Source organism: Macaca mulatta, chromosome 11 (genome assembly GCF_049350105.2).
Source record: "Macaca mulatta isolate MMU2019108-1 chromosome 11, T2T-MMU8v2.0, whole genome shotgun sequence".
Classification (NCBI taxonomy): domain Eukaryota; kingdom Metazoa; phylum Chordata; class Mammalia; order Primates; family Cercopithecidae; genus Macaca; species Macaca mulatta.
Window position 1 is genome coordinate 66,069,614 of NC_133416.1, and position 144,179 is coordinate 66,213,792.

At 38.5% G+C, this 144,179-nt stretch overlaps 1 protein-coding gene across 1 annotated transcript; it reads right to left on the minus strand.

The window, feature by feature from the left end:
* Positions 1 to 28,795: 28,795 nt before the first annotated feature.
* Positions 28,796 to 75,117, minus strand: LRIG3 (leucine rich repeats and immunoglobulin like domains 3). The gene is made up of 19 exons (XM_001116602.5): positions 74,608 to 75,117; positions 68,852 to 68,923; positions 68,573 to 68,647; positions 47,178 to 47,309; positions 46,306 to 46,449; positions 45,154 to 45,297; positions 44,649 to 44,792; positions 44,116 to 44,259; positions 43,131 to 43,211; positions 42,156 to 42,227; positions 39,875 to 39,946; positions 39,225 to 39,388; positions 36,942 to 37,262; positions 35,202 to 35,483; positions 33,463 to 33,915; positions 32,505 to 32,663; positions 31,059 to 31,202; positions 30,686 to 30,961; positions 28,796 to 29,458 (listed from the first exon to the last, which is right to left on the minus strand). The coding sequence occupies exons 1-19, from the start codon at positions 74,841 to 74,843 to the stop codon at positions 29,214 to 29,216; spliced, it is 3,360 nt and encodes a 1,119-aa protein (XP_001116602.2). The 5' UTR covers positions 74,844 to 75,117; the 3' UTR covers positions 28,796 to 29,213.
* Between the last annotated feature and the right edge of the window lie 69,062 nt (positions 75,118 to 144,179).

Genomic DNA, 144,179 nt, shown 5'->3' on the forward strand with positions numbered 1-144,179 from the left:
CCTGCTTTGACTCACCTTCCTTGGGCAGCACCCACCATCCAACCAGTCCGAATTAGATGCTCCAGGCACCTCAGTTAGAAATGCAGAAATCACCCGCTTTCTGCATGGATCTCACTGGGAGCTGCAGACTGGAGATGTTCCTATTCAGCCATCTTGCCAGCAACCCCCATTAATGGTTTTTTTGTTTTTGTTTTTGTTTTTTTGTTTTTTGTTTTTTTTGAGACGGAGTCTTGCTCTGTAGCCCAGGCTGGAGTGCAGTGGCAAGATCTCAGCTCACTGCAAGCTCCCCCTCCTGGGTTCACACCATTCTCCTGCCTCAGCCTCCTGAGTAGCTGAGACTACAGGCGCCCGCCACAGCGCCCGGCTAACCCGTTAATGTTTTTTAAAATGATGGTTAAATACCTGTCACATACAATAGCAGCTGAAAATATCTAAAATATGAAGATGTATAGTGCTCTTTGGTTAAACACTTTTTCATAAAAAGCCTACATAAGCTTAGCTATTGTTTGGACAAATACTATGCTCCCTCCTTTTTTACAAAGGAAAGAGGATCAAAGAAATTGCTTGGCCAGGATGACATATCTAGTAAGTCTAAACCCATGTTCTTTCCAAAACACAACACTAAAAACCTCATAAAATGGCACTTTGAAATATGCATTGTCAAAATTATGGAAGGTTAAAAATCTAGAAATGAATCCGAGTAGACATAAAAAATTTAGTATATGATAAAGGAGGCATTTCATACCAGTGGAAAGGGGATGGATGATTTCATAAGTGATCTTGAACACTGTTAAATCATCTGAAAAAACAAGTCTCTTTCTCACATCAAAATAAATTCTAGATGGCCCAATAATTTAAATGTAAAAGGAGAAATCCTGAAAGAACTACAGCAAAATATAGGCAGTTATTTCTATACCTCTGATATGAAAATGATTTACTAAATATTACAACAAAATAGAAATCATAAGAGCAGCAAGTGATATATTTGATTACATGAAATACAAAAATTTCTTTAAGACAAATTTTTATATACAGAATTAATACAAATACACATGAGAAACATATGTATGCTATGCCACAAAGCATTATTAATATATAAATATTTCTTACATATCAATAAAAGGTGAAGACTCTAAAAGAATAATGAAAATGTCTTAAATAGCGAATTCACAAAAATAAGAAAAAGAACCAATAAACATATGAAGAAATGCAATCTTACTGTCACAGGGATTAACTAAGCTACAAGTTAGTATATGCCCAAATCCAGGATTAACTACAAGTTAAAAGATTTAAACAAGGGTAAATTACTTAGTTTAACATTTTGAACTATGAAAAAGTCTCTGTTCCTCATTTTCCTTGCCTTTGATATAATAGTATGAAAAGGAATTATGTCAGAGTATTTCACAGTGTTATTGTGAGGATTAAATTATGTAATTCATTTTAAATGCTCTAAAATGTGTTTTTTCTGGCATAAAGTGCTGAAGAATTTTTAGGTAAACAATGAGAATTCATCTTTCACTTCTCATATTGTAAAAAACTTGTACACATCATACTTCTAATAAGCCTTGAAGAATTAGATCCTGATAATCACAGCTAAATGAGTGCACATTGATAGAGTCTTTCAAAAGCACAAAATATATCAAGCCTTAAATATATATATGTGTATATATACATATATATATTTCAAAATATATTAAGTTCTGAGCAAATAGCTAATATTTATCAAATGTGTTATTTTCATTAGAGAAAAGTTAAATAATCAACAATCTGAAGATGGTTAAACAAATTATGATATATTCTTTAAAAGCATGTGTATTGCATATATGTGTGATATATATGTATATACAGTATATTTAGTGCTATCTACATATTTGTACATATAATGTTTTATGTGGAAAATAAGGTATGAAAGTATGATCAGATTTCAAGCAGTTAATATGTATAATGTACACACAGGTTATTACTGAATACAGCCATGACAGATGATTTGAAATTTCTTTTCTTTCTTAACTATAGTCTCCAAAGTTTTATAGTGATTATTTTCATAAGAACAACAATAAGAAAAGTGTGGGATTATTGTTATTGTTGCTTTCCTTAAAAGGACAAAGAGGGAGTGGGAACTAGAGAAATATTGCAATAAGCATTTAGGAGAAGTTGGTTTTAGATATCCATATGGTTCATATTCTAACATGACAAATGGTGACATTATCTCTAGGACTGCAACTCATTTAAGTAATGAGTGTCAACCCAAATCTTGCTAATATATTTATAACAAAATAGATTGAGTGTTTCTTAAAACCATGGCAGAGGCTGTTAATGTACTAGGCTAAGTCAAAAGCTAACTTGTTGACTTTCCCATTGACATCATATAAACCTTAGCAAATCAATCATCTAAATTCATATAAATAAGTAATTCACATGGATAATAGGAACATTGCATTTGGTTTTCTAAAATGTATTTATTGGGCATTTAATTTCATGCCAGTCCTATACTATACCCTGGGGAACCTGACCCTGCTCTAGCAAACTGTTCACTCAGGTTGGGGAGAGAGACATTTAACAAACACTCACTGTCAGATGGGAGGGGAAGTGCGGCATGCTGCTACTCGACAGATATTTACTAACTGCCTACTATGTGTGAGGTTCTGCTGCACACACTGAGGATACTGCCATGAACTCTGCTATTGAATATCCCTTCCCTTACAGAGCTTACATGCTAGTGAAGGAAGAGAGAAAATCAAACAAATAAAATACAAGGTAGGTGAAATGGTGGTAAGTTATAAGGAAAAAAAAGCAGTTGGAAGGTGGGTGGTGAATCATGAGCAACTGGAATTAGATAAAGAATCATGGAAGCCTGCCAGAAAAGGTAACATTTGACGAAGACCTACTGGAGTGAAGAGGGTGAGTCATATGGTATTTAGAGGAGGATTATTCTGGAAGAGGGAAAGGAAGGGAAAGAAGGAGAGATAAACAGAAGAGAGGGCCCAGCATGACAAGTCTAACACTTTCTAGGAACAGTAAGTAGTCCACATGGTTGGAGACAGTGAGGAAGGAGACAATATAGCAGCAGGTGATGTTGTCAAAGAGGTTAATAGTAATTCAGATCCTATGCGATCTGGCAGACCAATGTAATGGTCTTTGTGTTTTACTCTGAATTCATGGCAATGTTCTGAGGATAGGAATCACAGGATCTCTACGTTATAATAGGATCACTCTGGTAGTTCTATTGAGAATAGATTGAAGGAATGAAAATAAAGAATTAAGGATGCCAACTATAAGTATATTGTACTTGTGCAGGTGATGATGCTGGTAGCTTGGAATAAGGGTCAGTGGCAAGGGATGAGGTGAGAGATTGCTGGGTTCTGGATATAATTTGAAAGTAGAGTCAACGTAATTTGCTGATGAATTGAAAATAGGGTATTACAGGAAGAGAGAAGCTAAAAATGACTTTTAAAAATATATATGAGCAAGGGAAGAATGAAATGACCATTAAAAAAAATTTTAAAAAACTATAGGAGAAGCAGCTTTTGAGAAGGAAAGATAAGTTCAGAATGTGAAGTTCAGGATGCCAAATAGACATCTAATGGGAGATGTCACAGAGGCAGAGGTATAGAAGGAATTTGGGGAAGGAATTAGGGCTGGGATATAGACATGAGCATCATCAGTATTTAGATGTTATTTAAAGCCATTGGACAAGACAATGACTATCTTAAAGAGGGGCTATCAATAGAGATGAGACGAGGTTCAAGACTGAGCTCCAAGACTCCAGTGTTAAGAGACTGGGAATATAAGAAGGAATCACCAAAGGAGAATGAGAAGGAGAATTTCTTATAAGAGAAAGAAAACCAGTAAAATATCCTTGAAGACAAGAGAATAAAATGCTCTAAGGGGGCACAATGGATCAAGTGTCAAATGCTGTTGATAGGTCAAGTAGAGGAAAGATTGAAAAATGACCATTAGATTCAGAAACATGGAAATTATAAGTGACCAGGACAAAAACAGTTTTAGAGAAGAGGTGGGGGTACGTTCATGAAAGGAAAGGAAGCCAAGAGTTAGATACAACTCTTCCAACAGTTTTGCAGTTTGAAAAATAGTAAAAGGAGAAAAATTGAGCAGATGAAGAAAGAAATAAAATCCAGGTGTTGTCCAGATTTTTATTTTTAATGTGAGATAAGTAACAATTGTCTGTATCTTTACAGGAAAAATTCAGAACACAGAAAAAGATAGATGATGCAAGAAAGGGAAGATTATTGGAGCAGTGTCCTTGAATAAGCAATGGAGGACCCAGTGCACAGGGAGAGGGTGTCTTAGTGTGTGTTCTTATGAAAACAAAGGCTTATGTGTTAATATTTTATCAGGAGGGTGAAATCCCACCCAAGGAAGCAGAAGTGAGCATAAAGGGAATGTTGTCTGAAAGAAAAAAGAATCAAATATAAGATAGTATGTTGGATCTGACCATAGCTTTGTGACAAACGAATTGCTTAATCTTGCAAGCCATCTTCAGAGATACTATATCGGAGAAGTTAGTAAACTCCCAAAGAATCCATCCAAGGGGGAGAAAGGGAGAAGAATTTGTTCAACTGCTCATGCCTCCCATCTGTCAAAGTTGCCTCAGTGAGAGAAGATGAGGGGTGGGAGGCAAGAGGTGTGCGTCTCTAGCAAGGGTTAAGGAAGCTGCCATTGAGTTAAGCTTACGAATAACTGGAGACTTGAAGCAGCTCCCAGAGTATGCTTCTTGTCTGGTGGCAGCAGCAGTATGAACCTAGTTTTTAATGGTGTAAACTGTCATTGCTGCTCCAGGCAGAGAAAAAGGAAAGTACACTGATCTGTGGTGATACATAAACTGTAAACAGTACAATAGGTTTAAGCCTTGGTTGGAGAATTGATAGTTCATCCAAGAGATGAACTAAGAGAGATGGCAAGTTATTTGGGCATAGATGGAGGTAGATGGGTAATAGTGGAACTTGTAAAAATGTACTTCTGTTTGCCTCTATTTATCAATAAAATTACCTGAGAATGAGAAGAGGGGACGAGGAGGTTTTAGAGGCTTGTGAAGAGGGGAAGTTAAAATAGTCATAGAGGAGTATGGGGGTACTTGTTTAGAGACTGTGCCACTGCTTCCTGGGGAAGGGAATCTTGAAACTGAGACCTTAAGAATAAGCTGTAGTTACTCTAATGAACAGAGGATTTATCTTCTGGAAAAAGGAATATAGTATGTGCTAAGACCTGAAGGCTGGGAAAAGCATAGCACATTTGAATCTGAATATTGTTGAGTTCAGTGCATGATAAGAAGAGTAGGTTGGGATTGTAGAAATAGATGGCTAGAAGATTTGTTTTTCAGGTCTTATTTTTCTAGGAATTCTATAGATAATATCTATGCCAGGAAACAAAAATTAAAAATATACTAAATCAACCCAAATATATTAAATTTTGAAATAGCTTATTATTATTAATTACTTTTGATTAAGCAGGAGTTTGGTCTTGTCTGATGACATGGATAATAAAAATATCTGGTGAATTAGAGTTACTGAAGCACAAGTCAAGAGAAGAAATGTATGTCTACTTGGAAATTTCAGATACTCTGGAAATTACTGATTTCCCTAATGAAAGTCACAATTAGCTTCATGAACAGAAAAGTAAGCGTAAGTGCAATTCACAAATATGAGAAGTATTCATCACTTCACAGATAATAGACTATATTATCCTCAGCTTTTCTATAATATAGCTTTATAGCTATTAGAGAGGAATTTAATGATGTACTTATAATATTTAGTATCTTTAGTAGAAGCATACTAAGAACATACTCAGAACTGTACAAACACACACCTATGCACAAACATACACATTCATAATTTTGCAAAGAAGCTAGATAAAATGTGAAATGGAAGACCATAAAAATAAAACCAATTACTATCTTGGCAATGAGTTCTTTCTCTCTACTTAGGTATCTCTCTGAAAATAAGAGTATGCATTAGCATCAATTCGGATAGTAATATCTTTCAATACTTACATCTGTAGGAGGTTTCTATTCTTCTCGTAAATACTCAAAATATACTTGGACATAATGGCATCTAAAACTATAGAGAACTAAGGGAAAATTTGGTAGAGCAATAATTCTCTATTAAAAAAGGTAACATGGGGTATATTGGGTATATTCAAATTTTAGGACTTCATATAAACTTGTTAATATTTCTGTATTTACCTCACGTTGTCCTAAAATAAATCTCTGAGGACAACCCTTTGATTTTATTCATTCTTCAATGTGGTATTAGTGCATCTACCATGTTTTTAGAGTTATGTTAAAAGCTGTGGGGAATACACAACACATCTCCTTGGGGAGATGCCCAGAAAATGCTTGTGAGAACTTCAGCTTTCCCTTTATCCCCCATTCAAATAAGGTAATCGGCTAGACTTCTTGAACTGGAAGGGCTGTCTGGTAGAGTACTTCTATCATTAGCCATTAAAATACAATGGAAAATTTAAGTCCCCACATGTGTGACATGCTGTGCTCCAGGAAGGGGGCTGAAGTGGCAGTGGCGTGCTCCATTAATTACTCCCATGGAACTGAGCACATGTCTAGCCAGGGTCTTTTACTATTTCCCAAATAATGAGTACTCTAATGACTTCAGCTGGAACAGCCCGTGCTCATTCTAATACTTGGCAGCCAGTGTTCTTTCCCTTCTTCCTTCTCTCTATTCTCCACACACACATTCTCCCCACTTCCTCCCTCCCCTTTTTTTTTTGGTCTAAATTTGATGAAGGTCTGGTTTTTACTTCCTGACAGTTCAAGTGGTTGAATTAAATCCCAACTTACTTTGCTCAATCATCTAGGGAGCTCTTTAGGAATTGGGGAAACATTTTATTTATGACTCGGCTTTCCACCTGTGCTGACATGGCATGGAATTTACAGCTATTATTGAAAGCGTTATAACCAGCACCTCAGAAATTCCACATTCTCTTGAGCTGCATTATTATGGAACATTTGTCAGGCAGCCAATTGCTGTGTCAGCCTCTAATTGATTTATATTAGCATCTGTAGCAATGAAGTAGGGTGAAGGAGGGGGTGAACCTGGGCCCACTTTAGACTACCAAATTGCCCAGTTACCTGTGGACATGAGAGATTTGCAAAAGAATTGAACATATATACCATATTTTTCTTTTAATTTTTACGCAATGTGTTTAACATTATACATGTTAATAAAGCCAGTATAAACTTTTATGACTCTGTGCAAAGTCCAGTGAGCTTAACTTCTCCTTGCCATTATCACTTAACTATAAAGAGCACCTGGCTCTAAAAGGTGGGCTTCATTTTTCCCTTGAGGGGGCATTAAAAAAAAAAAAAAAAACTTCAAAATTTTTTCTTCTCACAACTACTTTTTTTTTGCAAAAGAAAAAAAAAAAGTAGTTAGCTTTAACAGCTCTTTTTTACATTTAGGCCTTACTCCTCCTGTATTAGAAACATACATTACTTATTTAGAAACACCTGGTCTGAGGTTAAATCCAAGCTAAGAGAGCCTGAAGAAATTGGCACAAAGGGGGTCATGGTGAAAATGCACAAGAGACACATTCACTATAATTTTGGTTCTTGGTGCAAATGGTTATATGCAAGAGCTCCCAAATAGTAGTGAAACTCCCAGAATGTCTTGGCAAATATGATTTTACCTGTTGGCATCCTTGGTGAACACCATGATGCCTGCTACTTCCTAATGTATTATATCTGGCAGTGCCAGATGGTTGCCAGTCAGAACCACTCACTTCTTCTGGCTTCTGGACACTGTCTGTGCTACTCTTTGGGACCACATTGAGGTAGTGGTAGAGATGAACAGGAATCTATCTCTTCATCTTATTCATCTTTGCCTCTTTAAAAGCCTCCCTTTCCTTCCCCAACAGAATATGATAGTACGTTTCTATGCATAAATACCCAATGAACCTTTGTTGAATTATCTGTAGCCAACTCCACTCTGTAGCAATTCCATAAACTCCTAGAAAACAAAGTCTCTAGAGATCATTTTTTCTTTTTCTTGGTCTCTATGTTGAAATGCAGCTACAGTGTTCTAGAGAGCAGGTTACATTATCTATTCTGAAGAGCCTCTGGAAGCTACAGAGAGAAGCTTTATTCGACTGTAAGAGACCACATCTTTGGTCCCTTACAGTCGAATAAAGCTTCTCTCTGTAGCCAACTTTGGGTGCTCTTTCTTCAGTAGAGGCTCATTGCTGATCCCAAGAACAGTTAAGGGACTTGCCCTAGGATCATTCAAAAAATACCAGCTCAACCACAAGAACATGGGAATCCAGCTTCCCCTGTGGGATCCTGGGTGCTTACACCTGTTCTTTATAGAGCACTGTACAGTTTTCTGAGTGCTTTGGTATGTCATTTCACTTGATCTGCACAACTTTCCCATGGCAAAGACTATACTTATTTCAATAACCACATTTCATAAGTGAGGAAATAAAAAATAATTTCCAGAAGCACTCAAAGTGTAGTTTCAAGTTAGACCCAACTCTTTGATCTCTAATGTATGATCATAAGTATAGCTTTTCCTTTAAATCTATAACATCAGAGTGAGATAAGTGAGGGAAGTGTAGGAGCAGGTCTTATTGTTCCATAACAAATATAGAATTTGCCCTAGATTTTTACTGGCAGAAATAAAACCAGGTTTCCTATTTGCCCATATTACTCAATAATAAGAGTAAAAAAAAAAAAAAAAAAAAAAGTAGCTATCTTTATTTAATCTGGGTGCTGGGAATCATGCACTCTTGCATTACATATAACAGTCACAGTAACCCTGAAAAGTAAGTGTTATTTCCAATTTACACATAAAATTGAGGCTTAGAGATATTAATAATTCACATATTAAGTATGGGGTTAGAGTAGAGATTGGAGTCTAGATATGTCTGACTCCTAAATCTTGGATCTTGTTAATGAACTACTGTGCCACATTAAGTTACAAACATTTGTTTTGTTTGTATAACATTCTCAGTGCTTGTTTCACAGTAATTAAAAAGCATTGAGGTCTGATATAATGCATTTATATCAGAAAGTTTCTCCTGTATTCTCATCCTCTTGACATATTTCTCTCTTCATTCAATAGTAAATACCCAGACATTTCTAAAGATATGGCCTCCCTGAAAATAAACTCAATTGTAAATATTAAAACATAAAATAGATTTAGTTCATATATTTCTTTCCAAGTATCCCCTTAGAAAGTCATTGAGCCTTTTTGATTGTGAAAAGGTAGATACATAATTTGATTGCCTTTACTAGTAGATATCTAACTGGTCACAAAGTAGTAACTTAATCATACATCATTAGACTTAGCTTATCCTCTCATACATTAATCTTTACAATGTGGTCAATAGGAGTCCAGAGTTTATGAGCCATCTCATTGTATTCTTAGAAAGCATTGCATTGGTGGGCAGGCATGGTTAGTTACATCTGGCCACAGGGCGAAGACCCAATGTCTAAAAAAATGATATTACAGTTCACAAGCTCAAACACAATTACACGATTGAGGATTAGGAACTACAGCTTCCAGTTCCACACAAAATACCTATCATGACCTAACCTCTTAAATAGGCTTTCATTTCACCTACTTGTAAAATATCCGAGATGCTGTGGTTGGTTCTCAATTTGCCAAGATGACTACATATTTTAAGGATGATTTTCACTGACTCCATCTTCCAAGTCTATAAACTGAGTCGTATTTTTCCACACCCTAAGAGTAACTTTTTTTAATCCTGCCCATCCTTCAAGGTACAAACTCATCTTTCAAACTCCCTTCATTGACACACTCTTGGTAACAGTTTACACTTGTCTTCACCTCAAGACCACTCTTCAACTTACCTAGGTTCTACCACCACTGCACTTCTGATATTGATTTGGCAGAGTCATAAGAATGCTCAAAAATAAAGACCATTCTTGGCATGCTTTCTATTGGAGCTTTCCACAGAATTGACATAGAAAGAACATGTAGGTACATTCCTAGGCTCAGGCCCTGAAATTCTCTGTTTCTCTGTCTCCTTCTCTCTGCTTCATCATAACTTTTAATTGTCTACCAGATATCTCTAATTGACATATAAATATGCTGGGCTTTTACTTATCATCTTACAAAACAAAACCAAACAAACCTCTTTTTATCTAGTTTTTTTTTTTTTTTTTTTTTTGCAGTGACTGTTCTATTTCTTGTTCCTCTGACAGTATTGTTTATACTTTGAAAGGATTGTTCAAAGTATTGTTTATACTTTTTGTATCTAACTTTTTCCCTTCCTACTCTCTCTTGAACCCATTTTAATCAAGACTTGCACCCATGAATCCATTGAAACAGTGACTATTATTGTCACAAATGATCTCCACATTATTAAGTTTACTGATAAATTATCACTCCTCATCATTCTTGTTAGCTGACTTGATATGGTTAGTATATTAGTCTGTTCTCATGCTGCTATAAGGACATATCCAAGACTGGATAATTAGTAAAGGAAATTGGTTTAATTGACTCACAGTTCTGTAGGGCTGAGGAGGCCTCAGGAAGCTTACAATGTAAGGAGGAAGTGCCAAGCAAAGGTGGAAAAGCCCCTTATAAAAGCATCAGATCTCATAAGAATTCACTCACTATCACGAGAACAGCATGGGGATAACTGCCCGAATGATTCAATCACCTCCTATTATAGGTAATTGAATCATGTGTATGATTCAATTCCGTGTGTCTCTCCCACAACACATGGGGTTTATGGGAACCAAAATTCAAGATGAGATTTGAGTGGGGACACAGCCAAACCTGGACTCTCCCAAATCTCATGCCCTCACATTTCAAAACCAATCATGCCTTTCCAATAGTCCTCCAAAGTCTTAGCTCATTTCAGCATTAACCCAAAAGTCCAAGTCCAAAGTCTCATCTGAGACAAGGCAAGTCCCATCTACATAGGAGCCTGTAAAATGGAAAGTTAGTTAGTTACTTCCTAGATATAATGTAAGTACAGGCTTTGGGTAAATACACTCTTTCCAAATGGGATAAACTGGCCAAAACCAAGGGGCTACAGGCCCCAATCAAGTCCAAAATCCAATATGGCAGTCATTAAATCTTAAAGCTCCAAATGATCTGTTTTGACTCCATGTCTCACATTCAGGTCATATTGATGCAAGAGGTAGGCTCCCATGGCCTTGGGCAGCTCTGGCCCTGTGACTTTGCAAGGTACAGCCTCTCTCCTGACTGCTTTCACAGGTTGGCATTAAGTGACTTTTCCAGGCATAGAGTGCAAGCTGTCAGTGGATCTACCATTCTGGGGATTGGAGGGCAGGGGCCCTCTTCTTGCAGCTCCACTAGGTGGTGTCCCAGTGGGAACTCTGTGTGGGGACTCCGACCCTACCCCTACGTTTCTCTCTGCACTGCCCTAGCAGAGATTCTCCATCAGGGTTGAACCCCTGTGGCAAAACTTCTAAACAGGTATTTACATACATCCTCTGAAATCTAGGTGGGAGTTCCCAAACCTCAATTCTTGACTTCTGTGTACCTGCAGGCCTAACACTATGAGTAAGTTGTCAAGTTGTCAAGGCTGGGGGCTTGCACCCTCTGAAGCAACAGCCTGAGCTGTAAGTTGGCCCATTTTAGCCACAGTTGGAGCAGCTGGGATGCAGAGCATCAAATTCTGATGCCACACGCAGCAGGGGGGTCTTGGGACCCCTAGGGGTCCCTCCTAGGCCTCCAGGGCCTGTGGTGGGAGGGGCTGCCATAAAGGTCTCTGACATGCCCTGGAGACATTTTCCCCATTGTCTCGGCAATTAGCCTTTGGCTCCTCATTTCTTATGCAAATTTCTGCAGCTAGCTTTAATTTCTCCCCAGAAAATGGGATTTTCTTTTCTACTGCATTGTCAGTCTGCAAATTTTCCAAACTTTTATGCTCTACTTCCTCTTGAACGCTTTGCTGCTTAGAAATTTCGTCTGCCAGAAATCCCAAATTCTCTCTCTCAAGTTCAAAGTTCCAGAGATCACTAGGGCACGGACAAAATTTTGCCAGTCTCCTTTGTAAAGAATAGCAAGAATCACCTTTAATTCAGTTCCCAGCAAGTTCCTCATCTCCATCTGAGACAACCTCAGCATGGTCTTTATTGTCCGTATCACTGTCAGCATTTTGGTCAAAGCCCTTCAACAAGTCTCCAGGAAGTTCCAAGCTTTCCTACATTTTCCTATCGTTTTCTGAGCCCTGCAGACTGTTCCAATGTCTGCCTGTGACCCAGTAAGTTCCAAAGTCACTTCCACATTTTCAGGTATGCTTACAGCAGCACCTTCACTCCCAGTACCAATTTACTGTATTAGTCCATTCTCATGCTGCTATAAAGACATGTTCAAGACTGGGTAATTTATAAAGGAAAGAGGTTTTACTGACTCATAGTTCCACAGGGCTGGGAGGCCTCAGGAAACTTACAATTATGGCAGAAGGAGAAGAAAACATATTTTTCTTTACATGGCAAAAGGAAGAAGTGCCAAGCAAAGGGGAAAAAGCCCCTTATAAAACCATGAGATCTCATGAGAACTCACTACCATGAGAACAGCATAGGGGTAACTGCACCCATGATAAAATTACCTCCCACTGGATCCCTCCCATGATATGTGGAGATTATAGGAAATACAATTCAAGATGAGATTTGGATGGGGACACAGCCAAACCATGCCCGTCAGTCATTCCCGTCTCCTTGACACACTTTTTTCACTTGACTTTCACTGCCTTTGCTTCTTTTCCTCCTATGTCACTAGTGGCTCCTTCTCAATCAGCTTAGATGAATACTCCTCATCTTCCAGATCTCTTACTGTTGGAGAGGCCCAGAGCTCAGTCTTGGACCTTGCCTGTTTTCTGTCTATGACCACTCCCAAGGTGAACTAATTTGGTTCAAAGACTTTAAATACCATCTCTATGCTAATGACTCTTCCTAAGTTTATACATTCTGTCAGGCCTCTGAGCCAAAGCTAAGCCATCATATCCCCTGTGACCTGCACATACACATCCAGATGGCCAGTTCCTGCCTTAACTGATAACATTCCATCACAAAAGAAGTAAAAATGGCCTGCTCCTGCCTTAACTGATGACATTACCTTGTGAAATTCTTTTCCTGGCTCATCCTGGCTCAAAAGCTCCCCCACTGAGCACCTTGTGACCCTCACCCCTGCCTGCCAGAGAACCCCCTTTGACTGTAATTTTCCTTTACCTACCCAAATCCTATAAAACGGCCCCACCCCTATCTCTCTTCGCTGACTCTTTTCGGACTCAGCCCGCCTGCACCCAGGTGATTAAAAAGCTTTATTGCTCACACAAAGCCTGTTTGGTGATCTCTTCACATGGACACGCATGACATTTTGGTGCTGTGACACGGATCAGGGGACCTCCCTTGGGAGATCAATCCCTTGTCCTCCTGCTCTTTGCTCCATGAGAAAGATCCACCTACGACCTCTGGTCCTCAGACTGACCAGCCCAAGGAACATCTCCACCAATTTTAAATCTGATAAGTGGCCTCTTTTCACTCTCTTCTCCAACCTCTCTCAGTATCTCTCAACGTCTTTCTCCTTTCAATGTTGGCGCCACACTTCAATCTCTCCCTTCTCTTAATTTCAATTCCTTTCATTTTCTGGTAGAGACAAAAGAGACACGTTTTATCCGTGGACCCAAAACTCCGGCGCCGGTCACGGACTCGGGAAGACAGTCTTCCCTTGGTGTTTAATCACGCAGGCACGCCTGCCTGATTATTCACCCATGTTTCAGAGGTGTCTGATCACCGCGGGGACACCTGCCTTGATCTTTCACCCTTAGCGGCAAGTACTGCTTTTCCGGGTGGGGGCGGGGGGAAGAACCCCCGACCCCCTGTCTGTCTCTACCCCTTCTCTGCTTTTCTGCGGGGCAAGATCCCCCCCAGACCCCTTCTCCGCTTTTCTGGGGGGCAAGAAACCCCCCAACCCCTTCTCTCCCTGTCTCTACTCTCTCTTTTCTCTGGGCTTGCCTCTTTCACTATGGGCAAACTTCCACCCTCCATTCCTCCTCCTTCTCCCTTAGCCTGTGTTCTCAGAACTTAAAACTCTTCAACTCACACCTGACCTAAAACCTAAATGCCTTATTTTCTTTTCTTTTTTTTTTTTTTTGAGACGGAGTCTCGCTGTGTCGCCCAGGCTGGAGTGCAGTGGCCCGATCTCAGCTCACCGCAAGCTCCGCCTCCCGGGTTTACGCCATTCTCCTGCCTCAGCCTCCCGAGTAGCTGGGACTACAGGCGCCCGCGACCTCGCCTGGCTAGTTTTTTTGTATTTTTTAGTAGAGACGGGGTTTCACCATGTTAGCCAGGATGGCCTCGATCTCCTGACCTCGTGATCCACCCGTCTCGGCCTCCCAAAGTGCTGGGATTACAGGCTTGAGCCACCGCGCCCGGCCGTTATTTTCTTCTACAATGCTGCTTAACCCTAATACAAACTCGACAGTAGTTCCAAATAGCCAGAAAATGGCACTTTCGATTTTTCCATCCGACAAGATCTAAATAATTCTTGTCATAAAATGGGTAAACAATCTGAGGTGCCTGACGTCCAGGCATTCTTTTACACATTGTTTCCTCCTTTTTCTCTGTTCCCAATGCGACTCATCCCAAGTCCTCCTTCTTTCCTTCCCGCTTGTCCTCTCAGTCCCAACCCCAAGCGTCCCTGAGTCTTTCTAATCTTCCTTTTCTACAGACCCATCTGACCTCTCCCCTCCTCCCCAGGCTGCTCCTCCCAGGCCGAGCTAGGTCCCAATTCTTCCTCAGCCTCTGCTCCCCCACCCTGTAATCCTTTTATCACTTCTCCTTCTCACACCCTGTCCTGTTTACAGTTTCATTCGGCGACTAGCCCTCCCCCACCCGCCCAGCAATTTCCTCTTAAAAAGGTGCCTACAGTGAAAGGCATAGTCAAGGTTAATGCTTTTTCTTTATCCAACCTCTCCCAAATCAGTTAGCGTTTAGGCTCTTTTTCATCAAATATGAAAAACCCAGCCCAGTTCATGGCTCGTTTGGCAGCAACCCTGAGACGCTTTATGGCCCTAGACCCTAAAAGGTCAAAAGGCCGTCTTATTCTCAGTATACATTTTATTACCCAATCCTCTCCCGACATTAAATAAAACCCCCCAAATTAAATTCCAGCCCTCAAACCCCACAACAGGACTTAATTAACCTCGCCTTCAAGGTATACAATAATAAAGTAGAGGCAGCCAAGTAGCAATGTATTTTTGAGTTGTAATTTCTTGCCTCCACTGTGAGAGAAACCCCAGCAATATCTCCAGCGCACAAGAACTTCCAAATGCCTGAACCGCAGCAGCCAGGCATTCCTCTAGGACCACCTCCCCCAGGAGCTTGCTACAAGTGCCGGAAATCTGGCCACTAGGCCAAGGAATGTCCGCAGCCCAGGATTCCTCCTAAGCCGTGTCCCTCTGTGCGGGACCCCACTGAAAATCAGACTGTTCAACTCACCTGGCAGCCACTTCCAGAGCCCCTGGAACTCTGGCCCAAGGCTCTCTGACTGACTCCTTCCCAGATCTTCTCGGCTTAGCAGCTGAAGACTGACACTGCCTGATTGCCTTGGAAGCCTAGAGGACCATCACAGATGCTCTAGGTAACTCTCACAGTGGAAGTTAAGTCCGTCCCCTTCTTAATCAATTCGGAGGCTACCCACTCCACATTACCTTCTTTTCAAAGGCCTGTTTCCCTTGCCTTCATAACTGTTGTGGGTGTTGATGGCCAGGTTTCTAAACCTCTTAAAACTCCCCAACTCTGGTGCCAAGTTGGACAACATTCTTTAATGCACTCCTTTTTAGTTATCCCCACCTGCCCAGTTCCCTTAGTAGGCCAAGACATTTTAACTAAATTAGCTGCTTCCCTGACTATTCCTAGGCTACAGTCACACCTCATTGCTGCCTTTTCCCCCAGTTCAAAGCCTCCTTCGCATCCTCCCCTTGTATCTCCCCACCTTAACCCACAAGTATAGGATACCTCTACTCCCTCCTTGGCAACTGATCATGCACCCCTTACCAACCCATTAAAACCTAATCACCCTTACCCCGCTCAACGCCAATATCCCATCCCACAGCACGCTTTAAAAGGATTAAAGCCTGTTACCACTCACCTGTTAGAGCATGGCATTTTAAAGCCTGTAAACTCCCCTTACAATTCCCCCATTTTACCTGTCCTAAAACCAGACAAGCCTTACAGGTTAGTTCAGGATCTGCGCCTTATCAACCAAATTGTCCTGCCTATCCACCCCGTGGTGCCAAACCCATATACTCTCCTATCTTCAATACCTCCCTCCACAACCCAGTATTCTGTTCTGGATCTCAAACATACTTTCTTTACTATTCCTTTGCACCCCTTGTCCCAGCCTCTCTTTGCTTTCACGTGGACTGACCCTGACACCCATCAGGCTCAGCAAATTACCTGGGCTGTACTGCCACAAGGCTTCACGGACAGCCCCCATTACTTCAGTCAAGCCCAAATTTTTTCCTCATCTGTTACCTATCTCGGCATAATTCTCATAACAACACAGGTGCTCTCCCTGCTGATCCTGTCCAGCTAATCTCCCAAACCCCAATCCCTTCTACAAAACAACAACTCCTTTCCCTCCTGGGCATGGTCAGTGAGGTCAGAATTCTTACACAAGAGCCGGGACTGTGTCCTGTAGCCTTTCCGTCCAAACAACTTGACCTTACTGTTTTAGCCTAGCCCACAAATCTGCGTGCAGCGGCTGTCACTGCTTTAATAGTGTTAGAGGCCCTAAAAATCACAAACTATGCTCAACTCACTCTCTACAGTTCTCATAACTTCCAAAATCTATTTGCTTCCCCCCACCATCGCTCAAGACAACGACAACGCTTATGCTGATAAGGTAGCTAAAAAGGCAGCCATCAAAAGGCATCAGATTCCATCACTCAGTATAATGCTTATGCTGATAAATAAGTTAGCTAAAAAAGCAGCTAGCATTCCAACTTCTATCCCTCACGGCAGTTTTCCTCCTTCACACAGGTCACTCCCACCTACTCCCCAGCTGAAACTTCCACCTATCAATCTCTTCCCACACAAGGCAAATGGTTCTTAGACCAAGGTAAATATCTTCTTCCAGCCTCACAGGCCCATTCTAGTCTGTCGTCAATTTCATAACCCCTTGCATGTAGGTTACAAGCCACTAGCCCGTCTCTTAGAACCTCTCATTTCCTTTCCATCGTGGAAATCTATCCTCAAGGAAATCACTTCTCAGTGTTCCATCTGCTATTCTACTACTCCTCAGGAATTTCTCAGGCCCCCTCCCTTCCCTACACATCAAGTTCAAGGTTTTGCCCCCCTCCCCAGGACAGGAAAATTGACTTTACTCACATACCTCAAGTCAGGAAACTAAAATACCTCTTAGTCTAGGTAGACACTTTCACTGGATGGGTAGAAGCCTTTCCCACAGGGTCTGAGAAGGCCACCGCGGTCATTTCTTCCCTTCTATCAGACACAATTCCCTGGTTTGCCCTTCCCACCTCTATACAGTCCAATTGCAGACCAGCCTTTATTAGTCAAATCACCGAAGCAGTTTTTCAAGCTCTTGGTATTCAGTGGAACCTTCATACCCCTTACCATCCTCAATTTTCAGGAAAGGTAGAACGGACTAATGGTCTTTTAAAAACACACCTCACCAAGCTCAGTCACTAACTTAAAAAGGACTGGACAATACTTTTACCACTTGCCCTTCTCAGAATTCAGGCCTGTCCTCAGAATGCTACAGGGTACAGCCTGTTTAAGCTCCTGTATAGATGCCCCTTTTATTAGGCCCCAGTCTCATTCCAGACACCAGACCAACTTGGACTGCACCCCAAAAAACCTGTCATCCCTAGTATCTTCTGTCTAGTCATACTCCTATTCACCATTCTCAACTACTCATAAATGCCCTGCTCTTGTTTACATTCCCAGTTTACACTATTTCTCCAAGCCATCACAGCTGATATCTCCTGGTGCTATCCCAAACCACCACTCTTAACTCCCTCTTAAAGTAAATAAATAATCTTTGCTGGCAGGGCTATGCTGAACCTCCTTGGGCACTCTCTAATTAGATGTCCTGGGTCCTCCCAATTCTTAGTCCTCTAGTACCTGTATTTTCTCCTCCTCTTATTCAGACCTTGTGTCTTCCGTTCAGTTTTTCAATTCATACAGAACTGCATCCAGGCCATTGCCAATCATTCTATATGACAAATGCTCCTTCCAGCAACCCCACAATATCGCCTCGTACCACAAAATCTTCCTTCAGCTTAATCTCTCCCACTCTAGGTTCCCACGCCACCCCTAATCCCGCTTGAAGCAGCCCTGAGAAACATCGCCCGTTCTCTCTCCATACCACCCCCCAAAAATTTTCACTGCCCCAACACTTCAACACTATTTTATTTTTCTTATTAATATAAGAAGACAGGAATGTCAGGCCTCTGAGCCAAAGCTAAGCCATATCCCCTGTGACCTGCACATACACATCCAGATGGCCAGTTCCTGCCTTAACTGATGAGATTCCATCACAAAAGAAGTAGAAATGGCCTGCTCCTGCCTTAACTGATGGCATTACCTTGTGAAATTCCTTTTCCTGGCTCATCCTGGCTCAAAAGCTCCCCCACTGAGCACCTTGTGACCCCCCCCACCCCTGCCCGCCAGAGAACAACCCCCTTTGTAATTTTCCTTTACTTACCCCACCCCTATCTCCCTTCTCTGACTCTTTTTGGACTCAGCCCGCCTGCACCCAGGTGATTAAAAAGGTTTATTGTTCATGCAAAGCCTGTTTGGTGGTCTCTTCACACGGATGCACACGACACATTCATCCTAGATTCATATTCAACTGACAACTTGATAGTTCCATTGAGATGTCCCTCAGAATCCATGCATGTATCCAAAGCTGAGCTTTCTGGTTTTTTTGTTTTATTTTGTTTTGTTTTTGAGGTGGAGTCTTGCTCTGTTGTGCCCAGGCTGGAGTGCAGTAGAACAATCTCAGCTCACTGCAACATCGGCCTCCCGGGTTCAAGAGATTCTCCCTCCTCAGTCTCTCAAGTAGCTGGGATCACAGGTGCCTGCAACCATGCCCAGCTAATTTTTTGTATTTTTAGCAGACACAGGGTTTCACCATATTGACTTGAACTCCCGACCTCAGGTGATCTTCCCGCCTCGGCCTCCCAAAGTGCTGGAATTACAGGTGTGAGCCACCACACTCAACCAGCTGACCTTCTCTATGAACCTGATCCTTCACAAACTCCCTCATCTGAGATTAGAAAACTCTATTTCTCATGTTACTCGAACCAAAAACCTTATGGTCATCTTTGAATCCACTTTTTCTGTCATACCCTCTAGCCAATTTATGGCTATATAAAAAATAACCTCACTACCTTTACAGGTAGAACTCTAGTCCAAGTTACTATCATATCTTGCCTGGATTATGAAATGGTTATAGTCTCCTTGCTTCCAGCCTTGCCCTCTTTAGTTTACTATCAGCATAACTATAAGATGAACCTGTTAACATGCCTTCCCTCTGACCAAAGCCCTTCAACTTCTGGGCCTGTCCCATAGAGAAAAGGCCACAGTCCTCGCATGTAAGGCCGTTTTTAGGACCCCTGGTTCTAAAAACCTACCTCTCCGGCTTTACGTGTGACTCCTTTCTGTCTTGGCCACCCACTTGTAGCTACCTCCTCCTGCCCCAACACCACTTCACTGGCAGTTTGTCCATTCTGTGTGGAGTGCTTTTCCTGCACATAACATGGCTGGGTCCCTCACTTCTTTTAGGACATAACTCAAATGAGTGAATTTCCTCTATCTAAAATTTCAGCCCCCACCCCAGATACTAGTAAACTCATCTCCTTGCTTTTTCTTTCTAGCGCTTATCACTATGTAACATACCACATAGCATTTATTTTGCATAATCATCTATCCTCTATAAGCTCAATTAGGATAGCATCTTTTGTCACTGTATCTTCTGCAGGTAAACACAAAATATAAAAAGTGTTCAATGCATGTTTGTTGAATGAATAGTAGGCAATGAATACATTTTAAAACTCTTCGTTGCTCTTCATTTTTTTTACCTTTCTGAAAACTCTTTTCAGATGTCCTTTTAATTCCACTTCATCTGTTTTTCCCCTATACTTTTGCATCTTATCTACACACTCAACAAACTCCCTTCATCTTGTAACCTCTCAGAACCTAGACTCTTGCGTGCAAGTGATTCTTGCCTCTTCAATCTCAAGCATTTTCACATTATACCCACTTTCTAAGAGCCTATTGGAATTCCATTTTAGTTTTCTAATAAATCCTTCAAATTGTATAAAATAAAATGTATTATGTTCTCTCTCCAAACTTTTGTTCCATATCTTGCTTAGCGGTGTTACAGTCCATCTAATCACAAAAGCTAGAGCCACAGTCTCTTCCTCAGTTAGGAAATCCCTTTATGGCCCAAATGGCATTATGCTTTAATCTTCACCCAGCCAATATAAACATATGTGCATGTGTATGTGTCACATATATGGTACACACACATGGCTACATATGAGACATAGAATTAGAGAACATATCCATGGACCAGACTCAAGCAACAAAAAACAACAGACACACACACAGCAGTGACAGAGACGAAAGTGAGTGCTCTATAAAGCTCTAAGTCAGAAAACTGGCAGAGCCAAAAGCTTAATCAAGAGCCAAAAGTTCCCTTGGTGTTGCAAGGAATGGAGGCAGGCTCAAACTGGACATGGGAGCAGGGCTCTCCACCTATAGAAACAGCAGTGACCACGGTCTAGGACTAAGGTATATGTCAATTTGTGAACTTACAGTGCTTGAAGGAGGTAGTACTCGAGCCAATGCCGGCCAGCTCTATGACTGACTATGGCAAGTACCTACATCATCCCTAGCTTTTAATACAAAGCTGTTTCTGGACCAAGGGTCCCATGGTACCACAAGCATAAAACCACTAAAAAGGGAGAGTCAACCCTAAAAGGAAGAAAAGGAAAAAGATAAACCTGCAAACAAAAATTCCAAATCACATAACCAAAACTAACACTAAGAGGGATGGTAAACAAGACAGAGATTGTGTCAGTTTTGAAAAAATAAAAATACAACAATCTTTGTGATTTTGAAATAATTTTAAGATTATCAGAGACACAAGAAAGTAGCACCCGTATAATGTTGTGAAACACAAGCAGGCAGACACAGTTTAATAAGAAATGGCTAAAAACAGAAACATCTAGCATTCTGACATATGTAAAGATAGTCCTCGACATAAAAAAGGTCTTTTTAGATTGCAGTTAAAAATTAGAGCAATAAGAGAATTAAGCGTAATAATTAAGATAATTATTCACCTAGAAAGAACACGTGAGAGTAAATGAGAAATATAAAAGATTATTTGAGGCTCCAAAATACATCTTAAAGGGATTTGAGAATTTCAGAGTAAATGGAAAGGCAGGTAAGCAGTTTTCTAAAAGGTCAAGGTTTTTCCAGAATTATAACAAATTTTCAGATTAAATGGGCATCAGGTCAGGTATGTTAAATAAACTTACATTTAGAACCATTACAATGAAACTGAAAAGGATGAAAGATAAAGTGAAGAGACTTAAAAGCTACCAGAGGGAAAGACGGATCAGTAGCAGAGCACTGACAATAGAGTGAGGACAGATTTCAACAAATGATTCTGAAAGACAGTCAAGTAAAACAACCACCAATGTAATACTTTTTATTCACTAAACCATCATTCAAGTTAGGGCAAGATGAGGATATCTTTAGACCCACAAAAACCATGAGAACATATTTTTTAACAGGTTAAAAGGATTCCTAAGGAATACACAGCTGGCCCTTGAACAGATTGAATTTGAACTACATAGGTCCACTTATATGGAGATTAAAAACAACAACAACAAAAAAACCTGGACCAAAAGTACAGTATTCAAGGGATACCAAACCTGCATATAAGGCAAGTTGACTTCAAAAAAGTGGGTTTCACAGGGCCAACCACAGGACTTGAGTATGTGTGGATTATGGTATACACAGGTGCTCCTGGAATGAATCCCCAGAGTACACTGAGGGACAACTGTAGTTTATCAAGAAGAAAAATTAACCAAATGTAATGAAATTAAGGAGATTGAAGGAATGGTAAAGTATGTTGGTCATTCTAATAAATATGTGGAAACAATTTTTAGAAAAATCCATGAAGACAGTGTAGGTGAGCAGGAAAAGTTTGTTAAATCACTATCTTTCCTGGGAAGACAAAGAAGTATAACCCTTCATTAGTTTAAAGAAAAAAAAAAAAAAACCAGGAGAAGGATAGAAAGAGAGAGAGAGAAAACATGTTAAAATTTTAGTGGTAACTTTACAAAGAATAAGAATATAACTAACCTGTAAGTTCCAAACTAGCAAAGGAAAACAAAAAATTCAAGTCAAGAAAAGGAGAAAATGATGAGAAACAGAACAAAATAAAATAGCAGAAATAGCTCTGCAGGGTGTGGTGGTTCACGCCTATAATCTCAACACTTTGAGAGGCTGAGGCACACGGATCACAAGATCAGGAGTTCAAGACTAGCCCGGCCAACATGGTGAAACCCCGTTTCTACTAAAAATACCAAAATTAGCTGGACATGGTGGCGGATGCCTGTAATCCCAGCTACTCTGGAGGCTGAGGCAGGAGAATGGCTTGAACCCAGGAGGCAGAGGTTACAGTGAGCCACTGTACTCCAGCCTGGGTGACAGAGTGAGATTCTGTCTCAAAAACAAACAAACAAAAAAAAAAGGCATTGTTCCAAATGTATTCATAATTCTCAAATTATAATAGCATGAATTCACTGTGATGGTTAATTTTATATGTCACCTTGACTGGGTTAAGGGATACCCAGATAACTGGCAAAACATTATTTCTGTTTTGGAGGGTGGTTCCATTAGAAATTAGCATTTGAATCAGTGGACCGAGTAAAGATGATCCCTCCACACCAATGTGGACAGGCAACATCCAATCCATTGTAGGTCCAGATAGAACAAAAAACGGGAAGAAAAGTGAATTCACTCTGTGGTAGAGCTGGGAAATCCATCTTATCCTTGTGCTTTGACATCAGAGCTCCAGGTTCCCAGGCCTTAGGTCTTGGACTGAAAGTTACATCATCTGGTTCTCAGGTCTTTGGATCAGGCTGCATTACACCACTGGCTTTCCCGGTTCTCCAGCTTGCAGACAGCATATTGTGGGACTTCCTAGCCTCCATAATCACATAAACCAATTCCCATAATAAATCCATATATATATCTCTCTCTCCTACCGGTTCTGTTTTTCTGTAGAACCCTAATACACACGCCTATAAAAAACTAAATATGACCATGTTGGGAAAAGTTTTAAGTATATTTTGATTATAACAGACACAATTTTTTTTATTGTGATTAAAACAACGCAACATAAACTTACCATCTTAAAACTTAAGTGTACAGCTCAGTAATGTTAAGCATACTCACATTGTTCAGGAACAGATTTCCAGAAGTTTTCCATCTTGCAAATCTGAAAATCTATATCCGTTAAGCGACAACTCCCATTTCCCCGTCCCACCAGCCCCTGGTAACTACTATTCTACTTTCTGTTTCTTTGCCTACTTCATATACTTCATGTAAATCATACTTCAGAAATGGCACAGTAAGATTGGAAATGACAAAACTGGGAAAAATATACCAAGCAAATAAAAAATTAACTTCATAAAGAATAGACAGATATCAGACACTCCAAGCAAGTTAAACCTTGAGTAACACTGATTTTTAAGAAGTGGGCCATGAGAGATGCAGTAATGAAGGAGACCAAGGAAAATGACCAGCAAGATAAGTAGGACTAGGAAAATGTAGAGTTTCATTAAGGTGCTACAACAATGTATTAGTCCAGTAAAATAAAAACCGTAAACATATGGTCAAGTGTGGAAGTTAGAAAAACTGGCGATCTTGGCAAAAGCAATTTCAATTGAACATGAACAAATTTTTATCTTCCCAGGCTGAAAAGGAACTAAGATTTTGAGACGTTTGAATGAGAAAAATAAGAGAGGGGATAACATAGAGGCAAGGTTAAGGGAAGATGGATATTGCATTATAGGATTCTCACAATCAAATTTATAGTTGAGGACAAAAGAGGGACGGCAACTTCTCACTCCAGCTACATCACTATAGTTCCCCCATAAACCCCATACTTTTTAACTTGGAGCCACTCAGTGTTCCACAGAAAAGAAAAACATCTCTTGATGCACGTGGCCACCTGTTTACCTTTAGTAAACTGCACAAGTTGACTTCCTGCTAAGTGCCCACACATCATCTAATTCATCATGTGATTACACGGCTAAGTGCTAGACCACATTACCTGGCGATTGTCAAAAACAGATCTTTTCACTTCATTTCTTCCTAGAAAGTATCTGATTAACACAGAGGTTAACTGTTTTAGTATTTTATACAATGACATCACAGCTGGCTTAGTAATAGCTGCTTCTCTGTGATTTTATCAGATGGTTCACAGGGTTCTTTGGGAAAACAGCTATTATGCTTGGGGTAAAAGCAAAAGCTTTGTCTTGGAAGAACTGAATTCTGCCAAGTGAGAAAGAAGAAAAAACATTTCAGGACAAAAGTTTTGTTGTTTATCTAGCACTTTCTTGAGATAATATTTGTCTTAGTAACGTTACAGTATCTATAGCATCTAAGATAGCACCTAGCACAGTAGCCATTCAAATGTTTGCAGAACTCAATATGAAATATGTACAATGATGTTTAGTTTATAAAAGGACACAGTGCATAGGGGTGGATAAGGAGTACTGTATGGTCAAAACATTCGGGGGTGATGAGAAGCATGGCTTGAAGGGTGAGCAGGGATGTGTACGAAAGGTCTTATATGACATAACTAGGATTTAAAATTAGTCATCGAAGGTTTTCAAACAGGGAGGCGACCCATTCAGATTTACTTTAGAAAAAAAGTATTTCTGGTGACAGCAAAGACAATGGATTAGATAAAACAAGGGAGGAGAAGATGAGTTAAAACACTGCTACAAAGGGGATGAACTTCAGCTGTGGCAATGGGATAAGCGGGAAGGTATCATCAGCCTTGAGAAAACTCAGGAGCAAAACCATCAGGCATGGTGATTACAGTGATTAAACAAGAGAGTACCAGAACTGGAACTGCTGTCAATGCAGGTGGAGAAAAGAGATAATTGGCTTAACCTGGGACATGCTGGTGAGGCCCATGTAACACTTCCAGGTAGTAGTTAGAAAGTAAACATTTGGAGACAATCACTGCCAGTTACAGGGGCCTACTGAGCTATAGCATTTAACACATCAATAGTAAGTATTTATTCATGAACCTGTTTCCCGTCCCACTGATAATTAGAATAAGATTTTATTCATTTTTCACATCACCAGAGCATAAGAAATGTTTGAAAACTGAGTGTATTGTTACCAAATTTCAACTCTGAGCTGTAGTTAGATCAAAACACAGCTATAGGAAGTAATCTCAAAATAACCACCAAAACAACTAGAATAACCTCATAAAAGTATTAGGTGTTGTACTGAAGAAAAAAAGAGTTAAGAAAAAAGTTAAGAAGCCAAAGTTCAACATGAAACCCAACAAAGGTATACAAAAAAATTATAGAAGAAAAGCAAGAATTGTACGGTTGTGAATTCCCTTTTTGTATTCTTTAAAATGTATTCTTAAAATGTCTTTAATTAAAACATGTAATTTTAATTAAAAGCTATATGTGAATGTTGGTTTAACTTTTCTGGTATTCACGGGTATCAACCATCACATAGGCAGATATGGAATCCAGATCTGACACTAAAAATAATAGGAATGAAAAATGAACTTGTAATTTTTACAATAGTGAGAATGAACTTGATAAATTATGCACATTTTAATCTACAATATAGACTTTTTTTTTTTTTTTTTTGAGACGGAGTCTGGCTCTGTTGCCCAGGCTGGAGTACAGTGGCCGGATCTCAGCTCACTGCAAGGTCCGCCTCCCAGGTTTACGCCATTCTCCTGCCTCAGCCTCCCGAGTAGCTGGGACTACAGGCGCCCGCCACCACGCCCAGCTAGTTTTTTATATTTTTTAGTAGAGACGGGGTTTCAATGTGTTAGCCAGGATGGTCTCGATCTCCTGACCTCGTGATCCGCCCATCTCCGCCTCCCAAAGTGCTGGGATTATAGGCTTGAGCCACCATGCCCGGCCTACAATATAGACTTTCATGTTTTATCTTAATAATATACCTTGAGTAAAATAGAATTTCTTTGTCAAAAGACATCCCATTCAGTAACAGATTTTTCAACAACAACAAAAAACCAAATGGCCCAAGTTATTGAGATAATTCAGAAAATATGTGGGCAAAACCGCTTCTCTATTAAAATAAAATACCAATGAAAATACTTCTGTGCCATTTTAGCTCACATTTGAGACCAAGCAAGATAATTATTTCAGGACTTTCCTATTACACATTTGTTTAAGAAATGCTCCATGAAAAAGGTTAAGTTCTGGCACCTAGATATTTCTGGAGTATGAAAATTATTCAATTCATGAAGAAACTGTACCTCTCTTTGAAGACTAATTGTTTTCTTGGCAGGGTATTGTGTTATCCAATGTGTTAATAGAATGCTGTCTTAAACGATGAGTTCTAACTTATCCTATTACATAAATCTGATCACTTCAGATTGCAAGAGTGGGAAGGACAGCTCAGGTATTTTGCAAGGACATGTGGTTCCCACTCTCTTGAAGAATACCAGTATAGCACATCTATCATAATATTGGGTATAAATTACTTCCTATCACATTGAATTGAAAGAAATAAAGCCTCCCAAGTTGTGTACAAACACCAAACCACTTTCTTTTCTTCTGTCAATCTTTAAAAAGTAGTATGGCTCTATTGTGACCAATAACTTTTGGTTTCTTTTTGTAGAAAGGCTGTGAAAATAAGTTATATATATTCCAGATACTTAACTTTCATAAAATTTTGCCAGAACTAAGGAATGCTTTTCTTCCCCAATATCCTACAATTAGTGCCAATAGTGGAATTAAGATAAAAACAATACAGAAATTTTGTGAACATCTTTTAAGATATGTTGTACATAAACTCATATCAAAAAGCATAGGATGATTAAACTGGAATTTTTAAGCATTCCTCCAAGCAATGTGACATTTATCTACATTAGGCTTTTTACATTGAGTCTATGTTATTTTAGGCTATCGTACCACCTACTAATTCATTTTAATTTAATATGGAGTCTCAAAATTGTATATATTCTTTTCCTGCAAATTGTGAAAGAGAAATCAAGTTCCTACTCTTTCTCCAGACAGTTAAGATTACATCTAATTCACACATTTCAGCACATACACACAGTAAAAGGGTAAAATCATATTGATGTAGAGTGAATCTGATTTTTGAATTTCAAGCATTAATGATTTAAACCTTTGTGCTGAAGTATGGAAAAATTAAATCCTTTAAAAGAAGTTCATAATAACTGAAAAAGGCCCCATCTGGCAATAATGAAGACAAATTAACAATAAAATTTTGAAAATCTGGCAATATGATCAAGCCAAAGTATACCAAATTACTTCTCTGTACTTAGTCACTGGTGGCCCAAGGAAGGATCAACTTCCTGTCTTGGACTCTGACTCTGGCGTCTACATTAAAGCAGGAAAATCGACTGCAATCTGGGTTCCAGGCTTCTGGCTCACAAGCAACAAAGCTCAAAACTTACTAAAAGCTGGAAGACTTTACCCTCGACATATTCTCTAAGAAGAATCCGCTTTTTGAATAGCTGCTTTCAGTTTAGTTCAAAGACAAGACAATGGCATAAATTCACACCTTGAAGGTTAGCTGATTTTTAAAGCTTATTGTGCTATATTAACTTCTTTTGTGCCAATTTATATTGAGCAAGAGGGTTTTTCTTTAAACTACACATATGCGCTAGAATTTACTAAAGAAGAAAGTTTGATAATCTGAATTAAACTGAATTGCTTTTCCACTGAATTATTTTGAATTGTGTCATCTAGTTTTGAAACTATTGTTATATTCATTTTTCTGTGTATATATGCCTGTCATGTAATTACATTTTTCAATAAATACTGTTTTAAAACAAATGTTTTAAATAGTTTTATGTGCTTAAGTAACAAATTTTATACTTAGTTTTTAACCAAACCTTGATGATCAAAGAAAATATTTCGGTAATTGTTCAAGACTAGGTTAGAAATACCATTTATATACAAACTGCTCTTCCAGCAGAAAATCAATAAAAACAGAAAACAATTCTAGCAGCATCTCATTATAACCTGGAACAGCGCATGAAAGTCCACCTCTGCAATAGCCATTTTAGCTATAGACATGTGCAATAAACCACTCGCTTGTTGTAAGAAAAGGAACGGCAAAAGTGAAACTACTTGATAAGCATAAGGCATTGGACCATGTAAACCATTATTATAATTAAAGAATCATGAATTGAGCAGTGATTGATGGAATGGTAGTTGTACTATATTACACCAGATTATAACAACAAATCTTTTTTTGTTCATAGGTTTAGAAATAAATTAATGTACCTTAAATCTCTGTAGCTCCTTCTCGTTTACAATTGTGCTTGCATATGCACAATCTGATTTCAATCTGTATTACAACAATCCTGGGAGGTAGAAAGAACGGTCATTTTTGTTCGTACTTTAACGGGCTAAATAAAATTCCCATCAGTTTGAGACGTCATAATGTGAACTAATTAAGCCTAAGTTGTGCTGAAAATAATAAAAATTGTTATTGTATAAATGGGGCTTGGCATCAAATTGACACATTTTATTAAATATAATGTGCAAAATATAATGAAGTAATTTCTATTTAAAAAAACGGTACAAGGCAGATATTATTTAAAATGCTTTAGTAACTCATTTTCAATAAAAAGAAATCTGGCATTATAAAAATACATAAAATAATCATGATTTATAGCATTAATTTATGTAAGATACTTTTTTGCATTAAAAAAAGTTATAAAATAGTTTAAAAAGGTATTCTTATATGAGCATCATTCCCAGTATAAAAATTTTCATAACTTTTTGTAATTTTGGTTCATCTGTATAAATAAAGCATTTTTACCCTTTTAAAATTCATAACTCCATTTAAAAAACATAAGATTCTCTCTCTTTTAAATAAAAGTTCACTTGAGGTAGTATGTTAAGCTTTTCCTTTGGTCTCATTCAGTCTATGTGTCCAAGTCATACGACTGAAAATTTGGAGTCCTGTAGTTCTCTAAAGTCTGTTTAAAGGTACAAATGTGATTGTCTTCCTGAAAATCTGTCCTTTCTTTCCCATCTTCCTCTGACCCAGAGTCCAAGTCTGGGGAAGAATGAGCTTTCAAATAAAAGGCTCTTGGCTGACAATCTGATGGCTGTCCAAAGCTTGAATAGGCATCTAGGTGAGGTCTCCTGAGAGCTTTTCCAAATGTACCTGAAAGAAAGAAACACCTTGAGCACAGGGGTCCCTTTGCTAGCATGTGAATCAATAAAACCCATTGCAAATGAAGAAACATCTTACCCCATGAATACGAGTAAGTGTTTTCTACAAGTCCACATTGTGGCACTCATACATGTACATCTGTGTTACAGACAGATCACTTCTAGAATGGAGCAAAAGACATTTGCCCTCCCTCATATTTACATTCACTGAACAAATGCATCTCTTATTTATCATTTCTTGTGACCTGCAGTGATGTTAATGGTCATGCAATAAAGCTCCCCAATATAAGTTTCCCCATATCCTAGCTGAGAGCCCACCAATTTCGGTGAAGGATGCGTTGGACAGTAACATCCAATTAACTGGAGCTAAATATACAAATTTTCTTTCAAAATAAACCTATGTCCTGCCCTTGCTTCATTAACTGTAGCAAAATATTACTCAACTGAATCAAATTCTTGCCTCAGTCATACAAAACATATTAATTTTTTCCAGAAAGGAATATAAATAATTACACTGTGATGAAACATAACATTTCATAGAAGTTGGGTAAAACATTTGAAAATTCTCCCTTTTTTTATTGTCAACATGGCAAGTTGTGGCTGATTTTCCCATCTCTCCGGTCAGTGAAAAGATGACCTCAGCTCTTCCATCCTATTATCCCCATGCATCAGATGAAAAAATTCACAAGCTAATCTCAGTGCCAGCCAGCATCTAACACCACTGACTTGGACCTTAAGGCTGGTTTTCTTTGCCAAAGGTAGTCCAGCTTGTCAGACTAACAGTTGTTGCTAGGTAGGATGCTGTTTTCCACCCTTCGACTGCGGGTTCACTTGGAAGCCACCAGACATACTAAACCACAATCATGCAGAGCACACAACTCCACCCCAAAGGCCGTGGGAGCCCAAAACCACTTTTTCCACATGGCTGACAAGCTGAGCTCCTAAGTCCTCCCCAAACCCTTGTCTTGGAGTAGATGCCACACACAGTGCTACCCAGAAAGCTCCTGAGGCTTAGTTACAGATTAAACACATCATCAAGTAAAATCCCACCTCTGACTTTGCTTTTAGAGGCATTTACATGACCTAGTCGGATGTCATGGCAGCCTCATTCAAGAAACCATTTTTTACCAGTTTGACATTCAAGGCTCTCATTGCTCTCTCACATACAACTTGGAGTACGGATCCTCAGACGAGGTACCTGATAACTTAATAAACTTACCCATGAAAGAATTACTCGAGGCAACTGACGCTGGCTCTGGATTTGTGCTAAAATCTAAAGAGGACTTGTTTGGACACAGATTTTTCATTCCGGGTCCTTCATTTTGAGAGTAACTAGTGTTAAGTAGCTTCCTCACATGTGAGGGCCATGCTATATCACTGAAGCTCCGTTCGCAGGATTCTTCTGAAGGATGAGAACATGGGTAGCACTCCTTTTTCCTTATGTACCTCGGCTCATAGTGGTCCATTAAAGCTGTTCTTGGATCAGGACTGCAACCTTTTTAATTTGGGGGTAATAACAGAAGGAGATTGCGGTTAGCACATCTAGAAGTCTCTAAGAAACAGAACTGTACTCAGGCAAGAAAACTACCTACCTGTATGATACGTTTCAAAAGGATCTGAGCCATACAGATTGCCCTTCAAATACACAGGGCCTGTAGATCCCAAAAAGGGACAAAGGAACGGGTCTGTGGCAGCTTCCACGTCAGCTTCACTGCTGTTGTCAATATGGCAGGTCCCTTTGAAACAAAAGTCTTAGTCACTGATCCAATTATACAAGTGCCATTCAACATTCTCCCCAATTTTGGCATTTTCCATATTTATGGATGAAAGTTTGACTAGAACATCACATAGACCATAAAACTGCAAAAATTTACAGTGGGGTTTAAACATTTTAAACCAGAATACTCACTTCTATGCTCAGATCCTCTAACTCTATGCTATCTGTGACTTGCCAAGCACTTTTAATTTATCTCATCTCTGATGAAACTGTGAAATTGAAAACAAATATACTTCTCTCCCAACTACAATGTCTAGCACAGAGCGTATAATAAATACTTATGGGAAAAGTTGGTCATATATTTTAGAATAACATCGATGGCTTCCACTTGCTGAGCCCTTAATATGTGCCTAGCACCACATAGTTTTCCATTTTCATTTCATTTGCACAAGTACCTCACCAGAAAGTACTCCACATGCCCCACAGTACATGGAGTAAGTAGTAGGAGTCGGTCTTGTACAAAACCTGTGCTCTTGTATTATGCTGTCTCCATTATTATTCTCGAAACCATGCAGCATTGAAAGCAAGGGTCAGAATTAGACTTCTCAAAGAGGCTGGGCGCGGTGGCTCACGCCTGTAATCCCAGTACTTTGGGAGGCTGAGGTGGGCAGATCACCTGAGGTCAGGAGTTCCAGATTAGCCTGGCCAACATGGCAAAACCCCGTCTCTACTAAAAATACAAAACAAAAGAAAGCATCAGCCAGGCATGGTGGCACATGGCTATAGTCCCAGTTACTTGGGAAGCTGAGGCAGAAGGATCTCTTGAACCCAGGAGGTGGAGGCTGCAGTGAGCCAAGACCACGCCACTGCATCCCAACCTGGGTGACAGAGTGAGACTTCGTCTCAAAATAAATAAATAAAAATAAGTAAACAAAAAATAGACTTCTCAAAAGAAAATAATGTAAACCATTTGACTGTTAAGCCCATTCATGTAACCAGTTAATATCATTTAAGGAAGGAGAACGTTCAGGGCCAAAGAACATTTATAACATAAAGAATATACGAACATCCTTTACACATGGAATAATTACATTTTTCTAAACCCACTAGTCTGTTTTTATTGTTAGAAACAAAAATTTATTTTGTTTCCTAGTATTTAAGAGAAGGGTATAGAACTATACAATTTCAACTTTGCTAGTGATCTTGGGCCAGGTCCTAAATGTCAGTGTTATCAATATCTTGTGAAAATGAATATCGTATCTGAGTCTTCCACCATATGACTTCAAAACAATTACAGCCCACGTTCATTTTAAACACTTACCACTACTGTCATGTTGTGGTAAGAAAAATCCAGCACCTGAAGATGTGACAAACTGGTGGTGGCTTCCACTTTCTGAAGACACGTACCCATCCTGCCTGTCAGCTAACGTTCCCTGAGATGACAAATAACTAGGAATATCTGCTGGCAAGTTGGTCTCATCTGTAATAAAACAGCAGCATTTTATTAACCAAGAATGATCGTAATTGTCCCATAGGTATCCCAGGGGAATGGCATAGACTTAATTTTGGCTTCTGTGTACATCAAATTAGGGGGGATCTACTGTGGCAAACCCATCTCGATTGTACAGTATTCTGGAATGGTAAATTAGGACTTTGTTGCTCCGGGAAGTATAAGCTGACTTTCTATTTTATCACCCGTTGGATGCACCTCCCAAATTTCAAAACAACAAATGTTTACAAAGATTTTTTAAAAGGCTGAAGGCTTAAGAATTTTCATGGGACAGTATCTAAGCTTTCAAATTAAGCTTGATTATTGCCATATTCTCTGCTTAATATTATCAATCAATATCTGACTTTGCACATACTAATCAAGTCACAGCCCCTCTTCCACTAATAAAATCCAATCTAAGTATATGCACACACACATACACAACAAGACACACAACTACTGCAGAAAGTAAACCTCATCATTAAAGGGCTGTTCCTGGTTCTCCATCACTATCTTATGAAGGAGTTACAAATACTTTAGTCAGTGACTTGGATTTCATCTCACCGCCACAGGATATTCTGATGTCATTTTAACAAATAGTATTAATCTTTAAACATCAGATTTATTTGGGGCTGGAGTGTTATTTTTAGCGAACCATATTTCTGCAGCTTGAAAAAAATGAGTCACCCTTCTGAGATGAACTCAGACTGCAAGACACACGTTCTAGAAGTATTTGCAGAACCACAAATACACGACTCCCGTGACCTGTGCCAAGCTTCTGTTTACACACCTGTGTTGGTAATGCTGCAATCTTCATTCCTCCGCCTTGTGTGGTATATGATGACCACCCACACGAGCGACGTGCCCACCACACAGCAAACCACTGCTATGATCACGACACCCACAGTGGCCCATCCGTCATCGTCTAACGATGGGGCAGTCATCTGAGGGGAGTCGCAGGTCGGAGTGGGGATCACACTGAGGCGCACGTTTCCTCTCTCAGTGCCCAGGGTATTAGACATCTCACATGTGTATTTCCCAGCATCACTGACATCTGAGTCCACGATAATCAGAAGCTGATTGCCTGCTGCAAAAAAGTGCCTCTCGGTTACCACCAAAGGGCTATCATCTTTGGTCCAGTTCAATCTGGGGGGAGGGCTTCCTCCAGCAATGCACTGTAGGACGGCCGTTTCTCCCTTGGTTACCGTTCGGTCCAACAGAGGCCGCAAAAATGATGGCGTTTCTGAAATAATAAGTTATGCTTTTAATTTCGCAAATAACATTTAGTTTCCATATCATAAAATGTAGCATTTAAACTTATTCAAATTGCAACCTAAAATTTTATTCTCCCACAACTTACTGGATAGGCTTTTTTAAGAGCCTAAACATATACAACATTCAGTATTTCACTATTCTGCTGTCATTAACTCATAACACCAGTTAAGCATAATATCTACTATTTTTAAAATCTCAACTTCCCTCACTTTTGCAAAAGTCGGGAAGCTGGTGGTGGCGGGGAGAGTGGGAAACAAAACCTTTTTTAAAAATAGAACGTATAAAAATAATTTCAAGCACAAGGGTATGCTGATAAATAAAAAAAAGGGTATGTTGATAAATAAAAAAAAATAATGCTTAAGTTTTTTAAGTGCAATTTTTTTGGGCCGGATGCCCAGGCCTATATTAAAACTCTGACAATAATTTACTTTTATTATTTAGTATCTTAATAGGTTACTTTAATTAGCTCTTTCAAAGACACATGAATAATTGTGTTTACATTTTTAGAAAGCATTTGTTTAGGTAAAAGATGAAAAAAAAATTCCAGAGAGGTATGGTAGGCTGAGCGAAGAGAGTAAGGCCTTCCCAATTTGTTCCTACATTTTTTAAATACGTTCTTTATGGTGTTTACCAATATAGGCCGGGCGCGGTGGCTCACGCCTGTAACTCCAGCACTTTGGGAGGCCGAGGTGGGCAGATCACGAGGTCAGGAGATTGAGACCATCCTGACTAACACAGTGAAACCCCGCCTCTACTAAAAATACAAAAACAAAATTAGCCTGGCGAGGTGGCGGGCGCCTGTAGTTCCAGCTACTTGCGAGGCTGAGGCAGGAGAATGGCGTGAACCCAGGAGGCGGAGCTTGCAGCGAGCCGAGATTGCGCCACTGCACTCCAGCCTGGGCAACAGGGCGAGACTCCGTCTCAAAAAAAAAAAGACTACCAATATAGACAGCACAGTGGGGAAATTAGAGGAGGGTGATCTCCCCTAAAAGGGAAAGCATCACAAATTTTGCTTGGCCCCTCTCTTTAGGATGGAGGGGACAGGGATTCACCTCAGTGGCCAGACTTGAGGCTGTCATGCAATCCCTGACTTCAAAGTGTTCAAGAGCCATTTGCATTAATACTTCCTAGGGAAAGGCAACGCCCCCTAGATCTTCATCTCTTATTCTCACAACTTCTGGTAGTTAGAGACCTTGGATGAGCCAGTATCTTCAAGACTGATTTATACTACAGAATCTTAACAAATTCACCCACCTAGGACAGTCAGAGTTGCATTTGCAGAAATACTTCCTGCACTGTTCTGAGCTGTGCAGCTGTATACCCCAATGTCCTCTATCTTCACATCCACGATAAAGAACACGTCATCCTCGGGCATCACATGCATGCGTCTCTCCCGTGCAGCTGGGAAGTCTGTGCCCCCATCCTTCTGCCAGGCTATCTGGGGGGCTGGGTGCCCCACAGCAGCACACTCCAAGCGTGCCATGGCTCCAGCTCGGATGGTGAGGTCCATGGGGGTCTTGGTGAATGAGGGAAGCACTGAAATCAGAGAAACAACATAGGCATTAGCCCAATGGAGTCTTAGAGATTCACTTGCCTTCCTTTTTATTTATTATTTTTGTTTGATACTTACAGATTGTCCCTGACATAGATTGGGCAGGGGTTAATTTCAATTTCAAGTCAAGGAAACTAAAGTTGAGATGGAAAGATTAAAAGCCCGCTCAAGGTTACAGACCCAGAAACAATGAAGTCAGGATAAAACACAGGTCATCTGATTCTCAGAATGAAGGTCTTCCTGCTATTTTCTGCCGCTTTTTAGTTTCCTCAGTAATGAACTGTGAGATCTTGGGCATATCAATTAATCTCTTTGTACCCTGACCATTCACTTCATCTATTTTTTTTTTAAGTCCCTCCTGGTAGCTCTAACATTCTGTGACTTTTGATACATGTTTTATTCTACAATTTAAACTCTAAACTGTTCTATGTGCCAGGTCACAGCCATTATTTGCTGAGTGAATGCATTAATGAATCATATTCAAAATCTTCTACCATGGCAGATACAGACAGTTAAATGATAAAGTGGCAAGCATCCTACTGTAAAACTGTATACCTACCACACAAAGCAAACAAGAATAGACTTCCATTAACAGTGGCTAACAGTGCATTTACTGAGCACTACACCTTGTAGCCATTTTGCTACATCCTTTACACACATTATTTCACTGAATGAGCATAATGCCTCCAGGGGGCAGGTCCTATTATCCCTAATTAAAAGATGTGGAACTGGAGGCAGAGATGTAATCTGCTGAAAATCATGCAGGAGTGGCAGGATTCACACACACATCTCTGAATTAAAGGCACTGTGCGTCCAGCATGACGCTTTGCAGCCTTCCAGATCAGTATACTGCACTGTAAACTCTCAAAGAACAAAACATGGCCAGGCACGGTGGCTCATGCCTGTAATCCCAGCCAGCACTTTGGGAGGCCGAGGTGGGCAGATCACGAGGTCAGGAATTCGAGACCAGCCTGACCAACATAGTGAAACCCCGTCTCTACTAAACATACAAAAAATTAGCCAGGCATGGTGGCGCACACCTATAATCCCAGCTATTCAGGAGGCTGAGGCAGGAGAATTCCTTGAATCTGGGAGGTGGAGGTTGCAGTGAGCTGAGATTGCAACACTGCACTCCAGCCTGGGCGACAGTGCAAGACTCCGACTCAAAAAAAAAAAAGAAAAAGAAAACAAAAGAGCAAAACATGTCTGGTTCATCTCTGTGTTACTCACCACACTGAGTACGGTGTCATCTTCAACATAATTGCAGGTTTAGATACAAATAACCAAGGATCTTAATTTTGTGGAATGAAAGGTAGGGAAAGGAAGAGTCAGGTGGGGAACTGTGAGAAGAAAAGACAGGGTTAAGATTAAGAGAGAAAAATAGGTGCTTTCTATTTCTAAAAGGTATCTTTAAATGCTAAAGGAAAAGTCAGATCACATACTATTTACTGTAAGCTTGGCTTTGACAGAGTAGGATGAACCAAAGTGATTGGAGATGACACACTGATATTTCCCCTCACTGGCAAATTCCACCTCGCGCAGCCGAAGGATGGTGGTATACTCCATCACCTCGCCGCCCTGGGCCCGGAGGTGTGCATAATTTTCCATTTCGGCGTCATGCAGTAGTTCATTGTCTTTTTTCCAAGCAAAAGTCATTGGGGAATCACTGCTGCTGGCAGCTGAGCAGATGAAACTCAAATTGGAACCTTTTATTGCCGACTGTGTTTCTGGCTGCACCGTGATCTGGGGTTTGGGAAAATCATCTGTTCAAAATGGAGAGGAGGAGAAAAAACAATGTTAAGGCTCAAGAGTCCAAATACTACTCAAATCTGAACACCAAGAAATGCAAAAACAGCGGCCTGGGTTTTACCCTTTGTGTATGTTTTCCAGATGGACTAGCAGTCCCCGTGTTGAAATGAGAGTTTATAAAGTAACTCATTCATCTCGAATACAGATGGAGATCTATTTATCAATCAGTATTACCTGAGAAAAGACTGTTATTTTGGGGCTATCAGAAAACCCACAGTTTATTCCTGACCCCTTATGCTTTGTATAAGTACAAGAAGAAAGCAGTTTAAAAACTTCCAGGCTCATGGATCATTTCTGAATGCTACTACTATCACGAAACTGCAATTGTTCCCATGTTCTCCCCAGATAAGGAGCAGCAAAATTAAGAAATCAAACATCAATCATGATTACTCAACAAAGACAGCCATTAACACTCCATTTACCAAAACAGAACCACTATTAAAAAGCAGTACTATAAGTAGATCCAAAAAAAAAAAAAAAAAGCTGATAGCAAAAGAAAAAGCATCTCTAAGACAAACTGTAAGACACTGGCTTCGGCCTGGAGCTTTGAGAGGCCAATCATGCTGCTGTGCTACCCTGTCAAAGCTACATTATAATTAGAGCTAAGCAACTCTTTCATTCCAAACAGTTATTTTTAGTGCTCTGTTACTTTTTGGAAAAGTTACCTTTTTGAACTTCAGTTTCTCAGTGATGATGATGTAAACTCAGAAGGAAACATCTGAGATCTACCAAAGTGTACTATTTGGGTGCTACTACTATTTGAAAAAACTTTTTATGTGTGTTGAGTGGGTTATGGGGGATGCTTTGATAACTCCAATGCTGCTATTTTTCAATGTCTGCATACTGTAATCGAGGTGGTTTCTTTTCTGTATTATTCTGAAATTCTCATCTAATAAATTGATGTTCAGATTCACAAGGAAGTGAAAAAAACTATGGACACTATATATGTGTTTCAAAGTAATAGGGGGATCAGATCTTGGGACGAAAAAAACTATGAAATAAGGACCATGGGAAAGGAGCAGTTCAGGCCCTGACAGATGAATGCCAAAAGCTTATTCAGTTCCAAAAGCTACATCAGAGGTTTTATTTCCAGAAACTACTGGCACTGCTTAATGCTGCAACCTAAAAATATATATCGTGGACAAAGCAGTTTTAAGTAAATTTTTAAATGCCAATGCAAAAGAAGGTTCTTAATATTTTAACACCCATGCTTAAATATAAGCAAATTCTGATTTATTGTTTTATAAAGCATATTTACTTTTACAGAGGTCTCCATGGCAGCTAATAGTAAATAGCAGCATCATGTAATAGATAGAAAATTGCACCAGAGATGAATACTTTTCTTTTAAATCCAGATCTGCTACTAACCAGCTATGTAAAGTTTAGGTAACTAGATTTCCAATGCTGAGATTCTTGGATGCTAAAACAACGGACCTTAAAATTATTTATAATAAATTCACATTTACTATTACTTGTAAATGTTACCTACCAATAATTTTTTAGCACCCCATGAATCATTAATAATTATCTCTCTTTCATGTAAGCCTCCCAACAAGCCTCAGAGTTGGGAAGAGAAGAAAAGAGAGTCCCCATTTCATGGATGCAGAGACTAACATTTAGGGAATTTAAGTTAAGTAGAAGGGCTGGGATTATCCTTCCATTCTCTCAAGATCCAATTTCATTCTTTTTCCACCACACCATCCTGATGCCAAAACAAAGATGAAGCAATTTTAGAAAACTCTCTTTCCCATCTGTGAAATTAAAATAATCAGCAAACTATAGACCCATTTTCCTCTACCTCAGCAGAAATAAAAGCTTTATAAAGAGATCATAAATCTATTCAAAACCATTATTTGGATAAATGGGAGGGGAAAAAAGAAGAATAAATAAAAGGCAAGGGCAATACTTATACTCACCACACACAAAGCCATCTGGGCTAACAGCAAAAATGCTTCTTCCTTTTAGTAGCTGAGGATGGGCACAACTGGCATTTACAAAGCTCTGAAAGTTGTTTTCCGCCACCCACTGTGGGAGCCATTTTAGTTGGCAATCACACAAAAGACTTGATGTATTTAAATGCCTGAGGAGAGTAATTATATTCAATTTGTTCTGTATGAAATGCAGATTTCTACAAGTAAACTAAACCCAAGTAAATATTAACAAAGCAATGAATTTGGAAACTGAATACACACATCCCATGGAATAAGTATTCTACGGTCCATTTTAAAATACAAGAAATGTATCTAGCATGATTTTCTGTTGTTCTTACTGTCCCACAGAGACAGAGGTGTTGATTTATCAAAAGTTCCTTACGACTGAAAAATTACTACTCTATTGAGTGACTGTACTATATTTGGTCCCACAAAGTTGCAAATTGAAAATAGAAAGAAAAACTCATTTCAACAAAAAGAACAAATAAATTCCTTTTTTGTTGTCTGGTATAAAAATTAAATAATGTTAAGAATGTGCCAGGCACTTTTTATAAATACATAATCTAGGGTGACACACCATATGACAGCTTTCCCCTCTATACTTTCAGACTCCTAGAAGGAAAAGAAAAGCTTACAATTGTTGCAGTTTCTTCATTTGTGAAAATGCATTGCCTTGTAAAGACATGATTGCGTTGTCACTCAGGTCTCTGAAAAATCACCAAATCAAATGCATCAGAGCAAACTACCATCATTTCGTGCTTTCGGACAAAGTTTGGGCCCACACTGCCCACCCCATTTGCCAAACAAATACTCCCACTATGTGTTGAAACACATGACTGGGGCAACCCCAGAAGAATCCACTGCAAAGCTTGTGCTGAAGAACCAGGGCATTTTGTATCACAGATAGGTTGTGTTTTAGCGAAAAAGATTCACTTTATGTCATCGCTTACAGATTATTTGACTCATTAGGGCCCAAGCTGTTCTATTATTTTATTCTACTACTCTTTATTCAAATTAGTAACTATTAGAAACTTCTAAATATACAAACAAAATGTCTCATAATTATGCTTTTATAAAACACCATTTGCACAGTATTTTTGAAGACAGGCACTCAGTTCAGTGATTTACATGTGTTACTGCATTTATTCCTATAACAACCCAAAATATGATGGTATTACTATTTAGCTCAGCACAAAAGGGGAAAGTAAGGGTTGAAACAATTATTTTCAATTCCAAAACCTGTGCTTTTAACCATTAACCTAATTCTGTCACTCACAGCTCACTAACATAAACGCAGTAAGACGTTCAGACAAGATACACTCGTTAAAGCAAATACTTCAGGCAGGAAATTCATAAAATGAACATATATTCTGGGTTAATTCTCTTTTTACAGAGACTTATAAGCAGTCTGCACTGAAGTATTCACCAGAATGATTACCACTCTGTTTTTCTTTACAGGGGTCAGAGTATACAAAGGGAATACTGAGCGAGACAAGGGGAAGAGAAAACAAAGAAAGAAGGGACCAGACATGGCTAGACGAAGAGGCTGGGGCAATCAAGGGAGATTTAAGAAAACTGAAGCAGAGATTAATACTCCACTGATCCACTAATTCCACTTTCCCAGAAATGGAATGGGCCAAATGACAAACCCTTTTGGCTAGTTTTCTTTTCAAAATAATCGGTTTCAATAAATACTGTAATGTAGGTCTGCCCTTCCAAAACTCAGCTTTGCAGAATCATTCTACTATAATTTGAACTCCCGCATTCACTGTCAGGATGGCTCACGATCCAAGTCTCCCTCAGAAGAACCGGTGCAGTCAGAAGGTGACAACAAAGTGGTTTATAGATAACAGCTAAATCTTCACTCTCAATACGTAGCACACACGGAAGAACCCAATATGTATTTTAAATTGTAACTTCTTTGGTCCTGGTTAATAGATATTAAAACTTCTGGCTACAAGCATTCCTTAACAGTGATACATTACTTTGTACTTTTACTGTACAAGAGTAAAACATACAACCATGGTTATAAGCAGCTGGTTGGTTCACTTAGTTAAAGCTGCAAAATTTTGATTCCTATCAATGTTAGCTAGCTTTCCTCTCTTAGTGGCTGAAAATTTCTGAGCCCCTAAATGACATTTCAGAAATGTGTACCAGGAGTTACGAGTTACTGGGAGTAGCAGCAGAGATTGTACAGGCAAGAGCTAGTGTGATGCAGGGGCACTGTGAAAGTAGGGGCAGCTCTGGGTTGAGTCCTGCTTCTGACAGTTACTAACTGATGGGTCAAGAAGAAACAAAAGAAAACAAACAAACGAAAAAAGAGAACAATGGTAAGGGGGTTGCATGTTTCATAATTAAACAACAATCAGAGACCAACAATTCTCAAAGTAGCGCTAAAACTCTCCTATGTCACCCTTAAGGATTGTGGAACATTGTTCTTTAAAAGCCAAGTCATCTCTTTAACTGTCCAATGGAATCAATAAACTCTTAGAACCTCTGCTTAACAATAAAGATAATAATAACTATTGAATTGCATTCTGATTAAAAATTAAATGAGACAACATATGTGAATATGTGGTACAATACCTGACATATAGTGAACGAACTACATCTAGTAGGTTTCTTAAAAAAATAAATAATCACTGTTTGAGAAAAACAATTAAAAACCCATTAAGGAGATACAGCTTTTGTCCTTAAATACAAAGGAAAGCATATACCTGTACACTTCTATATAGGTAGGTAGGTAAGTAGGTAGACAGAGAAAGAGATAGAAAGATAGGGAGATGTTTAAATATATTTTATGGAACTGGAAGGATGCCAACAAAATCACATTCCAGTTTGTTTTATCTTTCATGACACATAAGTAAAAACCATCTTAGAGATTCTCTTTAGGGTAACTGAATTCTAGCTACTCACAGATGCTCCAATGCATCCAAACCAGTGAAGGCTTTTTTAGTAATAGATCGGATCCGATTTCCTTGGAGTATCCTGGGGAAAAAAATTACATTGGAACACTTAAATTAAAAAGGCATTTTGGGGGTGGAACTCTCATAAACAGAACTGCTTTTTAAATTATGTGTGAGCAATTCCATTTTCTTCAATTAAACAATATATCCTGTAAAAATGTGCCCACGCCATCTAGTTCACTAATGTAGTTCAACATGGTTTTCAAAGCATTCAACAAAGAGCCCAACAAAAATAGGTATTCAGTAAGTTACTCTGCTGATTAAGTTAAATTGTTTTTCAGAGTCCTTTTAGGAAGAGGCAGAGACTTTATTTCAAGTAAACTGTCTCAGAACACTAACAGAGCAGATAATAGTGAATGTTTTCTCCTTCCCCTCCTTCTCTGTGGATACCCTACATCCACAGGAGTTTAGGACTCTAGGGAAGTGAATTTGAATACTGCTGGCTTAAAACATACAATATGACCACCTGCAAGACCGTTTTATGGCTAATTATAAGATGTTTTCATCCCGTTTTGCTTGTAACCTACCACAGCATTATCAGTCGCTACTAGATTACTTCATTAAAAAAATTCCTGCGAGGACAGTACAAGATTGAGAATTTCAAAATGTGGAAGTGCATGCACTAACTTTTACGCAATGATAATTCCAAAAGTCTAAGCCCTCAACATAGATGAAAATGATTATGAGGATATTAAAGTAAATTACACACACTAAAGTGTTGAATGAAACACTTTCACCTAAGGAAGAAAAAGTTAATAGTATATATCGCGTGCAACAGCAGGCATTTGGGGAGAGGATAAAGGGTAGTAACCAGATTAAGCACCGATTTCATCTCTTCATGATGTCAACTTGTATAGCTGACTTCAGTGAAGACAAAAGTTTTAAATCGAAGAGTGAGCTAAATTATGAAGCAATTCATACTCACAGCCGCCTCAGTTTGTCAAGCCCAGAGAAAGCACCATTCATGTCTTCAATAGTCCAGGAAATTTCATTGTTCTTCAGATCCCTAATTTTTTAAAAGAAGCATTCCCTTTAGAGTGATAAGCTCTGAAAGCCTAATATCACCACCCAGGTGGCTTATCATTTGTAAAAAATTTCTCCTAATTTCCCACATTATCTCCACCTCCTTCAAAACAATAGAAAACTCTTTTTCTCCAACTTACTTCTTACACCCTGCCTGACTCCCTTAACCACATTTTAAGTTTTCCCCTAAAATCAGAAAACGTTGACACTGGCCCTATTAATTCCTCTATCAAAATGACTACATGCTGAAAGATCCGAACAGTCTGAAAAATACATTAAACTTTAAAACCACTGTTCCAACCACACATGCAGAAGTTCGCCAAAGTATACAGCATGTCTTTCAATTATGTAATGCTTCACATCGTGAACAGAGCAAAAGTTTCTGACAGAGCAAAAATCAAAAGCCCATTGCACAACCTTAAATTACCATTTGAGAAATTTTTCAAAGGTCAATTAATTCAACTCCCTTTTCTTTCTCTTAGGACGGAGATCAGGTTGAGGATATAACCGGCATGATAAACAGTATCTTCCTTCACTGCCCTTTGTAGACCTTTGTGCTCTAAGTAATTTTTAATCTGCATTTTATAAAGAAAACTTAGTGGACTTAAAATTGTTTCCCTCTTAAGCAGTTACCAATTTCCTGGAGATCCTGAGAAGGTTAACTGTAATCACCAAAACAAACTGATTACTGTCCTTTTTAATCCCTTTACGAAACACATATGGATGAAATGGATCCATTTTAATCAAACTGATCTGGGAAAGATTAAGACACTACTTCTGAGGCTGTACGCATTTCCTTGACAACAAAAGAAATCTGCTAGGAGAAACGTGGGCACATTTAGGAACCAATTAGGTTCGTGTACTGACAGCAAAATGTGTTAACTTACAAAGTCTTTAAACTGGAAAGCCCCCGGAAGGCACCATCAGCAATGTAGCTGACTCTGTTGTTGCCAATGTGCAGTGTATTTAGTAAGCTGAGGCCAAGGAAGCTTGAATCATCTAACCTTGATAAGTGATTGAAAGTTAGGTCCCTGTAAAGAAAAAAGAGAAAAACAAACAATAGCTTTTTTCAATTCAATGCAATGATTCCTTTTCCAAAAGACAGGTAGCGTATGAGCTACACTAATCCTTATTTTTAAATTCTGCCTTAATAATACCCAAGTAAATATTTCTAATCTCAGGAATTAAAACAGTACATTCTCTTTGCTTGAAAATAACCATCATTGCTTTTGCCAATGTGCCATAGAACTGCAACAGAATTGGCTTCAACTTACCACAACAAAAATAAGACTAGGTTGCATGTGAAAAAAGCTGTCACCTTGGAAACTTTGTTATGAAAATTTCACAGATCAGTGGTAAGAAGCTCATGCCCTGGCATGATCCCTGCTCTCAAACCTGAGGAGAATAAAAGGCAACTCACAGCTCACTGAGCTTCTGGCAGAACTCCCAGGCATCAGGGCTGATCCTGTTGATGGCATTTTGGCTGAGATGAAGCTCCTGCAGCATCAGCAAGCCGTAAAGCCAGCCTTTGGTAATCTCTGTCAGGTTGTTATGGTCCAGGTGCCTACATTTACAATAAGAATCAAAAGCAGGATCAAAACTTCATTATCTAGTCTCTTCAAAGGGGACATATGATTACAACCTATTACATATTCCTACTGTTATTAGATGTTTAAGCTTTTGTTATATGAAGACGTCAGCAAAAAAAAAAAAAAATACATATTCTTATAATTTAGGTGGTTATAAATTTAGGTACTTATAAATTATCGATCACATTACCTGAATCAAAACTGAATACTACATTATAAATAAGATTGTGGATAATGAGATTTTTAACATAGGATTTCACATAAGACCTACTGAATGTACACTGAGCATTCTATGATTATATTACCCGAGCAGGAACTGTGATAACCCACACTTACAAAATTTCCATGTTGCTCAGCCCCCAAAAAGCTCCATCCATAAGTTTTGTTACTCCATTTCTTTGCATTTTCAGAGACTTCAGAGCACCAAGCCCTTGGAATGTCAGTCCATCTACGTTTTTAATCTTGTTTCGGTTCAGTTCGCTGTATTGAGTATTACAAGAGTTAGCTTATATGACAATTAAATTCTGGAGGTAGTAATAAAATGTGTCATTACTACAATATAGTTAAACCAGTCAGTGTTCAATTACATAGAGTGTTTTCAGTTTCTAAACATTTTTATTGCAAAGAATTTCAATTTGTTAAGCAGGGAGTGAATTTCCTACTGAAATGGGTCATGTGTTTTTGGAATAATAAAATACTGAAACTAGACTGCATTTCAATGTCTAAAGTCTTGTCCACTCAGAATAGACACAAACAAATTAAGATTTGTTTTTAAACAATCCAGAATGAGATTATTAAATGTTACACTAAAATATGAGGTCTGTCATATCCTGTACGATCTGTTTACAAGTTGGTTACTATCTTTCACTATTCTTTTTAGGTTTAATGCTTTCTCTTTATGGCAGTAGTTTTCAGCCTTAGTTGCATACTGGACCCAAGCTGGGAGTTTTAAAAATTTCTGAAGCCTGGATCTGACCCCCAGAGGTCTAGGGTGTGGCCTGGGCAGTGAGATTTTTAAAAGCTCCCCAAATGTTTGCAATGTGCAGCCAAAGTTGCACTACTGCAGGAGTCTGTTCACAGATCGCTCTACCATTATTAACGAGACAGATCTTTACAGCCACTTAAGCTATCAGAGACTCCTGGAGTTGCCGGTATTATTCTCATAAACCACAGCTGTTGAGAGACCGCGGATGTTTTCAGTGCCACAATGGCACTTTTGTGCCGGCGTTGGTCAATGATTACACTGTTCACTCTTTCAGTAACAATCTAACGTGTCTTGTCAAGCAGCAGCTGGCACAAGGTGAGGAGGTGACGAGGTGACATTTAAGACTCTTTCCAATTTGGAGATTCTATAGCTCCAATTCTCAAAGGAAAGGCAGCTACATTCTTGTTTCTAAACTCCTTTTTGCCACATTGTGGATTTTAAGGAATAGACACCAAGGGTTTGGGGGAGGTGAGAAACAGTATCTAAGAGAACATTTTACTTACAGGTGTTGTAGTTGGGGCAATTTAAACATCTTGGGTGGGATAGCTGAGATTCGGTTCCTGTTCAGCTTTAACACAAGGAGTGTATTGGCCAAACTGTCAAAATACCCAGGTTCCATTGATGTGACTCGGTTGCTGTTGAGATACCTGTTGAAAGTTTAAAGATGAGCTTCTCCTTCTGATTTATTTGCAAGTTAAAGTGCAGGCCATCTCTGTATTAGAAGGATTCTCCGGGGGGGGGGGGTGGGGCGTAGGGATTGCACTGGGAGTTATACCTGATGTGAATGACGAGTTGACGGGTGCTGACGAGTTGATGGGTGCAGCACACCAACATGGCACAAGTATACATATGTAACAAACCTGCACGTTATGCACATGTACCCTAGAACTTAAAGTATAATTTAAAAAAAAAAAAAAAAAAAAGAAGGAGTCTCCAGAGAACCTAACCATCAACGGAAACTTAAAAAAATTACTTTTTAGGTCCTCAAGGACAGATGCTAAGATTCACACATATTGCTGGGAAAACAGTGATTAAAATATGTGACGGATGCAACTTTTTTTTTTTATAAATATCCACTTTTTAGGACATTCATTTATTAATAATACATAGCAATGGTCTGATTTTGATTTTTTTTTAAAAAATGAGCACTTTTCACACCATCTAGGTTTTCTAATAAAAAAATATGTAATTTTTTTATAACCTGAAAGTATAAGAATAAACTGCAGATTGTGGTCGTTCAAGCTTACAGCAAATTTCAAGTCAATAAATTATACTTTTGATCCATCAGTAGTAAAGTAGACAAAGTTTGTTATATTTTTTCATTATAATATTTTCATTACAGGTGAAAGTTTTTGCTAAAGAAAACTTCACTTACAGATATTTGAGCTGTAGGGGTGGAAACGCAGTTTTGAGCTCTGAAATATTGTTGCTGCTAAGGTCCAAAGTTTCAAGGGACTGAAACTCTTTCAGATGTTCAGGTAGTATTTCAACAATCCTGTTTCCAGCCCTAGAATTAAAAGAAAGCACCGTTAACAAGGTTAATGGTGCAACAATCTGAAAGAAGACAAATATTTTCTATTTCTGACTGGTTCTTCAGAAATATGGAACTGACTAAACAGTACTTTTAAAAGTTAAACAGCAATACCATGGCCATTTTAAGTTACTCATTAAATTATAAATCCTAATATTCGAATATGTGGAAAACATTCCTATATAAATCTGGGGTACTGTTTAGCAGCTATGGCTGTCTAAATGCTATGCACTTAAAGGCAACGGTTGGATGTTTCTTTATTCTATTTTTCTTTTTAAAAAATTTTTTTATTTATTGTTATTTTTTAGAGATAGGGTCTCACTCTGTTACCCAGGCTACAGTGCAGTGGCACACTCATAGCTCACTGCAGCTCAAACTCCTGGGCTCAAGGAACACTCCTACCTCAGCTTCCAAGTAGCTAGGGCTACAGGTAAGTGCCACCTCACCTCGCTAATTTTTTGTACAGTGGGGGTCTCACTATGTTGTCTAGACTGGTTTCAACTACTGGCCTCAAGCAGTCAGTCCTCCAGCCTCAGCCTCCCAAAGTGCTAGGATTACAGGTGTGAGCCACCACATCTGGCTATTTTTCTTAACAGCTCTTCTCCCTTCTCCTTATTAAATGGTATACAAAATGCCTAACACCAACGTGGCATACCAGGCACTGATGAGTTAATTCCCTGTTCCTCCTTCTTGATTCCTAATCTATTTCTAATTCTTCTGTTGAAAAGTGCCCATATTACAGGTGCTAATGAATTTAAAATACTTGTCAGATTGGGGATTTTTTAGAACCATTCTAGAGAGATCCCCTTTTCTTTAAGAAACAGCAAGTTTCAAGGCACTGCCATAGTCTTCAATATCAATGAATATGCTCCAGCCCTTTCAGTAGTACAAAAGTATTACATAAGAGCACTCCAGTTTGAATAATCCCTTGGCATAATTAGATCAAAACATGTTTTATATTAAAAGTCTTAAACATCAGACCATGATGTCCAGTATGGCAGCCACGAGCCACATGAGGCTCTTTAAATTTAAATTAATTCAAATTAAATGCTAAAATTTAGCTCCTTAGTCACAGCAGCCACATTTCAAGTGCTCAATAGCCATACACTCCTGGTAGCTATCAAATGGTACGGCACACATACAGAATGCTTCTACCATTGTGTAAAGTTCTATTGGTGAGTGTTCTACTGAACAAATGGAAAGAAACAAACAGAAAAAAAAGAGGCCATTTCAAAGTTCTTAAAAAGTCATCAATCAATATAGTAACTCCCAAGGGAAAAATGCAGCATTAAATGACAATTTTGTTAAAATAGCAATCAAATGGATGTGCAAGCCATCTTGTCATATTAGATCAGGAAGTTTGGTCTTTTTTAGACCATCTTTTGGCAGGAGAAAATAACATCAAGGTAGAAAGGATATCTACAAATCATAGATATCCTTTCTACTAATGTCAGGTAACTCTTTACAACGCAAGGAACAATGAAACAATCTGAATGCTCTGAACAGAATTCTGTGTCTTATGTAAGTCACACACTGGTGTCTGTACATGGTCTGCAGTTAATCTTCAACTAACAATAAAACTTGCAAAATATATCTTGTGTGTTTTTTGTACCCAAAACTGGATTTCTATAGTGTTCTGAGCTCTTCTGCATTATTGTAACTCATCGGTCTCTCACGATCGCAGTAGGTTCCCAAGCGAGGTGTACCTCTTATATATTTTCACAAAATCTTGTGCTGCAAGCTGATGTTGAACTTACACCACCAGTCTTCTCTGCCATACTGAGATATTCTTAGAAGCAGAATTCTCTCTATGTATCACCCTTAGAATGTGTATAAAATTTAATAATATTGAGGATCGATTAAGTGCCAAGCCCTTTGCTAAACACTTTTCATATATTATACCCTTTAATGATAACATTTCTCTGGTACAGACATAACAAAACATTTTGAAACTAGGGCTTTTCACCTAACAAGTTCAAGCATTCCCAAGTCAGCTCAAAGAATAAGCCCGATTGTTCCTGAAGCAATCCCTTAAGGCTTCTTTCATAGAATACAGAGTATGAAAGATACTCTGGCATTTAATTTCTTATACAGACATGTACCTCCCTTGAAAAGGCCCCTACTTCCCACCTTGCAAAAATGCTGAACTTCTGGTTTTAAACTGATCTGGGAATCTACCCTGGCTCACTGAGCCATCATCATGCCAACACTAAGAATGCCACAGAACAGAGGCCCTCCCAATCTGTGCTTGCCCACTTTGCAGGTGAGAGGGGGCCCCAGGGCTTGCATGTATTTACCATCTACCAGAGTCAGATGGCTGACTTTCTGTCAGGTGCCACCTTCTTCACAAGAGAATAAGGGGAGAAAACGGGCATACATTTTATATTTAAAGAACAAATTCAGAAAGCTTCTCGAAATATTGTTAAAACCCTTCTGCACAGTATCTTTAAGGACTGTGGGTGGATTGTCTTTTTCCAACTTTAAAATCCAAGTCATCAGAAAATCTAATGTCAGGTAACTAGCATAGACAATGTATATCTTAAGAGCTGAACTTTATGATGATAGTAAAGTTTTAAAAAAGAGATGATTCAGCAGTACTACGTACAAGTCACAAATGAATATCAAGCCCTTCAGATTCCCATAAAGTCTCACAGGCTTTTGTTTAGAGTCAAGTCAGCCATGACCTCTGATTTTGACCATTTCCCACATCTGGATTTGCCTGCGTATAAAGTCCTTGATCTAGCTGTGAGGTATAGGGTAATGCAAGTGAGACAATTAGTCAATTCCTAGGTCCCGGAGATGGATTCCATCCAGGAGACAAGCCACAAGGCCTTAGGGTCAGGGTGTGTGGGTTAAATAAAACCACACTGCTCTAGGGGACCAAAGTTTTCTCTTAAATGCACAATCCAAATGTTTGCATTAGCAGGATGTCCTCCTACAAACACTAGAGTCACTCTGAAGTGCCCGAGTGCCCCTCCCTCTATCCCCTCCCCCATCCCTAGCCCTATCTCCCTTCAAACTTTGCATCTGGTTTTGGTCCCCAGGCTGTCTCAGGCACGTATAGCTACATTTGTATTTAACAACAACAAAAACAAAACACTCAGCAATGGATGTGTGCAATAAATAAAGCAAATCAGTTGGTGGTGGGGGCGGGGAGGCCCACAGGTGTCTATCACGTTGGTCAAATAAGGCTAAAAGTTAGATAACAGACCATACAATCTTTGGTTTATATATTCGTTTGTTTATAAGGTAATTATGAACAAGGTATTAAAACTGCCAATTACTTGAGTGACGAATAAAATTTTCCTTGCAGTAAAAGTATGCTCCAGCCAAAGCCAGCAATTTCCTGAACTGCACACCTCCTAAATTGCAGTGTGAAAGTGCTCAGTTACAGATGGCGCGTGCACAGTGCTGTCTTTGTCAGCACTGCTTCCTAGCACAAAAATCCCTTACAACTGCCAGAATAATAGTCCTTGTATCACAAAAATTTAAATCTGTCCTAATGGAACTGAATTAAATCCAAATACCCGTTTCTTATTAGCTCTCAGACTAACTAGCAAGTAACCACCTGATATATACCACACCAGTTTAAAACAAAACGAACAAACAAAAAACTTGCTTTGTATAATGAAGAGGGCTAAGAATGGGAGACAACTACCTTAAAAAACTAGATTTAAAAATCTGTTTTATCATCTAAAATCCTCAAAAAAAAAAACCATTTATGGAGTTGGTCAAAAATATCCAGTTCTAGACCACAAAGATTCAACTCAACCCCAGCTTTCATTTTTCTCCAAATAGGAATAAAGCCCAAACTTGATCAACACATTAAAAAGCACTGTAGTTAATTAATATTTTTGGCAGGAAACGTGCAACGCTTGAACAAAAACAGAACTCCGAATACCTTTTTCCATTACTGAATGTGGAAATACCATCTTTCCATTGTTCAAAAATCACAAAACAAACTGTAAATACTGGAAGGTATTTCAGTCTCGTACAAATCCATCTTAGAGACTAGGAATATTTTGGTCCTCTATGTTTGTTGATAGTACAGGGAGTTCCACGGTTAAATAATTTCTGAAGTGAAGTATAATTAGTCCCTTGTGGACACACAGACCTGGGGACTTGGGTTGGTCAGGAATGCCAGATGGTTCCCTCAGGCTTCTAAGAGGCCACTGGAAAAACAGGAGTCCCAGGTATTTTGGCCTCGGCTTCTTGGGTCCAACGATAATGGTTTCATTTTGTTGCCCATTTCACTTTTCAGCCGACTTTGCCAAATAGCTTTAAAATGCAGAGGCAAACATGGCTTGCCATTTTCATCTGATGATATTTAACTCTGAGAGTGCTGGAGTTCTACATGAGCAAGATGGACATGCCCCTTGACCTCACAGAGCTTAAAGTCTAGTGGGGAGAATAGCAGGCAACAGGGAGCTGTCCACAGTGTGGTAAGTCCAGCAACGGGAAAGGAAGAGTGGGCAGTGGAGGTACTGTGGACAGACTTCTATATAGTGGTAGAGAGAATATTGGAGGTCAGCAAAACTTCCCAAAGGAAGGGAAGAAATGACCACACTGAGATCTGCGGGATGAGTTAGCTCAGCGAGGGACAGTAGAGGCTAGTGCTCCAAGCAGAGGCAAAGATTTGGGCAAGTGAGAGCAGAGCAAGGCTTCCCTTTGAGGAAATGAAGGAACACCTGATGGCTGAGTACAGAGTGCACAGGTGGAGACTGGAGAAACAAGAGGCTCAAGAGTGAGGCCGCTGGGAGATGAGAGTTGTCAAGTTGGGCCCCGGAAACCACATCAGGCATTTGACCTTTATCTCAAGGTCAGCTGTGGGGAGGGGGCCAGAGGATGTCAAATGGTAGGGTGACAAAATCACACGTACATTCTAGAAAGGCTACTCTGATGGCTGTGGGTGGAAAGACTGGGATGAGGAGGGCACGACCAGGTGCAAGGGCACCAATTGGAGGCTCCTAACTCCACGCAGGACAGATGACAGAAGGATGATGGGTGACCTTGATGCCCACTTAGGGGGCGAAGCACCACACTTCCTCTGGTTTCCAGGGCACACACTGTGCTTTCCTCCTTCCCTGACATACAGGATCAGTTCTTCCAGCTCTGCAGCCTCTGGCCACAGGGACCCAGTTCAGCTCTACTGGAGTTCTCATTCACTATCCATTACCATTGCACTTGGTGCTTCTGATATGGGAGGTTTTCTAAGACACAGAGTGCAGACTAGGGTCTCCCTGTGCTCAGGTGTGAGATGCTACTGCCCAGAACAGCTCAATACTGGCATTTTAATGCATCTGTAATCACTAAGAAAATGGATAAGTGTGTTATTCTCACATATAAGAACTGTACTAGTTTGTCTGGATACTCTTAACACCTGCCTTGAACCTAAATCTGGACTAAATTAACAACAGTAAAATATAACTTATGAGGTTAGTGATATGACCACTTAGTGTGATGATTGGTTCTACTTCTTGATTCACTGTAATCTCCAGAAAGCATAACTGTCTCAAAAGAACCTTCATGCCCTCTTAAGTGGATATAAATGGTGTTAATTTAATTCCGGGGTCTGAAAGGAGAACCACAGAATGGAATATTCTCTGTTAGTGAGGAACCAGAATATCAGGTTTTCTCACGCTGGAATTTCTAAACCAACCAAAGTGTAGCTTCCTGTTGAATAAGGGGTATCTGTCAATAACAGGCGGCTTAAGACCTTGTAGCTGTGATGCGTAAGGACATGCAATCTAGGCAATTTAGAGAAGGTATCTGCATGCAGCATTTTCCTTTTAGCGGATGTGTGCACTGAAATTTAATGTGAAGCCATTTTTTATGTTTGCAATACCGTCTTTTCTTAGAATGCATCACTCTAACCACAATCCTAAGTCCAATTCAGTGATTGCAACTAACGAATCGCTGAATTTATGGTCATCCCATACAAACAACCATCAAGCAAGCAGATTAAATGTATTGACTAGTACAGTCAAGCCTGGCCCCAAGGAAATACTAATTTCTATATATAACTTGCAAACAACCAGCTTAGCACCATTTATAAAGGAATTACAAACTGTTAAAGAAAACATTACATTCTACCAACACATTAAAGGTCACTTATATTTCCAACAATAACCCCCACTCCCTTCCGAAAGGCTTCCCTGAAAACTATCTTGGCTGGAATAACTAACACCCCATAATATCAGGCAACTTTTAACAGAAATTTGGCAAGCAAAGAACTCCTCTCATATAGATAAAAAATAAACAGTCTCTGCTCATCTCTTTTCTAAAAAGATAATTAAGAGGTTTCATTAAAAGAACACATGTTTAGACTGGTCCATTGGTACTGTGGCATCAAAGAATAAAGCCAACGGAGGAAACTTGTGTAAGGAGACAGATTCTTGATGAAGAATTAAGGACACTAACCAGCAAACATGTGTTGGTGTAAGAAGCAAAGAGTCAGGCCGGGCATGGTGGCTCACGCCTATAATCCCAGCACTTTGGGAGGCCGAGGCAGGTGGAACACGAGGTCAGGAGTTCGAGACCAGCCTGGCCAACATGGTGAAACCCCGTCTCTACTAAAAATACAAAAAAAATTAGCCGGGCATGGTGACACGCACCTGTAGTCCCAGCTACTTGGGAGGCTGAGGCAGGAGAACTGCTTGAACCCAGGAGGCAGAGAGGTTGCAGTGAGCGGAGATCATGCCACTGCACTCCAGCCTGAGCAACAGTGTGAAACTCTGTCTCAAAAAAAAAAAAAAAAAAAAAAAAGCAAAGAGTCAGTTCTTTCAGCAAAAAGCCAGGTCAACATAAAATATAATTATCCTTTGGATCACAAACATAATAAAGATGGCCACATATTAATATTTTAATATAGAGGTCCTGCAATAATCAGTGTCTTATTCATGCACTAGTCATAACACATGTTAAAAATGAAAAAAGAAATATAAGCCAAGCTCCATGGTGCATGCAAGCAATTCCAGCTATTTGGAAGGCTGAAGTGGGAGGACTACTTAAGGCCAGGAGTTCAAATTCAGCCTGAGCAACATAGCAAGACCCGTCTCTTAACACAACAACAACAAAAGATCAATAAAAGAAAAAGAAGTCAAAAGCCCCATTCATACCACATAGCAAACAGCCCTTCTTTGATCCCCAAGTATAAATTCAGTCTAGTCCTTTATGTAAATGGGAATTTAAAAAGCAAATCCTGGAAGACAACAGGATAAAGAAAACATGGAAAAAATATTTAATCTGAAGTAATTTATGTACAATAAAAATGGACTCTACTCTGATTTAGTAAACTTAAAAAATTTTTCTATTTCTTCTTTGGGGCAGAGGCCTTCCACAGTCATTTTCAGAGTTCGGACCATTGATCTGGTTTGAGTCTCCCCTACTAGGCTTGCGATTTACTTGTGAGTGGAGAGAACCTCTGATTTACCTTTGGTTCCCCAGAACTCAGGATAAAATGAATGAGTTCAAGACCCCAGAGTGAACAAACTAGAGTTCAGACACTCAAGAGCAGCTGTAGACTGCACCATAAGGGTTTACCTTAGCTATTGTTCAAAATGCATATGAACATCAGAAAACAGAATGTCCATTACTGCTGCCAGCCAGAAAGTGTAAACATAAAACTGTGATACTCTACATTAATCAACCTGCTGATAAGATCTGACACAATAACTCAAACTACACCTCCCCAGACAGGAATTCTATTCCCGGTTTTGTGTCTTGATCTACTACGTTTTTGTGAACCTTAGTTTTCTGTCCTGTAAACAGAGGGAGATGAAATGAAATGATATCTTCCAGCTCTACTGAGTTGTGACTCTAGATCTGGATGAGAAACACTGCGAATGACCAGATTTGCTGCTGAGGAGTCATGCAGCTGCATCATGTAAATATTGCAGCCTCTTGTAGAACCTACCCTCCCTCTTGGGGGTTTCTTTCACCTCTCTCCTCCTGGGAGTCCCATTACCTGGATGTCTAGTCTTCCTCTTTCTCAGCTTGCTCCTTCATTTTCCTGGGGTCTATCTTTTGTTAGTTTTGCAAGAAACCATGTGTAAAAGCTGTCACTTCCTGTTTGAAAATATCCTTATAGGATTTGGGTGTGTATAGTTTAGGCTATCAATCCTTTTCTCTTAGGATTATTTTTGAGATGGAGTCTGTCTCTGTTGCCAGGTTGGAATGCAGTGGCACGATCTCGGCTCACTGCAACCTCCGATTCCCTGGTTCAAGCAATTCTCCGGCCTCGGACTCCCGAGTAGCTGGGATTACAGGCACACGCCACCACACCCAGGTAATTTTTGTATTTTTAGTAGAGGTGGAGTTTCACCATGTTGGCCAGGATGGTGTCGATCTCCTGACCTCGTGATCTACCTGCCTCAGCCTCCCAAAGTGCTGGGATTACGGGCGGGAGCCACCGCGCCCGACCTCTCTTAGCATTTTGAAGACACTGCTCATGGATGATGCCAGCTTGGGGAGCCAGAGGCTGTTCTGACTCTCTGCACCAGTGTTTTGCAAACTTTAGCACACGTCAGAATTGGTGGGCAGGGGCTTCTGTTTCACTAGGCGTGGGTGGGGACCAAAGAAGCTGCATTTCTACCAAGTTCCCAGGTGATGGTGATGCGCTAGAAGCACAGTCCTCACAGGACCACCTTTGCCTCGTTTTCATTGAGACGTCACTCAGCAGGTCCTTTCAATCTAGAAATGTATATTCCTCAGTTTCAGGAAATTCAAAATTTTGTATCTTTCATAGTTTCCTCCTTTCTATCTCCACTGACATCTCTTTGTGAAATTCCAATTAGATAGCTGCTAGCCTTTTTAGTTCATCTTCCTGTTTTCTTATTTTTTCTTCCCATGATTTCCATCCCTTTGTTTTTTGGTCCTTTTTTCTGAGATTTTCAACTTTCTTCCAACACTTTTATTACCTTTTTAAAGTGTCTGGTATCGTATTGTTAACTTTTCTGAATATTCCTTTTACTGTTTTTTTTTCACCATGTTTTTCTGATTTTGTGGACATAGTACCTTTTCTTTTCTCTCCAAAGATATTAAATTTGTTTTGATGTTCCTTTCTCCTTCCATTTGTCTCTGATTCTCATTCCTCGTTTGTTTCAGACTCTGGCTTCACTGTTAGAAATATCTTCAAAAGTCTGATGATCACTGGCTACTCATTTATACTTAATAAAAAGCAGCACTAAGAGCCTCCTGAGGGCTGTGTGTGGTATGGGCTTGCTGAATAGTGAGTGCCAGCACAGCTGAAGGAGGGACCTATTTCAGGATGAAATGGCCACATGTCAGTTTCTGTGAATCTTCTCTCAAATTCTCCAGTCTCCAGTCTGGTGCGTACAGCTTGGATGCTACCATCTGGGAAGGCTAACAGGAAATAAACTGAGGGGTGGGGGTGTTGTCTTCAGTATTGAAATTTGACTTAATTTTCCTGATTTTAGAAGATGTGGCCCCCCTCAATCATTACCCCAACACAGCTGGGCCTGTGTCCTGAATCCCAGAGACTTTCTATTTAAGGTCTCCTAAAATTAAATTTCCAAACCTCTGTGTCATGGGAAAGATAGTTACTGGGCTTTGAGTTTTGGAGGAGAAACCTGGAGGTCTGATTACTTCTATCTTGCTATACAAAAGTTTTAACCAATCCTGTTTTCAGTCCTACTCTGCACTCCCATCTTTACAGGTTCTAAATTCCTAAGCCACTTTGAGGTTCTGAAGCATCTTTTTTCTTTTGTTTGTTTTTTTTTTTTGGATCACCTTCACTTTTTCTCACTTTTAAGTCAGTTACAAGTTATCCATTTGCTTGCAAAATTTGTATGGCATCTTTCATTTGAACTATATCCTTTCTTCGTGTTCTCTATTTTCTCTTTGCTCCCATTGGTATGCACTTTTTTATTCCTTTACTTTTATTTTAAAGGGATTTTTAGGAAGGAGCAGAGTGAAATAAATGCACTCAGTCCATCATGCTTAATAGCACGCCTTCAACAGAAATTCAATGAGTAAAACTAGTTTTTCTCTAAACACCAAAATAAAACCATTAAGTTACTGTAGTCTGTTTTACTGAAAAAAAAAATCAACTTAGATTTGTATATATTTTTTAATTAGCCTAAAGAATTTTCACTTCAGATGATAGTACAAACCAGAAAACACTGCATCAGTTACCATATAGACGACTGATTCCATATAAACACATCCAGTTAAACTAATTTCATTTTATTTTCTGATATGGTGCACAGACCAATGGACTAGAATGCAGACACAGAATAGCTTTATTTCACCCGAGTATTTATCTTGTCCTTGTGAATAAGACATAGAAAATGTGGTGACAATTATCATACAGGCAGGTGAGTTCATATCCCTAGTCTTTATTCACAGACTGGCATTAATCTTTAGGGAAGCAGCTAGTGGCAGCTACTGTGGCCCTGTGCTGTCGACATTTGTATGAACATAGAGATGTGAATGGTCAAGTGCAAACACCAAAAAACTAAAAGTGTAATTCATATGTTAGATGACTCGTGATCCAAAACCTCTCAACGTACTAAATAGCAAGATGAGAATTGAGCTGGGATAAGGCAGTGTTTTGGAATTTTAATCAAGTGTTTTTACAAGGCCTATGTGAAAGCAATTCTTGTGAAAAGCGACAACAAGCTTACTGACAACAGCTGACCACAAACTCAGTATGAGCCAATAATACAACATGGTGCTTAAAATGCTAATATAATCTTAAGCTTCATTAATGTTCGGTATTCTGGTCGAAAGATGACCCCACCACATTCTGTATAAGTCAGACCACATCTCAATTATCTTGTTCTGGCCATTGTGCTTATACTGTCATGCCAGACAGGTGTGTGATGGGGCGGACTTTAAGGCTCTAGACTTGCATTTTCCAGTATAACAGCCACTAGTTATGAGTGGCTATTTAAATTTACACTGAAAATTCAATTCCTGGGTCACACTTGCCACATTTTAAGTGTCCGATATTCACATGTCTAATGGCTACCACCAGGTACAACACAGATACAGAATACTTCTATCACTGCAGAAAGTGCCATTGGACAGCACTTGTCTATACCCCATGTCATACAAGAAATGGGAATGAGAATTTGACCCAGGAGAAGGGAATGCTTCAAGAAAATCTTGTATTTTAAGATTTACAAGAATTACGCAGAAAAGAGAAGTTGCTCTCTCCAGCACACAGAACTACGATAATAGGTAGAAGCTGCTGCCGAAGGGTAGACCTCTGCTTAACGTATAAAAAAAACTAGCAATTAGAATTAGTCACTACAGAAAGGCTGCTCACCAAGAATGACCTTCTATTCTTAGAAGTGATTAAGGAGAGGTAGGTCAGACAACCACCCTTCCAGGGATTTCTCTATAGAGGAAAATGTCTCTTCTGATTCCAAGTTACCAGAATTATGCAACAACACACTAAACTATCAGCAAATGGTTATCACCAGTTATATAATATAATATAGCAAGCTGTTCCTAACTCCTTTCACCTTTTCTTTAAAATTTACATGGTAAGTGTACTGAGAAAATTAAGACAGGAAAGGCCAGAGGAGAATAAGAGAAAGAGAGACCTATACAATTAATTGACTACTTCCCTGAGTCTGTAAATATCCATTCATCTTTGAAGAGTACTGTCCTCTATCCTAGGTCGATACTTTGTGTGGGATCACAAAGTGATGTGACTCAATTCAAAAGCATCTTATTCTTAAAAAAAAAAAAAAAAAAAAAAAAAAAAAAGGCTCATTTTGATTCTATTTCATACTTTCTTATTTTAAAAATGGTTAAAATTGCTCATGCACACTAAAACTGACAGTCGAAGAATGTTTACCATGTTTATCCTATGCTGTATGGTACCTGCAGCATGAATATTACCTTAATATTTCATTTTGCCTTCCACCTCACTCTAGAGACTGCTCTATCTGCTCGATAAAGCTACATGAGAGAGAGGGAGACAGCAGGCAGGTGATTTTAAGTATCAGAAAGGAGGTGTTTATATTTATAATTACCTTTTCTTTCATGTTTTAAATTTAGTACTTAAGCAACTTTCAGCCAAAAAGAGAGGAGGTGGTACTGCTAGAGGTCTGTTTCATTGTTTTGGTCTCTCTATCAAATGAGAGCCCGGAACCTCTGCCCTATAGAAGACAACTGAGAAACCAAAATAAGGAAGAGAAGAGGGAAAAGTAACTAGGCCAGGATAGAGACACATGTTGAATCTTGCCATCCCAATCATGAAAAGAAACTAGCTGTAGCTTTATTGTCTTGTCTCTCTTGGTAGAACAAGTCTCCTTTTGGCACAGAGAAGTCTCTTGGTAGAAGTTGTACCTGATACTTTAAAGCACCAACTGAAATGGCTATTAATAGAATGAAGGTGAGAGAGGGCATGAGAGAATGGTGTAGGTTCAGGATAAATATCGGTAATACAAGAGTTTTTGTGGCAAGCGATACTGAGAAGTCAAGTCAAGCAGGTGGGAATGAATTTTACGGGCTTCAACACCACAGAAAGGTTGCCCAAAATGGGTCACTGTCAAATCTAAAATTGTCGTTACCTTGGAAAAACCAAGTCTTATTAAGGAAAACAATGGAGATGCAGGAACAGAAAAGTTACCCATATATACATATATATTAATCTGGACTAAGCCATCCATTCGTTCATCCAACACACATGTACTGAGCATCCATCATGGGCCAGGCACTGTGCTACATGCCAGGGTTGCAATGGGGAAAATAATAGACATGATCTCAGCTGCTATGAAATTTCATTTTGGTGGGGGAAACTTTTTAAAGAATAACAAATAGATGAATAAAAAACACAATTACTTATATGATGATAAAGTAGACATTATAATAATGGAGATATAAAAATGTATAAGGGGAAACCTAAGGGTCTGATTTAAACAGAGTGCAGGCAGGGTGAGTATTCTAGGCAGTGGGAAATGCATATGCAAAAGGACCCAGGGCTGGAACAACCTAGCACATCTGGAGAATGAGGGGTGACTACAGAGACTGCTCAATGGGCCAACAGGAAGCAGATCATGCAGAGCACTGTATATCTTGAGGATTCTTCTCTTCACCTAAGAGCAATGAGAACTGTTGAAGGGTTTAAGGAGCTATGCAACAATCACAAATTTGTGTGTCAAATACGGCCATTCTAAATTGAGAATTCAAAAACCTAGCAACCTTGAATTCTGGGGACCAGATTATATTTAAATGTGAAGATAATGTCACAAATACAGCTCTGTGTATAGCAAACTCTCTTTTATGTGTAACTCATCCATAAACACTTTAAAATCCAATAAAACATTACAACTTATCATATTAAGATGTTTATGTGTTTATTTTGTAAGACTTGAGCTTCATAAGTTTATTTCCATTAAACGTAATATCTGGTCTGTATGTACTGGTGAAGGCTGCAGTCCCCTGCTGTGGTTTTAACATCGCTCCTCTCCAAAATTCATGTTGAAATGTAACGCTCAATGCGGTCGTACTGATAGGGCCTTTAAGAGGTGATTGCGCCATGAGGGCTCTGCCCTGATGAATGGATTAGTCTATCTGTGAATTACTGGGTTAATAGATTAATGAGTTATCATGGGAGTGAGACTGGCAGCTTTATAAGAGGAAGAGAACCTGACCTAGTGTGCTCAGGCCCCCTTGACACAAGATGCCCCACATGGCTTAGGGACTTTGCAGAGTCCCTACCAGCAAAAAGGTTCACCAAATGAGGCCCGTCAACTTTGGACTTCTCAGCCTCCACAACAAGAAATAAATTCATTTTCTGTATAAATTAAAGATGTTATAGGTATTCTGTATAGCTTTCTGCATAGGTTTCAGGTCTTCTGCTATAAGCAACAGAAAACAAACTAGGACAACCTCTAATACAATGATGTTCTTTACATGTGAAGGAAACAGCCCATTCATCTGCATCAGGACAGCACACGTTCTAGATAAATTTGGCAGTAAAGACGGTCAAGTTCCATGGGTGTCTCCACACTAAGACGAGACTATAAGGATGGGATATGGTTTCTGTCCACTTCATAAAAACAAAACTCTCCCATTTCCCCAGAAACTTAAGTTCTAATTGTGGCTAAAGCTGCTCCTCAACTTCCATCATTAATATGACATACGACCACTTTTCAAATACTGAGCTATAAAAGTTCCGTTTTTTAAAAAAAGGTAGCAATCCTTTGAGCTCTACTGCACAACGTTACTAAGAGACACCATCACTTGAAAATACATTGAATGCTTGCCTTCCCTCTTTGCAACTTGACCTCTGAATTCAGAGCACATTAAAATATCAATATTACTTTAAAGTTAGAGGTTAAGTTTGATGAATTTAATAAACTCTATGCCATGTACCCAAGCAACAGTCTCTCGAATAAGAGTTTCCCAAACTTGTTTTTTTAATGGTCTGATTTTTGGAATGTAATGAGAAATGCATGCTTATGAATGAAATTCTCACTTAATACGGTGCTGGGTTCAGTATATAAATAGTGGAATATTGCAGATGTGATTTGTGATCACTCCGGCCAACTCTACCCTATTCATCATTCATAAGCCAACGCTCCTGACTCCCACCTCATGGCCCGTTTCGCTTTGTGAGAAAAAGAGATGTGGTCCTAACACACAGTAGGGCTCAGAACACTGAGCAGCTCCCGGGGTCAGTGGGTAAGAGGCATTTGGCAAGTCATAATTATTTATTATCAAAGCCACATTTGTTTTTATCCACTTGATTTTGAAAATTAAATGACTTTAACGAATGAAAATGAATGACTTTTTCTCTAATGGCTATCAAAGAAAAGGAGAAAAGCAGATTCTGTGATTAAGTGTAGTCATTTTATTCCCGTTTTTTTTTTTTTTTTTTTTAAAGTCTTCAATGAAGACTCTCCAAACATGCAAACCACCTAAGCATGGAAGAAGCTTCCTGAGCTGATCTCTACCAACTCACACAAGTTTCCTTCCTTCTCCTCCTCACTTCCCCCATGCTCCGCACATCCTGAAATCTATGCGGTGGCCCAGGCATCCTCCACTGTCCCGGGCACACCCCACGTGTGCTATGTCTTTACCATCGGTCTTCTCGCTTGTTCAGAGCACCTTGAAAGTGGGGGCCAAATCCTATTTTTCCTTTGTTCCCTAGCACTTAGTACATAGTAGGCATTGTTGCTGGGCATTCTGAAGCACTTGAAATTCACTTTATAGATACGCAAGCCCTCAGGCTACAAATACTGCTGTTATTTATAATTGAGTACCCACCAAAATTATTAGGAACTATTTGAAGAGAGTGGAAGTTTTCCTGAAAATTCACCCCCAATGCAAAGTGGTTTTTCCTTCCCTCATCTCTTGCTGCCAGGATAATGTTTCTAAATCCTGCATTCCTCCTGTGACCCTCCCATTCAAGAATCCACTTTGGCCCACTGCCTCCAGTCTCTGCTCCTCTGCCAAGCCCACCACAATGCAAAAGCAGCAGCTGCCTGTGCTCACACTTTCAGAACTCTTTCATGTACATTATGCCATTTGATCCTTTACCGGAACCCCAGGAGAGAGATGGGCAGACATCTTAGACTGTTTTCACAGATAAACAACGAAAAGTTAATTAAGTCTGCCTAAGGTCAGACAGGTTAGTAGCGTGAGACGAGACGAAAATCTGCGCTTCTGTGAGTCCAGTTCCCAGCTCAGGGCTCCCCTCTATTGCACAAGGGCCTGTGATTTCTCTTGTCCACTCGATTCTTAGTGAGCACCTTCTGTGTGTCTGAGACTGTAGTGGGCTGAGGGGATTGAGAGCTCGCTAAGATAGAAGTCGGACCCTGGAAGGAGATGTGTGACCATGCCATTAGAGACTACACATGCTGTGCTTGTAAATGCTTCAAAACTGGAAAAGAAAAATTGCCAGCCTTGGGATTCTACAATAACTATTCATGACATACAAATTGCCAGTACTTCCTACCACCCAGTATTGATCTCTGTAGCATAGCAATGGGCATGACTGTCCTACTTTCCTGCACCCCCAAAGCATCTCCAATACAGAAGGATGCATGATGTGATGGAACCACATCTCGCGGCATTAGGTTCCAAGCCAGCAGATGGGAGAAAACCACGTATCATCAATACACTCTTGAAGATCGCTTATGACTTCAGCAAGGTACTTTATGTAGACAGTTCTCCCCTCTCAATGACTCTAACATGCGCAGTTCTCCTTCAGTGTGGGAAGAGATCAATTTGGAAACAGGAGGGTTTTGTCACTGTCGCGCATTTTAAATCTTTGGTTCAGGGTCTGTCAAAGCAGTTCAGAAGTGTGAAGGGCAGGGGGTTGTGAAAAAGCTGTATATCTGAACACCAATGTCACCCTCAGGGGGCTGAGATATTCATGCTTAGAAAGGCATATGGGAAAGGAGGCTTTTATTTCCCACCTCATACATACTCCAGGGCATGCACTCACCAGCTTAGGGTGGTGAGCTGAATCTTTGTGTTAAGTTACTTCTCTTGTTCTTTTTTTCCTTTTGTTATTGCCATTGTCAGAATTTATTATTGTTATTTCCTGAAGTGTGCATAGTTGAACACAAGTTATGTAAAACATAGGTATGCTGTTGCCACTGTAAATCTTTAGCCACTGGTTTAAACTAAGTGTACAGAAGGAGATCTGTCTGAATTACGCTAAGTGCAGCATGTGGTTATTCTATGAATATTCTTTAATTCATACATTCATAGATAATGTAATTCATACATTAATTAAGCACTAATTTATGCCATATACCTGCACTAAATGCTGGGGAAAAGAAGAGTTAGCTACTGAGGCCTCAAAATACAGCAGAGGAGAAAAATATAAACAAAATTATTTAATTACTATGTAAGTTGGATATACAAGGTAAGATGGGCCCAAATGTGGCAGGGCAGGCTTAGCGGAGATGACCCAATGTCCCCAGAAACACACACAACTCCCTCCCTCACTTTCAGTCCCTGATTCAAGTATCTTCCTCCTGGCAAGCCTTTCCCTACATCCCCATTTAAAACTGTAAAACCCCTCTTTGGTCTCAGTCTTCTGACACCTCTTCCCTGCTGCTTCTCTCCAGCACTTATCCCCTTCTGATCACATCTCTTATTTTTTGTGTTTCTCCTTCCATGAGGTGGTCAGCTCTATGAGGGCAGGGATTCCTGTCTGTTTTCTGAATCCTAACCTCAGATCAGTACCCAGAACATAGTAGGATTTGGTAAATATGTGCCTTTCCTAATTACATTAAAGAACAACTGCCAGAGCTCTCTAATCCCTTTATTCTCCTTTCTTTTCCTTCATAGCATTGATCATGAACTGATGTTATCTTTTCTTTTGATGTTTATTTACTTATTTATTTTTCTCTCCTCACTAGAATGGAAGCCTCAGGCCTCAGGATAAGAGGGAGTTTGCATGCTTTTTCACTGGGTGTCCCAGCACTTAAAAGAGGGCTTGGTACATAGCAGATACTCAATAAATTGCAGTTGAATGAATCATCATCCTTATCACAGCTCACATTCACTGAGCACTCAGTACATGTAAGACAGCTTTACCTGTATTCTCTATATCTTCACAGTAACTCTATGAGATAGACACCAGCATTATTCTCATTTTAGAGATGAGAAAACACGGTCAGTGAGTAACTTGCTCAAGGTTACAAACCTGGCAAAGGGTGGAGCCAACAGTTAATTCCAGGCCACCTGACTTGAGCTTTACTTTTAATCACTGTTCTACTGATGTGACTTCACTGGAGAACAGGCCACCACAGCTTGTCAACCATCACGTGGTTTAATTATCTGCCCCTCTAAACCATTCTCCTGCCACCTCCAGGTCATTTGCCACACTAAAGACAGTGTGACATTTTCAAATAGCAGATCTGATCATGTCACCCTGCTTTACACCTCTTCAATGGCTTTCCACTGGTAGAGTACATGTTTTGGTGTCCTACCAGCAAAGGTCATCAATATATATAACAACCTCTCTGGAATGATGACAATGTCACCTCTGGAAAGATGACAGGCTATATGACAATGATGGACTAAGAAGAAATGCTCCACTTTTGAGATAAGAAATAAAGAGAAAAGGCTTACTTATGATATGACCCTTATCAGTAACTCTAGAAATATTTATGCAGTATCTGATTAGAATATTGCATATGTTAAAATTGATACTCCTGGGCCCCACCCAAATCTACTAATTTAGAATCTCTAGGGATAGTGTCTGAGAATCTAACAAGTACCGTAGGTACCTCTTTGACAGTCACTGACCTAACACTCTTCAGCTCTAGGACACCAGGCCAGCATCTGCATGCTGGGTAACACTATATAAACCACTAGCATCAAGACTAAGACCCAACTAGCTCCAATAACCAACAAGGCTCTTTTGTTCAACTACAATGTTGTAGAACTCATGGATTCAAACTTCCCTAACCCAGGGCACAGGTTTCAATCATGTCCAATGCTCGAGCAGGTCATTCCACATCACACAAAGCCAGAGTTCGTACCTTCAGAAAAATCAACTCCCTTATGTAAGCCAGGTCGATAGAGTTTTACTGTAAGATATGTTCACTCCAAAGATTATTCCACTTCTTTTAAAATATGTCATCCTGCTATAGCTAGGATATTGGGAGAGAAAAATTTTAAAAATATACAAATCATGCCTTGTACCTAGCACATTGGTTGACTTCTCAGCTAGTTCTGTGTGGGATTCAAAGGAAAGCATTTCTATTCAGGCCTTGTACATGCTAAAAGATTCCTAAAAAGGTTAGAGATGAGCTTTGTTAGTGGGAAGATTATCCCAGATTCCTATCATCCCAGATTCCCTGATATTATGAGAATAGGTCCCTAACTGAATTCGTCTCTGGACATGGGGTTCCCTTTGATCCAATTATCAGCTCCTGGCTCCTATAGCTATGAGAAGACAAGTCTCACCAGGACAGTCTGCTCTGCATGCAGCCCCTCCAGCTGGGAGGGGTCTTCATGGCATAGAGTAGAAAGAGTATGGAACAGTAATATTAAATCCTATGATTTAGACTTCAACTAATTACTCATTTTCTTTAAACACAAGTTTTCAAACTATTTAACCTGTGCAAATAACCCATAAAAATGTTTTCCTCTGCAAAATGTAAAAGACACAAAAAAACCACAAAAACTCTCAATATGAAAGTCAAATCATTCTAAAAACTATTTTGAAAGATATGAGATTTAATTGTGGTGCTACAGCAAGTTTTCAATCTGTGTCATGTTATATAACTTAAGAGATTTTCTTTTTTAAGTCTCAGAAAAGTATTTCAGAACTCATTTTAAGCTTTATTTTCAAGTGTTTCTACATAAAAGAAAATGTTTTCCTCTACACAACACAGAAATTAAAAGTGCTTGAGAAACAATGACTGTGTATTACAATATCCAATGAAGCCTGCAGGAGGAAACAAAACATTTTTAGATGAAAACAACCAGAGAGGTAAATTTTTCAAGATATTTCACTGGTATAAAAAGAAGTTTTTACTCTCCACATTGAATTATCAGACCCATGATATAAATTACTCTTCGCAGAGTCTATGTAATCCAGGTAACACATTGGATGTATCATTATGTGAGATGAACAAAGCAATCACTGGCCAGACGTACCATAACTCATTAAGGAGAAAGAAAGTGAAATTATTCAGGGTGATTTCACACCCAGCACTTGCTAAAGTGAAACACAAAAACAATATGGAGAAGAGGACAAATTTTGAAGGAGCACAAATTTCTAACTTTTGAGAGATCACTGTAGCTTTCCAAGTATAACGTTAAAGTGTAAAACACTAGGTTACTTATAATTTTCTAACTTCCTCACAAGTTCGTAATGCTTTCAACACTATACCATGCCAAAGAATAGACTGCTTTCCCCACCCCGCCCAGAATACAAAACTGCACTGCGGATCCTCTCAGCCATGAAGTATGCCGCGACCCTCAAGCTCTCTTAAACGTACTGACAGAAACTGCCAAGATGCAGTGCGAGGACAGAAAGAGCAAAGTGGAATTTAAAAAGGCCACCTTGGTCAAACAAGAATAGCTGCAGATGTTTACGATACCAAAACCAGCACTCCATTTAGATTCTAACATTTGAAGCAATTGTAAAAAACAAAGAAAAAAGGTATTTATGCTAGCATAAAAATGTTTTTTAAATACAGTGTTTATTTGTCAAATACCAACTGCTTTTTCTTTCATTCCTTTCTGTTTCTGATCTTTGGAAAAACCACATCAGTATCAAATGTCACTTAGCTCTTATTCAAACAGAGGAAAGCAGACACAGCGGCTGCACCCGTGACTTGGCTGACCTGGGCCCTCAGTAAAAACAAACCGCTATAAATCACCAGATGTAAGCAATTGGGTAGTGATCACTCTATTAATTGAACAGCTTTCCTGAAATTTACTGTATAATTTCAACCCTCCCAACACCTCTCTCAGAAGCAACTAACAATGGTGGTTTTTTCCTTAAGTTGCTTAAAGAAAAACATTTTTTAACATCAGTAGCTTAAATATATTTTTAAATTATTTAAGATTAAGGTGGTAAGCTTATTAGATTTTAGAAATTAAACCACAGGCATTCTAAATGCTACCTTTAAATGCTGAAAGTCAAAATTATTCCAAAACCTACGTCGGTGCATGTATATACACGTTACCTACACTAAAAACACAAAAAACTTGGTACAACCTTAATTGTATTTGAAAACTCGTATTTGCAAAATAACCTGCAAAGTTATTTCTGTCTTCAGTCACATATTTACTTTTTTTGAGTTGATGTCTCTGATTTCCACTGCAGGTACCACACTTAAAAGAGGATACTCCAATGGCTTCTTCTCAACTCCAGTTTCTCCTCACAAAACAACTCTGATCATTCTCCACTAGGAACTAAGTAATACATAATCCACAGATCCCCATGTCAACCATTGAGCAATACCAGAATTAAAGTCCTAGTCTACAGAATATGAGCAAATACACATTTCTATGGTGTAAAGCTGGCCTCTTTGAATCTTGAAGACCAGTTCGGTAATGACAGCAAAGTGTAAAGTGTGTTGTTATAAGAATACATGAAATTTAGGGGTGACAGAGTTAGAGGTTAGAAGACAAGTTAACCAATTTAAAGAGCGTATCTTTATTACGCCCTGAAGAAAATATTCAATTTTTTCTTCTAAGAGCTCTGTGCTAGTCCCTATGCAACTACTACTCAAGGTTCCTGCAAACATACACGAGGAATTCTGCTGATATTCACTTACAAGGAGAGAAGTGTAATATTTGCCGAGACTGGTCCCAGATTTGGAATGGTCTCCAATTCATTGTTGTTCAGTTTCCTACAAATGCCAAAAAAAGAAAAAGAAAAGCTGATTAGGTAATCTGTCATTCACAGAGGTGAAAACTTTATATATTATTTCAAGATACCTCCCAAGTTAAAAGTTTTGAATAACTCACTATAATCCAAGTATTCCTTACAGTTAAATAGCATAAGGGGTAATGTATTTTACTCAAATCTTAAAAGCAAAATAATGAACACTCACACTTCTCGAAGGCTTTGAAGGTGGCTCATGGAACTTGCCTTGATGAAAGATAATCTGTTGTGACTTAAGTCCCTATAAGAAAACAAAATTAAAACTGTAAGTCATTTCTAAAAATCACTGATAGTGCTAAGTGGGCTCATGAAGTATCTCTATGAACACTAGTGGGAGCAGGAGAAATAACTGGTCTATTATGTCCACAAACTAGATGGCAACCAAAATGCCAAACTCAAAAATACAAGCTCCAAGGACAAAATTAGTTTAAGGAGACTGGCAGATTCAAATACTTTAAGCCCACAAACGTTTTAAGAGATGTTTTTTGGCACACGGTGAACAGATCTTTTGTGAACTGGCAGGTCTGCTTCACCCTCCCATCTCCCCACTCCCAACCTGATATGATGACATCATGGTTTATGAAAAGGAGCTAATTAGGCAGGTTGCTGAAACTAAAGCCTCTATAGAATTCTTTTCATTGTTATACATTTAAGCATCGATGTCCTTATTGCAGTCAAGGAAAACAGAAATTGCTTTGCGTACATATTTGTTTCTCTGTGTTAAAGCACTAAATTTAAAGTATTATTTTGTGTGTGAGTGTTGAGAGGGTAGAAAACAATCTAAACCCTCTGCTTTCTTAAATTCCCCAAATTTCAATATCTGGTAATATATAATTTAAACCACATCACCATCTAACAAAGTTCAGCAGATTGCACAAAAACTTGTGAACAGATTTCAATCATTAAAATAAATGTGCTTCTTAATAACTCAATTTAACTCAGTAACAATTTCCATAGAACATCATTACTATTAAAAACAGTAACAAAATCATACATATACAATACTCTAGGCTAGAAAGTCATCTCATTTAAGATTCAAAATATGGAATAAATTCCAGTAAATATTCTTGGTTATATTCCCCATATGTGTTAATACATTCACTATGTGCCTTCAAAACAGTGTGATAAAAATGAAATGGTTCAAGAGTGATGAAAAACCAGGCTAACAAATAGCATAGCTTGAAGCTTCCCACTGAAAGAGGTTATCCAACCCATACTAATCTTTTCAGTGTTTAAAAGAGAGATTTTTAAATAACCAAAGTTGACTGGAGAAAAGCATGAATTATGTGTTACATGCGTAAGTATACCCCTTCTAAAAAGTAACTAAAGAGAAACCACCTCCAGAGAAGCACAGTGTTACTCAGTGTTTAGTTAACAATTAGAAATCAGAGATCCTTTCAGTCTTTGAGTTTTTGTTTTGAGAATAAACCTGGATTCTCTTTTTCACCTAAAAAAAAAACTGCAAGTTTTTATTTGAAATATGCTTGCCCAAAGACCTACCAGACAGTGACAGACATGAGTAGATTTGTTCTGGTAGAGTTATAACATGAAAAAAAATCTGGCACAGTCTTTAAACTATAAAAATCCTGCAATTACAACCACTGCTGTGCATGCTCACCACGCTGGCTGGAGCCAGACACTTTCCCTCATAGCCCAGCTCAAGTCCATCTGGAGTTCATCAAGGAAACCGTGAGCCCAACAACTCACGTTAGGATTCAAACAAAACCTGTGTGCTTTTAGCACCCCAGACAGTCACAGATTTCCCACATGGTTTAAAAAACAACCAAGGAAAAGAGTCTTTCACCTGGGAGGTAGCCTGAGTCAACAGAAAGTCTCATTTGGACCCACTTAACTAAAGAGCATTGTGCCAGCGTAAAACTGCATCCCCTATTGTTTCAGGTCTTAAAAAGAAAGGGGGAAGCAATCTGGCATTAATATTTAACACAGGTGATTTTCTTTTTAATTAAGAATAATTAAAAAAAAAAAACTAAAACTGAGCTCTCCATTTCATTTTAAGGATTATTTCACAGGGCAATCCTGTGAGAGAAATGAGATAGAGTGCCTAACTTTTTTTCAACTAGTAATGGGGTAAGATTCCTCCTACAAAAGACCTGTAAAAAATAAGAAACTGCCTTCAGAGACCAGTGCACATGCTGGGGACCCCTCATTTCTGATCCAGAAGCAGGAGCTGGCAACTTTGAATATTTCAGTTATTGCAACACACTTCCATTCCTGAGTTTTGTGTACTATTAAAACTACATTATATGTAAGAGGAAAAAAAAAACGCCCCTTAAACGACATTTACTGCCAAATACTTACAGCTATGAAAGTTTTAGTGTACCTAAATTTAGATTTAATATAGTTTACATTTGAGAAATGATTACTTTCCAGTTAAGGGATGTCACATTTTCCTAAATCTTCCTTATATTGTTTTTATGGCTAGACCATTAAAAACAGATTCAAGTTGTACAATGTCGATGTTTTCTTAAACCCAGATCATAAAACATTCAATAAGAAAGGAGATTATTCATGTTTAGAGTTCCATTAATGAACATCTTCCCCACAAAACTTTTACAAAAGCTTTTTGTAGTGGGGTTAATGAATGGGAAAGGTAGTAAGACACAGAAGTGTTAACTATGTACCCAGAGCTCAGCTGGCCAAAACTTGAAAATCAAACTCTTTCTACGTGGTTAGACAGACTTCTCTCTTCCTGCATATTAGCAAATGAATAAATATATATGAAAATAATCAATTTGCAACATTTGGTTCAAGCTATCATTTTCTTCCTTTTAGCATTTGGAAATCTGACTTCCAAGTCAAATTTTAAATGCAAATCCAGCACAGCTTCTTAATCAATCCCACTGGGGCCTGCAGAGCTGCTAATTCAGCAGAAATCTGGAAAGCTGAAAAACAAAAAGCCAGGCTATAGCTGTTTTAAGACACTGATCCAAAGTGACTCATAAATCAGCCTGTTATATTCAAGTTTTAGTCTGGAAAATATAGAAAAACAGCTGTGAAAACTATAAGGACTATTACCCCCACCCCACCCCCAATTCTGGTACGGACCAGAAGATTTATAACAGGTCAACACTAAAGAAGTCACACCAGCAGAAACTACCTTTGGGACTTTCGCCTGGGTCCTGTTGAGAACTCAAACATTTCTACATAAGACAAATAATTCTGAAATGCCAGTGAGAATTTAATAATACTGGAAGTTCTCATTGGCAATTTAGCAACTTTTCCATCTCTGGGCTAAATAACATTCTAATAAGCATTCCTCTTTAGGTTGATAACTGTTTAAGCACAAATTCTAGACAAACTCTAGCTTGCCTTTAATGGCAGTTGTGAGCAAGGCTTCACATGGTTACTGGGTTGTTTTTTTTAGACAAAGGCTCGCTCACATAGTTACTCTTTTAAAAGCCACTTTCATTAAAGTACTAGAGGTTATTTTCTAAAAGGAGTACTGATACAGTATCATTATTTTACAGCTCAAACTATTCAACTTTTCACCCATGGGCCTCCTATAGTAATAAATCACAACCAAATAAAGTGGAAAAAATACATACACAGGTAGAGATTTTTCTTAAACTTGCAAATTCAACAAAACGAAAGACAGTTACTGAACTTTTTCTGAAAAGTGCTTTCATAAGCCAGTCCAAAGACAAACTTCCACTATTTTGATTACCTGAGGAAAGAGAAGGTAAGATACGTGGAAAAAAAAACATGCATTTTTCTATTTATATCTGAACTCGGAAATCATCTCGTTAGGATGATTTTTCTAATTAAGAAAAACTTTAGTAGCCTTTTGAACCTCCTATTCTAAAATACCAAATAACAGAGAAAGTAAAACTCAATTCCACGTGTTTTTCTGCCTCTTTCAAAAGTGGAGAGAAGAGACCTCTAGAGTTTTAGGTACAAACAAAAAAAATATTTACAATAAAGAATCCAGACCACATGGTTTGGTGACACCTACAAAGATGGTTAAAAGTCACATAAGTACAAGAATGACAGAGCTGTCCAATGAGTGATCACAGTGGGGTTCCTGACAACAGACTGAGAGCTTATTTATACAAGTGGAACTTATTTTCACATACATTTAAGGAATGTGGACTAGTATTGAGACAATTTACTGCTGGCGGAAATGTAATTAAAGACTGTGCTAACCAAATAAACTCTAATTTGTTTTTAGTGTGCCACCAAATTATCTGCAAAACAAAATCCTAATTAGGTCAGCTACTTTTAAGACAATGTTTAAATAGGTATCGAACCCCTTTTGGTTCAACTCAACTACTAATCAAGGGCAACACAGATTTTCTTTTTTCTAAACGTCTAAATCCACGAAAAAAAAAAGTACTGCACACTAGAAAGATCACAATAGACAACTTGACATTGAAAAACTATCGAATACAAGTTAGATGCCGTGAATAATCTAAGCATTTCTAAATACACTCCAGGAAGCACTGTATTCATTTTCTCTTTCTCATCACTCTATTATTCCTAAGTGTTCACCTCCAGTCATTTACATGTTCAGTTCCATATGTTGTCAATAGAGCCATTCACATTTCATGAATAAGGCAGCATGACCTCCACAAGAGGCAATTGAACAGAATTAGCCACAACTAATTGAAAGTCTCCCTGCTTTCCGTTAAAGCCCTTATCTCCTCTTGCAATTGTAATAAAAACTACTAAATAAAACGTCCCATGATAAGAAATTAAATATCAATCCAATACTCTCTAATTCTACTTTATTCAACTAAGGCTTATTAAAAACACAAGGAGTATACTTTCTGATGGCCAGCAATTCTACATTCACAGAAGTTATTTAGATTAGCACAATAATTTTAAAATATAAATTGTTAAACACCTGACCAAACCTCCTACCACGATTAGGGCATTGGAATAGTTCACTAGATTTAAGAACTTAAAATTTTCATTGCAATTCTGCTAAGTAAAAATTTAAGATTACGTATGAACTGCACTTTATTTTAAACAGAACAACTACTTCAAAAAATACAAGTTTTGATTGTATACTTTCTACAGTACTCCTCCAATTTTAAAACTGGGACTGAGGAAGAATAGAAAGACAGATGACATTTGGAAAAGATCAGCATTTCCAACTAAATTACATTTTCTTTCTTGTTCTTCACGCAGTTGGCAGTGATTTCAGGTTTTCAGACTTCACAGCTAAAATCCAAACACTTGCATAAGAGCACCCTGCGCTCTCCCCTAAACCGTCTGGGCGTGCTGAGGAGCTACAGAAATCACGCCCTTGATTCTGAATAATCGAGTTCCTTCCTTTCCACAGCTACTGACCAGTCTTTACAATCTGGTTGAGGAGTGGGAACTTACGGTCTGCTAATGTGAAAGCAAGCAGAGGGAGAACAAAAGTACGTCTACCATAACTTGGATAGTGACCGAATTCTGTTGAGGGGGCTTCCCAGATGAAAAGCCTGACTTCAGTTACTGGGTGGGAACAGGAAAAGGAGTCTGACGCAGCTAGAAACTAAAGCTGAACTAGACTCAGAACTCAGGGAGAACAGCAAACTCCTGATGTGCGCAGGTTGCCACTTATCTCGCCCAGGCCTGGCAGGAGCGCGCATTTGAATCCCTCGGCTAGCATAGGGCGCAGGACTTCATTCCCGGCCTATGGCGTAGTCACTGGCCCCCTCCCCTAGGCTACCTGCAGCCAGTTAGGACGCGCCAAAAGCCCACCTGCGCCGCCCGCAAGGCACGTGGGAGGGAAACTGAGGCCCAGACAGTTCTTTTTCCACGTCCACGGAGCGCCGATCGCGGCCTGGGCCAGAAGGAGCTATCCGGCAAAAAAGGCAATGCACGCCAAACCCCAAGCAACCAGGCCCTCGCCCGCTCCTGTTTCCCGAAACCCCAGAGGCCCGGCCTCCCTCCCCCCCGGGGAAGAACACTTACAGCCGAGCGACCCAGGGCGGGAGCGGCTCGGGAAGACGCGCTAGCCGCTGGCGACTGCAGTCCAGCAGGTCCCCGAGGCAGCGGCAGGTAGTGGGGCACTGGCGCTCGGCGGCTATCCCGGAGGGCTGCCCAAGTGCCCCGCGGCCGCCGCTGTCGGACCGGCCCGCGCGCCCCAGTACCGCGCACAGCAGCAGCCCCAACGCCGCCGCGCGCGCACGGAGACTCGGCGCCCTCATCGCGGTCCAGCGGCCTCTGTCTCTGCCCGATGCTCCCAGCTGGCGCGCGCTCCGGGCCCGGCACAAATTTCCAGCCGAGGGTGCACGCCCGCCCTCCCGGCCGCGTGCGCGCTTGTTCCTCGCGCTTCCCGGTCAATTCCTTCTTTTACTCCCGGCGGCGAAGCCCTTTCATGCCCCCAAACAGCAGGAGGGAAACTGAAAAGAACTGCCAACTGCAACAGAGTTGCAGCTTGAGCAGCGTCGGCTCGCCGAAGCCCCTTCTTGTACGCAAAAGAAACTTTTTCGCCTCCACCCCGCGGCGCTGCGCCAATTCCCCGCGCGACGGAGTAGCGAGGCGGGGCGGGGAGAGGCCGACGTGCGCCCATTGGCCGGCCAGGCTGCGGGCGTCCCCGCGGCCACGTGACAATAACACCGCTCCAGCCGGGGGCCTACGCGCGGGAGAAAGTGGAGCTGAGATTGTAGGAAATTCAGAGTTATATTTTCCAGCCTCTCCAGCCAGAAGTCTCCACTGCGTCGTGGGAAACATATATCCAATGGAGTCGAAAGGCAAAAGGGAGTGAGCAAATACTAGGCTAGTTCTCGGAGTTGGAGGTATTTAAGAGAACTTCAGGGAAGTAAAGTTTAATTAGCAGTGTTTTCAGGAAAACTTTCAATTCCAAATTAAAGACACTGATAAATTATTCTACCAGCCACAGATAAAACAGTGGTTTCAATGAAAACAGCTCTTTTAACGTTAATGCTGGTGGGTTTTCCCCCATACATCGGTTTCAAAAGTAAAAACAATAATAAAACGTAAAACTCGTGGTTTTGTAAAGTGTATATTGAGTTACAAATAGCCAGCCTTCGTGCACTGGATAAAGCTGGGCGGAGTGGGGGATGGGGAATGACCTTCTAGTAGACCTCGATGGCAATCACGCATTCCTGGTAATAGTAATAATGAAAGTAGTGACAGTGACGTTTCAAAATAAAATGAAAACTAAGACCTTGGAGGAAAATATTAGTATATGCGCCTTGGGCCACTTGCGCTTTGAGTAATGACACATGTTGATTGAGAATGCTACCAGGGTAAAAGTGCTTCCCGGCCCCCTCAGTTGGGGGAGTGGATGTTTGGGGCTGGATTCAGGCTACAGGACTTCACAGTGAAGTTTGTTCCTTAACTTACAAGTGATCAGAGCCACAGGATGTTGAAACTAATGGAGACCACAGAGATCATGTGCTAAGGGGCCTTCCTCCTCCGGGTAAGGAAATAGACGTAGAGAAGGTAACTAATGTGTTTGTTGCGAAAAAAAAAAAAAAAAAAAAAAAAGAAAAAGAAAAAGAAAAGCAAAACAAAAAACACGAACAAAGCAAAAAACAAATCCTGGAAGCTTAAAGTAAGTTTTCACTTCTGTACATTGTTTATTGCATGCTGTTTGCCCAAGCTTGTCTGTCCTTGGAGTTACGTAAACTGCCCATGATTGAGGAGTGGAGATAGCTTGTGGAGTTGAGACTTTAACCCTGACTCTAATGCCCATTGATTTTTCACTGTAGCAAATCACTCCCATTTACAGGGGAAAGGAAAAGACTCACTTTGAAGTTAACACACCCTATTTTAGATACGGTATCCCATTTTCTTATTTCCAGCTACCATTAACAACAACCTCACTACCTTTTTGGATGATGTATAATTATAATTAGAAAATATCTATAATGATAGCACCTTGGTTTTGAATTTATGATTTTGTCTGCTTGAGAGTGGACAAGACACACTACAGTCATGGTAAGGATTTTCCAGCTCAGTATCCCCCATCTATTTTTATTTTTATTTTGAGATGGAGTCTCCGTCTGTCACCCAGGCTGGGGTGGAGCACAGTGACGCGATGTCGGCTCACTGCAACCTCTACCCCCTGGGTTCAAGAAATTATCCTGCTTCAACCTCCCAAGTAGCCGGGATTACAAGTGCTGGCCACCACACCCGGCTAATTTTTTTTGTATTTTTAGTGGAGACAGGGTTTCACCATGTTGGCCAAGCTGGTCTTGAACTCCTGACCTCAGGCAATCCACCCACTTTGGCCTCCCAAAGTGCTGGGATTACAGGCATGAGCCACCACACCCGGCCCACCATCTATTTCATATAAGGAAAATTAGGTATAGTTCACTGAAGTTTTTAGAAGAAGAAAGATTCCATTATACACATGCCATTATGCCTAAGCATGGTGGCATCAGTATGGAGGCTTGCTCTTGAAACATGAGACATATGACAGGGATATAAATGTGCTACCATTTTGGGGAGTTTTGGCTCATTTCCTTTTTTCATTCTTTATTCTCCTTGTATAATTTCATCTTCTTCCATGAATTCCATTTACATTTACAGGCTGACATATACAACATCCATATTTCCAGTCCGGTTCTTTTTCCTAAACTCGAAATCCCATATGCGCAATTACCCGCAGGTCATTAAAAATTGGATGCTCAAATGTAACATGTCTAGAATTAAATGTCACCACCCTTGAAACTGACTTGTTTCCTCCTGAATTCACTGTCTTAAAAAATGGATACTTTCCTCCATCCAAATGAATGCCCCAGAAACCTGAAAGTCACCTTAACCTTACTTCATTCTCACCACCACCACCACCACCACCACCACATTCAATCAATTAACAAGTCCTGTTAAAGCTAGCTCCTAAATGTATCTTCTCTCTGTAGAAATTATGCAAATCCAGACCACCAGCTGCTCTTTCCACCTATCTGGCATTCTACTCCTTTCTCCACAGTGCAGTCAAGTGATATCTCTGAAGGTCAAATCTGAGCCTGTGACTCAAATGACCAGTTCTTTTCATGGGTTCCTAGTGTCTTGAGAATAAAGTTCAAATTCTTTAGAGTGACTTTGACAGTTTTGTTTGTTTGTTTGTTTGGCGTTGAGCCTCTACTTAGCTCTTTAGTTCATTGTCTTTCCTCATTTTTCTCCTACTCTAGGAGCTACTTGCAATTCTCTTCCCAGCTGTGCTCTTGCCTTCAGCCCTCTTGCAAATGGTTCTTCTGTCCAAATCATTCTCTGCTCCTTCTTCTGCCCCGTTGATGGCATTCCTCCTTTGGCAAACACTTCCCCGAGTCAAGTTTACCTATCTGTACCTCCAGTGTACTCCCAGCACATCAATATTGACTGGAGTGTACTAGACCATTTTCACTCTAACCCCTAGGTAATACTATAGAATTTTTCCATAAATGTGTATTCTTTATCGCCTTTAAGGCTTTTACTGGCTATGGTGAAGTTAAATTACATAAGTTTTCAGTACCCCAGTTTCTCAGTCTGTAAATTAGGAATACAATAAAAAAACTCTCTTACCTGGCCGGCTTCCATTTATGAGTTACTTCCTTAGCAGTCACTCTGTTCTGTCTGTACAACCTACTGACTGATGCCTATGACCAGCTGAAATCTAGAAACTACCAGCCTTTTCCTAGAACAGCTTTTGCATATTTGCTCCTACCTGTCAGGTGCTGATCCACAGTAGTTACAGACTTGTTAATATTTATTATTAATGTCACACAATATTGTGTAAACCAAATAAATACAAGTACAACAAGAAAATACCTTTATTTCTATGATAATGAATTTGAAGGTTGGGAAAGATTCTTTAATGGTGATCGCTAAAACAGTGCTATCCAATTAGATGAAGATAAGACAATTGTAAATGTGGGAAGAGGAGATTACACATATCTAGGAGATTTCTTTGGAAAGGTTACTTTGCTAGTAAGATCTTGTTCCACTTTAAGTGTATTTGGGAATCAGTCAACAGAGGATCTTTTATGGGTGTCGCTTAAGCTTACTCAGAACTTTATGTGATCGTTGAGACAGTAAAAGAGGATGACATGGAAAGAATGCAGCGCACATTAAAAATCACTGTTCTCCATTTCAATATGTGCTTAACCATGTGGTCAATAAAAGGGGAACTAGTCCTACATGAAAACTTTATTTTATTTTTTTATTTTTATTTTTTTGAGGTGGGGTCTCACTCTGTCACCCAGGCTGAAATGCAGTAGCGGGATCTTGGCTCACTGTAGCCTCAACTTTCTGGGCTCAGGTGATTCTCCCACTTTAGCCTCCTGAATAGCTGGGACCACAGGCGCATGCCACCATAGCCAGTTAATTTTTGTATTTATGTGTGTATGTGTGTGTGTGTGTGTGTATATATAGATAGATAGATGGCGTTTAACAGTGTTGTCCAGTCTGGTCTCGAACTCCTGGGCTCAAGAAATTCACCCACCTGTTTCGGCATCCCGAAGACAGGCATGAGCCACCTGCCTGTCTGAAACTTTACATCAGTGTAATAGTTTCACAGGCTTCTCAAACCTTTCATGAACCACAGGGCAGAGAGAACTTCCACTGGGTATCTGGGCAGATGAGAGCTAATATCTTTTGAGGCCCCTCATAGCTCTGTTCTGATTCCTCTATAGTAGATAGAAAATAGGCATGAAGGCAGAGTGACAGCAAAGATAGTTGTAATAGAGAAAGAAGAGGCACATAAAATTCTGTTTAATCTCCCAAAATTTATCAATGAATAACAGTGACCCAGAAACAATGTATCACTGAATTCTCTGATACGCTTATGATGTCATTTATTTTCTTGTATACACACTCACACACACACACACACAGAGGACACGGTGCTATCAAATGTTGAATCTCAGTTTTTGTGGGTAATGTCTTACGAATAAGAATTTAGTATGAGCAAGTCAAATTCATTTTCACCAGAGGTCTTTTAACATTTGAAATAAAATAAGATGAGATGTTGGATTTCTCTACTCCTTCAGAGGTTTACACCGCTTAACCAGGTACTCGGAAGTTGACTTTCCATTGGAAATTGCTGAGATCACACCAGACAGTTTCTCATTTCCAACTGTGTCCCATTGAATGGTAAGTTTCATCCATTTTCAAAAGGGTCTCCTACCGCCCATTTTGTGGTTAGCATAACCCAACCCCAGTGCTCTTTTTCGTTTTCCCGGTCTTTTTTCTTTCTCTGGCAAGTGTGAGACTTTCTTATCTTGAGTGCTGGCAAGGCCAGTGACTCACCGATAAAAAGTAATAGAGGTGCTAAGCTGTCAGTTTTAACATCCAAGGACAAGAATGAAAGCTAAACACTCAGTACTTACTTTATCATTACAATGAATGACACAGTTTGTGTAAGTGTGAGCTGTGAAAAGGGAAAAGAGATAAGGCAAAGGAGGAAGAAAAGGACAAAAATCCCCAGATAATGATGCCAAAAGCAAATGTTGCTGTACTTTGTAACTTAACCATATCTTTTCCCATTCATTAAGGCATTTTAGAAGAAATAGATAACCTTCCTTTCTCTCTCTCTCTCTCTCACACACACACACATACAAACACACAAAATGCACAGCTTCACCTAGAGAGATTACTTTACACAACGCCTGCTATGAACATGTCTTAACTTTCAGAAAATATTTAGAAAAATAAAGATAGCCACCCATCTGTTTTTCTCAAGTTGGCCAACTGTGTGATAGTATTTGAATTGAAAACGAACAGTGTTACCTGAACTGCAAATTAATATATGCTATTTTGTGTTTTACTCATTTCCCACGTCACCCTCTGGTTATAATGTGAGCTCTGAGGAAATCTCATACTGTAGACGACACAGGATATCCTGGAAATCATTTTGGAGCTGCTGGGAGTCTGGAGATGGGGTAGGGAATGGGAAAAGGGGGAGGGCGCCTTCGGCTTCCACCAGACCCTCCTCAAGGCAGAGTGTCCTTCCCAGCGGTAGAGCTTTTGAGTGGTCTCCAGTTTTCCCATTCCTTTGAGAACCTCAGAACACTTTCTCTTCTTTTTCCAATCCTTGCTGCTGCTGCTTGTCATCTGTCATTTTTGTTGTTGTTGTTTTTTTTGTTTTTTTTGTTTTTTTTTTCTGTGGCCAGCTGCAATCCTAAAACTCCACTGAGAATCTCAACTCATGTAAAATAGCCCACCCTGTCAGGAATACAGAAATCCAAATGCTTGAAAAGTTGTTAGCGAAGAAGCTAGGTGGTCAGAAGGTGAAACACTGTAACTTTAGATTTCCTCACTCTTCTAGGCTCCATTTTTCTCACCTGTAAAATCCAATGAAAAACGATACCTTGCTGTACCATGCTACAATATTTTGTGACTATAACATCCCATATAGATTCTAGTTCCTATTACTTCCAAATTGCTGTTTTCATTATGCAGCAAATAATGAAACAAAGTGAGTGAACTACAGAAACATCCCACTGCTAAGATTAATTACTAATGGAATGTTGGGATTAAGTAAACCTTCAATTATTAATATGAAATAGAATGAGGAAAATAATATTTACTTTTAAAATGAAAACAAAACTTAAACCACTTTTAACCTTAATACAAGGCTCTAAATCTGTCTGTTATGACAGCATACTATACATATTCTGAGATTTTTTTAGTAGGAATTTTATTATGCCATCTCAAGAAGTTACTGCATAACTCAATTTGTTAAGATTTATGCCACGAGTTCAGAGAGAATCATTAGGCATATTTAGTAAAAAGACTTATATATCCCTCCTGGGAACTTTTTTGCAGAATGTTTTTCTCCCACTTCTTGGATGAACAGTTGGCCTATACACTACTTTAAGAATTAATTTGCATTTCAGAACCATGAGAGCACTCATAAATGAGTTATTTATTGCTTTTATTTATAGTTTAATCCTCTTACACATATTACATTTACCCAGGCCTGACTATCAAATAATTAAGATGACTTTGTCATAAACATTGTCAGAATCAAGTTCGCTGCACCTAAAACTCTGCTTCTGTCCCTAAATATGAGGATCACTGTCAAGTTACAATATGATTCCGCATATGTTTGTTCAAATAGACAGTGAGTGATAATTTTGGTGGAATGGGGTCAGTTTCAGCAAGATACTGTGCACCTGTCACAGTAAGGACAGTACAGATACTTTATTGCTAACATCTTAAAATTTAGCCCAAAGTTTCCTACACTTCTACTCTGTGTATACATCCATGCAGAAAGATTTCCACTGAAATACTGACGTGAAGCATGAAGATGCTTTGCAAGAACACCTCGCTCATCTGCTTGCCCCAGGCACAGCTGTGTCTACAGCAGGAACCCTCTTTTGCTCTCACGGCAGTTATTTCAGACTCAAAAAACTTTTTTTCAGTCAGAACATTTATCTTTACGTCCACATAAATAAACTTATGCTCTCTTGTCATGAAATGACAAACATACTCAAAGTATGTTTGATCTGTTTTTTTCCTGGGCAAAATCAAAGCTGTCACCAGCAATATTCCTTAGCTATCTCTTTGCAAATTAAATAATTACAGTTCTTTTTTTTTTTTTTTTTTTTTTTAAGATGGAGTCTCGCTCTGTCACCCAGGCCGAAGTGCAGTGGCATGATCTCTGCTCACTGCAACCTCTGCGTCCCAGGTTCAAGTGATTCTCCTGCCTCAGCCTCCTGAGTAGCAGGGATTACAGGCATGTACCACCATGACCAGCTAATTTTTTGTATTTTGAGTAGAGATGGGGTTTCACCATGATGGCCAAGCTGGTTTTGAACTCCTGACCTCAAGTGATCCGCCTGCCATGGCCTCCCAAAATGCTAGGATTACAGGCGTAAGCCACGGTGCCTGGCCTAATAATTACAATTCTTTTAAATACTTTTGCATGAACACTACTGTTCTTCTATCTCACACCCTCATGTGTATCAGGGATGTCTTTCTGCTTATGTGCCTTATAGAAATGAATATGGAGACATTGAGATATGAGGCCCTTACAGCTATACAAATGATAATGTTTGACATTTATCAAGCTCTTATTACTCTTACTATTCTCTAGATATTTTATATTATTAACTCATTTATGTTTTATAATCACCTTAAGTTATTATCCCCATATTACCAGATAAGGAAACGGAGGGATGGAGATGCTAAGGAATTGACCTGTGATGGAGTTGGGATACAAACTCAGTCAACCTGACTTCACAGTGTACCCCTTGACCACTATGCTACCCTGCTTTCCACTACAGTCAGGAGAAGCAAGGATTTTCACTGTCTTCCTTGCTGCTGAAAAGAAGGAGTTTCCAGTAGATTGAAATCAATAAGGAAAGCATGGACCTTGCCTGGTAATTTTTGAGGGTGGTCAGTTGCAGTCACTCCCCCTTCTTTTTTTTCCTCCTTTCCTCGTTGATCCAAAAAAGATTTGTTTTATGCAGATATATGAATCAATCACTTTAGGGCCCAATTTGTGAAAGTTGATATCCTGCCCGGATATCAGAGTAGTCCTCGGAATCTAACCGTTAGAGATGAACTATGGGTTCAGACATTACTGTCTTTCTAAAGTCCTCTTCGGCAATATCAATACACCCCCACCTCCAGGAGTGTTGCATAAGGTATCGTGGATATTTTAGGGTCAGTGTTCTATAAAGCTAAGTTTGGCTCACAGGAGAACCTAGGTGGTTGGTAATCAGAAGAGGAAAAGGATGCAGAAAGGGAAACAGTCTTTTTTTTCTTCACAGTTTTGTCTAGGGCTGCACCTAATTAGGAGAACCATGAATAGGGTGCATATGATCCCACAAGTCCAGGGAAATTAAATATTAATGCTAGAGATTATTTTTACTATTGAGATACTTCACATGTGGTAACAGAATTTTTCTTTTTGTTTATAAGTAAATGCTAATTTGTATGCTTTTCTAACTTCTGAACAGCTTAAGGAAAAAATTTCAAACAAAAGTGTCCCAAATTGGCTAAGTTTACATTCTAGTTTCCCATTCAGCTTTTTATTTTTTGAGGCTGACCTTCAAGTCCACTGCCAAAGGAACATCTCAGAGGCTTCCATTCTTTAGGAGACTACCTGAGTCATCTCAGTGAGTCTTGAGTTAGAATCTTCCCTTAAATTCAGACACAACACAAATTCTAAAAGTCATTATATTCATTTAAGTTATATTCATTGTCTGAATTTATAGTTAAGCCATTCAGTTACGTGACAAATACTTTTTGCTATGAATAACACAATACACATCATGAAAATGAACCTACTAGAATTCTAATAAAATCTATATTTTCATATAAGAGAAAGTACTAGAGACATATACTCCTTGCATTAAAAGTTGTGAATTCATTTTTGAATTTTTATTATCATCCAATATTAAGAGCTCTAATTATGATTTTATCAGTCTCTGCACAAAAGTAATTCATATAAAAGTATATTGAATTTTTCAGATAGATAAAAATATGTTCTTGAAAGTAAAGCTTATTTGGGCAGTTAGTCCTAGAACATTAAATTATTTAATGTAATGGTAATATTATTTAAAGTCAAGGCAACTTAACTAAAATAGGAATTTGGATAAAACATTTATTTCACTTAATGAAAATACAGTATGAGGAAGTTAATGGAAACATGAATAATCAATTGCATTAAATGTCAGTAGATCTGTCCCAAAAGGATTCCATAGCATTAACAGTTGATGGACATTTTCCTGAAGTTTGTGATTATTCATTGAAATTGATATGCTTGTGAAGTAAACAAGAAAATATACTATATTTTCCCCATAACTTTAGATCTTTTTCCATAGTGTTCATGAGAGTACATGACAAAATGTCTCAAGGTGAGGATAGTATTCTCCATCATGTTAATAATTACACTTGAGTTCTGGTGATTTAAGACAAGAATGGTAGAAACAAAATTTTGCATAATTTGAACATACTGATAGCAGCCACAAAAGCTCTTTCTAAAAGTTTTGCCCTAGGCGAGTTTTTAAAATCATCTTTTATAAAATCACTCAAATGTAGCATGCTTGCCTCCATTAAAAATAGCTTCAATATCCTAAGGCAATCCATATTTGGTAACTATAGTTACATATTTAAGATGCATTTTATATGTGACTAGATCTGAGATTAAGAGCCGTCAACTTCTTGTAACTCTGATATTTAAAAGAATACAAAGAAGTTTAGGTCAGAGAATCTTTAAAATATCTTTCATCTTTTATCATCCTTAATTGCAAAACTTTATGCTGAATATGATTCCTCTGTCTACAGTTTAGAAGGCACAACACACTAAGATAAAACAGAACAATTTATCGATGATAGTGGTTCTCCAAGGATGATCAGTGTAAATCTAGCATCAGACATGGGGGAGGAAATTATTAAACACAAAAACTATTCAAGCCATGTATGGTGGCTCATACCTGTAATCCCAGCACTTTGCATTGCCGAGGTGGGAGAATCACTTGAGGCTAGGAATTCGAGGTTACAGTGAGCCATGATCATGGCACTGCACTCCAGCCTAGGTGACAGTGACCCTGTCTCTAAAATAATAATAATAATAATAAACCATAAAGACTATTTGGCTCTTTCCCAACTTACTGAATTAGATATTCTACAGATGGGTTCTGGAGATCAGCATTTTAACACACCCTCCAAAATTTGAGAATCTGAAGTTGCTACTCTGGAATTGTGAGGAACAAGTTCTATTACCATGTAGCTCTTCTTATGGTTTCTTTCCGTGGGTGATGAAATGCTAAGCGTGCATAAACTCTTCTCTTTCTCCATCTTGCTCCATCAAACAATATAGATGAATCTTATCCATCTATACAGAAAAAGACTCTGATTCTATCTTGAGTGATCATCATAGCCTGGACAAGTTTGGAAATTTGGAGAAAGGGATAGGGAGAATACCTTCTGTGATGTGAAGGAATAGATACTTATATGGTAAATAACCATGAAGAATCTGCTGCTGTACAAACTAATTTGTACAGTCAGCCAGCACAGAAATATCAGATATCCACATAGCAGCAGGCCACACCATTCACTTGTCTATTTATGCAACTGACAAAAGGAGAATCATTTAAATAAAAGTTATGAAAAATCCAGAGATAAGGAAATTCCTGTGTATATTTTTATTACAACACTTACTAGGGGTGTGTGTGTGTGTGTGTGTGTGTGTGTGTGTGTGTGTTGGTTGGTTGGTCTATTCCCAGTGACGTGAACTCCTTGCATCTTGAGTCCAGGGTCTGTCTTAATGATCTGAGTACCCATCTCAGCTAGCAGTATCAATTTTTATCCACTCACCCAAATTCTTAGGAATCTTCCTCACTCTTCTCTTTCTCTCACAGTTTACAACCCACCTCCCACTTCAGCAAGCTCTGTCAGCTCTACTTTCAAAATTCATACTGATTCTGACCAGTGTCAACACCTCCACTCCCATCACCCTATTTCAGCCATCATCGTCTTCCACCGGGATTAATGGAAAAGCCCCTTACTCCATCTCTGATACTAGTCTCAAATCGTGTCATCATTTCTTCACAAAGCAACCCACATCTCCTTGTTAAGCATGGACCAGATTCCTCTGCTCTCCCGCTCGGAATCTTCCTGTGGTTTCTCTCACACTCGGAATAAAATCCAGAGGTTTGCCTGAGGTCTACAAGGCCCCACAGGATCCATTTGCTTTCTCAACCTTATCTCCCCGTCGAAATATCACACTTGCTCCCCTTCCTTTTATTTCTGGCAATACCAAGGCTATTATCATCTGAGGCCAGTTGCCCTTGCTGTTCATTCCACCTGGAACACCGGAGCCTCATGCCTCATTCTTGCCTCCTTAAGGCCTGTTTTCAAATTTCACTTTCCAGAGAAACTTTCCTTACCACATCCTCAAAATAGCTTTCTTCCTCTCCCTGCCTCCAGGCAATCTCTAGTCCTTCTGGGACTTATTTTTCTTCTTTGTATTACCAGTACCTGAAATTATATCTGCATTTTGTACTGTTTATGCCCTCCACTAGAATAGAAGCCCCACAGGGTAGGAACTTGGTCCTATTTACCTCTGAAACTCCATGCCCAGAGCAATGCCAGCCATGCCATAGTAATCAACAAAACCTTATAGAATGTCTAATGCCCAGCGCTGATACATGACCAGAGCTTCATATATCTATGTTGAGGGGCTAAATGAATGAATATTAGAAGCTTTGTTTTTCTGGTTGCAAATATTCCCCTTGAGCAGAATGTACTTCGTACAGGTGGCCATTCTAGCCTAGTCCTGAATTCTATTTCCTTGACCATATTCTCCCATGGGAAGATTTATTTTCTCCTGTTTGAATGAAGGAAGTCAAGGAGCAGTCTAGTTCTTGTTAATTAAAAAAACATTTGGGATCTATTTCATCCTGTAATCAAATTAATTTGCCCAACAGAAGGATACAGGGTGACATTCAAGTTACCATGAAGCAAGTCAATATGAGCGATAAAACAACAGAGAGTTAATAATGGGCAATTCTCTACTTTTTTCTATCTTACTCTTCTCCAGTGAGGACCTAAATATTCTAAAACAATCCACCTGTTTTGGTATTCTCTTTGCTTTAATTTCAGATTCCTCATGAGATTACCAGGGGACACTGAATTAGGTTTTAGACACAAGCTGTCTTACTGTCATATTTCTAAACAGAAAGTCTTTATGGAACAAAAACAGTAGAACATGTTGCTGGAAAGCTAGCACTTTGGTCTCATGGAACAGTGTCTTTCTATTAGTACCTTAAAAAGTATCCTCAAAATATCATCTGCTTTCATAGGAAGAGAAGTATACCCTCTGATAATGTTATCCAAAATGTTTTGGAAACTGACATTAATGATGAATGCAAAATAAAATCATACAATTGCCTTATGTTACAGTTTCTTCCCCACCTTAGAATCAGTCTGTGGAGAATTTCAATTTGTAGACAACTGCTTCCCACATGTGAATTATAGTTAAATTATACCAGTGATGTCACTGATGTGGAATAAAAAGTGCTGTGAATTTTAGTGATCGCAATTTCACCACAGCTGTGAGCAATGTGTTCCATAAAGACTGGTATAATTCTCCCAGGAGTCATGTTAAAACCTCACTCTTGCAACTCGTAAGCAACTAATGCTTAAAATGTATGCAAAAGACATTTACCCACAAGGTCGGTATTTTATGTATTTCCTAGTTAACAAGTTTTAAAAAGTTCTTGTATTATTATATCCATTAAACATTAGGCTAAAGTCCAGCGTATGCTATGTAAATAAGCAAGTCTGCAAATTAAAGTAAGAGAGTGATCAAATACAATAAAGGTGATTTTCTGCTTTGAAATAAAAGCATAAGCACACGATGCCTTTGAACTTTAAATATTGAAGAAAAATAGCCTGGGTCAAAGGTAGAACGAGATTTTTCTTAAAGAGCTTTAGGACTGCCTACTCTTATTTTGGTTGGATTAAAGCAAATCGTTTGCATTACTGTAACCTGGGTCAGAGCTGGCCTGCGGGGATGGCTGTGTGCCCAGCAGACCCGCTCCACCAGGGAGCTGCCATGGTGGCCCTATCCACAGGTGTCCCATGGAGCACAGTCCTCTCCATGGGGGGTCTCAATGAGTCACCATTGAATTTTCATTGAAGAGAGAAAGTTTCCCAAAAGAAAAACAACAACTGGCAACTAAAAATAAGCAACTGTATTTAGTGTGGAGAAAGTGAAATTATTTCTTTTTTAAAAAAATTTTATTATTTTTTTAAATTTTATTTTATTATTATTATACTTTAAGTTCCAGGGTACATGTGCACAATGTGCAGGTTTGTTACATATGTATACTTGTGCCATGTGGGTGTGCTGCACCCATCAACTCGTCAGAACCCATTAACTCATCATTTACATCAGGTATAACTCCCAATGCCCTCCCTCCCCCCTCCCCCTTCCCCATAATTGGCCCCGGTGTGTGATGTTTCCCTTCCTGAGTCCAAGTGATCTCATTGTTCAATTCCCACCTAAGAGTGAGAACGAAATTATTTCTCATATCCAGAATCCTTTACCTTTTTGCCCAAATCTGATGTGGTATGACTCTTAACAGATTACAGTCTTTGTCTAAGACATCTGTCTGGGTCCTTCTTGTTCACATTTTGCAAAAGGAGTATTTATTCCAGTCATTGAAAAAATAGAGACTCTTGGGTTGAGATTGTGTGGGGGAAAAAAGGGTTATTTGGGACAACAGTTGATAAAAAGGTTATCATGAGTGAACATGGATAATGCCTTTGCTATGTGTCCCTACTATTATGAGCACTGGAAATGCAGAAATTATTTCTAAGTTATTTATCACCATACTCCCTGAACCTAGCTAAGTGTCTAGTGCCTAGAACATTGTACATGCTCAAGAGGTAGGGGTGTGTGTGTGTGTGTTTGTGTGTGTGTGTGTTGAAATGAGTAAAGGGAGAAAGGAAAAACTTAAAAGAGGGAAAATAACCGTGATACTGAGTATGAGGTCTAGATAGTGATAATATGGCCATTTTCAGAGGAACATGTAGATCCCCAAGCTTGAAGAACTAGGCTGTTGAACAAAGAACAAATCAGTGTGGATGTTAAGAACTAAGATGGTGAACTCTGCCAGGACAGTGGGTGCCTTTCTAAAAAGTCTCAATAGTGTGGAAACAGGGCTTCCCGACAGCTTATGGAAACAAATCCTCAATGGACGTATTTGCTCCTGTGGCAAGTCCCTCTCAGTAACACCTGACTCACTGGCCAGTGCTCTCTTTCCTTGCAACACTCCCTCCTCCTGCTCTTCCCACTGGAGTGTACATGAATCTTAAGAGCAAGTGGATCAGTCTCTAGGCCGGGAAGACATAGAAAGGTTTCCAAAGACACTTCATTTACAATCAGGAAGTCTCTCAGACGTCAAGCTATTTTGGCTTAATTAAGAAAAAAGATCCTTGACAGCTACAAGTGGAAAGTTCTTGGGATGGGACGGCCTTTAATAGCCCCAGACTTGGCAATGTTCTAAGAAGAAATCCTGCCAGTTCTTAATTTTAAAACTAAGGCTATATTTATGCAACACTTAAACAACTGGTTAATTCAGTGAAACTATTGCCCCAATTTAATTTGACGACATGTAAATGAACAGACCTTTGATTAACTAATTCACCTTCCAACTACTTGTCAAGATCTTCCAAAAGTGGGCTGATTTCTATTGCACACAGTGGAGATTTATGATATCATTAAAGAGCTAAGGTTCAGTGACTTTAAACTATGCTTGAATTATAACTTAAAACAATGTCTTTCATTAATAATGGCAGGGATATGAAGATTTGCTTTCAAACTTAGTGTAACATTTCTGGCTTTTAAGTTTTAGTGACATATTTATCAAGGGCAACTAGGTGCTGAGTGCTCAAATGCACCTGTAATCATGCTTTTATCTTATGTTCAGAAAACTATAGCAGCCTTATTTTTTTTCTACATTTGGTGACACTAATCTCTTTCCTCCAATCTGTTTTATACTACTAAGGAAATCTCCTTAAATATTATTTCATAGTTTTCCTCCTCAGAAAACTTCAACATTATGTACGTATACATATCTCATTATACCCAATATAATTGAACCTATAAAAATAATAAAAATATGAATAGGTATACACCAGAGTGATGCATATGGAAGCGTTTTAAAGATTCTTGTTTATTATCTGTGTTTTATTTTCTGCAATGTGTATTGCCTATGTAAAATAAGTTCATTTCCTTTTTTTTTTTTTGAAGATTCAATAACTCAATTTTCTTGATTTTAAAAAAAGAAAAAGGTGGAAAGCATATATGAGTGTAGAAATGATCAAAATATAATGGTAATCACTATTAATGTAAGTAGACTAAACTTTCTGGTTAAAAACAGATGTCATATTGGATTTAAAAACAAATAAAATACAAAAATCAAGTTGCATTGTGTTTACAGGATATATACTTAAAACTTCTGGATAAAGATTTAAAGCCAAAAGACAGACAAACTTTGTTTACCACTCATTGATAAACCAAAGAAAGTTAGTGTAGTCATTTTATTATCAGAAAAAGTAAACTTTAAGAGGCATTCCTAGAGATAAGGAATTCAACCACTGTTAAGACATAATAGTGCTATTCTTATATGCACCTAATAATATAGTCTCTGGGTGTAGCCAGAGATTTTATACTACATCTCTCAGTAACTGATAAATCAAGCAGAAAAAAACATCAACAATTCCATAGAAGATTTAAACAGTACAATTAACAAATTTGATCTGTGTAACATTCAGAGAACATCATACTCCACAATTGGGGTATAAATATTCTTTTCAAACACAGGAAAAACTTTATGAAAGTTGACTACATTCTAGGGCATAAAGATATATTCAACAAATATTAAGCCATTGATAACCATATAGCTCACATTTCTTAAATACCACCCAAGGAAGTAAAAAATCAATCTAGGCATACTTCTAGGAAGAAAAAGACAAATATCTGAAAACTTAAAACTACATTTTCAAATAACTGATAGGTTAAAAGAAAGAAATCATAATTGAAATGTTAAGTATTTAAAACTAAATAATAACAAAAATATGTTACAAAACCTGTGGGTTGAAAGTAAAGCAAATTTTGGAATGAATTTCACAGCCTTAAATATTTTAATTATACAACAATGCTCAGAGTTAATGAGCCAGACTGTTTATCCTAGAAAACCAAGGTTAATTTAAGAGAAAATTAATTAATTTAATTTACTGCATTAATAGGTTAAAGGAGAAGTGCTTAATTATATTAATAAATACAGAAAGAACATTTGGTAAATTCAATATTTATTAATGATAAAAATATCTTAACAGGCTAGGATAAAAGGGAATTTCCCAAATCTGAAAAAGGTCATATCCAGAAGTATATTATAAATGTCATACTTGGTATGAAATATAGGAAACATTCTCTTTATAATCCAGAACAAGACGAATATGCTCATTATCAGAATTTCTAACCAGCTTAAAAGAGTTTTGCAAATGTATTTGATGCCAAAATCTATATATATAATTCAATTGTATATCCACATGCCTGTAACAATCAAGAAATGTAATTAAAATAAAACAAACCAAAAAAACTTTTTTCTAATAGCTCTTAAATCAACAATAAAAATAATAACCACCACGAACAACAAAAGAACTATTAAAATATACTAATGTCCTTTATTGAGAAAATTATAACATTTTGTTGTAAGATATTAAGTAATATTTAAATAAATAGAGACATATACAGGTTGAGCATCCCTAATTGAAAGTCCAAAATCTGAAGTGCTTCAGAATCCTAAACACTTTGAACACTGACATAATGCCACAGATGGAGAAATTTTACACCTGACGTCATGTGACAGATCGCCATCAAAATGTAGTCAAAACTTTGTTTCATGCACAAAATGATTCAAAATATTGTATAAAATTACTTCAGGCTAATTTTATACAATTATATATATGTGTGTATAAGGTATATATAAAATGTATATAAATTTTGTGTTTAGATTTGGTTTTCATCCCAAGATGTCTCATTATATATATTCAAGTATCTCAAAATTCAAAAAAATCCAAACGCTTCCGGTCCCAAACAGTCTGGATAAGAGATGCACAATCTATATACCATGTTCTCAGGCTGTATATTATAAAGAAGTGAATTCTCTCAACTTTGATCTAAAAATTCAAATTAATTTCATCCTGGTTTTTCATGGAATTGGACAAACTAACTCTACAGTTTGTGTCGATGAACAGAGATGATCCATGTGCCACTTGCCCAATCAGATATTGTGACAGTGTGGTGTTGTCATAGTGAAAACAAAATAGAACAGTAGGACCAAATAAAGAACCTAGACAGAGATCCTTTCCTATTTGGTATTTGGCTTTTGAAAGAATAGACATTGCCAATTAGTGGGAAAAGAAAAAAACAATGTAATTAACGATGCTGGAAAAAGTGATGACCCCTGAGGATGAAAAGTGAAATTGTAGCCTTATCTCATCTCACACTCAAAAATCAATCCCGGCCTGGCACAGTGGCGCACGCCTGTAATCCCAGCACTTTGGGAGGACAAGGCGGGCTGAGACGAGTGGATCACTTGAGCTCAGGAGTTTGGGACCAGCCTGGGCAACATGGCGAAACCTTGACTCTCTCAAAAATACAAAAATGAGCCAGGCATGGTGGCGTGCACCTGTCGTCTCAGCTACCTGGGAGGCCGAGGTGGAAGGATCACCTGAGCCCGGGAGGCAGAGGTTGCAGTGACCTGAGATAGCACCACTGCACTGCAGCCTGGGCAACAGAGCAAGACTGTCTCAAATTAATTTATTAATCATTTCTGTTCAGAAAAAAATACACTGTTTCAGGAAATACACACACACACACACACACACACACAGAGAGAGAGAGAGAGAGAGAGAGAGAGAGAGAGAGTAAAAGATAAGCCAGGGACTGGGAGAGGATATTTCCAACACATGTCACTGAAAAATGTTTGCTAACTAGTATATACAAAGAACTCCTATGATTTAAAAGGGGAGAAAATCTAACAAAAGCTAATAGAGAAATTGGCAAAAGGCATGAATAAACATTTCACAGAAAAGGAAATCGGACAAGTCCATAAGCATATGATAAGATGATAAACATCATTAGTAATGAAGTAAAATGTAATTTAAGGCTGGGCGCGGTGGCTCACGCCTGTAATCCCAGCACTTTGGGAGGCCGAGGCGGGCGGATCACGAGGTCAGGAGATCAAGACCATCCTGGCTAACACGGTGAAACCCCGTCTCTACTAAAAATACCAAAAACTAGCCGGGCGTGGTGGTGGCGCCTGTAGTCCCAGCTACTCAGGAGGCTGAGGCAGGAGAAGGGCGTGAACCCGGGAGGCGGAGCTTGTAGTGAGCCGAGATCGCGCCACTGCACTCCAGCCTGGGCGACAGAGCGAGACTCCGTCTCAAAAAAAAAAAAATGTAATTTAATATATGTACATGTTAAATCACAATGAGGTATTTTATTATGCAACAAATTGGCAAAGATTTTCAAAGTCAGAAAATATCAAGTGTTTACAAGGATATAGGACAGAGGTTGGCTAACTTTCTGTAAAGGGTCAGATAGTAATTATTATTATTTTTTTTTTTTTTTTTTTTTTTTTTTTTTTTTGGAGACGGAGTCTTGCTCTGTCACCCAGGCTGGAGTGCAGTGGCTGGATCTCAGCTCACTGCAAGCTCCGCCTCCCGGGTTTACGCCATTCTCCTGCCTCAGCCTCCCGAGTAGCTGGGACTACAGGCGCCCGCCACCTCGCCCGGCTAGTTTTTTGTATTTTTTAGTAGAGACGGGGTTTCACCGTGTTAGCCGGGATCGTCTCTCGATCTCCTGACCTCGTGATCCGCCCATCTCGGCCTCCCAAAGTGCTGGGATTACAGGCTTGAGCCACCGCGCCCGGCCCAGATAGTAATTATTTTAGGATTTGCATAAATTTTCTCTTAACTACTTGACTGTGCTGTTGTATTACAAAAGCAGCTGCACACAATATCTAACCAAATGAACATAATTTTCTTCCAATAAACCTTTATTGACAAAAACAGGCAGCAAACTTGATTGGGCTCATGAGCTGAGATTTGCTGATCTCTGATGTGGAGGAAAAGAGAAATCACATGGGAGTATAAATTGGTATAAATCTTGGAAATAATGTTTGAAAATAGTTTATGTACAATGTATCCTGGCATGTACTATACAGGATCTCCAGCATATGTACACCAAAGGAATGTACAAGAATGTTCATGGCAGTTTGCTTATAATAACAAAATAACAGAACAACTTGTTTTAGCCTATTCAGGGTGCTATAATAATATATCATAAATTGGGTAGCTTGTGTGCAACAGGAAATTTATTTCTCACAGTTCTGGAGGCTGGGAAGTCAAAGATCAAGGTGCCAGCAGATTCAGTGTCTGATAAAGGCCTGTTCACAGACAGCACCTTCTCACTGTGTCCTCACTTGGCAAAGGGTGGGAGTCTCTTTTGGATCTTCTTTATAAGGGCACTATCCCATTTATGAGGGCTCTTCCCATGTGACCTACTCCCCTCTCAAAGGCCTCACCTCCTTGTATCACTACATTGGTTATACACATTCAGATTATAGCATGATATGGTTAGGCTTTGTGTTCCCACCCAAATTTCATCTTGAATTATAATTCCCATAATCCACACTTGTCAAGAGAGAGACCAGGTGGAGGTAATTAAATCATGGGAGACCATTCCCCCGTGCTGTTCTTGTGATAGTGAGTGAGTTCTCACGAGACCTGATGGTTTTATAAGGAGCTCTTCCCCCTTCACTCAGCACTTCTCCTTCCTGCTGCTGTGTGAAGAAGGTGCCTTGCTTCTCTCTAGCCTTCCGCCATGGTTGTAAGTTTACTGAGGCCTCCTCATCCGTGCAGAACTGAAAGTCAGGTAAACTTCTTTCCTTTATAAATTACCCAGTCTCAGGTGTATGTCTTTATTGGCAGAGTGAGAATGGACTAATACATAGCATAACTCACATTATATAATCAATAACATAGATAAATGTATTTTGTAATGTTGATACAAAGAAATGCTATGCAATAGAGCTAGAAGCAGTAACCTGGATGCATCTGAAAAACATAGTATTAAAAAAAGGAGTGATCACCAAGGAATATGTACAGTATGAACCTATTTGAATAAAGTGCAGATAAACAGACAATACTAAAATACATATATATGTGTGTATATGTGTGTGTGTATGTGTATGTGTGTGTGTGTGTGTATGTGTACATATATATTTATATCACTTGAGTCGCATGCTATGTGACCACACTAAATTGGGAAGCAAGACAATAATTAATACAAACTTTAAGAATGTGTTCACCTATTGAGGGAAGGACAGACTGAGATCTGGGAAGGCCAAACAAGGGCTTCTAAAATACTGGGAATGTTCTCTTTCTCAGTCAAGTTAGTAGACCTTTAGTTGTTGGTTTCATTTTATTCCTTAAATGCCAAGTATATATTTTATATATTCTTGTATATGTGATATTTCATAACAATATATCAATTCAGCTACAATCTGAAATCAAATTGGATTATGTTTCAGGAAGATCACTCTGGTAGAGGTATTTGGGACTAACCAGAAGAAGAAGAAAGTAGTGTCAGGAAGACTAGGTTAGGAGAATGTTATAGTATTTCCTGCATAAGGAGTGGTAGTTGTGTAATTTGAGAAAAGGGAGTGCATTTAGTAAAAGTTTTGAGGTAAGGATGTAAAGATATTATGTAGAGGTGATGGTAAGGCTAGATAAGCCTAGGAAATTATTGTTGTTGTTGTTGTTGTTGTTAACAATTTGGACTTTTTTTAAATAGTTTTTGAGTGCTTAAGGAAAATATTTCAGAAAATGAGGGGAAAAAGCTATTGGAGAACTTTAGAATGATCTAACCAAGTAATTATGCCCCCAGAGGAGCCTAAATGAAATGTTTACTTGAATGAACACAAAACAGAAGAAACAAAACAAAGTTTTGTTGTAGCAATTCCCAAGGAAAGTTGAAGAGAAATTATTTTGATATAAAATAATGAAAGAATGGGTCACATTAATATTATTTAATGAATAAAGACCAAATGCATGGTACCATGCAATTAGTAGCTACATAGAACATGAAAAGGTAGGGAGAAATGCTATCAACTTACCATGGTGGCTAAGCCCTAGGTTCAAATCCTAAGTGATCTTTGGCAATGATTTGAGAATTTCTAAGGCTCGGTTTCCAACCTGTAGAACAGATATAATATTTCAGACGGTTTTTTGTGAGACTTAGTGTTTTGAATGTGCTCACTATATTGCATAGCATACAATCAAAATATAAGTGACAACAAAAATACAATGATTTTACATAATTAGCAACAATTGTGCCATTAGAAGAATAACTGTTAGGTTTCTTTTTCTAATATCATTTTGGTTTGTTTCCAGATTTTTTGCAAGTGGAACTGTCAGCCACCTGGCTTTTCTGCTTTGTTTTGCTGATATTGCTCTCTTCCTCTGTCACTTTAGCGAAACATTGGCTAAAATGTTGAATTCGTTTTATCTCATGCCTTGATACATTTCCTTATCTTTCAATTACTTTTGAAAGGGTAAATTCACTTAGTAAGGCTGGTTATAATTTCACAGAAAATGCCTTTCACTCCTGTGACAGGGGCATATTTTTGGGAAAAATAAAAAATAAGTATACACCTTACTTCTAACCATCTGCAAGAGAAAAATGAGTAGAAACGGGGTGTACATGCACTTAAATTTTGCTACTCCAGCTTCCTTTTCCTGTAGGAAACTCAGTTATAGTTAAAAAAAAAAAAAAAAAAAAAAGAATAGAGGAAAAGAAGGAAATGGAAAGCTCTTGGGGGAAGGAAGAATGTCACTGTTTGGAGTGAATAACTTAAATCAGCTACTGATACAGCTTAAGTTGAAGTTGTCGTTGCATTTCCTGTTTTATTTTTTATAGGGTACATTCAACCTTTAAGTTCAAAACTTACTTTTTTCCATTTAACAGTAAAAACTGTAAAGTCGTGTCTTAACTATATGAATGGGGATTACTTTAGAATTTTTAAAATAGGCGTTGCTTTGGGAGAAAAACACATATAGTCTTCAAAAACTTAAAATATTACCTTTAAATTATTAATTATATTTACGGAGATAATATTTCAGTCTTACTTGACTTTTGAATTAGATTGTTTAACACTTGGGGATATACACAGCTACTATAAGAAATTAACTTTAGAAATATTTTAAAAGAAAATTGGAAAAAGAAAGAAAACGAAAATTTGGCTTCTCTCTGAAAACCTAAATCTCTCAAGTCGTTTTCTCAAACTGATCCAGCAGGTAATATGTTGATTGCCATATTTGTAATATTTTGTTTTTTACTTTTATATTTAATATATATTTTTTAAGACAGGGTCTCATTCTGTCGCTGAGGTTAATGTATAGTGGTGAGGTCATAGCTCACTGAAGTGATCATCCCTCCTCAGCTTCCTCAGTTGCGTGTGACCACACCTGGCTAGTCATATTTTAATAGTAAGTTATAAATCACCAAACTAATATCTATATAGTGTTTAGTTATAGGTAGTTTTGCTATGTTTTATAAAAGAAGAAAAGTTAGGTTTTCCTAAAGATATAGCCAGTCTTTTTCTTTTTTGGGGGGTTGGTGGGGGTGAGCTAATCACTTCTATTTATAATTTGTTTTCCTTCACTTGCACTTCTTATGTAAGTTTTCAGATGTCAACCTAAGTAAATACTGAAAAAAAAGAAAAATCAAATACATGCGCATGGAAAATCAGAATCATTCTTATCAAGAAACTCATTCATTAGAAAAATTTGAAAATGGTTTCCTACCACTTCCTTCAAAACTAGGAGAAAATAAGTGGTGACCAAAACCTTAAGACTAAAAGCATGGATAAATTCAATTAGCAATTAAAATTTATTTTCAGCTTGGTAAAATCTAGTCAAAGTAAGTTATAGACTCTTAAACAAAGTAAATTATTTTAATACACATTTTGCATTTTGCCAGTCACGTAGACAGGAGCCAACCTCAATGTCATTTTGGTGGGATATGAATCAGGTAGTTACAGTGCTCACAGCTCTTTCTGTTGTGACATGAGATGTAGTGAGCCATGTACTGAGTTGTAATCCCTGTTTACTCAGGCTATTTACTATCTCCCAATGATAAAGGATGCAGTAATACCCAAGATGGGCAGAAAAACCCAGGAGTGTGAGTGAATAAAACCAAACATGAGATGTAGGCCCAGACTTACTAACCCCACAGCAATAAAAGGATGATGACAGAGTCTAGACTTTACTCTCCAAGCCTGATAAATAATTATAATGGCCAGTACTTTTCAGTGTTTGCTATACCCTAGACCTGGAGTCTGCTACCCCTGGGCCATGGACAGGTATCAGCCTGAGGCCTGTTGGCAGCCGGGCCACACAGCAGTAGGTGAGTGGCAGCTGATGGAGCATTACCACCTGAGTTCTACCTCCTGTCAGATCAACCTTGGCATTAGATTCTCATAGGAGTTTGAATCCTATTGGGAACTGCGCATGCGAGGGATCTAGGTTGCATGCCCCTTATGAAAATCTAACTAATGCCTGATGATCTGAGGTGGAACAGTTTCATCCCAAAACTACTTCCTCGCTTCCTGTCCTTGTAAAAATTGTCTTTCATCAAACCAGTCCCTGGTGCCAAAATGGTTGGGACCACTGCCCTAGACACTTGACTAAGAACTTCTGTTTTTTTTTTTGTTTGTTTTAGATGGAGTCTCGCTCTGTCACCCAGGCTGGAGTGCAGTGACGTCATGATCTCTGCTCACTGCAATCTCCACCTCCCAGGTTCAAGCAATTCTCCCGCCTCAGCCTCCCGAGTAGCTGGGATTACAGGCACGCACCGCTACCACCCGGGTAATTTTTTTGTATTTTTAGTAGAGACGTGGTTTCACCATATTGGCCAGGCTGGTCTCAAACTTCTGACCTTGTAATCCACCCTCCTCCGCCTCCCAAAGTGCTGGGATTACAAGCGTGAGTCACCACACCCAGCCAAGAACTTCATATAACTTATATCATGTCTTGTTCTTCTTGATAATATTATATAGTAATTACTCGTATTGTCATCATTCCATCGATGGGGAAACTGAGGCCAAGTGAAGCTAAATAAATTTGCTTAAAGTTACAAGCTAAGTAAATGAAAGAGCTAGCTTTTGAACTTAGAAGCAATACTTTATTTCTTTATTTATTTTTCCATAAGTTATTGGGGTACAGGTGGTATTTGGCTACGTGAGTAAGTTCTTTAGTGGTGATTTGTGAGACTTTGGTACACTCATCACCCAAGTAGTATACACTGCACCATATTTGTAGTCTCTTATCCCTTGCTCACCTCCCCATCTTCCCCCCACATCCCCAACATCCATTTTATCATTCTTATGCCTTTGTGTAACTCATAGCTTAGCTCCCACATAGCAGTGAGAACATACGATGTACTGTTTTCATTCCTGGGTTACTTCACTTAGAATGATAGTCTCCAGTCTCATCCAGGTCACTGCAAATGTTGTTAATTCATTCCGTTTTATGGCTGAGTAGTATTCCATCATATATGATATAACACACACACACACACACACACACACATATATATATATATATGTGTGTATATATCACAGTTTCTTTATCCTCTTGATCCTCTCGTTGATTGATGGGCTTTTGGGTTGGTTCCACGATTTTCCTATTGTAAATTGTACCACTATAAACATGCGCGTGCAAGTAGCTTTTTCAAATAATGACTCCTTTTCCTCTGGGTAGATACCCAGTAGTGGAATTGCTGAATCAAATGGTAGTTCCACTTTTAGTTCTTTAAGGAATCTTCACACTCTTTTCCATAGTGGCTGTACTAGTTTACATTCCCACCAGCAGTGTAGAAGTGTTCCGTGATCATCGCATCAATGCCAACATCTACTGTTTTTTGATTATGACCATTCTTGCAGGAGTAAGGTGGTATATTGTGGTTTTGATTTGCATTTCCCTGATCATTAGTGATGTTGCTCATTTTTTCATGTGTTTGTTGGCCATTTGTATATCTTCTTTTGAAAATTGTCTATTCTTGTCCTTAGCCCACTTTTTGATGGGATTGTTTTTTCTTACCGATTTGTGTGAGTTTGTTATAGATTCTGGATATTAATCCTTTGTCAGATGTATAGATTGTGAAGATTTTCTCTTGCTCTGTGGGTCATCTGTTTACTCTGCTGACTGCTCCTTTTGCCATGTAAAAGCTCTTTAGTTTAATTAATTCCCAGCTATTTCTCTTCATTTTTATTGCATTTGCTTTTGGGTTTCGGTCATGAAATCCTTTCCTAAGCCAATGTTTAGAAGTATTTTTCCAATGTTATCTTTTAGAATTTTTATGGTTTCAGGGCTTGGAAGTCTTTAATCCATCCTGAGTTGATTTTTGTCTAATGTGAGAGATGAGGATCCAGTTTCTTTTTCCTACATATGGGTAGCCAATTATCCCAGCACTATTTGTTGAAAAGGGTGTCCTTTACCCACTTTATGTTTTTGTTTGCTTTGTGGAAGATCAGTTGGCTGTAAGCATGTAGGTTTATTTCTGGGTTCTCTATTCTATTCCATTGTTCTATGTGCCTATTTTTATACAAATACCATGCTGTTTTGGTGACTGTGGCCTTATATTGTAGTTTGAAATCAGGTAGTGTGATGCCTCCAGATTTGTTCTTTGTGCTTAGTCTTACTTTGGCTATGTGGGTTCTTTTTTGTTTCCATATTAATTTTAGAATTGCTTTTTCTAATTTTGTGAAGAATGATGGTGGTATTTTGATGGGGAATGCATTGCTTTTGGCAATATGGTCGTTTTCACAATATTGATTCTACCCATCCATGAGCGTGGGATGTGTTTCCATTTGTTTATGTTGTCTATGATTTCTTTCAGGAGTATTCTGCAATTTTCCTCGTAGAGGGTCTTTCAACTTCCTTGTTATGTATATTCCTAAGTATTTTATTTTATTTTATTTTTAATTTATTTTATTGTATTTTATTTTTGTAGCTATTGTAAAAGGCGTTGAATTCTTGATTTGATTCTCTGCTTGGTCGCTGTTGGTGTGTAAAAGAGCTACTGATTTGTGTACATTGATCTTGGATTCGGAAACTTTGCTGAATTCTTTTATCAGTTGTAGGAGCTTTCTGGAGGAGTCCTTAGGGAGTTCAAGGTAAATGGTCATATTGTCAGCAAACAGTGACAGTTTGACTTCCTCTTTACCAATTTGGATGTCCTTTATTTCTTTCTCTTATCTGATTGCTACAGCTAGGACTCCTAGTAACATGTTGAATAGGAGTGGTGGGAGTGGGCATCCTTGTCTTATTCCAGTTCTCAAAGGGAATGCTTTAATCTTTTCCCTGTTCTTTATGTTGGCTATAGGTTTGTCATAGATGGCTTTTATTACATTAAGGTATGTCCCTTGTATGCCGATTTTGCTGAGAGTTTTAATCATAAAAGGATACTGGATTTTGTCAAACGTTTTTTTCTGCATCTATTGAGATGATCATGTGATTTTTAAAAAAATTATGTTTATGTGGTGTATCATGTTTACTGAATTGCATATGTCAAACCATCCCTGCACCCTTGGTATGAAGCCCACTTGATCATGGTGTATTATCTTTTTGATATGTTATTGGACTCAGTTAGCTAGTATTTTGTTAAGGATTTTAGCATCAATGTTTATCAAGGATATCAGTCAGTAGTTTTTTTTTTAATTATTATACTTTAAGTTCTAGGGTATGTGTGCACAATGTACAGGTTTGTTACATATGTATACATGTGCCATGTTGGTGTGCTGCACCCATTAACTTGTCGTTTACATTAGGTATATCTCCTAATGCTATCCCTCCCCCTCCCCCCACCTCACAGCAGGCCCCGATGTGTGATGTTCCCCACCCTGAGTCCAAGTGTTCTCATTGTTTAATTCCCACCTATGAGTGAGAACATGCGGTGTTTGTTTTTCTGTCCTTGTGATAGTTTGCTCAGAATGATGGTTTCCAGCTTCATCCATGTCCCTAGAAAGGACATTAACTCATTCTTTTTTATGGCTGCATAGTATTCCACGGTGTATATGTGCCATATTTTCTTAATCCAGTCTATCATTGATGGACATTGGGTTGGTTCCAAGTCTTTGCTATTGTGAATAGTGCCACAGTAAATATACATGTGCATATTTTTATAGAGCCTGATTCATAATCCTTTGGGTATATGCCCAGTAATGGGATGGCTGGATCAAATGGCATTTCTAGTTCTAGATCCTTGAGGAATTGCCACACTGTCTTCCACAATGATTGAAGTAGTTTACAGTCCCACCAACAGTGTAAAAGTGTTCCTATTTCTCCACATCCTCTCCAGCACCTGTTGTTTCCTGACTTTTTAATGATCACCATTCTGACTGGTGTGAGATGGTATCTCATTGTGGTTTTGATTTGCATTTCTCTGATGGCCAGTGATGATGAGCATTTTTTCATGTGTCTGTTGGCTGCATAAATGTCTTCTTTTGAGAAGTGTCTGTTCATATCCTTTGCCCACTTTTTGATAGGGTTGTTTGATTTTTTTTTTCTTGTAAATTTGTTTAAGTTCCTTGTAAATTCTGAATATTAGCCCTTTGTCAGATGGGTAGATTGCAAATATTTTCTCCCATTCTGTAGGTTGCCTATTCACTCTTATGGTAGTTTCTTTTGCTGTGCAAAAGCTCTTTAGTTTACTTAGATCCGATTTGTCAATTTTGACTTTTGTTGTCATTACTTTTCGTGTTTTAGTCATGAAGTACTTGCCCATGCCTATGTCCTGAATGGTATTGCCTAGGTTTTCTCCTAGGGTTTTTATGGTTTTAGGTCTAACATTTAAGTTTTTAATCCATCTTGAATTAATTTTTGTATAAGGTATAAGGAAGGGATCCAGTTTCAACTTTCTACATATGGCTAGCCGGTTTTCCCAGCACCATTTATTAAATAGGGAATCCTTTCCCCATTTCTTGTTTTTGTCAGGTTTGTCAAAGATCAGATGGTTGTAGATGTGTGGTATTATTTCCAAGGGCTCCATTTGGTTCCATTGGTCTATGTCTCTGTTTTGGTACCAGTACCATGCTGTTTTGGTTACTGTACCTTTGTAGTATAGTTTGAAGTCAGGTAGCATGATGCCTCCAGCTTTGTTCTTTTTGCTTAGGATTGTCTTGGCAATGGGGGCTCTTTTTTGGTTCCATATGAACTTGAAAGTAGTTTTTTTTTTTTTTTGGTTATGTCCTTTCCTGGTTTTGGTTTTTGGGTGATACTGGCTTCATAAAATGAATCACGGAGGGTTCTTTCTTTCTCTATCTTATGAAATAGTGTCAAAAGGGTTGTTACCAATTCTTCTGTGAGTGTCTAGTAGAATTCTGCTGTGAATCCATCTGGTCCTGGACCTTTTTTTGTTGGTAATTTTTTAATTGCCATTTTAATCTTGTTGCTTGTTATTGTTTTGTTCAGGGTACTAATTATTCCTGATTTAAGGTAGGAGGATTGTATTTTTCCAGGAATTTATCCATCTCTTCTAGGTTTTCTAGTTTATGTACATAAAGTTGTTCATAGTAGCCTTGAATGATCTTTTGTATTTCAGTAGTGTCAGTTGTCATATCTCCTGTTTCACTTCTTAGTACGGTTATTTGGATTTTCTCTCTTCTTTTCTTGGCTAATCTTGCTAATGATCTATCAATTTTATTTATCTTTTCAAAGAACTAGTTTTTTTTTTTTCTGAGACAGAGTCTCGCTTTTGTTGCCCAGACTGGAGTGCAATGGCGCGATCTCGGCTCACCGCAACTTCCACCTCCCAGGTTCAAGTGATTTTCCTGCCTCAGCCTCCCAAGTAGCTGGAATTACAGGCATGTGCCATGACACCTGGCTAATTTTGTATTTTTAGTAGAGATGGAGTTTCTCCCTCTTGGTCAGCCTGGGCTTGAACTCCCGACCTCAAGTGATCCATCCACCTCGGCCTCCCAAAGTGCTAGGATTACAGGCGTGAGCCACCGCACCTAGCAGAACCAGCTCTTTGTTTCCTTTATCTTCTGTATTTTGTTGTTGTTGTTGTTTCATTTTCATTTAGTTCTGCTCTGATCTTGGTAATTTCTTTGCTTCTGCTGGATTTAGGTTTGGTTTGTTCTTGTTTCTCTCGTTCCTTAAGGTGTGACCTTAGAGTGTCAGTTTGTGCTCTTTCAGTCTTTTTGATGTAGGCACTTAGGGCTATGAACTCTTAACTTAGCACCACCTTTGCTGTATCCCAGAGGTTTTGATAGGTTGTATAATTATTGTCATTCAGCTCATATATATCTGTATCCATATATAGATATGTATAATTTATTTATTTTTTTGGGACAGAGTCTTCCTCTGTTACCCCGGCTCGAGTACAGTGGCACGATCTCAGCTCACTGCAACCTCCATCTCATGGGCATCCCAAGTAGCTGGAATTACAGGTATGTGCCACCACATACAGCTAATTTTTGTATTTTTAGTAGAGACAGGCAGGGTTTCACCATGTTGGCCAGGCTGGTCTCGAACTCCTGACCTCAGGTGATCCGCCCACCTTGGTCTTCCAAAGTGCTGGGATTACAGGTGTGAGCCACCAAGCCCAGCCCAAGGAATTTTTTAATTTCCATCTTGATTTCGTTTTTGACCTAATGCTCATTCAGGAGTAGGTTATTTAATTTCCATGTATTTGCGTCGTTCTGAAGGTTCCTTTTGGAGTTGATTTTCAGTTTTATTCCAGTGTGGTCTGAGAGAGTACTTGATATAATTTCAGTGTTCTTAAATTTATTGAGGCTTGTTTTATCGTCTATCATATGGTCTATCTTGAAGAAATTTCCATGTGGTGTTGAATAGAATGTATATTCTGTGGTTGTTAGATGAAATGTTCTGTATACATCTGTTAAGTCTGTTTGTTCCAAGGTATAGTTTAAATCCATTGTTTCTTTGTTGGTTTTCTGTCTTGATGACCTATCTAGTAAGGTCAGTGGAGTATTGAAGTCCCGCACTATTATTGTGTTGCTGTCTATCCCATTGCTTAGATCTATTAGTAATTGTTTTATAAACTTGGGAGCTCCAATGTTAGGTGCATATATGTTTAGGATTGTGATATTTTCCTGTTGTACAAGGTCTTTTACCATTATATAATGTTCTTCTTCATCTCTTCTAACTACTGTTGCTTTAAAATTTGTTTTGTCTTATATAAGAATAGATACTCCTGCTCTTTTTTGGTGTCTATTCGTATGAAATGCCTTTTTCCCCACCTTTACTTTAAGGTCATGTGGGTCCTTATATGTTAGCTGAGTCTCCTGAAGGCAGCAAATAGTTGGTTGGTGATTTCTTATCCATTCTGCCATTCCCTATTTTTTAAGTGGAGCATTTAGTGTGAGGTGCCATTGCATTCATCGTGTTCCTTGTTGCCTGTGTACTTTCATCTTTTTGTTTTTGCTTTTTATCTTGTATTTTTGTTTTATAGGTCCTGTGTGATTCATGCTTAAAGAGATTCTGTTTTAATGTGTTTTCAGTGTTTGTTTCAAGATTTAGCGCTCCTTTTAGCCATTCTTGTAGTGATGGCTTGGTAATGGCGAATTCTCTCAGTGTTCGTTTGTCTGAAAATGACTGTTTCTTTCCTTCATATATGATGCTTAGTTTCACTGCATACAAAATTCTTGGCTGATAATTGTTTTGTTGGAAGGGGCTGAAGATAGGGTCCCAATCCCATCTAGATTGTAGGGGTTTCTGCTGAGAAATCTGATGTTAATCTGATAAATTAATCAGCTGTTAATCTTATAGGCTACCTGGTGCTTCTGTCTCATAGCTCTTAAGATTCTTTCCTTTGTCTTAACTTTGGATAACCTGAAGACAATATGTCTAAGCGAAGATCTTTTTGCGATGAGTTTTCCAGTTGTTTTTTGTGCTTCTGGTATTTGGATGTCTAGGTCTCTAGCAAAGCTGGGAAAGTTTTCCTTGATTATTCCCCTGAATATATTTTCCAAGCTTTTAGTATTCTCTTCTTCCTCAGGAACACTGATTATTATTGGGTTTGGTCTTTTAACATAACCCCAGACTTCTTGGAGGCTTTGTTCATATTTTCTTATTATTTTTTGTTTGTCTTTGTTGGATTGGGTTAATTTGAAGGCCTTGTCTTCGAACTCTGAATTTCTTTCTTCTACTTGTTCAATTCTATCACTGAGACTTTCCAGAGCTTTTTGCATTTTTAAAAGTATGTCCAAAGTTTTCTGAATTTTTGGTTGTTTTTTCTTAAGCTGTCTATTTCTTTGAATATTTCTCCCTTCACTTCTTGCATCATTTTTTGGATTTCCTTACATTGGGCATTGCCTTTCTCTGGTCCCTCCCTGATTCACTTAATAACTAACATCCTGAATTCTTTTTCAGGTAAATCAGGGATTTCCTCTTGGTTTAGATTCATTGCTGGTAAACTAGTGTGATTTTTGTGGGGTGTTGAAGAGCCTTGTTTTGTCATATTACCAGGGGAGGTTTTCTGGTTCCTTCTCATTTGGATAGGCTCTGTCAGAGGGAAGGTTAAAGGATGTTGTTGGCAGATGCTTTTGTCCCATGGGGTATTCCCTTGATGTAGTACTCTTCCCCTTTTCCTATAGATGTGGCTTCCTGTGAGCCACACTGCAGTGATTGTTGTCTCTCTTGCGGGTGTAGCCACCCAGCGAGTCTACCCAGCTCTGGGCTTGTACTGTGGGTTGTCTGCACAGAGTCCTGTGATGAGAACTGTTTATTGGTCTCTCAGCCGTGGATACTGGTGCCTGTTCCAATGCAGGTGCTGGGGGTTGAGGGGTGCAATGGACTTGGTGAGGGCACTTCACTTTTGTGTTTTAATGCTGTATTTTTGTGCTGGTCCGTCTCCTGCCTGGAGTGGCACTTTCCAGAAGGCATCAGCTGTAGTAGTGTGGAGAGGGACCAGCAGTGAGTGGGACCCTAGAACTCCCAAGATTCTATGCCCTTTGTCTTCGGCTACCAGGGTGGATAGGGAAGGACCATTAGGTGGGGGAGGGGCTAGGCATGTCTGAGCTCAGACTCTCCTTGGGCAAGTCTTGCTGCAGCTGCTGTGGGGGATGGGGGTGAGATTCCCAGGTCACCGGGATTGTGTACCTAGGAGGATTATGGCTGCCTCTGCTGAGTCATGCAGGTTGTCAGGGAAGTCAGGGAAAGCCGGCAGTCACAGGCCTCACCCAGCTCCTATGCAAACGAAAGGGCTGGTCTCACTCCCACTGTGCCCCGGGCTAGAAGGGCTTCAAAACTTGCCACAGGCTATCTGCCTCCCAACTGTGAAAGAAAAGGGCTTGGTTCTTCCCCCACCTGTGGAGTCTGCATGCCAGCTTTCTCCCCTCCCCATAGTTCTGGCCAGGAGGTTTCTCACCCAGTTCAAATTATTACAAAGTTCAGCTAGAGATTTTCTTCTCCCTGTGGAGTTTTACCCCCTGCTCCTCTGGTCACCCTCCCGATGGATCCCTGTGGTGCCAGGCAGGAACGGCCTGCTAGGGGATGCAACGAGCTCCCAGGAAATTTCTGCTGCTTCCTCTACCCCTGTATTTCCCTAAGCTTAGAGCCAATGCTTTAAACCTTTTACTGTTGTTCTGGAGTGAAGGACAATTTTAACTGACTCCTAGTGTAGGAGATTCTATGGAGAGACCAGAATTAGGTGTTCATGTGTGTTAGTTAAGATACTAACATTCTTATTCAGTTTGATTTGAGGATCTAGTAGCAATACATATGCCCTGTGAGTGACCAATGGTATTATGAAAATTCTGATGAGAAATATTGCTTGTTATAATTTAGATAAGTAATTGAAAAACATTTTTAAAAAGTTACATCTGTAAATTAGACATTTTGCTTTGATTAGCTGTCATATCTCCAATTGTGTATGGAGTTTCAGCAAGAATATCAGAATAAAGGTATCCCAAAATAATTCATTATAGGAAAGCTATAATATACGTGTGGAACATTCACTAGGTTAATTATTCAGCCATTTAAAATGACATAAGGTTCATGTAGCATCATGAAGAAAAATAATGAAAACATTGGAATATGCAGAGAATACATTGCATATATACTATAGTTATGACTATATTCGGAAAGGTGCTTTAAAATATTTAGAAAGAAATACAGCAAAATGCTAACAAATTGTTGGATCATGTGGGTGGGATTTTTTTTTCTTTCTTTAATTATGAGTTTTAAATAATGTAGTTGAATTACTTTCATAATAGAGAAGAATGAATAGAACACCAAAACAGAAAAGCAAGAATGTATTTGAAAGAGGCATTTCAGGCTCGTAATCAACAGTTTCTTGGCCTGTGTGTGTGGCTGATGATCAAGGAGGAGGAGCTGAAGATGATTCCATGTTTTTCTGAAAAGTTAAATGGATTCTCCAAGATGGGAGGTGCAGGTTTTCAACGAAGGTAACTGAGTTCAGTTTAGACATTGTTGAGTATTGCAATTAACCCAAATAGTGAATATAGGAGGTAGGGGAAGGGATTTTTGATGAAGAAAATCTGTTAAGTTTTTGCTGTCAGCTTTGTTACATGCTGAACATCCACCAGACAACTGGTAATTTTATACTGATGTTTGGAACAGAAGTAAGTAGTGATTATCAGTAGGAGAGCTACCTGCTGATACATAATGACTAGAACTCTGAGTGTTTGTAAGATCACCCAGGAAAAGATCTCAGGGAGGAAAGCAGAGCCAGGGAAAAATCCTTGTGACACTCAGGTGGGAAGAATGGACTTGAGTGGGTGAGATGGGGATGCAGAGTCCACTTTAGAGGCTAGTGCTTCATTTCTTCTGTGAGTTTTTGAGGATATTGGGAATGGAGTTAGACACTGAAAGTAAAAGCTACTTAGGCCTATAGCTGAGTTTGAGAGGTGATGAAGAAAGGAAATGTGGGTGACTCTCAGGTAAGTACTATTTGAGGGTATGAATGGTAATGTCACCAAACTGATCAATGGAATAAAGAGGGCAAGCAGGTTTAGGAAAAAATCGTGGATTTAATTTCTGAGTCTTAAGAGAGTTTATGGTACATCCAGGAAGAAATAATCAGTCAGCAGGTAGATCTGAGTGGAGCTTATGAGAGAGGTCAGGGACAGCAATAAAGACTAATGTGGAGATGATGGTAAAACCATGGCACTGGATTGACATCCCAGAAAGAGTAGGTCAAACAGTATTAAATAAGGTGTAGAGCCCCTTAGACTGGGGAAGAGATGCAGGTTATGGTTTTATAGTGTAGAAAAGGAGCCAGGGAAGAAAGAGTGGTTGAAGAGACCTCTGTGGGAGACAATGGATCAAGTAGGCCCTAAAGAAGGTGGAAAGGGAGTGGCGATACCTGTTGCTCTAAGGAGACCACCCTGAAACACCTTGTAAACACATATTCAACCAAGAGTTACCTTCCTCTCTCTCTATACATGCAAACTTAAATCTGTATTATAACTAGTCTGGGACTGTTCCAGAAAAATAATTAACAATCTTTAAATAAATATGTTCCTGCTGTTCTTCACCCTTGAGCTAGCTATTAGAGTTACCCAAGTAAGGAGCAGCTCCATTATGAATCAGCTCCTGAAATTCGGATTGTCTGCCCTTTGATTTTGAAATCAAAGCCTATTTCTCCTCAATTCCTTGACAGTGGAGACTGTCCTACTTTCATCAATAGGGGCCCGAAGCGAATATTCCTTGGAGCTTATCTATTAAGTCAGATCACCCCAAAATATCCTCCAAATTTGGCAAAAATCCACCTAGCATTTTTCTTACTTTATAAGGCAGTCATAGAGAAAAAGTCAATTTCATTTACATAAACATTAAGCATATAGTACATATTTGGCATATATTGCCCCAAACCTTCATATTTAGAGTAAAGAAAAAACAAAGGGCTTAAGGGGTGACTAAGTTGTCTAGGGTCATAGAGCTGGACAACAGCACAGCAGGAACTAGAAATGAGGCTCGCTTACCTGAGTACCTTATATCGTATGGCATGTGATTGCCAATTTATATCAAATATGAGAATGCTTTTTCTTTCTTTCACTTCTTTTTCTTTAAATGTATATACTGTGTTTGTTGTACTTGGATTCAAACAATAGGTTCATCTTCTTATTACTGTGGATGATCTGTTTGAAAGTTTTGCTACCTTCAGGTGTGAAAGGATCTGGCTGCCAAATAAATGAAATACTGTTTCCACTTGCCTCAACTGTGATCTTATAAAGCAGCTATAATTGGTTTATTCCCTTTGTGAAGAGAATGAGTTTGAAGGACTTCTTCAGCTGTAACATTTGCACGGTTGCATATAGCACGTCTGGAGTGATGTATAACTAATACAAAATAAAAATAAAATGAAACAAACCTATCTCAGAACTGGTATATTATTGATTTCAGAAGTTGGTTGGTTCTAGTTTTATAGATTTAAATATAAAACATATGAAAAGATTCTTTTGAAATTGAGCCTTTAAGGTTTTCTTAGAAGAGGAGATTTTGTATGTGTCAATTGAATTAAACATGACGTGAGATTCCCAGGGTGGAAATTTGAGCTCTTCAGAGAGTGTTAGGTGGTTGGACTGAAGGGACAAATAACGCAGAGACTTGGAAAGCTTATAGGTCTTATGAAATCTTATTTACCCTCTTGAGGGTGGCAGCTTGTAAATCAAATTAAGATGCGTCACTGTTGGTAACTAAATTCCATGATAATTTTTCAATTATTTTCTGTGGGCATAATCCTATATATTTAGTTTGGGTTGATTCCACTTCATTTTGGAACTGGAAGTTCTTTTGTATATCATGGACCTTTTTTGTTTCATTTGAATGATATATATTTTTTGATGACAGAGTACAACTAAACAAAACAAATACCCATTGCCGACTCTGTTATATTTAAGGGTATTTCTTCAAAAACAAGACATAAATAAAGTGTATCAACAAACAGGAATGGGTTGGTCTGACTTTAACAATTATGTGGGCAGGAGTAGGCTTAAATTATAGCTCAGCAGTTGGGGAAACCCTTCTTATTCTAAGAAACTGAAGTCAGTGACTTGGAAATAACATCAGTGTGTTAAGAGTTCAGTGTGTGACATGTGTTACTTATTTGTTGTGGACATCACTATAGTGCATACACTTTGGCATTTTGAGGATTGAAAATTGTCATAGTGATTGTTTTTCATGTTTATATCAGGTGAGTTTCTTTTTCATTGATTTTAAAAGCCTACTGTGCATCTTGTTCTAAATTTATAAAAAACAGAAAAAACTTAAACAGAAACACTGCCATATTAAACTTACCATGTAGAGGTAACTAATGTAAACATTTGGGTCTTCTTCCCTCCTGGATTTTAAATATATTAATAATAAGAGTAATACAAATAATAATAATAACAAAACAATAACATAATTATAATACCAGCTAACATTTATTGAAAACTATGAACCAGACACTTCTCTATGTAATTTATATACATTTCTTCGTTTGATTCTAACAAAAATATTATGGGGTAGATAATATTACCATTCCAATATTCCAGGGGACTAAGACACAGAGAAGTTAAATAACTTGGCCACAGGCACACAAAGTACAGTGGGGAGTGTCTGAATGTAAATTCTAGCAGTCTGAACTGTTACCTTCTGCTGCCACAAATATATGCTCATTTATATTTGATTTAAATTATATGTTAGGAGCAATGTAATATTCTGCCTTTTTAAAAAAGTTATTTTCATAAATATTTTTCCTGTTAGTAATTCTTCATAAATGTAAAGTCATCTAATTTTTCATTATATGGCTGTACTCTATTATATGTAATTTTTCCCTTAAAGTCAGGCATTTAAATTGTTTACAGGTATTTAATATAAATAATACTATGATGAACTATTTTTATATAAATCATAGCTTATCTGATAATTTTCTTAGGCTAGATGTCTAGAAGTAGAATTATTGCCTGCTATGAAGACATTTTAATGTCACACTTTTCTAAATTATGATGACTACAAGGCCATTGGGAAAAAAATACCACATCTACACATAAACTTTAAATCTTCTTTAAAAGTTAATTAATGGGACTACTTACATTTTAGAAGCTTTTATGATGTGATGAGAGAAGGCAGCAGGCTAAGCAATAGGGAAACCATTCTCTAAGTCAAGCCTGACCTTTGCTCATTAATAGGCCACTGCCTTATCTTTTCATGAAACTCCTGGAGCTAATCCATACACAGAGTACCCATTGGTTTTGAATATGCTGTGTTCTCAGGGCAGCTTTTTAGGAGAACACAGCAAGAAGAGAAATTAGGCCAAAGATTGCAGAGCATGTGCAGATGCTTAAAAGGCACAGCACAAAATGTTGTTTTTAATCACAATTCTTACAGATTGCTTTGTAACAAAAATAAAAGAGCATAAAATAAAATTCTGTCCCAAAGGAGTAGTTAGCATGAATATAGGAATTCCAAGGTGCGTTATGAAATAAAGACAGAATGAGGCCTTGGCAGACATCTTTGTTCTTGAAGCAGAAGCTAGTACCAGTGATCTGAGTGTAACTAAAGTCCTGCTGATGGTAGTAGAACTCAGTTCCCCAAAATATTTTGCTTCTGTTAGTAACCCATCTGCTTTTCTCTATTTTCTTGTTGAGTTCTTCACTTCTATCTTTCATCCTGGCCTTATCAATCCCACCCCCCAAAAACCATTTATTTGGCTTTACCTTAGTTTACATATGTATATATATATGCACACACACACACGCATGTATGTGTGCATGCATATACGTGTAAATTAAAAATATGTACGGTCTTTATTAGCCAATAGTCCTGGCCCTTAAGTGAAAATGTAAATCATTATGCAATGTCCCCTCTTTATTCTTTGTTTTACTTAGTGTTTTCATGCTGTCCCATTCCAGGCAGATTTTTCCACCTGGGACCAAATCTGTCATGGCTATTTTCTGAAAAATGATGGCTAACTAATCGAGTGAGCAAACTCATGCTAAATGAAAGGGCACGTTCCTGGCTCTAGTAAACTGAAAAATGAAAGCAAGAGGCTTAAATACAAAGTGATTATAATGAGAATACATAAATATCTAATAGCATTTAGGATTGTCTAGGAGATTAAGTTTCTGCAGTTATACCTTTCCTTAAATAACATACAAATGCCCCTTTCTCAATGCTTCCTCAGGGAAGGTAAAACTATGTATAATGTTACCTATTATATAGGATCTATTGGTTCTTTATTCAGAGGCTTAGGTTTAAATTCTTGACTTTCAAGCAACACTATAGAAAAAACTCCCCCTTGGTGAGTCTCTAAATACCAAACAACAGTGGCTCCCAAATTTGGCTGCACATCTGAGTCCCCTGGAGAGATTTATAAAAATGCAATGAGGCCTGGGAATTTATATTTTTCAAAAACTCCCCAATTGATTTTGCTGCTTAGCCAGGTTTGGGGACTGCTGTTAAAGTGGCTGCTTGGACATTAGCTAAGTCATTTTCTGTGCCTTCAGTGGATGTTCAGTAGGTGGCTAACAGTTATTGAGCACGTACATTGTACCAATCACCATGACATTTTACAGCTAAGGAAATTTGTTTAGGTTTGTGAGTGGCAGAAACTGCGTTGAAGTGTCCAACCCTCATTTTTATGCTGCTTCTCAACAAAACGTTGATGATTTAGTTACCAAAAAGGTAAGGGACAGGCTGAAGTTAAAAACTCATTAACTCTCACATCTTAGTCAATCAGTTTCTTCATCATAAAATGGAAGTAGTATCTTTGTAAGATTTTTTTTTTTTTTTGAGACAGAGTCTTACTGTATTGCTCAGGCGTGCAGTGGCGTGATCTCGGATCACCGCAACCTCCACCTCCCAGGTTCAAGTGATTCTCCTGCCTCAGCCTCCCTAGTAGATGAGACTACAGGTGCATGCCACAATGGCTGGCTAATTTTTGTATGTTTAGTAGAGATGGGGTTTCGCCATGTTAGCCAGGCTGGTCTCGAATTCCTAGCCTTATGTGATCCACCCGCCTTGGCCTCCCAAAGTGCAGGGATTACTGGAGTGAGCCACCACACCTAGCCAAGATACTTTTTACTTTATTTTGAAATAACTTTATACTTAGAGAAGAGTTCCAAAGCTAGTACAGCGAGTTTCTATATACCCTTCACCCAGCTTCCTCTAATGTTAATTTCTCATATAATTTATATCTAATATAAACATTTTACATAACCATAGTATATTTATCAAAATAAGAAATTAACATTTGGACTTCCCCAGTTTTTATACTATCTAAGTTCATTCAGATTGCTATAAAAAATACCTTACATCTGTTAATTTATAGATAACAGAAACTTATTATTCACAGTTCTGAAGACTGGGTAGTCCAAGATCAATCCAAGATCAAAACACTGTCAGCTATTTTGTAAAGCGTCCTTCATTTTGGGTTTGTCTGATATATTCTCATTATTACATTGATGTTATGAATTTTGAGATATACCCCAGAAGTGATATGTTTGTGTTGCATCGTATCGGTGCCTTTGTAAGATTTTTGACAAAAAAATACATGTATTCTCTCATTAGAGGTATTTAAGTAACACGTAGATGACTATTTGCAATGCTGAATGAATCTCTGTGCTGTGTGGGGCTGGATCTTCAAGACCCCTTTCAACTCTAAAAGTCTAAAACTAATAATTGAACACTGCAAATAAAAAGTCACATATGAAAGATGAATATGAAATTTGAGTAGAGCTCAAAGACTACAGAATTAATTTTCCAAAGAGTGATTCCTACTTTAAAGAGTATTGGGGTTTTCCTACCTGGGGACTGAATTCAGAATGTGTTCTCTCCTTTGTACTGAGGGCTTTTCCCAGTGTGGAGCCCTGAAGTGGTGTCTGTAAATGAATGTTTGCTACGGATAATTGAAGCCACTAGGTTGCTCTTGTGGCTTTCCTCTGTGTTACTAAAGATTAAATTGATGTGTAGTTGAGTGGAAAGCCATCTAATTTGAAAGATAGCAATGACCTGACTCTAACTATGGCTGTAGTTTGGATATGTTAAGTAACCTTTTTGTATTAATTTTTCCAGCTGTGAAGCATAATTTCTACTGAAATATATTGACTTCTACAAGTATTGGACTGAAAACATATCTCCAGAAATATAACACCCACCCCTGGTAAAATCTGATGTAACATGGTTAACCTAGAAGAGTTAATGCTGTATGTCAACATGTGCATTGTAAAGGTGCTACATTATATAATTTTAAAAATGAAAACACTAAACAAAAGAGTTTATTTGAAATCTACTGAAGTCCCTCTGGTGAAAAGGAGGCATGATTTTAACACTATAAATGCTATGTTAGCATGTCAGCTATATATCTTGGAAAGACCACAGTGCTATGGAAAATGGTCTCAGAAATTAGAATGCTTGATTTAGCCAAAAGTCTTCAGCCACCTGCCAGATGTATGACCCCTAACAAATCATCTAATTGCACTGCTTGTCTTCTTCATCTGTTACATTAGACAATCAGACATGATTTCTAAGATTCCACCTCCTAAAATCTGTAATTCTTTGATTTTTTTCAACATCTCAGCTTACATGTCCATAAAGTCATTGATTCTGTATTGCTAATACTGTTCATAAATACATATTTATGATATTCCTTTGACCATTCAGAAAATGCTTGGCTACCCTTTTTTTCCAGCCTGAAAAAGCAACTTAAAAAATAGTTAATCATTTGTTTGAAAAAATTGATACTTTTTTTGTTATATATAAAATGACCTCTTCAATCTCAACAGAGAATATGGGATCTGGTCATATTTGAAATAGAAAATGATGTCATAAGTAAATACATGTAAAATTTAGTGATTAAACTATCTGCCCTAGGTGTTCCAAGTTATTTTATTGGCATGAAAACTGTAAAGTGTTTGGAAAACAGTTTCATTGTGACAGGTATAATCAACACATTTTCTATAGTTGCAGACCTGTTCATAAACAATGTTAAAAGAAAAATAAAGTGACATAATGTCTGGGAAAGAATTCCTTAATAGAAACAGACCCAAGTCCATGGTTTGTGGTTTTGCAAGTATACAATTCCTTCCGGGAGGCCTTTTTGACAGATTTATATCTATCCTAAAAGGAGTATCTATATTTAACTGCACAAAGGTGGTATCTCTTCTGTGTGGTCTGGTCCCTTCCGTTATCCTTGCTGATCTAAGAGAAAGAAGCATATTACCCTACCAAACTCCAAACTACACTTTATGTGTTTTTTTTGTTTGTTTGTTTGTTTTTGAGACGGAGTCTCGCTCTGTCGCCCAGGCTGGAGTGCAGTGGCCGGATCTCAGCTCACTGCAAGCTCCGCCTCCCGGGTTCACGCCATTCTCCTGCCTCAGCCTCCCGAGTAGCTGGGACTACAGGCGCCCGCCACCTCGCCCGGCTAGTTTTTTGTATTTTTTTTAGTAGAGACGGGGTTTCACCGTGTTAGCCAGGATGGTCTCGATCTCCTGACCTCGTGATCCGCCCGTCTCGGCCTCCCAAAGTGCTGGGATTACAGGCTTGAGCCACCGCGCCCGGCCCAAACTACACTTTATGAACATTTACTTCCTTCTGTAACCTTTGCCAGCTCTAGCTAACCCTTAAAGGTTCAGAACAAAATACCTTTTGAGGGTCTTTAATGACACCTTCAGTCAATCTCATCACGCTGAAAGGCAAATGGAGCTTTGTGATAGGCCAGATGTGTCACGAATAAGCAAACATACCAATTCATGTTGAATTCTAGTGTGGAATCATTCCCATTTAAGAGTTATTTGTTTCTAAAAATAATGGGGAATCAAACTCTTCATTCATGATTTTTTGTAATAGCTTTAATGGTTTACAATAGACCACCTTCAAATAAACATATTGGCTGCTTTAGTGATCAGTTTCAAAATCAGAATATTCAAATTTACATAGAAAATGAAAAATCAAACACACTCTTCAACAATGCCTATAAAACTTGTCATTACACTGTCATTATGAATATCACACTCAATCTCAGTTGTGTAGTAAATGTTTAACAGCTAGCTCTCTGGAGGAAAAGCTCTGGTATTTGTAGTGTTTGCCCATGTTCATGATGTAAGTAATCCCATTACGGCCAATTTCAAGCAACTCAAGTTATTGAATATGGAATTGGGAAGAAATGTGTACAGTCAGCTCTAGTACACCACTGATCCGTACCCATTAGATGAATGAAGAAAGATGAAGACCACGTAGCAGATTTTGGGCCACAGAGTCATAGACAGCAAAAGGCCTGTTTCCCAGGTTCAGTCCTGCAAGCCCAGCAATTTCAAACATACTGGCCTACTTCACAACATTAAGAATATGTTTCTGGTCAGGTGCAGTGGTTCAAGTCTGTAATCCCAGCTACTCAGGAGGCCAGGATGGGAGGAGGCTTGAGACCAGTAGTTTAAGACCAGCCTGGGCAATGTGGTGAGACTCCTTTCTAAAAAAATTAATTAATTAAAAAAATAGTAATTTTCTGTACAAAAGTACAGTAAAACCAAATGTAATTTCTTTTTGATAAGGGTTTTTTTTTTTTTTTTTTTACCACTATTTAATAAATGAATTCTTAAGAATTGTGTAACTTTCATTCAAAATTCCGTGTGTAAGAGATTCCTCTACATGAAATTAGAGAGTACTCTTAGGTTGTTCAGCCATACAAAGCAGACAAATAAGTGAATAGTGAGTGTCCTGTTGCTCAGCCACTGAATAAAGGCAGCCCTGGAGATCTTAGCTATCGCAACTTCCTATAACTTTGAAGAAAAGAAATTTGAGAGCTGGGACTTTGCTCCCATGGGCTGTGCAATGTGATCTGGTTGCACCCTTTTGCCATGTCATAGAAAAGTCAAATCCTTTTCCTTACTTTTGGGTCCTAATTAAGCCTTATTTTAAAAGAACAGCTAAAATTACAATTCTGACATTTGACAGGAAAGACTCTGAAGATAAACTTGGCAAATGGTGACTTAATGTTCTTAGCTAATGAAAGTATTTATTTGTTTTATGGTGTTTGCTTAATCAGAACACATATAAGTTCACACCTCTTTTGAATGCTTATATTCATTAAATGTCTGGTTAAAATACCTCTTCCTCAGGCTAAGGACTTCCCTCCGCCCCATTTCTGGAGGGAATGATCATTTGAATGTTACCTTCATAAATCTTTGAAAAATAAACATTGCACATATTTAAGGTATACAACATGACATTATCAGATACATATATATAGTAAAATGATCACTACAGTGAAACCAATTAACATATTCATCATGCCATCTAGCTACTCACCCACCCCGCATCCCCCCCACCCTTGCCCCCGTGACAAGAGCAGCTATAATCTCCTGAACACTTTTTCTGTTTCTCTTCTTTCTCTCCCTTTCTTCTTTACTGCTGCCCTCTCTCCCGACTACCCCCAGCTCTTTTCATGAAGAATGTGAAGAAATAAACCCAGAAATTGAAACACAAATACAGGAAATTCCAGGGTAAACTTTATATGGGAGAGTTAATATGGCCATCAGGATGTTGCATTTTAGACTCTTCTGATGTATTGACCGTGCTAGTATAAGGTAACCAGATGTCCTGCATTAGGCAAGACAGCATCTGAGATTTCAGCTTTTTTTCTCTTGACAATATTTATCCTCAAATGCTGCTACTAGAGCCACCCTGTTTACTGGCTTATTTTGATTATAGAAATGCTGAAAGCCTCCCTGACAATTCTACTTGTCCTCTGGGGTCCTGGGAAGTGGGCATTTGGCATTTTCTCGCTTATAGGTGGGAGCTAAACAATGACTACATGTGGTATTAAGATGGAAAGAATAGACACTGTGGATTCCAGAAGGGGAAAGTGAGGGAAGGAGGCCCAGGCCAAAAACTACCTATTGGGTACTATGTTCATTATTTGGGTTCACTAGAAGCCCAAGGCCCAATATCATCCAACATACCCATGTAACAAACCTGCCCATGTACCCTCTGAATCTTAAGAGAAAGAGAGAGAGAGAGAGAGAGAGAGAGAGAGAGAGAGAGAGAGAGAGAGGACACACAGATTTCCATTAAATATTTCAACTTTTCTGTGTGGCTGAAATTTTTCATTCAAATTAAAAAAAAAATAGGAAGTAAAAGAAAGTGGGCATTTGATCTGAGATGAGCTACGATAGTACTCAAAAGGCAGCAGCAGAGAACTCGATCATTCACTAGCTGGACCACTCATTGCCATCTAGCAGAGAACAGGTCCATAGCCATGGGCCTTCCCTTCTCGAGGGAGAAGTAAAGAAAGGTGCTTTGCTTGGGCATCATGAGGATTCTTTGCTTGACCAAACTTTAGTCAGGTTCCTGGACCTTCTCCTACTTCTCCTAGGCCCATCTGTGCACCTCCTTGTAAAATCCAGTTTTAGAAAGTCCCTGCTAAGTTTGGGGCCACCATCCTCCATATCAGATCATTCCTTTTTCTTTTTTTGAGATGGAGTCACCCAGGCTGGAGTACAATGGTGTGATCTTGGCTCACTGTGACCTCCACCTTCTGGGGGTCAAGTGATTCTCCTGCCTCAACCTCCTGAGTAGCTGGGACTATAGGCATGCACCATCATACGCAGCTATTTTTTCTTTTCTTTTTTTTTTTTTTTAAGTAGAGACGGTGTTTCACCATGTTGGCCAGGCTGGTCTCAAACTCCTGACCTCAAGTGATCTGCCTGCCTCGGCCTCCCAAAGTATTGGGATTACAGGCGTGAGACACTACACCTCGCCAATATCAGATCATTCTTGATATCTGATCAGGTTCTTCCTCGTCCACCACTCCCCAAGTGATGTCTGATCTCCCTGGTCTTCGGCAAGAATCCATTTAGGTTGGTTTAGTAAGAAACCCCAATACTCACAATGTTTCCGTTATCCACGGACCTCACCCTGCTCCTTGGCTATAAAGTCCCACTTGCCCATGCTGTGTTTGGGATTTATTCCAGTTTTGTACTGAGGTCTCTTTTCACCTATTGCAATAGTCCTGCACAAATTTGGTTTTACTGTTTTAACTGCTGTCCAGCTATGGTTTTTCTTTGAACAAGCATTGATGCAAGCAGAACCTGGAGATAGGAGAAGAGAGAAGCTAATAAGGAGGAAGTAATTATCTCGAGGAGGAGTGAAATAGGAAAACCTGAAGGCTACCTGGACACACTTGACATTTCCCCTGCCCCATTGTTCTCAGAAAATTCTGTCCCTAGCTTCATTTCCTGGTCTTACTTTCACCTCCACTTTAAATTATATATATATGTGTGTGTGTTGCTTTTTTTTAAGATGGAGTCTCTCTTTGTTGCCCAGGCTGGAGTGCAGTGGCACGATCTTGGCTCACTGCAACCTCTGCCTCCTGGGTTCAAGCAATTCTCCTGCCTCAGCCTCCTGAGTAGCTGGGATCACAGGCACCCGCCACCACGCCCAGCTAATTTTTGTATTTTTAGTAGAGACAGGGTTTCACCATGTTGACCAGGTTAGTCTTGAACTCCTGACCTCAGGTGATCCACCTTGAGGTGGGAGGCCAACTCAGCACCTTGGCCTCCCAAAGTGCTGAGATTACAGGTGTGAGCCACCATGCCGGGCCTGCATTTTTTTTTTTTTTTTTTTTTGAGATGGAATGTCTTCTGTAGCCCAGGCTGGAGTACAGTGGCACTCCAGTAACATCAGTAGGGATAGCACCAGGTTTGGGAGGCTGAAAAAGAGACTCAGACCCAGCAAACAGGACATGGGGTCTTACTGAGGGAAACTTACATATAGGGCTGGTCCAGTGGCAGTGAGCTGTACAGGAGAACTGCAACCATTTGCAAGAAGCATTCAGTTTATATGACTTAGCACCCTCTCTCTAACAACCTCCACCTGGAAGCCTTCATTTAACCCAAAACAAAGGGCCTTGATTCCCTGAGTGGCCCATGTTCCAAGGGAACAGGTCAGAAACTCAGGTGTTCCTCATAGATAAGGAACGAATCTCAGTGTTGGCTACTCCTAGGTTCCTCAGCTTGGAACTCTGAACATACATTTAGGTGCATCTACCAAACAGGGTCATTCTCGGTATATGATTAAGATTTTGCTATCAGGTACGTCTACTATACATGATCATAGCTCACTGCAGCCTCTAACTACTGGGGTCAACAGATCTTCCTGCCTCAGCCTCCCTAGTAGCTGGGACAATAGGCATGTGCCACCACACTCAGCTGATTAAAAATTTTTTGTTGTTGTGTGCTTTGTTTTAGAAGTCGTCTCACTATGTTGCCCAGACTGGTCTTGAACTCATGGCATCAAGCAATCCTCCTGCTTCAGTCTCCTAAATAGCTAGGATTACAGTCTCCAACCACTGTACCAGGCATCCACCCACCTCTATAAAAATTCATTTCCTGTTTCTGCTCAAGATAATACTTATTTGTGAATCCATTGGGCATTTGTTCCTCTATTTCCACAACCAGGAGAAAAGCCCATCAAGCTGACTTGATTCATTCTCTGTTATCTGACAATGCTTATTTCCTGATTTTACACATCAGATGGATTTCTTAACCCCAAACATTATCAACCTATCAGTGAATAGGCATCCCACATCTGTGCTGAGTCTCCATATTTGAAATCACATCTGAAATATATGTTGATTTTATGCTAGTGATGAAATCCTACCTTTAAATTTGTGCCACCCCATAGTTATATAAGTAAATAGAGTCCAGTCAGATTATGTGGAGTATCCAAGCCTTCCACGAGCCGATCCACTCATGTTTCTAGTCTGACCTTCTGTCATTCGTTACCTGCCACACCCAAACCTGAGCTCCTAGCATGCGCACAGTTGAATCATCAGGCACACTTTGCAGCTTCCTATTTGTCTGTCTCTGTACAGGCTTTTTCTTCTAGCTGGAATGTACTCCCCTCGACTTCCCTTTTCTCACCTCTGCTTGAAATATGTGTACCTTTTCATAATGGTAAGACAAAGTATGGTTTTTATTTTAGAACTACATAGAATTATGTGAAATAGTATGTGGTAAAATAAATAGGTAGGAGGTGCCAGAAAATTTTTGCAAAAGAATAGTAATACAGCAGTGGCAGGAGGTAGCCTAGTAGATATTAATAGTACTATCCGATATTCATAAGGGAAAATAAATGAATAAAATTAAGTCAATTAAAATAAATGTTTTTTTCAGGTTTAGAAAAGTAAATGTGGATAAACAGAGACATATTGTAATCATGGATATAAAAATAATCATAAAAATTGTGAATTCTTCCAAAATTAATCTGTAGGTTAAATACTACTTATATCATAATTTCAAGATTATTTTTATACAAATTGACAAGCTGAACCTGATATGAAGAGAAAATATTAAAGAGTCAATTTTTTTAAAAAAGAAGTAAACAACGGGGGTGCTTGCCTTACAGTATTCCAAAACTGTAGAAGAGTTACTAGTTATTATAACAGTTTGGGGCTAGACAAATAGGATCGGTAGGATACAACAGAATTGCAGAAATGGACGATGTGTAAATCAAAATTTGGTATATGATAAATGTAGGGTTTCAAATTCATAGGAAAAATTATGGAACAACTCTTTATTTTGAAAAAAAAATTCTTTCTACTTCCCATCATTAAAGAATACAAGTCAAGTGTATTAAAAAACTGCCAGGAGAAAATGTAGAATAGTATCTTTAATGCCTTAAGGTAAGGAAGGCTTTTATTAAAACATCAATTTAAACACCATGCCAAAATAGACCATAAACAAAATTTTAAAAACAAGTGAAACACTGGAAAACTACATGTACCACATATAACAAAAGATTGGTATCCATATTGGTTATGTTAGAAACCCCTAAAATTCAGCAAGAAAATGACTAATCAATAGAACAGCAGGAAGGTATATACATAGTCAATGTATAGAAAAGAAAGTACAGATAAATAAAAATGTATATTAAAATGTTGTAGTTCATTCATAATAAAAAATACATAATAAAAATTAGGTGCTATTTTTAAATCACCAGATCAGCAAGCTTAAATATTTGCTAATAGCATATTTTGACCAGGCTTTGGGGAAATAGGCACTCACATAGACCTGAGAGAGCAACGTGACCTCATCTATTAACATTTAAAATGCACATAACCTTTGAGCCATCGGCTTGGCTTCACAGTAGACATCAGAGAAATTTGCTCAAAGAAGCATTTGCAGAGAGAGTCACTGAATGGTTGCGTGAAAGAAAATAAATTAATTTTGTTTCATCAGTAGGGGATTTTATAAATGTAAAGGAACTGTGGAATCCTGTTCAGCTGTTTCAAAGAATGTGGTCGCTGTATGTGTAAGACATACAAATGCAGTTATGATATATCATTGAGTGAGAAGAGTACATTTAAGTAAGAATAAATAATATGATATAATATTTGCTTAAACCGAATATATATTTTCTGTGGTTTTATATTTATATGCAAATGTTTAAGGAAAAGTTTGGAAGGATCTACACCAAATTGGTAATGGTGGCTCTCCTTGGGGGTGTGTCTTGGATCAGAAGTTAGGTGGTAAAGGGGGAGTTCAGCTTCATCAAAATCAGTCCTTTTTCCTCCTTTTTCCTCCCCTCCCCTCCCCTCCCCTCTCCTCCCCTCTCCCCTCCCCTCCCCTCCCATCCCCTTTCCTTCTTCGTTTCCATGTATTTTCATAATCTTCCTTTTTCCTCCCCTCCCCTCCCCTCCTCTCTCCTCCCCTCCCCTCCCCTCTCCTCCCCTCTCCCCCCACCTCCCATCCCCTTTCCTTCTTCGTTTCCATGTATTACTTAGTTAAAAATTATATTAGGCCTGATGTGATGGCTTACGCCTGTAATCCCAGCACTTTGGGAGGCCTAGGTGGGCAGATTACTTAAGCCAGGAGTTCAAGACCCCTTGGCCAGCATGGCGAAAACCCGTCTCTACTGACAAAAAAAAAAAAAAAAAAAAAAAAAAGCTGGGGATGGTGGTGGGTGCCTGTAATCCTGAGGCATGAGAATCATTTCAACCTGGGGGGCAGAGGCTGCAGTGAGCAGAATCTCACTACTGCATTCCAGCCTAGGTGAAAGAGCGAGACTATGTCTCAGAAACAAACAAACAAACAAACAACATTAAAATTTAATTCTTATCTATTTTGTTCTAACAAATTCTTTTTGGAGTAATAAATGTTATGGAAATAATCAGAAGTATACGCATTTCTATGTAAGAATGTTTGTCACAGCACTATTGATTAAAACACAAAGTCAGAAACAATCTAAATGTTTAACAGTATGGATACCACCTGGTATGATGCATCTTCATATTCTCTTCTCAAATATCAAATAGAGGCCAGGCACAGTGGTTCACATGCCTGTAATCCCTGTAAGCACTTTGGGAGGCTGAAGCGGGCGGATCACTTGAGATCAGGAGGTCGAGACCAGCTCTACAACAGGTCGAGACCTATCTCTACTAAAAATACAAAAATAAGCTGGATATGGTGGCGCACATCTGTAATTCCAACTACTTGAGAGGCTGAGGCACGAGAATCCCCTGAACCCGAGAGGCAGAGGTTGCAGTGATCCGAGATTGCCACGTTGCACTCCAGCCTGGGCAATAGAGTGAGACTCTGTCTTTCCCCTCAAAAAAAAAAAAAAAAAAAAAAAAAAGAAAGAAATAGTTTCCTATTCAAATGGAGCTCTGTTTTTTTCCCTTTCAAGGAAACACTTTACTCTCTGACTAAGGAGTCCAAGTTAAGAAACTACTAAATGACAATGGGAAATGTGCTTTGATTTCCCTAGAGTATTTGTATTTTAACAGGTATTTGGAGTGAAGTTCTCTCCAAAGAAGGAATATCTAATGGTCAGGATTTTAGAAATGGAAAATATCTTAAGGCAAGCCAGACTTTAGGAAATTCTTCACATACTACTTTGTAATCAGTGTTCTACTTTTCAGATATGGCCGAAGGTCTCAATTCCTAATAAATTCTATTGTCAAGGACTAAGAATCTATGCCATAAGGGACCAGCTGAGGGCATGGGGTACGTCTAGTCTAGAAATGAGACATTTGGAGTAGACTCAGTAGCTGTCTTTAAATGTTGTAGGGTTGACATGTAGAAGGTGGATGTATCCTGTGTTGCTTCATTTAGTCAGTACTGGGGGATCAATGAGTAAAAATTAGAGGAGGCATTTTATAACTTCTATAGGCGAAATTTCCCTAAAAGTGCTGATAATACAATGGATTCCCTGGAAAAGCAGTGTTACTCCTATTTTTTGAAGTACTAGTAGATTTTGGATGAAGATTCACCAGGGATGAAGTAGACTGGATTCCTGAATTGTGTGAGTAGTGGGAATGGACATCTCTATCGTTGTTTTCGAATATTTGCATTATGAAAACATGCAGTGAGCACTTACTATGTGCTTAGCAGTGTGCTCAGTACTAAGAAGATACACAGATAAAGCAAAACAAGGGGTGAGTGGAAGACACCTTTTGTTGGAAGTGTCCATTAACGAAAAGAAGAACTGGATGGAGAGATAGGAGACTGGCTTTTTTTTTTTTTTTTTGAAGAAGAATCTCACTCTGTTGCCCAGGCTGCATGATCACGGCTCACAGCAGCCTTAAACTCCTGGGCTCAAGCAGTCCTCCCACTTCAGCCTACATAGTAGCTACGATCACAGGCACATACCACTATGCCCAGCTGAGTTTTTTATTTTTTATTTTTTGTAAAGATGAGATCTCCCTATGTTGCCCAGGCTTCCTTTCAGGACCTTGGTGGAGAAGCCGAATCACTCATTGGTCTTGATTTTATCAAGGGAATGGGTTCTGACTCTAAGACTCAGGGTCCTCAGTGAAGGGAACTGAGCTACCCACTGACCTTGATTTCATTAAGGTAGTGGACTTTGACCATAAGGCTCTTTTGAGTTTGCTTCTTGGTCAGGGTTTTGAGCAGGGATTATTTCCTGCTCTGTTCTCATTGTGTGTCCCTGATTCTCATGTTTCTGCAGCACTGCCTCCAGCACTAGGCGATGATGCATTTGTGATGGTTTATCTTTACATGTTTTACTTACTGTTGCTACTCAGTCCAAGGGGACAAAACTGTCTCTTTTGGCAAAGCTGTGTTTTATGTTTTCCTTGATATTAGTAGTCATATGTATTGGCATGTCAACTTGATGGAAGCCCCAGAGATTTACAAAGTCCTTTCAGGATCTATTTGAATTGGGACTTCTCTATAGCCCTGCCCTGGCAGGAGATGCCAGTAAAGAGCCTTATATAGTTTGTCCATTAGGGAATCTTCCTGTGAGATTGTGGTGGCTGCCATGCCCCGTGTCCTCACAGGAAGCTTTTAATTTAAGAAAAACTAACACTAACATGAAAATGCGATATTTTGGGGAAGCTTGGACATGAGATATTGCCACATGGTTAAGGTCATGCCACGTATTTTCTGTTGAGATTATTGTTACATCTCTGAGGGGAATTTATGCTTTCAAAACTGAGTTTTTCGAAATGGAAATGTGGAAAATCCATTTTTTCCCTTCTTTTACCTTATAGTTCTTTGTGGCCAAATGAGTGCTTTCGGGAGCATTTGGTGTAGCTCATATAAACACACACAAACGTATAGACAGACATCTATATTTATATATGTATATAAATTTATGTACATAAATATCACCGCATAAAGGCCTGCAAAGTATAATCATTTATATATGTACATAAACGAATTATATACATATGTATATGTCTCTATGTCTATGTATGTGCCTACAATTTATGTATATATACATAAATTATACATATATAAATGAATTATACACATATATGTATATAATTGAATTATACATGTATTGAATTCATATATGTATATATTAAATTTATATATGTAAAATTTAGATATACATATAATTTAGATATACTTACATGTGTATGTATGTAATTCATTTATATACGTATATAAATTATTATACTTTGTAGACTTTTTTGGGGGTATAAATATTTAGAACTTTAGTCTTAGGAAATTCAAACAGCTATGGTCTTGTGGTCTTAGAAGATTATTTTCAGGCTTCTTACATGTCCTGGCTTTTTGTTCTGTTCTTAAGTTAATCAAGTCGTTGCAATTATTCAGAGAGTAGGTGTAGATAGTTGTTCATTTGGAATAATTGTTGACTGGGCAAGTGGGCACATAGGGATTTCTCCATTGAGAATCTATGTGAACCCTGAAGGCCTTGAGTGTCTGAGCTATGTAGGTAAACGATTGGGATGGGTTTGAACTTTGTCTCTATGATGTATTCTGCCCCAGGCTCTCGGTTCTTGTCATAGTTGAGCACCCTGAATTTTCCTGATAATTGCTTCAATTTCTAACGTTTCTGTTAGCAGAGACTTGATTTTTTTGTAAGAAGTGTTAGGTCCTCTCCCGTTTATTTGTGGACCTGATTTAAAATGTCAAAAAAGATGCTGTTTAACTTTGGGAGTTGTAAATGCACCCATGAGAGAGATGAGTTACATTGTATTCACTGGAATAGTTAGTATATTAACACACAAAATAATATCACATGTACTTCAGTTATATCTAATTTATATCAGGCTCAAGTTGTATATTATGTCAGAGATGCTTAATTATGGTGAAATTTCAAATTATTTCAATTATTATAAATGGGCCAATGATTGACGACCCAATTGTGAGGGGCCAGTTTATGTTCAGTATAAATTGGAAGGCCTGAGATGAGAATAGCTTCCTTCTTGTTTCTTTCTTGGAAGTTTTATGATTGATTTGGTAAAAGTTACACCTTGGGCATGAAGATGTTCTTGTGTTTTGGTTTATCATAAACATCCATAACTCCCACATTTTTACATCAAGTGCAGCTTGTTTCTGTTTTACTTGTCATTTTTTCCTCCTATAATTTCACCTCACTTTGCTTGGGCTTTTATAATATATAATACCTATTACTGGATACTATGTGGAAAGAACATGGACTTTGGTAATAGGGAGCTAGAACTTCAAAACCTAGCCCTGCTACTCAATAGTTGACTTGTTGTTTGACCTTTGACGAGTGTCTTAACCTCATTTAAAAATAGCATGTGTAGGCCAGGCGCGGTGGCTCAGGCCTGTAATTCCAGCACTTTGGGAGGCCGAGGCGGGTGGATCACTTGGGAGGTCAGGAGATCAAGACCATCTTGGCTAACACGGTGAAATCCCGTCTCTACTAAAAATACAAAAAATTAGCCAGGGGTGGTGAGGGGCACCTGTAGTCCCAGCTGCTCGGGAGGCTGAAGCAGGAGAATGGCGTGAACCCGGGTGGCAGAGCTTGCAGTGAGCCAAGATCGCGCCACTCCACTCCAGCCTGGGTGACAGAGCGAGATTCTGTCCCCCACCACCCCCCCAAAAAAAAGCATGTGTATTGCAAGACATTTATAATTACAGAAAAGTTTATACATGCACTAGTGCACGTTCGTGTGCATGTGTGAATGTCCTTGTGCTTACAGTCAATAGTGCTCTGTAAAAGATACATTTATTCAGTGTAGTGTATCAAATTTTTTAATGTGTTCTTTTGTCTTCACCATTGCACTGTAATCTTCAAATGGGCATTAACCATGTATTATTTATTTTGCATTCTCTCCACAGTATTCAAGGTAATTTGTGCAAATTAGGTACTCTTTAAATGTTTATTTAATTGAAGTTTTGAGTCCTTATTTATAAGAACAGGTTTTTTTGTTGTTATTGTTGTTTGGTTGGTTTTTTTTTAGACCTGAAGTCTAAGGTTTACATATGCTGATGCATGTGAACCAATTTTCAAAAAGAAAATACTTTGATGTAATAATATTTTTTCCTTTTCTAAAGGAGGAAAAAATCAATTTTTAACTCCAACATCCCCAGCTTCCTTTTGTGTCTTTTGAGCCAGATCATGGACTAGAAATCAAATGGGTGACAAGAAAATAAAATGTACAGAGCTACCTTGGGGGAAAACTCAGCCATCTTAGTACCAGAATGTTTTCAGTTTTTCAGCCTTGCTTCATCTGTAAGTGATTTTATTTCAGAGACCAGGAAGAAAGAAGTTAAAGGTCAAGGGAATCCAGCTCACTGGGGTAGTTTGTACCAATCAGAAGAACACAGAAAACTGAGGAAAGCTGAAAGTCTTCCTGTCCTGACTAAGTGCATTGTAAGGAAATCAATTTGTCCTACAAAAAAAGGGATTTAGGATGGGAGTGCATGGAAGATCCCAAGGAGAAATAAATTCAGTTTGAAGTTTTAACAAGGAAAAAGAAAGCTGAAATGTAAAGGTGATGAATGCCAATAATAATCTGCATCTGCCCCAACGTGGTGTTTGGAACTTTTCAACCATGATAAAGAATCATCTAAGCTAGGGTGTTTTTACACCATTCTTCTAATGTTCTTTATTTCTTACTGGTGTCAAGACATCACTGATGTGAACATTTACCCACCAGGGGTAATTTCTGGGAGTCTCAGCGGCTTCATTTGCCTAAGTGGCTGAGATTTTCTGATACCATATCAAGGCTACAGCGCTGTGCCACGTTCATGAGACCACCATGACAATGACGGGGAGGGTCTGATTCCATATGTAGGTAAAAACAGCAAAATCTCAGCAGTCCAGAGCTTTTCTAACATATGTATATGTTGACATATAATACAATATATCATCTATGTTATATATAAATATGAAAGAAAATAGTTTTAAAAATACTGTATTTTAATTTTCCAGGGCAGAAAATTAAATATGTAACTTCCAAAATATAACTTCTTCCAAAATATAATTTATGTAAGACAGAAATGAACAATAGTAGCCAAGAGTAATATATTTCACTCATTTGTTATTCGTTCAACAACTATTTTTGAGTGCCAGCTATCTGACAGACACTGTACTAAGGAAGTAGCATTGAACAAGCAGTGCGTTTATAGATCAATAGTTTTGTAGAGGAAAGTGGAAAACAATAAGCATGATAATAATACTTAACAATATAACAACAGAAATGAGATTACACTGTAATCAGTAATATGACAAAGGAGTCAGGGTTATGCTCAGCATACGTAAGACTATCTAATAGGACAAAGATGGAGGCTTTGACTAGAAAAATAAAGTTTTTTTTTTTTGAAAGCTTTCAAACGCAGAACATGATCAAATTTGCATTTTGTAAGATCATCCTGTAGGGAATAAATTGGTTAGGCATGAAGTCACGTACAGTGAAAATAGAACTGTCCCCAGGAGTTTGGTAGGGGTGTTCTAGAAGTTCAAATACTTCTAAGTAGAGTGAAAGCATATCAGGGAACTCTGGCAATACATTTCAGGACGGAATATGCATCTGCAAATCCATATTTGGAAGCAAAGGAAGCAGGATGGCTTTGTCAAGGCCTAACTTTTAAAGCAAGGTCCTGGAGGGACATTACTGGGCAGGTGGGATGGAGGAGGTTGATGTCACTGGGTGCAAAGTAGTCAGGTGTTAGGAGTTCCCGAATGTTCTCCTCGATGCCGCCAGTGTGCCTCTCCTGCACTTGTTCATGTTTTGATTTGTGATCATTTTAGACCATGACTCAGCACATATGACTCTCTTCTCTCATAGGAGACTTTGCCTTCTCTTTGCTGCGTGGCCTCACAACTTTCCATTCTCTGAGCAGATGTACAAGCCATTTGCCAGTCGTAGAAATTTCCCTTTCTAAAATCAATACAACTTTCAAAATGAAGCTGTAGGTTTATTAAGATAATTGCAAGTGATAACATATCTGAGAGAAAATCTTAATAGAAAGTTATTTAAAATACAGGTCAGAACAAAACAATCTGTTTATTGAGGTAGACATTAGACATTAAATACCATTAACAAAATAGTCTCACCTGTTATTTCCACCTAAACTCTATTTTCAAATATAGGCATACATTTTAAACTCTTCATTATGTTGTCATTGAACCTGGTTAGATGCTGTTATGGTTAGGCTTTGTGTCCCCACCCGAATTTCATCTTGAATTGTAATCCCCAGGTATTGCAGCAGAGACCAGGTGGGAGGTGATTGATAATGGGGGTGGTTTCCCCTATGCTGTTCTTGTGATAGAGAGTAAGTTCTCATGAGATCTGATGGTTTTATAAATGGCAGTTTTTTCTGTGCTGACATATGCTCTCCCTTGCTTGCCCCCATGTAAGACGTGCCTCTTCCCTTTCCGCCTCTTCATACTTCATGCATGATCAGACAGCTGTTGCACAACATCATGCCTCATCCTCTGTATGCGGATGGTGGACAAATAATATAAAGGGAGCAGAAAGCCACTTCTTTCCAGGAATATTCTAGGCCTTCAGATTGAAAGTGATGATCAAATGAAATGAGCTACTTCTAGTGTTTAAATGAAACAGAATTTAGATATCATGAAATTTAACTCTAAATGTTAAGACAGACTTTGGATTCATAATGAATAATATACCAAATGCTTAAAAGGTTCTTACTTTGCTTATAGTTTTGGATGATCTTTGATACTCAGAATCATGAAGAATTATACTCTAAGTAATTACAGATATTCTGTGAGAGAATGGTTTCTCATGCACACTGACACAGTTAGATTTGACTTTTAATTTTTCTTTTGGCACAATATATACCATAGTAATGTAATCAGATTCTAAACTCTAATTTTACTTGCTAAGTTTCCATATTTATTTTGTTGATAACTGATGCATGATTTATGAACATGTGTGCTTTTCTATTATGTGTTCATATTTCTCTTCCTTAGAGTTTTACTGTTATTTCCTTCAGTAAAGGAGCTACTTTAAAAAAAAAAAAAAAACTAAATTGTATTTCATATGTTTAGGATAAAGTTTATTTCCTTTGATAATCATTTATAATTAATGAAGTAAAGTTTAAAATTTTTAATGGAATAACATTTGAAATTAATAGAGTTTTGAAAACTGGAGGTTTAAAATTCCTTGGCAAGAGTTTTTATCTCATATAGCCTGAATGAATTATTAAAAGCAAACTTCTACCTAAATCTAAACCTTATTTTCTTCATATATTGATTTTCCTGTTCCATGAAAACCTATCAAGTTTTCTAGAAAGTTTATGGTAATATTTTTGTGTTCTTTAGTCATAACTTATTTTCATATAATACATGTAATATATAGATTTTTGGGGATAATTTTCAGTAGTCTGTCTAGATTGCAAAATGGGTACCTATGGAAACATAAATGTATATAATTTTGAATATAAAACCATTTGTAGAATGTAATAAGAACACATTCAAAGCAAAGCTGCATCACAATCTTTTGCAAAGTAGAGAATATTCATACCATGAATACTGACCATCTATTATATCTCTCTGGATCTGCTACTTTGTAATTTACATAAACAAGACTATTTTCCTTCATGTGAGGATTAAAGATAAAATGCCTCTCTCCCTGATCAAACTTCTTCACTGTTCTCCAGTAGCATCTTTTCCCACTTCAACGTCTGGTAAAGCAGCCTAAGGACAAGAAAATATTTCCTGCAGGGAATGCAATTTTTGGCCTTCTTGGTAAAGAGGACTTCAAATGAAACCAGACCTGGCTATGAGCCACCCATCCGTTTTAATATTGCCTGTACTGAATTCACTTGGGGTAATCCTTACTTTCATTTGCAAAGGAATTGTAATCTGCTGTACTTTATTTGTGGTTTTTGAGAATAGCTTTTCTGTCTTCTATATTCTTCCTTAATATTACTTCCTCTGAGCCAGCCTGTCTAGCCTGGTTCTGAGTATAAATAGCTCCAAGTATGGAGCACTAATGCCCTGCTATTGCTGGGTTATGTGAAACCCTTTTTTGTGTTGAACACAAGAAGCCCATGATTATTCCTACCACAGATTCTCACATTCTTAATCAGTTCCACCTGGCCAATAAACAGTAAAGCCAGGACAGCTCCTCCTCTGTGTGGGTTTTCTACTTTATGGGTAATAAAACTGTCCTTGGTGTTATTTAGGAATCCCTTTGATGCCTAGTAGTTTACTGTATTGATATTTCAGGGATATTGGCAGTCGCTGGTGAGCCTTCACTACTGGCATCCCTGAACTGTGGCAATGAAGTAGTTTGGGTAAATAACGGCGGGGTGGGGAACACAACTGGTAAAGCTTTTTTTTTTTTTTTTTTTTTTTTTTGGTATTTACATGTATCAAGGAAAAATTTAGAAGTGGCCTTATGGAAACAGCAAGGCTAAGAACTGGTTAGATTTCTTTCAAACCTAGAGGAAGGAAATAAGGAAAGAAAGAAAGAAAAAGGAGAGAGAAGATGCAGTGTAATTTTTTGAACTTGTAAACACCTCACATTGTTTATTTGCAATGGTATTTTGTTAAAATTGTTACTAGATACCAAGCTCCTAGATCTGCAAGTTAAAAAGAATGAAGCTGGGCTAATTCTCAGCTTCTTTGTGTTGAATTAGCTAGTAAGAATGCTCTCTGCGAATTTTAGGGAAGAGAGGGTATTAAGAGCATTAGTTCCAAGTCTGAGTTCTATTTTCAGTGCATGGTTTTAGTAATGTGTAAATGTTTCTTGAAAGGTGGCTTATATTTTTATTTTTATTATTTAAAAAAGTTTTAAACCAATCGGTGTAGGATATTTGAAATGGGAAAGACTACATGGTAATAGCAAATGAACTCATGTTAGATCAAAAGAGACAAGTAACCGATGCATCCACGAAAAGTAAATGTTTTGTGAACTTGAAGAGCTCTTGTTGGATGGCACTATTTATTTTGAACAAATTCTTTTAATCCCATTAACTGTTAAAGTGGGGACTCCTTTGGACTTTGAAGCTGCTTTTTTTTTTTTTTGAGACAGAGTCTCTCTGTCGCCCAGGTTGGAGTGCAGTGGTACGATCTCCGTTCATTGCAACCTCTGACTCATGGGTTCAAGTGATTCTCCTGCCTCAACCTCTTGAATAGGTGGGATTACAGGTGGGTGCCACCGCACCTGGCTAATTTTTGTATTTTCAGTAGAGACGGGGTTTCACCATGTTGGCCAGGCTGGTCTTGAACACCTGACCTTGTGATCCACCTGCCTCGGCCTCTCAAAGTGCTGGGATTACAGGATTGAGCCACCGCGCCCGGCCTGAAACAGCTTTTTATATAGTGCCTTTCTTTGTATTAGTATTACTTAATCTTACCTTAATTAATTATTGCAGTCACTTTTTGAAAGGAATAAATGCCATCAAACTTATCATTCCTATCACCATCATATTTTTATCATAAACAATATTAATTGGCTACAGTGTAAAGAGTTTCAAGTGTGTTTTATAATATACAAGAGAGACCTCTCCTGTCAGTGCCTAGTGCCCAAATGTTATTTATCAATGTATGATTACTTTTGGCATCATTATGTATATTTTTAGAGATTCAAGTTTTTCTTCAAAAGAACATTTCCCCCTGCTTTTAAAAAATATTTCTATAGGTTTTTAAAATGCTAATCAGGAGAGATAAAGCCATTTTGCAGATGGTGAAATAAACTACTGGAGATCGCATAGTACATTAATATGAGCAGAATGTATATGTGGGTATTCATGTGTGTGCATGTGTTTAAGCTCATCCATTCAACAAATATGGACCCAGCATCGATTTTGCATGTGCTTGGTGCTGTAATAGTTGCTGGAATACAAAAACGAATAATACACACTTATCGCCCTTGAGAATAATATAGTGTCACGGGGTGATAGATTTTCAAAACAAATAATTACAGTTAAAATGATAGTATTGTAATAGAGGCGAATTGTGCCTGGAGGAATTGAGAAAGACTCTCTGAAGGAGGTAACTTTTGAATGGAGCTTTGAGTGGTGAACTAGGGTTTGGCAAGAGCAGAGCAGAGAAGAATGTTGCAGTTAAACGGAGAAGTTGAAAAGGTTTTGAAGATTAAGACCACATGATCTGTCTGGAAATAACTGGAGTACAGATAATAAAAACAAGAAATAAGTTCTTGTATGTTATTGCACAGCAGCATGACTGTAGTTAATAATATTGTATATTTTAAAATAGCTATGAGACAATTTTGAATGTTCTCATTGCAAAGAAATGGTAAGTGTCTGAGGTGATGTATATGCTACGTACCCTGATTGGATTATTACACAATATATACATGTTTCAAAACATCACACTTTGCCCCATACCTATGTACAAATGTTAGGTGTCAATTAAAAATATTTTAAAAGAAAAAAAAGTAAATATGGCAAAATGTTAAAAAAAATTTCACAACCCTACCTCCAGCAAATTTTCTTCAGTTATTATTCTGGTATTTATTTTTGGTTGATTTTCTTCTAAGACTAGTTCAGAGAACTATAGAGTCTAACTAATTTTTAGTTCAATCTCTTTCTTTTTTGCATATGAACACTAAGTTTCATCTGTTAGCAACTTTTTGAAGCTAAATATGTTGTATATTAAAATATATTTAGTGTGTTTTTCCACTTCTTGTTTCAAGATGAGAGTATTATCAGCGTTCTTTAGGAAATTTCCCATACCTCTTCACAACTCTACTTCAGACCTTAAAATACCTAGTATTATCAGTCCCTCCCACCTCCAATATTTCTGTTTTAGAATTTCACTTGTCTTTTATTTATACTGGTATTGTTCAAAGGAAGTTTTTTTAATGATATTCTTATATGAAACTCCAGTATAGAAATCAGATTAAAATTTTTTATACAAAGGTGTATATTTAGTTCAAATTCATATAATATGCTTATTATAAATCTGTTAATAAGAGCAATGAAATTACTTTAATTAGCACAAAAATTTAAAAGGTATATTAGAGAAGATAGTTGTAACCGTGTATCAACTGTAGCATCAAATTGATTTCTATATTCTTTGGTTTCACAATATTGAGAACATTCCAATTCACACATTAAAGTGGTTACAAATGGTAGCAGTGTGTTTTGTTTCCTCATTTGTTTTTATTTTATTTTTAATTTTTATCTGTACGTAGTAGGTATATATACTTACTGGATACATGTGATGTTTTGATACAGGAATCCAATGTACAATAGTCATATCAGGGTGAATGGGGTACCCGTCACCTCAAGCATTTATCATTTCTTTGTGTTAGCAACATCCCAATTCTATTTTTGTATTTTTTAAAATATACAATAACTTATTGCTGACTATAGTCGACCCGGTTGTGCTATCAAATACTAGATCATATTCATTCTATCTAACTGTATTTTTGCACCCATTAACCATCCCCACAACCCACTCCAACCTTTTTTAAAACAACCTGCCTTGAACTTTCAAGATACTCTTCATTTAAGATGATCCAGAAGCTCAGAAAAGTTGCTGGAATTTTTTGTCCAAGATGATGCAGCAAAATCTAATATGTGAACCTATTTTCATTGTTAAATATTCAACTGAGAGGTGGTTAATGTATTTCTTTTCTTTCTTTTTTTTCCTTTTTTTTTTTGTTTGAGACAGAGTCTCACTCCATCACCAAGGCTCAATGCAACCTCCGCCTCCCAGCTCAAGTGATTCTCTTCCCTCAGCTTCCCAAGCAGCTGGAACTACAGTTATGTACTACTTAGCCCTGCCTTTATTTGTGTTTTTAGTAGAGATAGGTTTTCACCATGTTGGCCAGGCTGGTCTTGAACATCTTGACCTCAGGTGATCCACCCTCCTCTGCCTCCCAAAGTACTGGCATTACAGGTGTGAACCACCATGACCAGCCTGGTTAATGTATTTCTTAGCCAGCCTAAATTGTCATTGTTGCCTGGAAAAATACTCTTTCAAATGAATTTCTTGACAATAAAATAATATGTATGAACTAGAAACAATGTAATTTCTTCTCCTCTCTAATTTTTACTTACTAGTGTCTCTGTTAAAAGGGTTTATGTGGGAGCAACTTGGTTGACACTTGTCATCAGTCTGCCACAGCTTGTAGATAATTGAAAGTATTTTAGTATAGAGGAGTGAAAATTGCAGCAATTCTAAACCAGAATGACAGGGTCTCCATGGAGGGCTTCATGACCACATACCTCATTCTTCCGGAATTATTATATCTGCTCATATGAATTCTCTGTGCATCCATGCATTTATTAATAATGTATACTTAGTCTTTTAAAAAAAGTACTTGAAATCTAAAGATTTTGATAGCTTGACACTGTTTGATCACAATGAACATAGGGAATTTCTTACAATTATATAAAGTCAACATTTCTAGCTGGTTTTAAATAAGAAAATAACTTAGGCATTGATAAAATTGACTTTCAGTAAATCTGAACTGTGAGGGGGAAATATTTTATCATGGTGTTTGTCTCTATGAGTTAATATTTATAATACTTTTTCTCATGTATTTTTCAATGGAGATAAAATTTATGCAAACACCCATAAATCGGTGTCATCCTAATTGAAACTTGGCAAATGAGAGACACTTGGTTACCTGTCCTACGTTATGCACGCCCACCCCTTTCATACTTGGGGCCGATGAAAAGGGAAATGTCAAGATATCACTTAAAAAATGCAAAGTAAGACTTATGATTTAGGAAGTGATGTGGAGCCACTGATGAATACTTTGCTGCACTGCATTTCAGCAATACAGTCCAGCATTGAAAGTCTCTTTTATTCCACAAAGAAGTATCCTTTTCTGTAGAAAATTTAAATATTTTAACCTGCAATACATTAAAGGGAAAATTATTTATGAAACAACAAAAACAAAAGGTGTTTATTCTACCATGGAAATACACATTTAAAAAATGTCCATCTATAGTTATTTCAGTCCTTCAGTGTAGTATGGACATAGTTTTGAGGCTATGTCTGGGCACACAAACTTTTAATGTAACTCAGTTAAAAGTAAATTTATTAAAGATGTAATTTGTGGGATTATGTACGCAATGAAACCTGGTCGCTTTAATTACCACAATTTCTTTATCCATTGATGGGCACGTGGGTTGATTCCATATTTTGGCTATTGTGCATAGTGCTGCAATAAACATGAGAGTGCAGACATCTCTCTGATGTATGGATTTCCTTTCTTCTGGATATATACCCAGTAGTGAAACTGCCAGATCATAAGGAACTTCTTTTAGTTTTTTGAGGAACCTCAATACTCTTCTCCAGAGACTATACTAATTTGCATTCCCACCAATGGTGTATGAGGCTTCCCCTTTTCACAGTGATTTCTAAGGATGTTGCCTTTACATATGGGACCAGAGTATGAACACTTTGAACGCCATATGAGCTGATATGGAGATTCAAGGCTGAGTCCCTGAGTAGCACTCCGTTGTCCCTCAAAGCCACCAACACTGGAAAGAACTAGTCGACATATTCCTGGAAGTGACTCCCTTGGTCAGTAGCTGCTAAATGATCTTGGGCAAGCCATTTCTCCTTTTTCACTGATGTGATTTTTAATGTCCTTTCAAGCTAAAAAAAAATGCCTTTCGAAGGAGGTAATGCTTGCTATCTTTTTGAAAGCACAGTACTTTCAGAGGATAATCATTAATATGCAGTGATCTTAAACAGTACAACAAAGTGTATATTTCTTAAGCCCTCATTTACAGATAAATAAGATGAAATGGGTAAATGGTGTTTAGTAAACTATGATGACTTTTGTTAAACTCCCCATGTTAAGGCTGAGAGAGCCTGGGAACCAATGAATAAGAATTCCAAAAAAATCACATCACATTATGCCGTTTTCTCCAAATTTTCTATTTTTCACAGAAATCTAGGTGTTACAACCCTAGCTTCAGGCTATTCTTTCTCAGTTGTCCACCATTTCAGATTCATAGCATTCGTTAGGCATGACAGGCACATAGCTTAGGTCCTAGTAGCTTTTTTAAAGTCCTTTAGAAATATTTGAGCCCTGAAAACAAACGATATCTTCCAAAGTCCAAAAAAATAAAACCATAAAACTAGCATTGATAAATGTTTAATGAAACGCCTACAAAATATAATATTAAGTCAACTTCATTAATTGTTAAAATTAGTATTCATAAAATTTTCATGACATTTGGAAATAAACTGTAATTTAGATTTCTCTTTTTGTAAGAATTTCTGAGTATGCAACATGATTATCATAAAATTATAACCAATTGTAAATTCAGTGAGATGCTTAGCCAAAGAATTTCGGGAACAAAGTTACAGGAAATCCTTTCATAATTTTGTACTAAAAAAAATGAATTTATATGTAATTTGTGTATATTTTAATACATTGTGTATAAAGTATAAAAATCAAATAACAATCACTAACATTTATCAAATGTTCATTATGTGCCAAATATTATTCTAAGATCTTGTTCATTATGAATGTGTTATTGATTTTTTTCTCTCTCCCTCTACTTCATGTCTAATCAATCTCCAGCCAGACATTTCACTTGTAATTTTTCCTTAAATCCATTCAATTGTTTTTCTCTCCATTGACAACTGTCCGTCCCTAACTCAAAATCCCAGTATCTTTTGACTAAACTACTTCAAAAGTCCTCATGCGTCCCTGCCTGTCTCCGGTGGTAGAGTAAACCTTTAAAACGGAAATTCTGCTTTAACCCCTTTGATGGCTCCAATTACTACTATGATAAAGTATGAAATCCTAAACATGACCTCAAATCTTACCCTTTCACAACCAGTTTCTTTTCAGGGGCCCCTCTTTATGCTATACCCAGAGAAATTGAACATGCTCCATAGCCTCTTGCCTCAAGGACAGGACAGGAGGCCTGAGGTTTGCTCAGGAGGGATGTGTCTGATACAGTGAGGCACTGACAATAGAGTAAGACCCATATGAATCTGAGGCTACTGTCCAAAGGAATACATGAGTTCCCACTGGAAGGGAAAGGAAGGAACACTTATTGAGGCATGGCGACACTTGCAGGGCCTGGCTAGGTGCTGGACATGCACCGTCTCATTGAATACTCCTAACAGCCTGTGAGGTTGATCTTATGATTTCGTGCACAGATGAGATGTGCAGGGCAGCACAGCTAGTGAACATTAGACTTGGGAATTGAAACTTGACTCTCAAGCCAGTGTTTTTCCACTCATCATTCTGTTCTGCCTTGTTATAACCCCAGTCTACCACAGAGCCTCAAGACAAGGAGTATCTGCCCAATAAATGTTGGGTGAATTTGGAATGTCAGAATAAATCACCTCTAGTCTAGGGGCTTTTCCTTTGAAGAAAAACCCTGCTTTCATCCTGGGAATTGAAACAGATTTTGCAGAGGCTTTCTGACCTCTATCTATCTATCTATCTATCTATCTATCTATCTATCTATCTATAGGCAGCTATATTCTAGAGGTTTGAGACCATACTAGTAGGATACCGTTATGGATACAACACACACCCCCCCCCCCACACATATGTATATATATGAGATATTAGAAATATATCTTGTATTAAATATATATCTGATATATGTATCATATATATCATCTTATATATATCTCAGATGTATATCTGATATATGATATATATGATATCTGATATAAAATCATACACCTCATATATGATACATATGATAGTGATATATATAATATATAGATGTATCCATAACAGTATCCTACTAGAATATAAATATAACATAGCCCACTAATATATATATACATACACACACACGTATATATTTCCAGCATGTCTGTTATGAAGTGTTTACTCAGAAGTAAAATTTAGCAATTTTCCAAATACAATGACATAGTATGGCAGTGGCTTTTAAAAAGTACCTGGGTACATTGTTTGGTTTAGTTTTTATTAGCATGTATATATAAATATTTAAAAATGTTCTCTCGAGCAGGCAGGTAAGCACTTGGAGGCTTGCCTGGCAGCAGCTTACCAGCAGTCAGTGGATTTCTCATGCCAAAAGCTCCTTCTCTCAGCAAAGGAACAGATGAGCATCCAGATGATAGCCACATGTGTGAGAGGCGGATGTCAGCCTCCATCAGAGTTCCTCAGAAGCTCACCCATCATTGTAGCTTTCTTTGTTGCTTTCTGTATATGTGGTTTAAAAAATCTTTTTAAAGGTGTAACAAAGACTTATGACACTTTTAGATCAGTCCTTTGACTAAAATAGAAACCAGTGATGGCTTCAAACGGTCGTCCCCAGCATTGTTTCCTGATTGTTAAAGTTAGCAACTAAGAATATTTATTTGTACAAGCGAGTATTTTCTCCCTATAGAAAGTCTTCAGTACAGACCTTTGATTATATTTTATTCCCAATAAATCATAATTTAGAACATAAAATATTTTAGATGAGACATGGGACTGGAGAAGGGGTGTGGCTACCCAGGAGGTGAGTACAGTCACTTACCTGGTCTCAAGAGAAGCCATCGGGGATCTGCAGTATGATTCTGGTTCCTGGACTTTACCTATCCCACCTAAATCAGGTTCTGCTAGAACCCCTAGCTCACTAGAGATGGTGGCTGCTAAAAACTGTACTACCGTGAGATGTGTGAGAATGGTCGAATGGAAACTGTGATGTTCTCTAAGTGAATGCATGTTTGTTGGAGGTAACACGGAGCAGGGAATGGGATTCCCAGGAATATGGAGCTGGATGGAGGCATCTTATTCTGCTGTTTTCTGGCATGTGACCTTGACCAAGTTTTCTGACCTCTCAGATCTTAGCTGTTTTTAAAAAAATCTGTCAATGGAGATCATAATATTAATACTTTCCTTTGTGTTGCTGTAAGAAACAAATTAAATAAATCATGTTTATTAGACTCTTAGGGCTGCCATAACAAATTACTGTAAGTGAATTGGCATAAGACAACAGAAGTGTATTTACTTTACTCTTGGAGTAGAGGCTATTCTGGAAGCTAGAAATCTGAAATTAAGGTGTTTGGCAGGGCCATGCTCTGAAGGAATCTTTCCTTGCCTCTTCTAGCTTCTGGTGGCTACTAGCAATCCTTGGTTTTCCTTGGCGTTCCTTGGCTTGTGGCCACGTAGCAACAATCTATTCCTTCATCTTCACGTGGCCTTCTTTTCTGAGTGTACATGGGTCTCACATCTCTCCTTTGTAAAGGACGTCATTCATAGGATTTAGGGCCCATCCTAATTCAGTATGACCTCATGGTTTACCTTGATTATATCTATACAGATTTTTATCTCCAAATAAAATCTGGTAGTTAGCACTTAAACATATTCTGGAAACACAGTCCAATACACAACAGTATGTAAAAATGCTTACTGCAGTGACAGTACGTATATATATATTTAATAGCCTATTGCATTTTCATTTTTAGATATGTGAAAATTTCATCTTGATAATGGAAAGCTTTCTTAGAAATTATTTTTGTGAGCTTCAGTTTATTCATGTTTTCCTTATATTTCATAGTTTTAGAGTGTCATAGATTCTGATTTTTCAGACTTCAAAGGTTGCTCAGCACAGCTACCCATCCAGTTGGTTTGGAATATTCTCTACCGCATCTTTAACAAGTTGTTCTCTAGCCCCTGCTTCCCTTTCTAGCTCCAGGGTAAGGAAACCAGAACTATACAAATAACCTATTTTACCTTCTAGTGTCAATAAGTCTTCTGTCTCTTAAGTCCAAATCTATCTCCTTTAATTTTAGTCACTAGTTTCAGGTCTCCAGCTGGAAGTAACATAAGAGCCAATTCAATTCTTGTTCCCTATCTGTGCCTCTCACCTAGTCCAAGTCAGTTATCACGACCATGATAACCATAACCCTCACGGTTCCCTGCTGATCAGCACAGTTTCCTCAGCTGGGCGTTTTATTTATTTATTTATTTATTTATTTATTTATTTTTATTTTATATGGTCGCAAGTTCCTTCAACATTTTGGTTATGATTTTATTAATAGATTTTAATTTGTCTATAACAAATAATATGATTTTCCTTGTCAGGTAAATTGCAGAGTGGAATCCTCTGGAGGCCTCAGCTCAGAGGCAGGATGAGGAAATAGGCACTGGTAGTGGTTCAGCTGGACCTGAGAGTGGACCCCAGGCTGACTCACTTGGGTTGAGCAGTGGTCTGGGAAGGGGGCTCTGGGTGTGACTCCAGAAGAATTTGTGGTATTTTTAAAAATGCAATCAAATGATACACAGGTACTTAATATAAATAAACATTGGTAGTTGTGGTGAACTTATTTTAACTCTTCCAAATGGATGATCATTAATAGACAAACCACTTAGATTTAGGAAGTCTACATTTCCTCAGCTGCTAAATAATAGTACAGGTAGAATCTGTGTTTTCCTATCTGAATTCCTTACCTCTAAATTTTTGTTTGCTAATATTGCCTCGTGAAGAATTATGTTTCTGACTATTATGTTTTCATTCTCTTATTTGCAAGTCCAACAAATTGATGCATAAACCCAGTATCATTTTTATCAGTTCTACCATAACACTCTTTAAAAAATTTCTTTAAAGTGACACTTACTGTACATATTTATCAGACACACAGTGATACTGTGATACATGTAATGTATAGTGTTGAGATCAGGGTAATTACCATATCCATCTCAAACATTTACCTTGCTCTTAATTAGAGACTATGGTATGCAAGGCACTGTGAAATTTACAATCTCAGGGTACAAGGCATGTGTGCAGGATTTTAACTCATTCACACACACACACACACATTCACTCATGAAACAAAAAATATAGCTTGTGGGATTTAGTGCATTTAAAAAAAGACAAAGATGGCTTGTATCTGTCCTACTTAAATATCTTGGTTAATTTGAAGATTAAATGGTGTAATGTATGAAAACAATGTCAGCAAGTGTTAGCAGACACTGCAACTCACTGTGTGCCAGATTGTTCCACAAGTTTTACATGTGTTCGCTAATTTAATCTTTGTAACAAGTCTATGTGGAACATGCTAATAATATAACCAGTTTTCAAAAGGGGGAACTGAAGCATAGGATGGCTGAATGACTTACTCAGTCATATGACTAGTCACTGGAGGAGCTAGGATTCAAACAGAGCCAGTCTACCTTAAGAATTTGTTCTCATAACCACCATACTATATTATTACTCTTAAAAACATGTAAATATATAAATTGATCTGTTCGTACAGTGTATTACCACATCATTACAAAATGATGTATTTTGCCTGAAAATGAAATTGCTGGAATTAGGCAAGTTTTGTTTATTCTGGGGCTTTATATTTACTTGATTATTTTAGTCTAAAATCAGCGAATTGGGTATGAGATGGCC

Bases quoted from the DNA above. Each gene is read 5' to 3' on its own strand.
- LRIG3 (XM_001116602.5), bottom strand. From the start codon at position 74,843: ATGAGGGCGCCGAGTCTCCGTGCGCGCGCGGCGGCGTTGGGGCTGCTG. The intron at 44,793-45,153 runs GTAAGTGTGGGT...TTGTAAATGTAG, and splicing joins CTGAGCAACATGGAAATTTT to GCACCTGGACCATAACAACC. The intron at 32,664-33,462 runs GTGTGTAAACAG...GTTTTATTACAG, and splicing joins TTGCAGCATTACCAACACAG to ATGAGACCAACTTGCCAGCA.